Here is a 121896-nt window from a genome sequence, read left to right on the forward strand (position 1 = left end):
GAGTGTAAACTGGCCACTGTCCGTGGTGTGCTGAAACTGATCTTATCTGCACATATGGACAACTAAAACCAACATGTTACCAGTTCAGACAAACCTCTCCATCCTGGCTGTGCTTATTCTTTAGGCTATTTCTAACATGCTATACATCTGCACCACATGTTCCTACACAGACCAGTGGTTCTGGGACATGATCCATGTATAGTTGCCCACACCAGTGGTGTGGGGGCTGTGCTTTGGCATAGTGGGTGGGGTTATATCCTTCCTGTTTGGCCCTGTCCGGGGGTGTCCTCGGGTGGGGCCACAGTGTCTCCTGACCCCTCCTGTCTCAGCCTTCAGTATTTATGCTGCAGTAGTTTATGTGTCGGGGGGCTGGGGTCAGTTTGTTATATCTGGAGTACTTCTCCTGTCCAATTCGGTGTCCTGTGTGAATCTAAGTGTGCGTTCTCTAATTCTCTCCTTCTCTCTCTCGGAGGACCTGAGCCCTAGGACCATGCCCCAGGACTACCTGACATGATGACAGTCCACCTGGCCGTGCTGCTGCTCCAGTTTCAACTGAACTGTAGGACCATGCCCCAGGACTACTTGACATGATGACTCCTTGCTGTCCCCAGTCCACCTGGCTGCTGCTGCTCCAGTTTCAACTGTTCTGCCTTATTATTATTCGACCATGCTGGTCATTTATGAACATTTGAACATCTTGGCCATGTTCTGTTATAATCTCTACCCGGCACAGCCAGAAGAGGACTGGCCACCCCACATAGCCTGGTTCCTCTCTAGGTTTCTTCCTAGGTTTTGGCTTTTCTAGGGAGTTTTTCCTAGCCACCGTGCTTCTACACCTGCATTGCTTGCTGTTTGGGGTTTTAGGCTGGGTTTCTGTACAGCACTTTGAGATATCAGCTGATGTACGAAGGGCTATATAAATAAATTTGATTTGATTTGATTTAGTTTGGGGAATTTTATTGGGAATTACTTTTCTTGTTTCTGTTTGAGAAAAATGTACAATATTTCTAATCACAACCTTGTCATTTGCTGTGGCGTAGAGGGAGCTGGCTGTACAAACCCTGGTATAAGTTACGTCAGCATCTGGCCCAGGCCTCCTATAACCGCTTGCCGTCCAGCATCTAAAGTAATTGGTTACCAGAATTTTTTTTATAGCTTTGAGCCTTTTCTTATGACCCTCGTAATAAAAAATGAATAATAGATTTCTTGCCCCAACCTTGTAAATCACCCAGGAAGAGCTAGCTACAACACCATTTGGGAAACACTGGCACAGGTTACAGTAAAGATATCTGGCCCTGCTGTGGTTAACCATCTTGCCAGTAGATCAGACTAGCCTACCAGTCTTCTCTGTTTCTCCTTCAGCGGGTCGGCTCCTCCCATCCACTCCTCCCGGTGGGAGTGCACAGCCTCTCTCTGATCTGATGGGCTGCGAGGGAGGTCTGTGAGGCCTCTGGCAGTGAGCCAGGAATCCCGGGAGTGAACTCTCACGCACTCACCCAGACAGAATAAAAAATGCATGGGTGCCACTGGAGAAGTTTCAGTCTGGTTGGTGAAATCCTTGTCCTCTCTATCTCTGTCTCTCTCCTCTCTCTGACTCTCTCACTCTGACTCGCTCTCTATCTCTCTGACTCTCTCTCTCTCTGACTCTCTCTCATATTCCCTGTCGGTCTCTCTCTCTCTCTTTCTGTCTCTGTCCCTGTCTCTCTCTCTGTCTCTTTCTCTCTGTCCCTGTCTCTGTCCCTGACTCTCTCTCTCTCTGACTCTCTCTCTGTCTCTCTCTCGCAGTCCCCGTCGGTCTCTCTCTCTCTTTCTGTCTCTGTCCCTGTCTTTCTCTCTCTCTCTGTCGCTGTTCCTGTCTCTCTCACTTTGTCTCTGTTTCTCTCCCTCTGTCTCTCTCTCTGCCTCTCTCACTGCCTATCTCTCTCTCTCTCCCTGTCTTCTCTTGTGTTCCTCTCTTTCTCCTCCTTATTTCATTCTTTCATCTCTCTGCCTGACGATCCTCTCTACCCCCTCCCTCCCGATCCATCCCCCCTACCTACCCCCCTTATTCTCTCCTCTCTCTCCCCTCCCTCCATCTATCTCTCCTCTCCCCTTTACCTCCCTCTATCTCTCTGTGTGGTTTCACAATGACATCAGCCCAAACTCTGTGTTGTAAAAGCTAGACTAGTTAGCCTCACCCTGCTAACCACCGTTTTCTAGGACATTCACTGCCGGTGGTAGACTCCCTTCTTCACAAGGCCTACCAAAAATAGAGTGACTATTTTATATGCAAGAACTATGAATTGACCAAGACAAGGCTTTGAGCTGTTAGGCCACTGATAACCTCACACAATAGATCTTATTTGTCAATGTGACTGAAACAGTTGCGCTCCCTCAGAGTGGTACATTTCAATGTGTTTGTGTGACTTAGACTTTTAGAGTATTTTGCACCCGTGTAATTTACAGCTGGTATATGTAGAGAACGACTAAATTATTAGTGACCAGACCACGAACCAGGAATGTCTGTACTTTTCCCCAGTTTCCATCTTTCTGATGTTGCAAATATGCTGACCCTGTTTCCTTGCCTCTCATGTTTCCAATGATGCACATTGCATGAAGCACATTCGAAATAGACAAATATATGTGTATGCCACAAGAACCTATTCTATCATTGTCTAGGGGAGTGTTAACAGAGGTAGTGCTAACGTTCTGTCATTTATCTCTCTTATTTCATGTATCTCTGATGTCATGCCCGGGCCAGGGTATTGGGGTTACTAACATCAGCCACACCTCTGATTGGCCCGAGAGGTTAGAGTGGGCGGGACCATTATAAATAATGGAGAACATGATAGCTATGCAGGTGTTCTGATCTATGATCTAAGTTCCCTCAGCTGTCTGTGGTACCAACCCTCTTTCTATTTCTCTTTTGTTTCCCTCTATCACTCTCTGATCTCGCTCTCTGCCTCTCTCCCTAATCTCCCACTCTCTCTGACTCTCTCCATCTCTCTCTCTGATCTCCCACTCTCTCTGACTCTCTCCATCTCTCTCTCTGTCTCTCTCCCCCTCTCTCTGTCTCTCCCCCTCTCTCTGACTCTCTCCCTCTCTCGCTCTGTCTCTCTCCCCCTCTCTCTGACTCTCTCCCTCTCTCGCTCTGTCTCTCTCCCCCTCTCTCTGTCTCTCTCCCTCTCTCTCTCTGTCTCTCTCCCCCTCTCTCTGACTCTCTCCCTCTCTCGCTCTGTCTCTCTCCCCCTCTCTCTCCCCCTCTCTCTGTCTCTCTCCCCCTCTCTCTGTCTCAGTCGCTCATTATTTTTTCTTGCACACACACAACATTAACTTGAGGACCATTATATACTGAGGATGCTGTTTAAATGCCACAGAACATTTAAGCCAGTGCCATAACTTTATATGCTTCTTACATATTACTGATAGCCTGCAGTACTAGAGTTTTGTGTCTCCCATCAGGCCCCTACTGAGGAAGTCTATTTTTCTCCTAGCCTCCTGTATAAGGGCAACTCTGAGACAAGCCCAGAGGACCTCCCATGAGAAGAAGCTGTGTTGGATATACACTAAAACAAGCCATTCGGTGGTCTAATGTTTATTACATGGGTCCTAAATATAAGCTTGGATCTACTTCATCAAAAAGACCCCAAAAATAAGCTACTGTAAAGCTCAGTGTGTGTGACATGCAAGAGTCTTTTCAGAGACACAGTTAGAGGTAGGCACTGAGGTCATCCTCGATGAGCTTATAGATGACCACATCTTTCATGCAAAGTAGGATACATGTCAGAAGAAAATAATATGTCAGAAGGAAATAACATGTCAGGAAGGTACGAAATAATAGCTACAGAATGCATAACATGTCCATACAAAAGTCACGTTAAAGTCGTGTATTATTCAGTGCCTGGAAAGCAGGATCTGGCTATGTCATTTTCATGGTAAAGCACCTGAAAGTACTTATAATTGGGCTGAAATTTTGGCTTGGTTGGTTGACCAACAAAGGTTTATACACTACCAAATGCATTTTTAACAGAGTAAGATAAGCAATGCATTCATTCCATTCCCTGCGGTCAGACGCCGCTGATACCCCGGTCTGCATACAGGCTTTAACCCAATATTGTTCATACAGGGTTCAATTTCCACAAATCCTTTATCTCAAACAAATTGAAAAAGTTGACCATTTGCAGCCAATGAAAATATGTTCAATCTTACCTGAAAGTAGTAAAAATAAAAAATCCGCAGGAATGTAAAATCGGAACGCAGCGCTTCAGTGAAGGTGCTCTAAACGTATCCGGATGCTCCAATAGTGTCTCTTGTCAGCGATCGGTCGAATGGGTGAAACAGCAAAAAAGAACCGGTAAGTGAGAAAAAATGATTCAACGTCCCAAGCTACGCTTCACACCTTCAAAAAATAAGCCACCTAGTCTGCTTCACGACTAATATGCAGCATCTACCACATGACCAATTTAGAGATATCTAAATCTAAATCTGGATAGACTCTCGGTGCCGGTGCTCACTCCCCGTGCGCAGGTGGCGACGCTGAGGGTGAGGAGCTGAATCGGTTTGAACAAAGAGGCGAGCACTGACACACAGACGGTTCAAGCGCCCCCCATTCAACTGAAGAAAAAAAGGGGGGCGAGGATTGGAGGAACGGATTGGTGAAAGGGGGTATTTTACATGACTATAATCCGATTCCATACATAAACCTCAAAGGTTGATCCCTTGTCTCTGAATTAAATTAAAATTCTCATGTCATGAGCTCATAACTAGGCTGGAAATCTCCGAGGGGAGGGGAGTTTCATGCGTTTTACAAAAGGCCTACAGGAAAGTAAATGCACCTGCAGTAATTCATGTATTATTCAATAGTCTGTAAACTATTGTTTATTACACTGAAATCCATCATTTTTCTCATCTTCAGTAAATAAAACTTGGAAAATATGTTCCTATCTTATTGATAAGTGGAAGGATATTATAAGTCATAGTGTTATATAGTGTAATAAAAACGATGTTATTTGTGGCTGTGAAATCACACAGGTGACCTTACTGAGAGTCATCCCTTGTCAATACCGCAGTGCTATGGTAGCCACGATAATAATGCCTTATAGAAATATGGTTGTCTGAGATGTATCATTTGGCTAACTCAGCACGGCAGCGGCTCACATTTCAGCACTGCAGTGCAGGGACAATAGCAACAAAGCTGCATCCATCCTCATTATAAGAGGAAGAAAACGTCTCTTTGTGCTGATATTAGGCCCACTGGCAGATAATATCAAATGTATTACTGTGGGTTGTGTGTCAAGTCATGTTATAAAGGAGGTAGTTGTTTGGGTGTGCAACTTCAAAGACACCAATTAGGATAGTCACATAGAAGATGAGGCCGATTCCGTGACTTTGAACTCAAGGGAACATACAGTTCAATCAGATATTTGCCAGTGGCGTATGCTCAGATCATAATAATGACTTTTCTTTCAAGGTCCCTCTGTATCGATGAATATGACAAAGGTTCTGCATCATAGCATTTACAGGCACACTACATACTTACATGCACTCACTCACTCACACACACACACACACACACTAACACACACAGACAGTGGTGTAAAGTACTTAAGAAAAATACTTTAAACTACTACTTAAGTCATTTTTGGGGTATCTGTACTTTACTATTTATATTTGACAACTTTTACTTTACTACATTCCCAAAGAAAATAATGTATTTTTTACTCCATACATTTTCCCTGACACCCAAAAGTACTCGTTACATTCTGAATGCTTAGCAGGACAGGAAAATGGTCCATTCACGCACTTATGAATGAAAATCCCTGGTCATCCCTACTGCCTCTGATCTGGCAGACTCACTAAACACAAAAGCCCCTGGCTAACTGTCAATACAAAGAACAAAAATGGTGCCATCAGGTTATAATATAAGGAATGTGAAATTATTTATACTTTTACTATACTTTTACTTTTGATACTTAAGTATATTTTAGCAATTACATTTACTTTTGATACTTAAATATATTAGTAGTAGTATTTCACTGGGTAACATTCACTTTTACTTGAGTCATTTTCTATTGAAGTATCTTTACTTTGACTCAAGTATGAGTAAGCTTGGCACATCTAGCCACTGGGATTTTTCCCATTCTTCAAGGCAAAACTACTCCAGCTCCTTCAAATTGGATGGGTTCGACTGGTGTACAGCAATCTTTAAGTCATACCACAGATTCTCAATTGGATTGAGGTCTGGGCTTTGACTACGCCATTCCAAGACATTTAAATGTTCCCCTTAAACTATTTGAGTGTTGCTTTAGCAGAATGCTTAGGGTCATTGTCCTGCTGGAAGGTGAACCTCCGTCCCAGCCTCAAATCTCTGGAAGACAAACAGGTTTCCTTCAATAATTTCCCTGTATTTAGCGCCATCCATCCCTGTATTTAGCGTCATCCAATTAAAAACATCCCTACAGCATGATGCTGCCACCACCATGCTTCACTGTGGGGATGAGTTCTTGGGGTGATGAGAGGTGTTGGGTTTGCACCAGACAGTGTTCCCTTAATGGCCATAAAGCTCAATTTTAGTCTCATCTGACCAGAGCACCTTCTTCCATATGTTTGGTGAGTCTCCCACATACCTTTTGGCGAACACCAAACATGTTTGCTTATTTTTTTCTTTAAGCAATGGCTTTCTCTGGCCACTCTTCCGTAAAGCCCAACTCTGTGGAGTGTACGGCTTAATGTGGTCCTATGGACAGATACTCCAATCTCTGCTGTGGAGCTTTGCAGCTCCTTCAGGGTTATTTATCTTTGGTGTCTTTGTTGCCTCTCTGATTATGCCCTCCTTGCCTGGTCCGTGAGTTTTGGTGGGTGGCCCTCTCTTGGCAAGTTTGTTGTGGTGCCATATTCTTTCAATTTTTTAATAATGGATTTAATGGTGCTCCGTGGAATGTTCAAAGTTTCGGATATTTTTTGTAACCCAACCCTGTTTTGTACTTCTCCACAACTTTGTCCCTGACCTGTTTGGAGAGCTCCTTGGTCTTCATAGTGCCGCTTGCTTGGTGGTGCCCCTTGCTTAGTGGTGTTGCAGACCCTGGGGCCTTCTAGAACAGGTGTATATTTTTACTGAGATCATGTGACAGATCATGTGACACTTAGATTGCACACAGTTGGACTTTATTTCAGTAATTATGTGACTTCTGAAGGTAATTGGTTGCAACAGATCTTATTTAGGGGCTTCATAGCAAAGGGGGTGAATACATATGCACGCACCACTTTTCTGTTTTTCTTTTATATATTTATTTATTTTTTCACTTGACCAATTTTGACTTTTTTTGTGTATGTCCATTATGTAATGAATATTCAGGGAGAAAAGGTTGTAGATTCACGCGCAGGGCGCGGCAGGTGTTTCTTTCGCCTTAGCAGAAGGCAGGAATCATGGTCACAGGCAGGCAATGGTCATACAGAGATAGGCAAACAGGCAGGTGAATCAAAACTAGGACTGAAGGCTATAACTTCTCACAAACAAGCTAGGAAAAGGTTTAGTAGAATCAAAACAAACAAAACCTCACAAAGGCACAAACAGAATGAACTGAAGTAAATAAGGAGCTGATGAGACCAGTTGAGTAACTAACACATGTGAAATCAATGAACAAAAATGGAAGACAGCGCTGCATTCAAGAACACAAGGAAACAAGGCTACATTCAAGAACACAATGAGACAGAACACAAGGTTGACTTAGAAAATAAATACAGAACCTTACACATTACATGAAATCCAAATAAAAATCCATTTAAATTGCAGGTTGTTATGCAACAAAATAGGGGAAAAGCCAAGTGGGAGGAATGCTTTTGCAAGGCACTGTAAGCGCAAATATTGATATAGGCACAAATATTGATTTAATAACCATCATATCGATGTAAACTTGGAGTCACGTGATGATATGGTGTTTGGGCCTTGCACTACGACTTGGTAAACCATGCAGTTTATTAGGCTACTGATGAATTGTTATGAACTTTACAGGGTGCTGAAAGTGCACGGTGCTGAACTTGATGCTGCTTTCCATTAAATATTGAGGGTCTTATTCTGCTGACATGATGATCGATGCTTGACTGCCGTTTGACAAATAAAAACAATCTTGCTCTTTTGTCTGTAATAGGAATCTCATCATGTAGTCTACCTGCAGAACCTACTCACACTGTCTGCCAGCTGTTGGCTAGAGCCCACGTGCCAAGATCAGAGGAGGCACATTTGCTATTTAACATTTTCTGTAACAATACTATAGGTAGAGTTTAAAATGTGATGGAAACACATTGAACATTAGATTTTTATTCGGTACATGAAAACTTAAGTGAAAAAAATACATTTCGTATGCACTACATCATCACACACTGATTTTTATCTGCAACAAGTCATTTTGGTGGAAGCACAACACTAGTGGAAAACTTGCATATTTTCTTTATGTGGATTTGAGAATATCTAAATGCATATCCATCATCAATTGGATGGAAACGTGTGTTTAGCCCAGTGCGCTACATCCCAGCTCCCCACATCTGCCGGGCTAGGGTGAAGATCCAGCCAGGGCGGTTGGTGCCAGCACTGCTCTCAAGATCTCCAGTACGCTTTCACGGTCCGGTCCATCCAGTGCCACCTCCACGCACTAGACCTCCAGTGGCAGCCCCCGCACCAGGCTGTATCTCCGTCCTTTGTCTACAGGTGCTCCCGCCTGTCCAGAGCTGCTAGAGGCGCCCGTCTCTCCAGAGCTGCTAGAGTCGCCCGTCTGTCCTGAGCCGTCAGTCAGCCAGGAGCTGCCAGAGCCGTCAGTCAGCCAGGAGCTGCCCCTCAGTCCGGAGCTGCCCCTCAGTCCGGAGCTGCCCCTCAGTCCGGAGCTGCCCCTCAGTCCGGAGCTGCCCCTCAGTCCGGAGCTGCCCCTCAGTCTGGAGCTGCCCCTCAGTCCGGAGCTGCCCCTCAGTCCGGAGCTGCCCCTCAGTCTGGAGCTGCCCCTCAGTCCGGAGCTGCCCCTCAGTCCGGAGCTGCCCCTCAGTCTGGAGCTGCCCCTCAGTCCAGTGGGGCCCTTTAGTAGGGTTGCCAGTCCAAGGTCTGTGGCGAGGGTCGCCGTTCCTAGGAGGACACTAAAGCGGACAAAGACTATGGTGGGGTCCACGTCCTGCACCAGAGCCGCCACCCCGGACAGATGCCCACCCAGACCCTCCCCCATAGGTTCAGGTTTTGCGGCCGGAGTCCGCACCTTGAGGGGGGTACTGTCTTAGTGTTGTTTTAGTGTTGGTCAGGACGTGAGCTGAGTGGGTATTCTATGTTGTGTGTCTAGTTTTCCTGTTTCTATGTTTGGCCTGATATGGTTCTCAATCAGAGGCAGGTGTTAGTCATTGTCTCTGATTGGGAACCATATTTAGGTAGCCTGTTTTGTGTTGGGTTTTTGTGGGTGGTTGTCTTCGTGTGTCTGCACCAGACAGAACTGTTTCGGTGTTTTCACATTTGTTGTTTTGTATTTTGTAGTGTTCACGTTTATGGTCTTTATTAAACATGATGAACACTAACCACGCTGCCTTTGGTCCTCTCTTTCGTCCACAGAAGAAAGCCATTACAGTTTCTCTCTCTCTCACACACACAGTACTGTTTAGCTAACCTTGTGGGGACATACAATTCAGTCCCATTCAAAATCCTATTTTCCCTAACCCTAACCCAGAAACTTAACCCTAGTTCCTAACACTAAACCTAATTCTAAACCCCCTAGAAATAGCATTTGACCTTGTGTGGACCAACAATGTCCCCAGTTGGTCAAATTGTATTTGTTTACTGTTCTTGTGGGGACTTCAGGTCCCCACAAGTATAGTTGAACATGTCCACACACACACACACAAGTGTAGTTAAACACATCCACACACACACAGACAGAGCAAGGCTGATCAGCGAGGTCTAGGCATGTGTGGTGACTTTTAGAAATGTCAGGCATCTACCCGAACAGACATGAGATGTCAATCACTCCCAGCTAGAAGGCAGACATCCACAGAAAACACTGTCTGGCCTAACTACCACACAGACTTCTGAAGGGACATTCTCAAAGGATGATCTGCTGCAATGACCACTTTAAATCAATCACCTACTGTGAGCAAACACCAAAAAACACAATGAATCATCATAGACAAGGTAGAGACTTCAGGGTTTAAAATCATATTTGCTCTCCTATTGAAAAATGATCGCCTCAACCAGACTCAGATGTATTCATGATATGTAGATGTATACACAAATAATATGTATGCACAGTAGATATGACCCTGGCCGAAACCACTCAATGGCAAACTAACAGTTGGTTTGGAGCAGGATGGCATGTTGGTTTGTGTGTGTGTGTATTAGCCTTCACTGGATGCAGTCTTTGTGCTGATGGGACAGTCAATCAGACTTGGCAGCCATTCTGGGGCCAAGTGTTCCCATGCCAACAAGCCCATCTGTGCAACAGAATTGCAACTGCAACTGTGGAGAAAGTGAGATGCTGGTGAGCTTCCATCTTACTGTAAACCCAATTAAGCTTATGCACATGGTAATATACAGTATGTGCTACATGTAGGTAGTACATAGTACTGTGTGCTAATACTGGAGCCATGAATATGCATAAACATAACACAAAGGACTTTAAACTGTTTGGAACAATATGTTTGTCCCACATGTCCTCCAAAACAGTTGTGAAATTCAAATTTTACTGGATCAGTCATTGTAAAATCTTGTTTCAACAAAACTATTTGTAGCAAGGGAGATATACAACACACAGCAAAGTTCTTCTTCCCCCCTGAGTCAAACTTCAGTTGGCTCCGAAGATAAAGCAGAATGAATTCCTTCATTTGAATGTTAATTTGCCTTTAATTTGAACCAGCGACACTATACCTGGAACTGAATGTGAACCCTTCAACCGAATAACCATATATCTCAGTTTTAGAACATTTTGGTGATATGGTACATTTCTAGCAGTGGATATGAATGATCCAGAGTCTTGATATTACTTAGACTATAAATAGGCACCATGGTCTATTGCCACCTCTGGACATTACAGTGAACTTGTAAGATACAAAATCAGTAAAGACCTGAAAATGAAAATGCGCATACAGATGTAGGATCTTAATTTGATCACCCTGTTGCAGGATAACCTTAAAAAGGTTTCTGAAGTATGTGAGATTCACTTAAATTTCAAACTTGATTTTCCCTTATGAAAAATGTGTCAACCCCAACAAAGATGTCCATTAATTATACTCTACATAATAATTCACATTTCCTGTTGCTGGAGGATTCTATTCCTGCCGTAGCAAACTGGCTCAAATTAAGACCCTGTATGGTTCTTCTGTTGAAGGGTTCATATGTATTTGGACAAAAGGCTGCTGGGGAGTAGAGAGAAAGCAGAACAGAAAAAGCGGGGAGAACAAAAAAATAAGAAATGTCCGGTTTTAAAGGAATGTCCTAAAGGGTCTCCAAGTGGCCATATGGTGAGTTGAAAATGTGAACTTTCTGTGGTGACAACGTGTCCTGTTCATACAGTGTAATAATTCACGTATGTGTTCACGTTTGTGTGTGTGTGTGTGTGTGTGTGTGTGTGTGTGTGTGTGTGTGTGTGTGTGTGTGTGTGTGTGTGTGTGTGTGTGTGTGTGTGTGTGTGTGTGTGTGTGTGTGTGTGTACACTGTTTGATATGTGACGGACATAAAGGAGCAGCCTGGGCGACAGCCTCCAAACAACGAGAAAACGTTTTACACGGGTCCACCTAGGCGCTTAACATTCAAGTCATGCACGAAGTGGCAGCTGTGTGTGTGTGTGTGTGTGTGTGTGTGTGTGTGTGTGTGTGTGTGTGTGTGTGTGTGTGTGTGTGTGTGTGTGTGTGTGTGTGTGTGTGTGTGTGTGTGTGTGTGTGTGTGTGTGTGTGTGTGTGTGTGTGTGTGTGCATGTGTGCGTGTTAGCATGCTTGCATGCGTGAGAAAGCATCTGTGAGATCTTGTTGGTGTGCATGTGTGAGTGGAAGTTTACTCATCAATAAAGTCCCTTAAGAAGCATATGTGGCCCGTGTCTCACTCTACATCTTCATCCTCTACTTACACTATGCCCAGCTCACTGTCCCGATAAAAACACTGATGCCACAAACACTAAGGGGTTTAGGAGCACATACAGTATGGGCATTTTATGATTTATTTTAAAGAGGCCACACACACACAGCCCTTTTATGTCTATAACATTAACCTCCTTTCAAGCCTTCCAAGAGCATTCTCATTTCTAATGCTAGCAGATAGAGTATGTACTGTACAGCACAGAGACAGAAAGGCAAACACCTACACGGAGATGCTCTTTGTATTTATAACAAACCCAAGTGGATTTCCACTGATGATGTCATGGTAGCCTGGTCCAATACCTGGATCCCAGAGATAATGTCTTTATCTTGGTGGACTAACATGATCTTGATTTATCTTGGTGGACTAACATGGTCTTTATTTATCTTGGTGGACTAACTTGGTCTTGATTTATCTTGGTGGACTAACATGATCTTGATTTATCTTGGTGGACTGACATGGTCTTGATTTATCTTGGTGGACTAACTTGGTCTTGATTTATCTTGGTGGACTAACATGGTCTTGATTTATCTTGGTGGACTAACATGATCTTGATTTATCTTGGTGGACTAACATGGTCTTGATTTATCTTGGTGGACTAACATGGTCTTGATTTATCTTGGTGGACTAACATGATCTTGATTTATCTTGGTGGACTAACATGGTCAAGTGACGCATACTGTTCAATTCCCTGTAGCTTACACCCTAAGGTTCTTGTATAGTTGTTACAACTTGTCATGATAATCAGGTAATACTGCTTGGGAGATTCATTCTCATTGCATCAGCCTGGTTGTGATGTTTGGAGACACAAGAAGAAAGGTTGTACACACACCTCCACAGGCAGCCTGCAATAAGTATATCCTTCCTGTTATATCCTTCCTGTTTGGCCCTGTCCGGGGGTATCATCGGATGGGGCCACAGTGTCTCCTGAACCCTCCTGTCTCAGACTCCAGTATTTATGCTGCAGTAGTTTATGTGTCGGGGGGCTAGGGTCAGTTTGTTATATCTGGAGTACATCTCCTGTCTTATCCAGTGTCCTGTGTGAATTTAAGTATGCTCTCTCTAATTCTCTCTTTCTCTCTTTCTTTCTCTCTCTCGGAGGACCTGAGCCCCAGGACCATGCCTCAGGACTACCTGGCATGATGACTCCTTGCTGTGCCCAGTCCACCTGACCGTGCTGCTGCTCCAGTTTCAACTGTTCTACCTGTGATTATTATTATTTGACCATGTTGGTCATTTATGAACATTTGAACATCTTAGCCATGTTCTGTTATAATCTCCACCCGGCACAGCCAGAAGAGGACTGGCCACCCCTCATAGCATGGTTCCTCTCTAGGTTTAGTCCTAGGTTTTGGCTTTTCTAGGGAGTTTTTCCTAGCCACCGTGCTTCTACACCTGCATTGCTTGCTGTTTGGGGTTTTAGGCTGGGTTTCTATTTCAGCACTTTGAGATATCAGCTGATGTACAAAGGGCTATATAAATTGATTTGATGCACAAGGACACCCACTGGACAGGAATCCAGTACTCACTTTGTATTATCTTCCATTAGAGTTCATTCAGATTGATTCCTATTGCATCTGGCTGTATACAGTTGCCTACTTCAGCCCTGTACATTCATAGATCAAAATAAATTGTTGTAATCTGTTTCGTCTGCTTGTCTATCCAGATGTCTATTTCTCTTCCTGTGGCTTCCTGCCTCTCTCCAACTTCTCTCTGTCTTTATACAGGAGCAAGAGCCAACTATCCTATCATTCTGCCTCTGAGCAAGGCAGTTAACCCACTGCTCCCCGGGCACCGCTGATGTGGATGTCATCTACCTCCCTGATTGAGGAGTCTTGTTAAACGTGTAAGACACTTTTCAGTTGAACAACTGACTAGATACCCTTTCTCTTTGTTCAGCTGAACAGTGATCAGTGTGCCTTGGTTGGTTTGTCATCTCAGCTCAACAGATAGCATTCTATCCCCAAAAGTACTAAAGGACCTCAGTCGAGATTTGTTCTGCTGTCATTTACTGTTACGCATGCCTCTTGGAGGGGGGAACGCAACACCCTGCGACACGCAACTCCCCGTGGAGTGAAAGAGATATGTGATTGTAGGTGCTGGTAAGGATGACAGATAATATTACAGTTACAGGGAATTTATTTCCTTAACATGGTAATGTGGGAGAAAAGGGCTGGACAGAACCAAAGCAAAAAGAGTCAAAAGTTGAAGAGTCTCCTACCTTACCTGCCTACCCACTACTTACCTAACCTTTTAGCACCTCCTGGTGCGCTAACCAAAATACAGGGGTTGGTCCACCCAGGTCTTCCCTAGTGTGCATAGACAGAGTACATACTACGGGTATATGTATGGGAACAAAAACAGAATTACTCACGTAAAATGAACCATTTCAATAATCAAAAACAGTCCCTTTAACATACCGGCAGGACCGGCCACAAAATACTTTACAAATTTACCAGACCAACCACCAACACAACACATACAAAGAGGCTCTCTCCTAACAAAGGAACACTGGCTTTTCAAGCTGCAGAAGGAGTCGGTAATTGCAGACAGTTGTATCCCCTGATGAGATGGTGGGGTCAGAGCTCCAATCTGCAATGGGGCTAACCAATCAGCTGCTTTGGAACCCAGGAAGCCATTTCCTGAAATACACACATACATATACACAAACAAACCCAAAACACAGAAACTGGGGAACGTAGCACACCCACCCCAAAACCTGCAATCTTCCAGTTTGCAATAAAAACAACACGCATCCCCAGTTACTGAACCCATGATAGTGTGTCGGCAACCACATTCGCCGAACCCTTCACATAGTAAATCTGTATATTGTATCCGTGTACAATCAGAGCCCACCGCATAAGGCGGCGGTACATTTGCCTAAGAAACACTGAAGGATAATGGTCCGTGAAGACCAGAACAGGCAAGGCACTGGAGCCCACATACCTAAAAAAACTTAGGCTAGAAATAAAGCCACCGTCTTGTTCAGTGGTGGAGTACCTTGACTGACACGAGTTGAACTTACGGGAGAAAATAAATAAATAAATACGGGCCGATCCACTCCCTCTTAATCTTCCTGCAAGAGAACCGCTCCCACCCCCCACTATACTAGCATCTACCTCCAACTTAAAAGGTTTGTCAAGCACTGGGGCACTACAAAGTAACTCTTTGGCGGACTCAAAAGCATAGTTACAGTCCTGGGACCACTTAATTGGTACTAAGCAGAGATTAAGGGGAGCTACTACCATCGAAAAATTCTCACAGAAGGTACGATAGTACCCTACCATCCCCAGAAATCTGCGCAACTGGCGGCGACTCGTGGGAGCAGGAAAAGCAACAATTGCTTCCACTTTGCCAGTTACTGGGCGCACTTGACCTCGTCCCACCTGCTTCCCTAAGTTACAGTAGCCTTCCCAAACTCACTTGGCAAAATTGAGGGTTAAAGAAGCATTCTCCAACCGCTGAAACAATTTAAGGTGGCGAGGTGATCAGACCAAGTAGGTAAGCAGTACATTTTGGCACATCTGCGAACAAAATGTTAACTAAGCACTGAAAAGTAGCAGATGCATTACACATTCCAAAGGGCATCACAGTGTATTGTACGAAGTCATCAGGCGTCACATAAGCAGAGATGTCAAAAACTTGAGAGGTCAGAGGCATCTGCCAATAACCTTTTAGCAAATCTAACTTACTAACGTAAGCAGCAGAGCCAAGTCTATCAATGCAGTCATCTAAGCAAGGTAGAGGAAAAGAATAAGACTTTGTAACGGCATTTATGCGACGATAGTCCGTACATAAGCAGGACGTATTGTCAGACTTAGGAACAAGAATGCATGGGGAACTCCAGGAGCTGTTACTGGGTTTTGCCTTGTCATTCAATGTCAATAAGCTACCTCACTTTATTACCTCCCTTTTCTTAGCGTTAACCCGGTACAGATGCTGACATGTAGGAGCAGCGTTCCCCACATCCACGTTATGTTCCAAGATGGACGTGCGACTTGGAACGTCCTGTAACACATTGAGAAAACTATTTATCAATAGGATAAGATCATTAATTTGATTGTTATCCAAATGTTCTATCTAAGAGGGTAACTTTTTCAGCAACTCCGAATTACATAAGAGTTTACATTGCTGTAACATATGGCGTAACTCCAACACATCCTTATCCTCTTCTAGGTCCCAGCCAGGCTTCAGCACCACCGCAGCCACACTGGAAACAGCGGGCTGGACCGGCTTACCTGAGGACCTGTTGGGAGAATCATGCACATAATATGTTTTCAGCATGTTAACATGACACACACGGGAAGAACGCCTACGATCTGGGGTCTTTATCACATAATTGGTGTCACTGAGTTTTTTCCACAAGATATGGCCCAGATGAGCCAGGGATTGGCAACAAAACTAAAACTTGATCCCCTGGTGCAAAAGAACAGGAGAGAGACTTTTGGGCTAACGCATATGCAGCGTGCAGTTTCTCCCACGCCTTACTGACATAATCCAACACATTTATAGGGGCGCCACTGGGTGTAGGAGATAGGATATGCTCCTTCAAAACTTTTAGCGGACCCCGTGGGGTGTGTCCAAACACAAGGTCAACAGGGCTGAACCCTAAGGACTCTTGTATTGTTTTCCTGGCAGCAAATAGGACCAAGGGCACCCCCTCATCCCAATCAGTACTGGTATCCATGCAATGCTTGCGTAACATCGCCTTCAGTGTCTGATGCCAGCGTTCAAGGGCCCCTTGACTCTCCGGATGACAACACTAGAGACCTGATGGGAAATAGTGTCTTTAACACATTTGAGAACAGTTTTGACAAAGTTGGTTCCCTGATCAGTTTGGATTACTTTAGGGAGTCCAAACGTAGTGCCTTCACCAGTCTTAGCCATTATAGTACAGAGAGGGATAGCCTCTGGGTATCGAGTAGCACTGCACATTATTGTTAGTAAGAACTGGTAACCTGACCTGGTTTTTGGCAACAGGCCTACACAATTGATTATCACTCGTTCAAACGGTTCCCCCACCACAGGAATCGGACAGAGCGGTGCACAAGGAATTTTTTGACTCGCTTTCCCAGTGAGTTGACACGCATGACATGTTTTACAAAATTGGACCACGTCAGACTTCAAACATGGCCAGAAAAAATGCCGAAGGACTCGGTTAAAAGTCTTCGTGATCCCCAAATGTCCGGACCATGCCTGGTCATGGGCGAGTGACAGCACCTGCTGTCGGAACGGTGTAGGAACAACCACTTGACACACTTCACTCCAGTCACTAACGGTGTTATGAGCTTCCCATTTACTCATCAAAACTCCTGCTTCCATAAAGTAGGCGGTCTCCCTAGATTTAGATTCCTCAGTGGACCTTAACGAACTTTTGACTTTCAATCACCTTCTCGGGGGTGACAGACAAGAATGCCATATAATAAATTTGTTGGGCTTGCAGAAGGAATACTCAAGGCACTGTCTACCTCAACAAATCCACCACATCTCCCAGCTTGCGAGATTGTGCCCTCGTTAACACAAGCAGGAAAAACATGGGAAAATTCTTGAACCAATTTTTCTGTAGTTTTGATTTCTGGGTTGTCTACTACTTAACACAGGAGTGACATTACCACCAGCAGTATCATTCCCTAGTAGCAATGTGACTCCTTTTACTGGCAGTGTAGACACTACACCAACATGGAAACGTCCTGATACCAAGTCTGACACTAAGTGGACCCAGTGTAATGGTACATTGTTTATCTCTATACCCTGTAATATGACATGCGAGCCACAATACATTTCAGGGGATCAGGGTAAAGCATCAGTAACGATTACTGTGTCTCGTAAGATTTGTATGGGCTTTTAATCCGCTTGTTCTCCAGTTAAGGAAACAACCGGCAGAGATAAATGGAGTATAGACAGGGTCCGTTTTCCCAAATGCTGAATCAATAACTCGGTCTAACGGATTTAGGGGATGGTGACAGGGACTGTTTAGGTTTATTTTTCAAAACCAGGCAGTCCTCATTCAGGTGACCCTTTGGGTGACAGTAAAAACATTCCGATTTCGTGCGAAGACTTGGGGTCATTGGAGGAAAAGCAACCCGAACGAGGCACTGATGACGTAATCGTTCGGCCTTCAAAACAAGGTGCACCAAACAGTCTTGTGTGTCATAGCATACTCATCTGCCAACACTGCTGCCTAGGTCAATGGCACCACTTTCTGTTCATTTAAATTAACTACAATTCTATCAGGCCAGTTGCTTTTAAAATCCTCCAACAGCATCAACTCTTGAATATCAGAAAAGGCATTAGCTTTGCTGGCTGAACACCAGCGATTAAACAGAGACTTTGTCCCTTGCAAACTCAAAAGTACGGAGAGAGGGTTTTTTGTGGTTCCTGAAGCGCTGCCTATAAGCTTCAGGCACCAACTCATAAGCCCGCAACACGGTTGTTTAAACAATATCGTAGTGTAAACTGTCTTCCAGGGAGAGAGCAGCTACTACTTCCTGAGCTTTCCCAGACAATTTACATTGCAACAGGTGCGGCCAAACCTCGAGTGACCAATGCAGCGAAGCGGCCACACGCTCAAACGCAGAGAAATAGGAATCAACTTCCGACTCCCGGAATGGAGGGACTAAAGCAAATTTTTTTACTTACATCGAAGTGGGCTTGATGATGGGCAGGTTGTGGAGTCGCACTGGAGCCAGCGTCTAGCTCCAGTTCTCGGATCCTATTACCATTTTCCTCATTTCTAAATCAACTCCATCTGTCTAACACACTCTATCCATTTCCAAATGGGCCAGCCTCACCTTTAGCCTAGCGGTCCCGTCTGAACGACCTGAATCAGAAGATAAAGGGTCGAATCAGGGCAATGTAACAAATGTAATGCAATTCTACACATTTTGCCATGGGGCAGAGATAACTTTTTTCAGTTTTACAGCTAATTTCCTGCAATTCTATCCATTTTGCCATTGAGTGGAGAGTCATATTTTTTGTGTGGGAAATCCAACGTGGTAATTTCGGATATTTTCTGTGCCACGTTTCCCATATGATGTGTGCTAATAGTTTTTAGTCTACATTGCTTTTCAGGGCTGGGTTTCTTTTCAGTCTAGGTTTCCTTTCAGGGCTGGGTTTCTTTTCAGTCTAGGTTTCCTTTCAGGGCTGGGTTTCTTTTCAGTCTAGGTTTCCTTTCAGGGCTGGGTTTCTTTTCAGTCTAGGTTTCCTTTCAGGGCTGGGTTTCTTTTCAGTCTAGGTTTCCTTTCAGGGCTGGGTTTCTTTTCAGTCTAGGTTTCCTTTCAGGGCTGGGTTTCTTTTCAGTCTAGGTTTCCTTTCAGGGCTGGGTTTTATTCGAATATTACCACACACCCAGCATGGCATTGTTTATTAATCAGAAACACCTTTAAAGTTCTCCCTCTTCGTGAGTCGCGACTGATCTGAGCAATATTATAGATCATCTCTGAAAGAGCCAAACAGCTTTTCTCTGGAGCCGACACATGGCCGCCTGAGCCACGGAGAAAATTCAAATGGGGGTGCAAACTTTGGTTTTTGCACCTCAATTTTTTTACCAGCAAATGATCATAATCCATTAGATATTTTGTCAAGTTTCACTTATTTTTGAACTAGTCTGTATAAACAAATATGACAATTTTATAAATGGTAAAATTGCGTGTGATATGATTGTATTTTGGAACCTCGCTCCCGCCAGTCTCCCCAAGATGAATGGTTTTGACCATGCTTCACTGCTTTGATTGGTGCAAATTCCACAAAGTTGTTAATCAATTTTGTGCTGTTGTTGCATTTGTATTGGTGTTTCGTTTTGTGTCCAATGCGCTCAGGGTGTTGTTACATATAATTTGCTGCGTGCATCATGAGCAAAATGAGAATGTCTAACCATGGGGGCCCCATGGAGGTCAGGGCCCCCATTACTACAAGTTTAGATAGCTGGCTAAACTAACAGCCAATCTAAAAATATACATGGCTAATTGTCAGGTAATTAACATAACAAGAGAAAACTGCTTATGTGCAACTCAAAATTGCACCTGGTGTATTTAGGGCCCCCTAGTCACTGGGGGCCTAAGAGACAGCTAATGTCGCTTATGCCTGGAGCCAGCCTTGCGTCCTATACAAAGAGTTAAGATACACTAGGAACATTGTGTAGAGCTACAAACAATTGTTTCAAACACTGTTAGCGTCTGGATATTTATAAACTGAAAACTCAAAGCCCAGGAGAAAAGGGAACTCGGAAAAGGTCATAGGTCATGGAGATATTTCACTTTGATTGTTTGCAACTGAAATCAAAGAGGACCCAAATGGCTCTAAAATATCACTATTCACAACACTGCCAAAGCTGCTCAAACATATAAATGGTGTGAAAAGACAATATGGAAATTACTTTGGGCAATTTTACAGAGTTCATTAGGTGGAAATGAAGCAGGGGGTGCAGAAATGTAGCATGCGTGTTAGGACTGCAAAACACAAAACAAAGAAAATGGGTTATGAAAAACTACATATTGCTATTTCTGTATGATAATGTATTTCTTTACACATGGTATTGTATCAACAAGTCCACAATGTACTGTGTGTCATATTGGCACACCTTGAATTGTGTGTTTATGAAAATGAACTCAGACAAAATCTCTATTTAATTACAAACCAGATGGGCTCTATCTCTCCCTCCCCTGCTCACCCTGCTCTGTACCCATTCTCTCTCTCTCTCTCTCTCTCTCTCTCTCTCTCTCTCCCTCCCCTGCTCACTCTGCTCTGTACTCATTCTCTCTCTCTCTCTCTCTCTCTCTCTCTCTCCTGCTCACCCTGCTCTGTACCCATCATCTCTCTCTCTCTCTCTCTCTCTCTCTCTCTCTTGCTCTCTTTCTCTCTCTCAATTTAATTCAATCCAATGTGCTCTATAAACATTACATTCACAAAGGTTTCAGAGGAATAGAGAAATGGCAAGTGTCATATTATGTGCAAATAGTTGAAGTACAAAAGGGAAAATAAATAAGCATAAATATGGGTTGTATTTACAGTGGTGTTTGTTCTTCACTGGTTGCCCTTTTCTTGTGGCATCAGGTCACAAATCTTGCTGCTGTGATGGCACACTGTGGTATTTCATCCAATAGATATATGGGAGTCTCTCTCTGTCACACACACACCTTCCTTTCTCTCTGGGTGAAATTACCCATCTGCTTGGACCTTCTAATTAGAAACATTTGGTTGTCAGCACATTATGACAGCATGTCCTCATACTTTCCTAAACACTCGGCCCCAATGTGACGGGCTATAAACACAACCACCACGGGGAGAGGAGACCATCACAAGGCTGCATTGAACTGTAACACGAAAGAGAAAATATGCACATATTCCTCAGCCTCTGCATAGAAAAGACATGTTAAAAAGTCAATCCTATCTGCATCTCTAATATTCTCCCAAAGTTGATTTATTGGTGAGCTGCTTAGGCACAGGTAGGCCTATGCTACAGTAAACTGCCACATGCATATATTACATCACTTCCACATGTATGTACCCTACAGCTGCATCATCAGTAACTAACAGCCTACCGGGTGTACAGAAATACAATTTGAAGATACTTCAGTATAAAAGTATGAAAATATATAAATCTCCATCATCATTCTGAGCCTGTCTGCTTTTCTTTTGCCATCCATCCATCTGTCTCTCCCTCTATCTCGCCATCGATCTGTCTCTCCCTCTATCTCGCCATCTATCTGTCTCTCCCTCTATCTCGCCATCCATCCATCTGTCTCTCCCTCTATCTTGCCATCGATCTGTCTCTCCCTCTATCTCGCCATCTATCTGTCTCTCCCTCTATCTCGCCATCGATCTGTCTCTCCCTCTATCTCGCCATCTATCTGTCTCTCCCTCTATCTCGCCATCCATCCATCTGTCTCTCCCTCTATCTCGCCATCCATCTGTCTCTCCCTCTATCTTGCCATCCATCTGTCTCTCCCTCTATCTCGCCATCCATCCATCTGTCTCTCCCTCTATCTCGCCATCCATCCATCTGTCTCTCCCTCTATCTCGCCATCCATCTGTCTCTCCCTCTATCTCGCCATCCATCTGTCTCTCCCTCTATCTCGCCATCCATTCATCTGTCTCTCCCTATCTCTATCTCGCCATCCATCTGTCTCTCGCCATCCATCTCTATCTCGCCATCCATCTGTCTCTCCCTCTATCTCACCATCCATCTGTCTCTCCCTCTATCTTGCCATCCATCTGTCTCTCCCTCTATCTCGTCCATCCATCCATCTGTCTCTCCATCTATCCATCTGTCTCATCCATCCATCTGTCTCTCCCTCTATCTCGCCATCCATCTGTCTCTCCCTCTATCTCGCCATCCATCTGTCTCTCCCTCTATCTCGCCATCCATCTGTCTCTCCCTCTATCTCACCATCCATCTGTCTCTCCCTCTATCTCACCATCCCATCTGTCTCTCCCTCTATCTCTCCATCTGTCTCTCCCTCTATCTCGCCATCCATCTGTCTCTCCCTCTATCTCGCCATCCATCCATCTGTCTCTCCCTCTATCTCGCCATCCATCTGTCTCTCCTATCTCGCCATCCATCTGTCTCTCCCTCTATCTTCCATCTGTCTCTCCCTCTATCTCACCATCCATCTGTCTCTCCCTCTATCTCGCCATCCATCTGTCTCTCCCTCTATCTCGCCATCCATCTGTCTCTCCCTCTATCTCGCCATCCATCCATTTGTCTCTCCCTCTATCTTGCCATCCATCTGTCTCTCCCTCTATCTTGCCATCCATCTGTCTCTCCCTCTATCCATCCATCTGTCTCTCCCTCTATCTCGCCATCCATCTGTCTCTCCCTCTATCTCGCCATCCATCTGTCTCTCCCTCTATCTCGCCATCCATCTGTCTCTCCCTCTATCTCGCCATCCATCTGTCTCTCCCTCTATCTCGCCATCCATCTGTCTCTCCCTCTATCTCGCCATCCATCTGTCTCTCCCTCTATCTCGTCCATCTGTCTCTCTCTATCTCTATCTCGCCATCCATCTGTCTCTCCCTCTATCTCGCCATCCATCTGTCTCTCCCTCTATCTCGCCATCCATCTGTTTCTCCCTCTATCTCGCCATCCATCTGTCTCTCCCTCTATCTCGCCATCCATTTGAGCATTCTGTCTGACCAGTCTGTTTATGTGGAGATTATGTAGACAGGGGTTGTACATTTTTCCGCATTACCAACCGTCATTTCACACAGTAACAGCATGCTGTACAAATGTGACAGCTTTGTACTTGACCGGACGCTAAATCACCTCTTAGCACTGTAGGATTTGTCTAAAGGGTATGTGTGGGCTGGAGGAACAGGGGATGCAGGGCTTTGAATACTGCTCCAAGAGGTGCATGCTTTTGTTCTAGCACTAACACATCTGATTCAGCTAATCAAGGTCTAGATGGTTACTTCATTCATTGAATCAAGCGTGTTTGTGCTGGGCTTGAACAAAAGCACCTCCATCTGCTCTCCAGACCCTGGGCTGGTGACTACTGTGTTAAATGTTAGGATATCTATGATACCTCACTATGTGGCTGCAGTATACCTCCAGTTTCTTCCCTAGCCCATCCCCAGTCTACCTACTGACTCAGTGTGGTCTGGTCTGCGGTGCTCAAGGTTGCACTGCTCGCTAATATAAACAGACCACAGGAGCCTCAGGAACTGCAGGGCTGAACTCTGACCTCTGCGGTGAAAGGTTGGCATAATTGAAACCTGGAGAGAGCTCTGGAGAGCTGAACAGTGTACTGCGTCAGAGAGAGTCCTGACCTGAGGTCATCTTCCTCCCCCTTCCTCATCCTCCCACCTCGCCCATCTCTTTTTCTTTCCCCTGAGCTTCCTTTAATGATTTGATCATATGCACCATCGGAAGCTCCACACCTGAACGGTGTCCAATATTCACCTCCTTGCTGTCATGGTACTTACTGTATCAAATTCTGAGAGGTCTTTGGAGAAGCTAACCTGAAGGACACAGAGATGCTGAATGGTGAAAATCCTTGTTTGCTGTGGTTTTATCTTGGGTGTCACCAAAACACATGTAAATAATGAACTATTAATTTTGCCTTCCTGTATTATACTGATGCTAAAATGTTTATTCTATTCTACTGAGCCATTTACTTTATGTTCGTATTCTTATATTTTATTACGTCTTATTGTTGTTGCATTATCGAGTGGGAATCTGCGAGTAAGCATTTCGTTGGACAGTGTATATCATGTGTATCCTGTACATATAATGAATGCAACTTGAAAATTGTTAGGGTGTTCTGCAGAATCAGTTATTCTCATCTGTAAAAGCAACGGAAGAGACGCCTAAAGCTCAGTTGGTAGAGCATGGCGCTTGCAATGCCATGTTTGTGGGTTCGATTCCCACGGGGGACCAGTATAAAAATAAAAATGTATGAAATGTATGCACTCACTACTGTAAGTCGCTCTGGACAAGAGCGTCTGCTAAATTATTCAAATGTAAATGTAAAAATGTAAAGCTATTCTGACAGTCTTGGAAAGAAGCAGACATGCCATTGGCTGACCTCAAGGGGTGAGACACAATATATCATTGTACAACAGCTTCACTAAAAAACACTGCATCACAGTTTGAATACCTTAAAGTTTCATCATTCCTTCCCTCCTTGGCCCATCTGGCTATTCTGGATTGATGAATGCAATAAGGAAGAACGAAACCTGCTTGGTAACATAACAGATGTGATTGTTGAAGTGGATTAAAAGCCTGCCCACACACTGTGCTTCAGCAAGGTGGCCAATGGTCGCCCCCTAGTGCAATCTGAGATCCATTGGACGTCCGACTCTGATGTCACCCCTTTGAAGACTGAATTTAAAATGGTCAGGATTTAGTGTAGGGACATCCCAAGGATCATGGATAGCACTAACCCTAGTGTGGGGCATGGTTGAATGGAGACAAGGGGATTGATTGAATAGTATCGCCATCCAGTGGAGGCAGTTGGGGACACATCCAACACCCTCAGACAGGAGAGAAATCCTAAGCAGCGAAAACTTATGTGCCGAACTGGGCAGTTCAGTGCCATCTTGATTCAAGGAGAGACACTCAACTGGAGAGGGTTATAAGCAGCAGCATACTATACTTCCACACTGGTTATATCACCACCCAAAAAAAACACTATTGGAAAAATCTTAACCGGAGAAGAAAACATATGCATATATTCCCCCTCAGGAGACTGAAAAGGTTTGGGTCCTCACATCCTCAAAAGGTTATACAGCTGCACCATCGAGAGCATTCTGACCAGTTGCATCACTGCCTGGTATGGCAACTGCTCGGCCTCCTACCGCAAGGCACTACAGAGGTTACTGTGTACTCCAATACATCACTTGTGCCAAGCTTCCTGCCATCCAGGATCCCTATACCAGGTGGAAGGCCCTAAAAATGGTCAAAGACGGTTCTCTCTGCTACCGCACGGCAAGCGGTCCCGGAGCGCCTAGTCTAGGTCCAAAAGGCTTCTTAACAGCTTCTACCCCCAAGCCATAGGACTCCTGAACAGCTAATCAAATGGCAACCCCCCCACCCTGACCCCCTCTTTTACGCTGCTGCTACTCTCTGTTTATTATGCATAGTCACTTTACCTCTACCCACATGTACATATTACCTTAATTACCTAACCTGTGCCCCCCACATTGACTCTGTACCGGTACCACCTGTATATAGCCTCGCTATTGTTATTTTACTGCTGCTCTTTAATGATGTTATTTTTATTTTTATTTCTCACTTATGTATTTTTTACCTAACACTTATTTTTCTTAAAACTGAATTGTTGGTTAAGGGCTTGTAAGTAAAAGCATTTCACTTTCATTTCACTGACAAATAACATTTGATTTGATTTGACTTCATTTACATTGGATGCTGAAGCAGGCTGTAATCAATCCACCATCCTATAGTTACTTGTTATGAGCTATTCACATTTTTACCACGAGGTGGCAGGCTTTCCCATAGCAATGACAGCAGCCATACGCCAGACCAGCTATAGAGGGATTCACCTTTTCGGAGGGAGTTTGCTTCCCTTTCACCAATCTCCTTTTATTCACATTGACATGAAATGGAGACGCATTGGAAAATTAAACAATGCATTTCAGGGCCCAGTCAACTGGCTAATAAATGTACAGGGCCCAGACACTGGCTAATAAATGTACAGGGCCCAGTCCCTGGCTAATATATGTAAAGGGCCCAGTCAACTGGCTAATAAATATACAGGGCCCAGACACTGGCTAATAAATGTACAGGGCCCAGTCACTGGCTAATATATGTAAAGGGCCCAGTCAACTGGCTAATAAATGTACAGGGCCCAGACACTGGCTAATAAATGTACAGGGCCCAGACACTGGCTAATAAATGTAAAGGTCCCAGTCAACTGGCTAATATATGTAAAGGGCCCAGTTACTGGCTAATAAATGTACAGGGCCCAGACACTGGCTAATAAATGTACAGGGCCCAGACACTGGCTAATATATGTACAGGGCCCAGACACTGGCTAATATATGTACAGGGTTGTGTGTGTGTGTGTGTGTGTGTGTGTGTGTGTGTGTGTGTGTGTGTGTGTGTGTGTGTGTGTGTGTGTGTGTGTGTGTGTGTGTGTGTGTGTGTGTGTGTGTGTGTGTGTGTGTGTGTGTGTGTGTGTGTGTGTGTGTGTGTGTGTGTGTGTGTGTCTTCGTTGGTATCTCACTGTATACCAAATTCCCATGAAACTCCTTCAGGGTGTAGCTGTAAAACCAGACAGTTCTATTTCCTCTGTTGACAAAACACAACTACTGATACAACCTTTGTGACGCAAATAGGTTTCACATTAAAGATTGAGGAAAACAATAGCCATAAAGCTTCTCTATGTCCCCAATTGAAGCCTGTCTATTTCTATCTCTCTGGGACCCCAAAATGACGTCCCCCCCAAAATGAATCACAAATTACCCTTCTCATCCATGGCTGCTCACCCTTTCCCACCCAAATCAAAAGGGGGGGAGTCACTAGAGGTCATGTCTGGGCACCCCCCAGGAGAATAGCAGGATTTCTGTCTGCCCGTCCCTGCCCAGCCCTTTAACAGCTCTCTATGGTCCCTATAGCAACAGCCAGGGTCTAGAGAAGGCCCCAGACTGGGGTGTCCAACCAGATGCCCATAATTAACGTTATTATACGGAAGTGTCAGCCCAGCCAGTCTCCCCTTAATAGAGGCAGACACTCTCCCAGATCAGACAGTCTCCCCTCCACAAATCAAATCAAATCAAATTTATTTATATAGCCCTTCGTACATCAGCTGATATCTCAAAGTGCTGTACAGAAACCCAGCCTAAAACCCCAAACAGCAAGCAATGCAGGTGTAGAAGCACGGTGGCTAGGAAAAACTCCCTAGAAAGGCCAAAACCTAGGAAGAAACCTAGAGAGGAACCAGGCTATGTGGGGTGGCTAGTCCTCTTCTGGCTGTGCCGGGTAGAGATTATAACAGAACATGGCCAAGATGTTCAAATGTTCATAAATGACCAGCATGGTTGAATAATAATAAGGCAGAACAGTTGAAACTGGAGCAGCAGCACGGCCAGGTGGACTAGGGACAGCAAGGAGTCATCATGTCAGGTAGTCCTGGGGCATGGTCCTAGGGCTCAGGTCCTCCGAGAGAGAGAAAGAAAGAGAATTAGAGAGAGCATATGTGGGGTGGCCAGTACTCTTCCGGCTGTGCCGGGTGGAGATTATAACAGAACATGGCCAAGATGTTCAAATGTTCATAAATGACCAGCATGGTCGAATAATGATAAGGCAGAACAGTTGAAACTGGAGCAGCAGCACAGCCAGGTGGACTGGGGACAGCAAGGAGTCATCATGTCAGGTAGTCCTGGGACATGGTCCTAGGGCTCAGGTCCTCCGAGAGAGAGAAGGAGAGAATTAGAGAACGCACACTTATATTCACACAGGACACCGAATTGGACAGGAGAAGTACTCCAGATATAACAAACTGACCCCAGCCCCTGACACATAAACTACTGCAGCATAAATACTGGAGGCTGAGACAGGACGGGTCAGGAGACACTGTGGCCCCATCCGAGGACACCCCCGGACAGGGCCAAACAGGAAGGATATAACCCCACCCACTTTGCCAAAGCACAGCCCCCACACCACTAGAGGGATATCTTCAACCACCAACTTACCATCCTGAGACAAAGCTGAGTATAGCCCGCAAAGATCTCTGCCATGGCACAACCCAAGGGGGGGGGGGGTGCCAACCCAGACAGGATGACCACATCAGTGAATCAACCCACTCAGGTGACGCACCCCTTCCAGGGACGGCATGAGAGAGCCCCAGTAAGCCAGTGACTCAGCCCCTGTAATAGGGTTAGAGGCAGAGAATCCCAGTGGAAAGAGGGGAACCAGCCAGGCAGAGACAGCAAGGCAGAGGCAGACACTCTCCCAGACCAGCCAGTTTCCCCTCCACAGAGGCAGACACTCTCCCAGACCAGCCAGTCTCCCCTCCACAGAGGCAGACACTCTCCCAGACCAGCCAGTCTCCCCTCCACAGAGGCAGACACTCTCCCAGACCAGCCAGTCTCCCCTCCACAGAGGCAGACACTTTCCCAGACCAGCCAGTCTCCCCTCCACAGAGGCAGACACTCTCCCAGACCAGCCAGTCTCCCCTCCACAGAGCAGACACTCTCCCAGACCAGCCAGTGTGTCCACAGAGTGTGACACTCTGTGACCAGTGTCTCCCCTCCACAGAGGCAGACACTTTCCCAGACCAGCCAGTAACCCCCTCTATGACTGGCGTGTGTGTGTGTGTGTGTGTGTGTGTGTGTGTGTGTGTGTGTGTGTGTGTGTGTGTGTGTGTGTAGGCTGGGTGAAAATGACTGTCCAGTGATCACATTCCATGTTTTCATATGACCGCCAGTTGATCATAGTGATGACGGCTCCAGCCATAATGATCCAGTGTTGAGCCACAACCCAGCAGGAAACACCACCTACACACCCACTTAGAGAGCACTGATTTAGGGGTTCAAATTGACTACATTTTATATCATTATATGGCATTCTGCAGAATCGATTATGCCTTTTGTCTGTCTGAGCATTAGTGAGGTTGGGCGCTGATATTGGACGATTAGGCCTGGCTCCGCATTCGGTGTTCCAATTAATCCCAAAGGTGTTCGAAAGGGTTGAGGTCAGGTCTCTGTCAAGTTCTTCCACCCATCTCAACAAGCCATTTCTGTATAGTCCACGCTTTGTGCAAGGGGGCATTGTCATGCTGAAACAGGAAAGGGCCTTCCCCAAATTGTTGCCACAAAGAACAGAATCGTCTAGAATGTCCTTGTACACTGTAGAGTTAAGATTTTCCTTCACCGGAGCTAAGGGGCCTAGCCCAAACCATGATAAACAGCCCCAGACCATTATTCCTCCTCCACCAAATTTTACAGTTGGCACTATGCATTGTGGCAGGTAGCGTTTTCCAGATTCCTCTGTTGGACTGCCAGATGGTGAAGAGTGATTCATCACTCCAGAGAACGCGTTTCCACTGCGCCAGAGTCCAATGGCGGTGAGTTTTACACCACTCCAGCCAACACTAGACATTGCGCATGGTGATCTTAGGCTTGTGTCCGGCTGCTCAGCCATGGGAACCCATTTCATGAAGCTCCCAATTAACATTTATTGTGCTGACATTGCTTCCAGAGGCAGTTTGGAACTTGGTTGTGAGTGTTACAACCGAGGTCAGGCGAATTCTATGTGCTACTAACTTCAGCATTCGCCGGTCCCATTTTTTGAGCTTGTGTGGCCTACCACTTCATGGCTGAGCCGTTATTTCTCCTAGACGTTTCCATTTCACAGTAACAGCACTTACAGTTGACAGGGGCAGTTCTAGCAGGGCAGGAATTTTGACAAACTGACTTGTTGGAAAGTCACTGAGCTCTTCAGTAAGGCCATTCTACTGCCAATGTTTGTCTATGGAGATTGCATGGCTGTACACCTGTCAGCAAATCCACTAATTTGAAGGGGTGTCCACATACTTCTGTATAAATAGTGTACATACAATTTACAGTACAAAATCATAGAAATAGCATGAGTTTCCTGCCCTCACCTGAGCTCCAGAATAACTAACTGAACCATTGTGGATTAGACAGCAGCACATTTCAGAAGATCAATCAAGGATCACTCAGATTTAGCCCATTCAAAGGTCAACACAATGACTAAGATATTATCGCCCCTGGCTTTCTATAGGTCAAGCCCTGACCTGGTGAATCTGATCAGCCCTGATTGGGTTAAAGATGCATCCATCTGCTGTCCGTCAAATGACATAAGAGGTCACTCAATCGATGCACTGTCCTATAGTTTATCAACACTCTCCCTGGTCAACGACACACTCCCTGACCATAAAGGTCAAGGGGTCATCTGACTCTCTGTCCCTGACCAGTCCCACTTGTCTGCGTTACATAATGAGTTTCATGCAGCTTTGTCTGTAGACAGGTATTTTACAGCCAGGCAGACAGTCTGTAAAAAGGACTGTACAGCCAGGGAGGCAGTCTGTAAAAAGGACTGTACAGCCAGGCAGGCAGTCTGTATAAAGGACTGTACAGCCAGGCATCAGTCTATATAAAGGACTGTACAGCCAGGCATCAGTCTGTATAAAGGACTGTACAGCCAGGCAGGCAGTCTGTATAAAGGACTGTACAGCCAGGCATCAGTCTATATAAAGGACTGTACAGCCAGGCATCAGTCTGTATAAAGGACTGTACAGCCAGGCATCAGTCTGTATAAAGGACTGTACAGCCAGGGAGGCAGTCTGTATAAAGGACTGTACAGCCAGGCATCAGTCTGAAAAGGACTGTACAGCCAGGGAGGCAGTCTGTATAAAGGACTGTATCAGTCTGTATAAAGGACTGTACAGCCAGGCATCAGTCTGTATAAAGGACTGTACAGCCAGGCATCAGTCTGTATAAAGGACTGTACAGCCAGGCATCAGTCTGTATAAAGGACTGTACAGCCAGGCATCAGTCTGTATAAAGGACTGTACAGCCAGGGAGGCAGTCTGTAAAAAGGACTGTACAGCCAGGCATCAGTCTGTATAAAGGACTGTACAGCCAGGCATCAGTCTGTATAAAGGACTGTACAGCCAGGCATCAGTCTGTATAAAGGACTGTGCCAGGCATCAGTCTGTATAAAGGACTGTACAGCCAGGCATCAGTCTGTATAAAGGACTGTTCAGCTGTACAGCCAGGCATCCTGTATAAAGGACTGTACAGCCAGGCATCAGTCTGTATAAAGGACTTTCAGTCTGTATAAAGGACTGTACAGCCAGGCATCAGTCTGTATAAAGGATTTCAGTCTGTATAAAGGACTGTACAGCCAGGCATCAGTCAGGACTGTACAGCCAGGCATCAGTTGTATAAAGGACTGTACAGCCAGGCAGGCAGTCTGTAAAAGGACTGTACAGCCAGGCATCAGTCTGTATAAAGGAATGTACAGCCAGGCATCAGTCTGTAGCTGTACAGCCAGGCATCAGTCTGTATAAAGGACTGTACAGCCAGGCAGGCAGTCTGTAAAAAGGACTGTTCAGTCTGTATAAAGGACTGTACAGCCAGGCATCAGTCTGTATAAAGGACTTACAGCCAGGCATCAGTCTGTATAAAGGACTTGCCAGGCATCAGTCTGGTGCAGCCAGGCATCAGTCTGTATAAAGGACTGTTCCAGCAGGCAGTCTGTATAGTCAGCCAGGCATCAGTCTGTATAAAGGACTGTACAGCCAGGCATCAGTCTGTATAAAGGACTGTACAGCCAGGCATCAGTCTGTATAAAGGACTGTACAGCCAGGCATCAGTCTGTAGGACTGTACAGCCAGGCATCAGTCTGTATAAAGGACTTACAGCCAGGCATCAGTCTGTATAAAGGACTGTACAGCCAGGCATCAGTCTGTATAAAGGACTGTACAGCCAGGCATCAGTCTGTATAAAGGACTGTACAGCCAGGCATCAGTCTGTATAAAGGACTGTACAGCCAGGCATCAGTCTGTATAAAGGACTGTACAGCCAGGCATCGGTCTGTAAAAAGGACTGTACAGCCAGGCATCAGTCTGTATAAAGGACTGTACAGCCAGGGAGGCAGTCTGTAAAAAGGACTGTACAGCCAGGGAGGCAGTCTGTAAAAAGGACTGTACAGCCAGGCATCGGTCTGTATAAAGGACTGTACAGCCAGGCATCAGTCTGTATAAAGGACTGTACAGCCAGGCATCAGTCTTATTGTACAGCCAGGCATCAGTCTGTATAAAGGACTGTACAGCCAGGCATCAGTCTGTATAAAGGACTGTACAGCCAGGGAGGCAGTCTGTAAAAAGGACTGTACAGCCAGGGAGGCAGTCTGTAAACAGGGACTAACGGAGCCACTGAAAAGGTAGACATAGTGTGTAAATTATGAACAACAGAATGGCCAGCTGGTGATCCAGTCAGTGGTCTGTACGGCTCAGTTGTTGGTTTGGTTTTATTTGTTGGTGCCCTGTGGATTTCAGCACCAGTCCAGTTGTTTATTTGTTGGTGCTCTGTGGACTTCAGCCCCAGTCCAGTTGTTTATTTGTTGGTGCTCTGTGGATTTCAGCACCAGTCCAGTTGTTTATTTGTTGGTGCCAGCCCCAGTCCAGTTTTATTTGTTGGTGCCCTGTGGATTTCAGCCCCAGTCCAGTTGTTTATTTGTTGGTGCTCTGTGGATTTCAGCCCCAGTCCAGTTGTTTATTTGTTGGTGCCCTGTGGATTTCAGACCCAGTCCAGTTGTTTATTTGTTGGTGCTCTGTGGATTTCAGACCCAGTCCAGTTGTTTATTTGTTGGTGCCCTGTGGATTTCAGCCCCAGTCCAGTTGTTAATTTGTTGGTGCCCTGTGGATTTCAGCCCCAGTCCAGTTGTTTATTTGTTGGTGCTCTGTGGATTTCAGCCCCAGTCCAGTTGTTTATTTGTTGGTGCTCTGTGGATTTCAGCCCCAGTCCAGTTGTTTATTTGTTGGTGCCCTGTGGATTTCAGCCCCAGTCCAGTTGTTAATTTGCTGATTTCCTGTGTTCAACAATATACAATATGAAAAAATGCATACATACAAAATGTGAACAAATAAAAACAGTTCATATACATTCGAAAACATTATAACGTGTATTGCCTTCGTCTGGTCCACAGCACCCCAGTGCTGTTGGAGTGTATTGCCTTCGTCTGGTCCACAGCACCCCAGTGCCTTCGTCTGGTCCACAGCACCCCAGTGCTGTTGGAGTGTATTGCCTTCGTCTGGTCCACAGCACCCCAGTGCTGTTGGAGTGTATTGCCTTCGTCTGGTCCACAGCACCCCAGTGCTGTTGGAGTGTATTGCCTTCGTCTGGTCCACAGCACCCCAGTGCCTTCGGAGTGTATTGCCTTCATCTGGTCCACAGCACCCCAGTGCTGTTGGAGTGTATTGCCTTCGTCTGGTCAACAGCACCCCAGTGCCTTCGGAGTGTATTGCCTTCGTCTGGTCCACAGCACCCCAGTGCTGTTGGAGTGTATTGCCTTTGTCTGGTCCACAGCACCCCAGTGCTGTTGGAGTGTATTGCTTTCGTCTGGTCCACAGCACCCCAGTGCCTTTGGAGTGTATTGCCTTCGTCTGGTCCACAGCACCCCAGTGCTGTTGGAGTGTATTGCCTTCGTCTGGTCCACAGCACCCCAGTGCTGTTGGAGTGTATTGCCTTCGTCTGGTCCACAGCACCCCAGTGCCTTCGGAGTGTATTGCCTTCATCTGGTCCACAGCACCCCAGTGCTGTTGTAGTGTATTGCCTTCGTCTGGTCAACAGCACCCCAGTGCCTTCGGAGTGTATTGCTTTCGTCTGGTCCACAGCACCCCAGTGCCTTCGGAGTGTATTGCCTTCGTGGTCCACAGCACCCCAGTGCTGTTGGAGTGTATTGCCTTCGTCTGGTCCACAGCACCCCAGTGCCTTCGGAGTGTATTGCCTTTGTCTGGTCCACAGCACCCCAGTGCCTTCGGAGTGTATTGCCTTCGTCTGGTCCACAGCACCCCAGTGCTGTCGGAGTGTATTGCCTTCGTCTGGTCCACAGCACCCCAGTGCTGTTGGAGTGTATTGCCTTCGTCTGGTCCACAGCACCCCAGTGCCTTCGGAGTGTATTGCCTTCGTCTGGTCCACAGCACCCCAGTGCCGTCGGAGTGTATTGCCTTCGTCTGGTCCACAGCACCCCAGTGCTGTCGGAGTGTATTGCCTTCGTCTGGTCCACAGCACCCCAGTGCTGTCGGAGTGTATTGCCTTCGTCTGGTCCACAGCACCCCAGTGCCTTCGGAGTGTATTGCCTTTGTCTGGTCCACAGCACCCCAGTGCCTTCGGAGTGTATTGCCTTCGTCTGGTCCACAGCACCCCAGTGCTGTTGGAGTGTATTGCCTTCGTCTGGTCCACAGCACCCCAGTGCCTTCGGAGTGTATTGACTTCGTCTGGTCCACAGCACCCCAGTGCCTTCGGAGTGTATTGCCTTCGTCTGGTCCACAGCACCCCAGTGCCTTCGGAGTGTATTGCCTTCGTCTGGTCCACAGCACCCCAGTGCCTTCGGAGTGTATTGCCTTCGTCTGGTCCACAGCACCCCAGTGCCATCGGAGTGTATTGCCTTCGTCTGGTCCACAGCACCCCAGTGCTGTCGGAGTGTATTGCCTTCGTCTGGTCCACAGCACCCCAGTGCTGTCGGAGTGTATTGCCTTCGTCTGGTCCACAGCACCCCAGTGCCTTCGGAGTGTATTGCCTTCGTCTGGTCCACAGCACCCCAGTGCTGTCGGAGTGTATTGCCTTCGTCTGGTCCACAGCACCCCAGTGCTGTCGGAGTGTATTGCCTTCGTCTGGTCCACAGCACCCCAGTGCCTTCGGAGTGTATTGCCTTCGTCTGGTCCACAGCACCCCAGTGCTGTCGGAGTGTATTGCCTTCGCTGGTCCACAGCACCCCAGTGCCTTCGGAGTGTATTGCCTTCGTCTGGTCCACAGCACCCCAGTGCCTTCGGAGTGTATTGCCTTCGTCTGGTCCACAGCACCCCAGTGCCTTCGGAGTGTATTGCCTTCGTCTGGTCCACAGCACCCCAGTGCCTTCGGAGTGTACATTTACATTACATTTAAGTCATTTAGCAGACGCTCTTATCCAGAGCGACTTACAAATTGGTGAATTCACCTTCTGACATCCAGTGGAACAGCCACTTTACAATAGTGCATCTAAATCATTAAGCATCCTATCCTAGGTATTCCTTGAAGAGGTGGGGTTTCAGGTGTCTCCGGAAGGTGGTGATTGACTCCGCTGTCCTGGCGTCGTGAGGGAGTTTGTTCCACCATTGGGGGGCCAGAGCAGCGAACAGTTTTGACTGGGCTGAGCGGGAACTGTACTTCCTCAATGGTAGGGAGGCACAGGCCAGAGGTGGATGAACGCAGTGCCCTTGCTTGGGTGTAGGGCCTGATCAGAGCCTGGAGGTCCACAGCCGTAGGCAAGCACCATGGTCTTGTAGCGGATGCGAGCTTCAACTGGAAGCCAGTGGAGAGAGCGGAGGAGCGGGGTGACGTTTGGGAAGGTTGAACACCAGACGGGCTGCGTCACAGGCAGGGAGCCCAGCCAACAGCGAGTTGCAGTAATCCAGACGGAGATGACAAGTGCCTGGATTAGGACCTGCGCCGCTTCCTGTGTGAGGCAGGGTCGTGCGGATGTTGTAGAGCATGAACCTACAGGAGCGGGCCACTGCCATGATGTTGGTTGAGAACGACAGGGTGTTGTCCAGGATCACGCCAAGGTTCTTAGCGCTCTGGGAGGAGGACACAATGGAGTTGTCAACCGTGATGGCGAGATCATGGAACGGGCAGTCCTTCCCCGGGAGGAAGAGCAGCTCCGTCTTGCCGAGGTTCAGCTTGAGGTGGTGATCCGTCATCCACACTGATATGTCTGCCAGACATGCAGAGATGCGATTCGCCACCTGGTCATTTAATTGTGTGTCGTCTGCATAGCAATGATAGGAGAGACCATGTGAGGTTATGACAGAGCCAAGTGACTTGGTGTATAGCGAGAATAGGAGAGGGCCCAGAGCACACCAGTGGTGAGAGCGCGTGGCGGAGACAGATATGGTAGGAGCGACCTGTCAGGTAGGACGCAATCCAAGGTCCAGATGCCCAGGAGAGGGTGGAGAGGAGGATCTGATGGTTCACAGTATCGAAGGCAGCCGATAGGTCTAGAAGGATGAGAGCAGAGGAGAGAGAGTTAGCTTTAGCAGTGCGGAGCGCCTCCGTGATGCAGAGAAGAGCAGTCCAGTTGAATGACTAGTCTTGAAACCTGACTGATTTGGATCAAGAAGGTCATTCTGAGAGAGATAGCGGGAGAGCTGGCCAAGGACGGCACGTTCAAGAGTTTTGGAGAGAAAAGAAAGAAGGGATACTGGTCTGTAGTTGTTGACATCGGAGGGATCGAGTGTAGGTTTTTTCAGAAGGGGTGCAACCAAGACAGAAGGGACACCAGGGATGAGTTGATGAGCGAGGTGAGGTAAGGGAGAAGGTCCCGGAAATGGTCTGGAGGAGAGAGGAGGGGATAGGGTATTGTTGTTGGGCGGCCGGCCGTCACAAGAAGCGAGATTTCATCTGGAGAGAGAGGGGAGAAAGAGGTCAGAGCACAGGGTAGGGCAGTGTGAGCAGAACCAGCGGTGTCGTTTGACTTAGCAAACGAGGATCGGATGTCGTCGACCTTCTTCTCAAAATGGTTGACGAAGTCATCTGCAGAGAGGGAGGAGGGGGGGGAGGGGGAGGAGGATTCAGGAGGGAGGAGAAGGTGGCAAAGAGCTTCCTAGGGTTAGAGGCAGATGCTTGGAATTTAGAGTGGTAGAAAGTGGCTTTAGCAGCAGAGACAGAGGAGGAAAAATGTAGAGAGGAGGGAGTGAAAGGATGCCAGGTCCGCAGGGAGGCGAGTTTTCCTCCATTTCCGCTCGGCTGCCCGGAGCTCTGTTCTGTGAGCTCGCAATGAGTCATCGAGCCACGGAGCGGGAGGGGAGGACCCAGGAGGATAGGGGACATAGAGAGTCAAAGGATGCAGAAAGGGAAGAGAGGAGGGTTGAGGAGGCAGAGTCAGGAGAAAGGTTGGAGAAGGTATGAGCAGAGGGAAGAGATGATAGGATGGAAGAGGAAAGAGTAGCGGGGGAGAGAGAGCGAAGGTTGGGACGGCGCGATACCATCCGAGTAGGGGCAGTGTGGGAAGTGTTGGATGAGAGCGAGAGGGAAAAGGATACAAGGTAGTGGTCGGAGACTTGGAGGGGAGTTGCAGTGAGGTTAGTGGAAGAACAGCATCTAGTAAAGATGAGGTCGAGCGTATTGCCTGCCTTGTGAGTAGGGGGGGAAGGTGAGAGGGTGAGGTCAAAAGAGGAGAGGAGTGGAAAGAAGGAGGCAGAGAGGAATGAGTCAAAGGTAGACGTGGGGAGGTTAAAGTGTATTGCCTTCGTCTGGTCCACAGCACCCCAGTGCCTTCGGAGTGTATTGCCTTCGTCTGGTCCACAGCACCCCAGTGCCTTCGGAGTGTATTGCCTTTGTCTGGTCCACAGCACCCCAGTGCCTTCGGAGTGTATTGCCTTCGTCTGGTCCACAGCACCCCAGTGCTGTCGGAGTGTATTGCCTTCGTCTGGTCCACAGCACCCCAGTGCTGTCGGAGTGTATTGCCTTCGTCTGGTCCACAGCACCCCAGTGCTGTCGGAGTGTATTGCCTTCGACAGCACCCCAGTGCTGTCGGAGTGTATTGCCTTCGCACCCAGTGCTGTCTGGTCCACAGCACCCCAGTGCTGTCGGAGTGTATTGCCTTCGTCTGGTCCACAGCACCCCAGTGCTGTCGGAGTGTATTGCCTTCGTCTGGTCCACAGCACCCCAGTGCTGTCGGAGTGTATTGCCTTCGTCTGGTCCACAGCACCCCAGTGCCTATATGCCTTCGTCTGGTCCACAGCACCCCAGTGCTGTCCACAGCACCCCAGTGCTGTCGGAGTGTATTGCCTTCGTCTGGTCCACAGCACCCCAGTGCTGTCGGAGATTGCCTTCGTATGGTCCACAGCACCCCAGTGCTGTCGGAGTGTATTGCCTTCGTCTGGTCCACAGCACCCCAGTGCTGTCGGAGTGTATTGCCTCCACAGCACCCCAGTGCTGTCGGAGTGTATTGCCTTCGTCTGGTCCACAGCACCCCAGTGCTGTCGGAGTGTATTGCCTGCCTTCGGAGTGTATTGCGTCTGGTCCACAGCACCCCAGTGCTGTTGGAGTGTATTGCCTTCGTCTGGTCCACAGCACCCCAGTGCTGTCGGAGTGTATTGCCTTCGTCTGGTCCACAGCACCCCAGTGCTGTTGGAGTGTATTGCCTTCGTCTGGTCCACAGCACCCCAGTGCTGTTGGAGTGTATTGCCTTCGTCTGGTCCACAGCACCCCAGTGCTGTTGGAGTGTATTGCCTTCGTCTGGTCCACAGCACCCCAGTGCTGTTGGAGTGTATTGCCTTCGTCTGGTCCACAGCACCCCAGTGCTGTCCACAGCACAGCACCCCAGTGCTGTTGGAGTGTATTGCCTTCGTCTGGTCCACAGCACCCCAGTGCTGTTGGAGTGTATTGCCTATTGCCTTCGGTCCACAGCACCCCAGTGCTGTCGGAGTGTATTGCCTTCGTCTGGTCCACAGCACCCCAGTGCTGTCGGAGTGTATTGCCTTCGTCCCACAGCACCCCAGTGCTGTCGGAGTGTATTGGAGTGTATTGCCTTCGTCTGGTCCACAGCACCCCAGTGCTGTCGGAGTGTATTGCCTTCGTCTGGTCCACAGCACCCCAGTGCTGTCGGAGTGTATTGCCTTCGTCTGGTCCACAGCACCCCAGTGCTGTCGGAGTGTATTGCCTTCGTCTGGTCCACAGCACCCCAGTGCTGTCGGAGTGTATTGCCTTCGTTTGGTCCACAGCACCCCAGTGCTGTTGGAGTGTATTGCCTTCGTCTGGTCCACAGCACCCCAGTGCTGTTGGAGTGTATTGCCTTCGTCTGGTCCACAGCACCCCAGTGCTGTCGGAGTGTATTGCCTTCGTCCTGGTCCACAGCACCCCAGTGCTGTTGGAGTGTATTGCCCAGGTCCACAGCACCCCAGTGCTGTCGGAGTGTATTGCCTTCGTCTGGTCCACAGCACCCCAGTGCTGTCGGAGTGTATTGCCTTCGTCTGGTCCACAGCACCCCAGTGCTGTTCGGAGTGTATTGCCTTCGTCTGGTCCACAGCACCCCAGTGCTGTCGGAGTGTATTGCCTTCGTCTGGTCCACAGCACCCCAGTGCTGTTGGAGTGTATTGCCTTCGTCTGGTCCACAGCACCCCAGTGCTGTTGGAGTGTATTGCCTTCGTCTGGTCCACAGCACCCCAGTGCTGTTGGAGTGTATTGCCTTCGTCTGGTCCACAGCACCCCAGTGCTGTCGGAGTGTATTGCCTTCGTCTGGTCCACAGCACCCCAGTGCTGTTGGAGTGTATTGCCTTCGTCTGGTCCACAGCACCCCAGTGCTGTTGGAGTGTATTGCCTTCGTCTGGTCCACAGCACCCCAGTGCTGTCGGAGTGTATTGCCTTCGTCTGGTCCACAGCACCCCAGTGCTGTTGGACAGCACCCCAGTGCTGTTGGAGTGTATTGCCTTCGTCTGGTCCACAGCACCCCAGTGCTGTCGGAGTGTATTGCCTTCGTCTGGTCCACAGCACCCCAGTGCTGTCGGAGTGTCTGTAAAGCAGTGTTCTCCGATCCTGAACCTGATCGAGTTGCAGCCCATCACTAACATACCTGATTGAAGATTTTCATAGATTTCTATGGGATTTATTCACTTTAGGGTCAGGGGTCATAGAGTCAGACACGATTTTATGGGTCCTCAAATAGAGAGAAATGGGGAGGCATGGGGTGTCTGGGCGAGATCAATTATAGGGTGGCTAGACACATGACAGTCACACTCCATAGTTCTCCTCTATGGTGTTTCTCATGTTAACACTGAATTCATCTTATGGTGATTCTCATGTTAACACTGAATTGATTTTAGGGTGTTTTTCATGTTAAACTGAATTCATCTTAGGGTGTTTCTCATGTTGAAACTGAATTTCATCAAATGGTGTTTCTCATGTTAAAACTGAATTAACCTAAGGGTGTTTCTCATGTTTTAAAACTGAATTTCATCCAATGGTGTTTCTTATGTTAAAACTGAATTCATCTTCCGTGTTTCTCATGATAACACCGAATTCATCTTCCGTGTTTCTCATGATAACACTGAATTCATCTTCCGTGTTTCTCATGATAACACCGAATTCATCTTCCGTGTTTCTCATGATAACACTGAATTCATCTTCCGTGTTTCTCATGATAACAAGGAATTCATCTTATAGTGTTTCTCATGTTAAAACTGAATTCATCTTAGGGTGTTTTTCATGTTACCACTGAATTCATCTTATGGTGTTTCTCATGTTAACACTGAATTCATTTTATGGTGAGAAACACTATAAGACTAATTCAGTTTAAACATGAGAAATGCTATAAGATGAATTCAGTGTTAACATGAGAAACACCCTAAGATGAATTCAGATTAACATGATAAACACTATAAGATGAATTCAGTTTTAACATGATAAACACTATAAGATCAATTCAGTTTTAACATGAGAAACACCATAAGATGAATTCAGTTTAACATGAGAAACACTATAAGATTAATTCAGTTTAACATGAGAAACACTATGAGATGAATTCAGTTTAACATGAGAAACACCATTGGATGAATTCAGTTTCAACATGAGAAACACTATGAGATGAATTCAGTTTAACATGAGAAACACCATGAGAATAATTCTGTTTCAACATGAGAAACACTATGAGATGAATTCAGTTTCAACATGAGAAACACTATGAGATGAATTCAGTTTCAACATGAGAAACACTATGAGATTAATTCAGTTTAACATGAGAAACACCATGAGAATAATTCTGTTTCAACATGAGAAACACTATGAGATGAATTCAGTTTTAACATGAGAAACACTATGAGATTAATTCAGTTTAACATGAGAAACACCATTGGATTAATTCAGTTTCAACATGAGAAACACTATGAGATGAATTCAGTTTTAACATGAGAAACACCCTAAAATGAATTGTTTATGCAGCATTGACTCCCCTGTACATAGCCTTGCTACTGTAATTTTATTGTTGCTCCTTAATTATTTGTTATATTTCAACAACAAAAAATCTTCAAACTGAACTGATGTTATTAAGAGCTTGTAAGTAAGCATTTCACTGTAATGTCTACACCTGTTGTATTCGGCGCATGTGACAAATAACATTTGATTTGATTTGATTTATTACTCACAAAATTCTGAATGATGACGATGTCTTATATCAGATGAGATTCCCCTGTTCAATGCTTTCCCTTCACCTGGCATGTGGCTAAAAGAGACTACTGTGAACCCCAATGCCCCATCTTCATAAGCTTGGCTGTAGCGTGCCTTTCCATAAAATTAGGGGACTTCACTCCCATAACAATTCAGGGGATCATCAAAAGCATAAAAAATGGTCATGTCCATTGATTTAAGGCACCTGCCCGCCCCAACTCTAACCATAAGAGCAAACAGTTCAGAGTGCATCAGTTCCATATGAAAAAGTGAAAAAAGTGAAAAAAGTTCATGCAAGAGCTACAGTTTACAAGCCCAGGCTGGACTACAGTAGCCTGCAGTGCCTTCAGTAAGTATTCACACCCCTTGACTTTTTCCAGATTTTGTTGTGTTACAGCCTGGGTTTTTTTGGTCACTGGCCTAGTCATAATACTACATAATGTCAAAGTGGAATTATATTTCTATACTTTTTTTTACAAATTAATAAAAAATCTAATGTTGAAATGTCTTGAGTCAATAAGAATTCAAGCCCTTTGTCATGGCAAGCCTAAATAAGTGCAGGAGTACATATCTGCTTAACAAGTTACATAATAAATTGCATGGACTCACTCTGTGTGAAATAATAGTGTTTAGCATGATGTTTGACTACCTCATCGCTGTACCCCACACATACAATTATCTGTAAGGTCACTCAGTCAAGTAGTGAATTTCAAACACAAATTCAACCACAAATACCAGGGAGGTTTTCCAATGCCTCGCAAAGAAGGGCTCTTATTGATGGGTCAACAAAAAAAGAGCAGACATTCAATATCTCTTTGAGCATGGTGAAGTTATTAATTACAATTTGGATGTTGTATCAATGCACCCAGTCACTACATGATACAGGCGTCCTTCCTAACGCAGTTGCCGGAGAGGAAAGAAACCGCTCAGGGATTTCACCATGAGGCCAATGGTGACTTTAAAACAGTTACAGGGTTTAATGGCTGTGATAGGAAAACACAGAGGATGGATCAACAACATTGTATTTACTCCACATTACTAACCTAATTGACAGAGTGAAAAGAAGAAAGCAAGTACAGAATAAAAGTAGTGCAAAACATGCATCCTGTTTGCAACAAGGCACTAAAGTAATACTGCAAAAAATGTGGCCAAGCAATTAACATTTTGGCCTGAATACAAAGTGTTATTTTTGGTGTAAATCCAATGCAACACATTACTGAGTACCACTCTCCACATTTTCAAGTGTTGTGGTGGCTGCATCATGTTATGGGTATGCTTGTAATCATTAAGGACTGGGGAGTTTTTCAGGATCCTAGAGAATCCTAGAGGAAAGCCTGGTTCAGTTTACTTTCAACTAGACACTTGGAGATTAATTCATCTTTCAGGAAGACAATTACCTAAAACACAAGGCCAAATCTACACTGGAGTTGCTTACCAAGAAGTCAGTGAATGTTCCTGAGTGGCCAAGTTACAGTTTTGACTTCGTGAATATGGTTGTCTAGCAATGATCAACAACCAATTTGACAGAGCTTGAATAATGTTTTTAAGAATAATGGGTAAATGCTGCACAATCCAGGTGTAGAGTCTCTTAGAGACATACCCAGAAAGCCTCACAGCTGTAATTGCTAGGTGCTTCTACAAAGTATTGCCTCAGGGGTGTGAATACATATGTACATTTTCTAAAAACATGTTTTCACTTTGTCATTATTAGGTTTTTTGTGTAGATGGGTGAGAAAATAATGTATTTAATCCATTTTTAATTCAGGCTGTGACAAAACAAAATGTGGAATAAGTCAAGGGGTTTGAATACTTTCTGAAAGCACCATATATAATTTATGATGTCCTTCAGAAAGTGAAGTAGGCTCCATGGTCTCATTTTATTTGAGGTATACAGTAATTGTCTAGATCACGATTTTGTAGAGGCCATGTTAAATTCGTTATTTGACAAACATGATTTTTCAATGATCCCATTTCATAGCAGTTCCACTGCATTTAAAAAAATTGTTCCCCTTTAATCAGGGACTTATTTAGATCTGGGATACCAGGTGTGTGCAATTAATTGTCTGGTAGAACAGAAATCCAGAAACCTCTGTACATCGTAGGGTAAGAGTTGAATACCCCTGTCCTACAGTCTATGGCGTGAAGAAACTAGACCTACATGCTTTTTCAAGTCAAATGTAAACTAAATTACTTCTGAAATAAATTATCATTTTCTTTTCCACAAAATAGGCATATTGTGTAGTTTAGTTTAAATTTACTTTTTTTGTGTGAAGTTTATGCCTTTAGGCCTAATACAAATATTCGCAAAAATCTAGTTTAGGCTGCTTTATATTCAGGCTCTTTACTTTTTGAATCACTTTAGACATATGCAACTACTGACATGATGACGAGTTCCTCAATGCCTGAATCTCAAAAGGTTGACGAACTCCCCACCACAGAGAGCGCGCGCTATTTTTTCATAATGAGCTGCACGACACGCCTTGAATTGCAATAGAGGCTCGCGCTTTGAGCTTGAACTTGACTGTCGGAATGTGCCTCGTGGGAACAGGCCAGAGTTTGCCCCCTCCTTTCATGATGCACAATTTGGTGTCAACTCGAATTATCATAAAACCCAGCCTGCTTCAAATTAAGTGACGAGAGGTGCTGGGAGCTAGTCTCTCTCACATCCAAGGCACGGGAAGAATTAAAAGCTCCCTCGGTGAAGAAGCTCACTTGGGTACGTTTATTTTACAGATATTTCTACTTGAGAAAGTTTAGGCCTAATATTTCATCCTCGGTACTTGTGTAACGTTAAACGATAAATATTTGTAATTACTCACATTTTGATATTGACAATAAGTAAACGTTTGTAGGCAATATTTATTTTATTGTATACATTCCAAGTAGGCCTATGCTGAATATTAGCCTAACCTTTATAGAGCATCATTAACATTTGCAAGAGTGTGATGTCGGCTTGCATATAAGCCTATTCTACTTTTACTCAGGTGGGCCTAAGAAACTAGAGGTCTATTCTGATTAAATTATTTTCATCTTATTTTTGACATTTATTTCGTTAACATAATTTCTTATTTCCTTGCAGGTGACTTTCAGACATAACAACAGGTAATTAAAACAGGCATTCACTCCTTGTAGTAAAGCAATTTATGTTTTTAAACATAAAAAAAACATTTATTTTGCAGTGTACATTTGCAGAAGGTTGTACTTAGTTAATTATCTTCAAAATATTAAGTATTCAATGTATACATTTAAATATACAGTAAAGTAGACAATAATGCATTTGTCTGATACAGTTTTGGTTATACATGTATAACCTTATTTGAATTAGCTCCGAAAAAATATATATTTTTATTTTTATTTGTGGGTTCTTGGAACACATATATCTTCATCATATAAAATGTAGTCCACGATTCAGTGTGAAATTCTTATCAGGATTGTTAACATGATTATAATCATAACAATATCATTATTATACAACTGCAAATCAATTGTTTGCCTAATAAGACAGTGTGCTATAATACCTGAATATAATAATCATGAGCAGCCTGAGATTACTCAATATCTATCTTCATTGAATCATTTCCCTCTCAACATGGCTGATGTTACTGCATGGTACCGCACGCAAGGCAAGCGGTGCCGGAGCTCAAGTCTGGGACCAAAAGACTCCTGAACAGCTTCTACCATTGAGCCATAAGACAGCTGAACAGTTAGTCAAATGGCTACCCGCCCCCCCCCCCCCCCCCCCCCCCCCCAAATATCTAAATGTTGCAACTGCAGCAAAGATGGCACCTGTTATTTCCAGAGGGGAAGAAAGTAGATGATCCAATGCTTAAACAGGAAACTGTCTTGGTAATTCTTTAACATTTAACTTCTTCTAGTTATGCATTTTATTCCCCACTGAAAATCTGTCTCTGTCTCTGACTCACTCACACACACACACACACACACACACACACACACACACACACACACACACACACACACACACACACACACACACACACACACACACACACACACACTCACTCACTGAAAATAACAGGTGTACATTTTGCTCTGATAATAACAGATACATTAGTCTAGTCTAGTGAATGTGGCCCTAAAAAAAGTCTGTGTTGATGCTTTACTACTGTTGACCAATAAGAGTAAACTAACTGAAGGCCATGTAATGTACTTGAACTCATCATGACTTGTTGGCCACCAGAAGCATAGACAGAGTTTGGGAAACTCGGTCTTGATCTTTTTAATTTTAATGACACAATGCTGGCACCAAAAGCTAAAACACATTCTAATTTCTAAATTAGAAGATTTTTGTGGAATGTTTTTTATCAACAAGGAGGACGGTTTGGTGAACTGTTATGTGTTTTTGCCATTTTGTGCATGGCTACGGTAGTCCAATGCAACATGCAAATATTGTAGAGTAAGCATATCCGCGGGAAGTAGGAGTGCGGAAAGTGCTGCAGCACCCCTGAAAATCAGAATAAAAAAAACATTAAAAAATAGATGTATTTATATTTTATAAAGTGTAGGGCTTTTAAATGAATGCATGGCCTCGGGAGCTGAAATACTGCCGTGGCTATGTTATTCCTGGCGAATCAATTCATTGTATTGATTGTCCAGTTAAAAAATTAACCCGAAAGCTTCTTCAAAAGTTATTCGAGGATCCAATTAAAAGGGGTTATTTGAAGAACTTATAGGGGTTCCCCCACAGTTTTAATTTGGAGAACCTCTAAAGGATACTCCAGGAACCTTTTCTTTTGGGAGTGTAGGACGGTGCACAATTGGCCCAGCGTCGTCTGTGTTAGGGTTTGGCCGAGGAAGGCCGTCATTGTAAATAAGAATTTGTTCTTAACTGACTTGCCTGGTTAAATACATTTTTATCATCAGCCAGGGCTAGTTTGGATCTTTACACATTTTGTCTTTAGATAGATGATCGAGTTTTTTTACATATATATTGTTGTTTTCACTGTTTGTTTCCCCACACCACATTCTTCCATGCTAAATAGACATAATAATCCATAAACTCTCCATTCAATATTTAAATATTTGGACACTTATTTTAAATACACTTGTTTTACTATTTTGATCATATATACCTCGAGACTGTATTTGTATTTTCCTATGAACAAGGCTTCACACACCAGGATGTATAAAAACATGATAAATACCCTCACAACCAAATATAATGTGACAAAAGGGTCGTTTAAATGCAGTCCTTCACAATATGACCTCATTAATGATGTTAAACTATTTGCACTTTTTCTACAGTGAACTACGTTATTTTGGACACAGTTGAACTAAATTTTCTGCAACATCCCTGAAAACACCATACACTGCAACATTATTTTGGACACACCATACACTGCAACATCCCTGCATGTTCACTGCAGTACAACTGCAACATCACTGCACCTGAAAACACCATACACTGCAACATCATCACACCATACACTGCACCTGAAAAACACCATACACTGCAACATCACTGCACCTGAAAACACCATACACTGCAACATCACTGCACCTGAAAACACCATACACTGCAACATCCCTGCACCTGAAAACACCATACACTGCAACATCACTGCACCTGAAAACACCATACACTGCAACATCACTGCACCTGAAAACACCATACACTGCAACATCACTGCACCTGAAAACACCATACACTGCAACATCACTGCACCTGAAAACACCATACACTACAACATGTGGTATTAAATGTGGTATTCTGTTGTATTCTATAAGTTTGGGATTTTGAACACGTAACTTAACATGTCAAGTAGCTATTTTTTGAGAAAGCATTCATTCTACAGGACTTTACTCTCGTGAGGCTATTCTCACAATTTTTCTCTGACATAATTTTGAATTGATCACATGTACCCACATAATACCTTTACAGTATATAATTTACTCCTGCATATTGGGGTATGATATCAGTGGCATAATCATTAAAAAACAACTTTAATGCGTATATAGAACACACCTGTGAAGCATGATGGAAGTGGTTATTCCCCCATGTCTACCGTGTAAACCCCATCTCCAAAATAAGTCATCTGTAAATAAAACTGTAACATCAAATCACTTATCAAACTTTATTCAAAATGCATTTACATTTAAATACACTTTAAAGTAGGCTTGTTTACATATTTGTTGACGTATGTTTTATCTAGAGGGTTGTATTGTAAACTCACTTGGTTGAAACTATTTATGGTCTTGTACTGTACTTGACGCTTTAAGACGGTAAACGTACATAAAAAAACATGTATTCTCTCAATGTTATCAGGATGGCTTATATGCATTGATAAAACTGTTATTACGTAAGAAATTACCAAGTAATTACTGGTTAGTTTATTTGTGAGTTATAGCAAATAAACATATTGCTCAATAAATAGCATACCATCGGAAATTTAAAATTAAGCGTTTGATGCAAGTTTCAGACTAAGCAAGTACCTATTGTTATAAATTATGTAGGTTACCAAATCATCGTCCTTATTCATGCGGTCAAATTATTTATAGGCCATATTGAAATAAAAGGAAATGTAAAAAGTTGCAGCGCTCCTTTTAACCATATAGATTTATCGTTATTTTATCACGGAATTACAGCACAAGTTGGTTGGTGCAATTCAGTAAATGTTAGTTTTCTTTAGGATCAATTCAATTTGTGCTGAATTAATCTAACACGTAAAATGAACTTCAACCAATACAATCGAACATCAAAGTTTGATTCTGGCCTCGAAATATCAGTACGATGACGTTTAGACTGCAGGTCAAACCAAATAAACATATCCACACGTATTTAGGCGTAGGCTAGCGTAGAATAACGTATAACCTTCTCAAAATGTGAATGACGTAGCCTATACATTAGGTGACATTTTTCCTTTATCATTTCTTAATTACAAATGCAAATATGTTAATTAAAAACTCCAAATGAAGCACTGAATACTGTAGTGAAACATTAAATATAATTGGTGAATTGTGTCCCTCCATTAGCTTTCTATGACTGCATGAAATGTCCACCCAGTTTTTGAAGGTGTGTGTTTGAAATATTTCCTGAACGTTTTACAATCTGTATAAGCGTATCATTCGTTTTTCAAATGAGAAGGCAAACACGCAAATAAAGCATTTTAATTTATGATACAGTCTGTAGCCTACTTCAGGCTAATTTGCAAGGTTAGGCCTAAACAAAGGCTCACCTAAAACACATTCACATAGCTATCTCTCCCTCTAATTGTCTGTGTATCGTGTTTTTTCGTGTAGTCAATAACTGACAATCTATATTTAACTGTAAAAGGACATTAACACTGCAGTCTACACTGTAGTCCAATCCACTGAAGACAATGTTCATGTCCCCTGTCACCAAAGAGCGTCGCTGTTTCTATCATTCGTGTACTGTAGGATGGGGGGGGATTTTTCCTCCCAACGTTTTGACAATATTAATTCCGAGAGATATACTGTATATTCTATATCATTTTATTTGGGTCAGGGTCAGATAGCCTACATTCTTAGCATACAATCCATAACGTTAGATACGTTCATATTGTACTTTCATATTGAAAAGCAGATGCTTACAAAGTATTTTTGTTTAAATATAATAATTCAGTATTTTGTTTGCTGTTTAGACGGTTAGCCCTGTTAGTATTATTCCTTATTACTAAAAGTTACTATATGAGTATACAGACTAAAAATGAAGGTTCCTCAATGGTTCTTTGATTAAGGTGATGGTTCTATGTGGAACCATACTAACCCAAATAATACATATTGGTGTCCTTGATTGTTTTTTGTGATTCAATAAGGGTTATTTCCTATTTAGTGATAATTAAAATCTAGGGTCGGCGCCTCATCAGAATAATTTGGGGTGTGGTTTGCTCACAGCACTTTCCTCCATAAAGGTTCTATAATTATTTATTTATTTACAATAAAAGGGTTTTATATCCCCCAAAAGAGTTGTAACCATAGCGGAACCCTTTTTTAGTGCTATATAGACACTTTTTTAATGGTTCTTTGTAGGACCTTAGGAAAGGGTTCTTTATATCACTATACAGGTTCCATTTAGAACCTTATGATTATGGTTCTTTATATAACCTTCAAAAAAAGGTTCCATATTGCACCAAAAGGCGTTGCGTTATGGTTACAAGCCGAATAACCCTTATTTGCCACTATATAGAACCAACTGTTGGGCTTTAGACCTACTGAAGATTAGTATAGAAAAAATATAGTCCCAGGCCCACGATGCATTTGAGTTTATTTGGCTTGATACAAAATAACTTGAATTATGAAGATTATGGGCTGCTTCATTCTCGTTTGTAAAGAAATCATTTGGTTCCTTAAAGTGTCCTATATCTGGCGTCGATAGGGTTACCATATAACAATAACAATCCCAACTGGCAAAACTGTTCAAAAAAATCGCTCAAATAAAGATTCAATGTATATTTTTCTTTGTTTAACAGAAGTGACAGTTAGACCTGAATAAACACTGATTATTTATGGGCAAAAGTGTGTGTGTGTGTGTTAATGTGTGTGTGTGTGTGTGTGCGCGCGCGCACGTGCGTGTGTGTGGCTCCATCGTGAGTGTTGCTTTCATCCAACAATTACATTTCTTAAATAGCCTATTACCTCATAATAGTCTGGGGTAATAGTCCTAGGTAGGCTACTAGCCGAGTATGTAGCAAGCAGTATATGCCCTGAGCATTGCTTTTACATAAAGTCAGGCCGAATTAATCGTATACCTATATACCATATATGGTAACCTCTTCGGATAGCATCGCCTGACCATGCGCGTACCATCGTTAGCATTTTTATTTTCGTATCTCCCGCGACAAGCACTGCACCTATTACCTCACTGTGCGACAGAAGGCAGAGAGGCAGATGCGTCATTGAGGAGTAATTAACGCGCTAACATTAAACTTGAGCATCAGCACGGTCGCTGTGGCGCTGTTTCTGTCTCGTTGCCAAAGCCTGGCTGTTTGCTAGGAGGATAACGTCGTGATAAACAATAGCCTCGGCATTGTTTTTCCCCGTCTTCATGGTCCTACATAATTTTGAAGCTAAGGAAAGCAAGATAATACAATATTGGAACAGGTTTCTAGTGAATGCAAGGTAGGTTGTGGCATAGGTGGTTTAGGTCTGGCATGTGGTTATGCTGATATTCATTTCAGACCAACAGCCTTTGTATTGTTCCATATTTCTGCAAACATATTTTGACACATTTGATATGTCGCCTCCCTCCTCCGCCCCCCACCTCTACATCCATCCATCCCCTCTCCATCTATAGCTTGCTGCCCTCTCTCGCTGTCTTTCTCATGCATCCCTTGTTCTCTCCCTCTTTCTCGCTGTCTTCCTCACGCAACCCTTGTTCTCTCTCCCTCTTTCTCGCTGTCTTCCTCACGCAACCCTTGCTCTCTCTCCACCTCTCTCTCCCTCTCTCTCTCCCTCTCTCTCTCACTCTCTCTCACTCTCTCTCTCTCACTCGGTTGTGTCTGGAACAAAAACGATAGGGGACGTACATTTTGAGAGGCGCAGAGAATAGGCGATCACGCAGAGTAGGAACAAAAGCCGTCTGTTATGAAAGGACCAACGAGTGAAGCTGCAGTGTTTGGGTTTCTGGCCACGTTCGCCGATACCGCGTGAGTGGAGGGGAGAAACAACAGATTCCAATCGCTCTCTCGTGGTCTAGGCTGGGGAGAATACTGCGTGTGACTCCATTTAGTACAATAACCTTATTTATCTCTCTTGCCATTCAAGCACAAGTCATATTTTTTGGGAACATTTTAGTATGATAAACTTCATTGATTAATTTGATGAGCAATATAAACTTTTGAAATATCTTTAAAATTAACCAAAAAGGATATCTGGTACTATTTTGGATGATAAATATGCCCATTGTAAGTATGAACGTTGCTGGTGGTGATACTGTTAGATGTTAAGAGTTTTGTTCACCTGGTGATTGAGGATATTTCGAGTTGCATTTCATCTGGCATAATTTAGTTAGTTTTGGGTAGTTATTTTATCTTTCAATTTTTCATTTGTTTTATTTGTAATACAAATCATTATTATTATAGTCATCATTATAATTTTTGGCCTACGACTTATTCTCTAAATGTAACTTAATAGCTCTTCCAAAGTATCATAGCCTATTACATAAGGTATATAGAGACCCCCCAGCGTTAAGAAAATGTTCCGAGATTGTTTAGGGATTGTTCAGAGCCTGGGAAAATGTTTCGGGGCCTACGGAGTGACGTGCTGACGAGACACTCTTTTTCGGGGGACCTCGGGGCTACCAGACGGTATTGTTATGATAATGATTTCCAGCTCCCTGTTGAACTTGATGTTGACTTCTTTCTTTGGGCCAAATTTTTCTCTACCACTTGTTTGTTGCGAAATCTTCCAGGGGTCTGCATGGCAGGGATTGTGAAAGGGACTGTATAATGCACACCAAGGCTGCTTTGAGTATAGACTGATTTATAGGCCGACATTCTTTTCTAACCCTCATTTGTATGAGGTTACAGTAATTGCAATTTCTTCACGTGAAATGATGTCGTTACTTTATGGAAGTGATAATGTAATTGTCTGATAGGCTAATCACTAAATGTATTGTGCTATCCCATTATTATCCTGTGGGGCATCTGCAGGGCAAGTCGTACAGATTTACGTAGATGTGCAGGTTAATTTAATGCATTTAGTTTATCATGTGGCATGGGATGAATCGAATGAATTTAATATAACATCATTTTTTTGTTAAATGCTATTTCCAGTTATGCATTTTAGTTTTAGCGGCAACAGGTGCGGGCGGTACTGGCCTTAGCCTTTGTACTGAATGGCCAGCTGCCTATGCGCATGTCAAGTTCTTATGAAAAAATTGAATGCAATTTTTCATTGAAATATTTTGTGCAATTTTGCAATATGGGGACTGAACTTGGATGACATCACTTAAAATTAATGCATTTCCCACATATAAATATAATACATTGTATTTAGGTCAAGTGTAGGTCTATTTTGTTTTAAGAACACCATTATTTGTGTTTAAGTCATTTTATAGGACTAATAGCTGATTTTTTGAGCTCCCGTTTTCTACTAATGTTTATGCTAAGAGGCTGCACACGCATGTCTTACAGTCAAGCGCGTGCTCAGTGGGCTAAAGGTTTGCTCGTCCAATCAAAATTCAATAAGATGATCTCAATTCATCACAATGATGCATAGTGATAGGCTCACATAACGACATGTCTTGTGATAGGCTAATAAATACTCTGTTTTGCTTTTGTCCTCACACGGTTACAAGTACTTTGTCTTCCCTGAATTTTAGTAACCATATCCGTTTTTTTATTACAAAGTGTTTTACGTGATTGTTGTTCAGTTCACTATGAGGAATGCTGTAAGGAGCGACGCATAGCCTATGCTAGACCTTGACAAAGAACCTTTCTCATGTTATAAAATGCAGGCTAGGCCTCGAGTAGCCATAACATGACAGTATTATAATCCCTTGGGATGCAGTCCCGTTTCCTGTAATTATTCTGACCCTATAGGCCTACGTGAACTCTATATCAATGTCTCCCAAGGTGTACCTTCGTGATAACGATGTGGCTCATGTGTTATAATCAGATATGCTATCTGATGCAAGCAGGTATATGCAGGTATATTTCGTTCTGTTTAAATCTCCATCTTCTATCTTTATTGGTAGTCTAACACTCATCATATAGCACACACACATACCCAAACTCACACACACACACTCACGTGCGTGCGCGCGCACACACACACACACACACACACACACACACACAAACACGCGCGCCCATTCTAGATGAGAAAGGCCTTTCTAACTTTATGAGTACAGTGAGATGCTATACTGCCTCGTTTCCAGTAGATCGGACAGATCTCTTTATCAAAAGATGTAGGTTGTTCATTATCCTGCAATCTCATCTATCTCTTGGCTAAAGCTATCCATCCTAACATACTTGATAACGTGGTACATCCGGACTGAGTACACTATCAGAAGTAGATTACCGTTTTAAATGTGTAGAAGCGGCCAAACAATTTCAGCACCGTGGACAGAGACTTAGAATGAAGGCCGAGAATGAGTTGAATTCCTCTGCTTTAACGAGGGAGTTGGAGCCGATTTCCAAGTCATTGCTTCAGCAGAGCTTTACAGTTAAGACCTCCTGGTGCTTTCATACGAAGGAACAACACTTATTTATGTGCTGGTATAATTTCCCTTTTGGGTAAATGTGTGTTTTTACAGCGTGTTTGGCTGTGGTTGTGTAGAGTGAGAGTGTGTAGAGGGAGAGAGAAGATTTTCTGGTCATGTTTGATGTAGAGTGAATATTTGACTAAATGCAGATCTTCCTATAACACCTCATCATGGTGTAAAATCTCAAACTGTTGTTGGCTTTGAAATAGAGGATATTAGAGTGAAGATAATGTGGACGAAAATACCAAATCCCATTAGTACAGTAAGAAACCTGAGGAAGCAGCAGTGATGAACATTATTAAAATAGCTGCTGAGATCAACAGGTAAGAGAGAATATAGGCCAGCCAGCTAGTTGACCCAAAGTAGGCCAGCCAGCTAGTTGACCCAAAGTAGGCCAGCCAGCTAGTTGACCCAAAGTAGGCCAGCCAGCTAGTTGACCCAAAGTAGGCCAGCCAGCTAGTTGACCCAATGTAGGCCAGCCAGCTAGTTGACCCAATGTAGGCCAGCCAGGTAGTTGACCAAATTTAGGCCAGCCAGCTAGTTGACCCAATGTAGGCCAGTTAGTTGACCCAATTCACCGCTCATCATGAGAGACATTAATTAGCAAGAGCTTGTTAGCAGAACTGCTCAGATGATGAGAAGCTCAGAAATGAATATTTGGAAGTAGGCTAATTGGATAAATTCCTTGAAGCACAAGTTTAGAATATGTATGTGCGAAAGAGATGATCATCAGCCCTATAAGTAGCCTATGCCTAAAAATACTGGTTTGTTTTTTTACAGCAATCGTATTACTTTGAAAAAGTCGTTATGGCATGCGGAGTATAGAGCACTATAGAAGAAATATGTATGTCTTATGTCTTATTCTTTCCTATTATAAGTCGTAGATCGGCCTATACCTCATTAAAAACTCTTAATTGAAATGTTCAAAAATAACACGAATTTCGGTTAAGTGTAGCCCTCGATTCGTGAGCATGTTTTTGCTATATTTTGAACGGTGTAATTTAGGAATTTTCACAGTTGTCATGAATCATATTTTCCACTTTACCTCCCCTGACTATTTTCATGCCTTTCATATTTTAAAACATTTTATCTTTGACCAAATTGTGATGACTATTTAAACATGTATGTGGTGAAGAAATTGAAAAAAACTTGAGTAAACGGAGACAACATGCAGCCAAATATAAGTGATTGGACAATCTATAATCTAAGAAATACATTTGTATTTTTGCCAGGTAAAAATGAATGCTGAGTGGACCTATAGAGGCCCTTTCTCAAATAGGCCCGCTGTTAAAACGGTGGGTGGTATAGGCATTCCCTAAACTACTTCACGAAATGACCCTTTATGATGTCATGTATTATGAAATCAACATCACTAGCTCCTTCAATTCCGTGTTTGGGATTTTGACAAAACCTCTAGGCCTGGTGATTATATGTAGCTATTTCAGTGCATATTACCACTGAGCGTTTTATAGGCTTATGTATAGGCCTATTTATGATAACCACAGCATTGCTGTAAATGTGTAAACCTTAATTCTGAAACTAGCAGTGCTGCACGGGATTCTCAAGATAATGCTCAATATTCCCAAATGACATACAACTATGTTCTTGCTGCAAAGGTTAGGGTTGTATAAGCCTTAAATTGCTGGTTGACTTGTCTATTCTGAGAGTATGTTTGGTGTCTCCATTGTATATACGCTTGTGGATAATATAATGGACTCTTCCAGTTAGGACGACACCACAATAATGCATTTACATAGTGAAATGCACCATGAATATTTACATTTTACGTGTGTGTGTGTGTGTGTGTGTGTGTGTGTGTGTGTGTGTGTGTGTGTGTGTGTGTGTGTGTGTGTGTGTGTGTGTGTGTGTGTGTGTGTGTGTGTGTGTGTGTGTGTGTGTGTGTGTGTGTGTGTGTGTGTGTGTGTGTGTGTGTGTGTGTGTGTGTGTGTGTGTGTGTGTGTGTGTGTGGTGGTCAGGGCGGTTTGGGATTAGTAGGCGGGGCGCGCAGGGGAGTTAACCAATGAGCATATTGTGAACTAGCTCATGCTCGTCAGTTGCAGCCTGTGTGTCAGGGAGGCGACACCATTCTGTAGCCTATGGATATCTGCCGTGGTATATTCTCATATAGTCTACTTTCTTCAACTTGACACTGAAATCTTAATTTGCCTTACAGGCTATCTGCATATTCTTACTAAAAATACATTTTTAGAAATTGGAATAACAAAAATGATGAACGGATACTACGAACTGTGCATCTGTGAGTAAAATATCTTTATTTTAAGATGTGCATAATTTGTATTCATTGTATTGTCATAGGTTATAAAGATAATATTCTGAACTGTATTAGTCTTTGTGTGAAATTGTATTTTTGGGATGAGTAAGAGATAGCCTTAAGAAGTTCATGTTGCCTAGTGATGGCTTTAAGTACTATGCTTTTCGTGTACCCTCAGCATTTTCTATTTTTTTGTCAATATTAGCAATAACAACATGTTAGTTGCTGAGAATTTAATTAAGGCGCTTAGGCAGTTTTGTTGCAATAGCCTATTTGCTACCCAGCGCATGCATTGCCTTTCTTATAGTTTTGCGTTAGGTCTATGTGATTTACTAAAATAATACCCTATCTGAATGTAACCTAGCCTATAGGCTACTCTAAATGATAGCCTTTTTATTATTATATTTTAAAGTTCGAAAGATGGGTGTGATATTTTCAGATTTAAGTCGGTAAATCGTTGAACTTGATAGATAAGACTGTGTGTGTGGTGTGTGTCAGCTACGTAGATAGCATTCCCTTACATAGCCCTATCTACACAAATAAATAAATAAATACATATATTTATATACATGGCATGCATACATATGCTGGGAGAACAGCATCGTTGTCTACGGAGCTATACGGTGTGTTGGCAGTGCGGGAGAGCCTATCGAGCGCCTCGCTCCAACGACTGTTTCTGCTCCATGTGACCACAAACAGCGGCTACGCAGCGGCCCCTTTAAGAGACGACGGGTTCGTTTGTGTCTTTGGTTATCTAGCTGTATGAGTTATAATTTCATAAAGCTAGAGAACCGAAAGTATAAACTAATTCCAAGGACTTCAGAAGCCGGGCCTGCGTCGAGGTGGCTATGGTCTGGGCAGGGAGAAGGTAGGGGGGCGCTGGATGCTGCACATGTCTGTGCCAGTTCAGAACACCCAAAATGCCGACGTGGGGATTCAAGTTGATTCCTGCCTGCTGAGAAACGGTAGATAGCTTTGGATTTAGTGTATTCGGGTGTGAAATTATACATCTAAAAATGAATCAGTTTAAACTGATGTGTAGCCTATCTTGAATACGAGCTGAGAATACGCTGGCTGCGCTGTCAATGGATGCGAACAGTCGAGCATCTTGATACTTGGACCTAATGCACATTTCTAAATAGTTATAGAGTTAAGCTGCTGTACTTTATAACCGGAAAGGCAAATGAGGAATATAGAAATGCAAGACAGTTGTTCTGATAGTGTTATTGCTATTCGGCCTGGAAAAACAGAAGGGTAAAGAAATACATTTCGTCCGATTGGTCAGTTCTGAGGTGTCACTTGGTTCTTGAAGCAGCGATATCAGCAGGCAGGTCACCCATGATACAAGTCAGTATTCGACGTCCATCTATGTCTCAGGACGTCGGGAGGTGAAGTGGAAACCGGCCACTAGGAGCAACAGTGAGCACTGTTACCTTCAAATAGGCTTCACATAAATTGAAACCCACTACTAAGGCTACGTAAAGCTATACATTTCACAGAGATGTCTGATATGCAACAAACTCTCACGTCTCATGTCAGAATTAGACATTCATCCATGTATCTTAATCATCTCAAGGTTGCTTGTTCGAATCCAGCAATAGAAAGTTGTTTTTGATGTTTTCCTTTTAAACCTATCATTAACCTTAACCATTACATGAACCATTATGAGTTAATGCCTAAACTTAACCTTGGAACAATACAAAGCAGTAAGCAAACACTTCGAAATTTGATGTTTGGAACAACTTAAAAATGTGACATTTCTGAAACATGGATGAACTTCCAATTCTGATGTGAGATTGTGAGAGCTTGTTGCATATCAGACATCTCTGTGAAATGTATAGCTTTACTTAGTGGTGGGTTTCAATACTGTATATTTAAAATAATCCTGATAGTCAAACCAATATATTCACCTTCCTACTATAGCCTACCTGTATTTTGGGGCAAAAACATAATGAAAAGAAAACATAAGTTGCATAGCATACAGCCTAGGCTACCTTATCGTTTTCATGACAATCATAGACGATTACAATTGGATTTTGTGTATTTTCCAGGGGCGCAACTTTCGCTGAGGACGGGGGGACATTCCCCACATTCTGAAACTGCATTTTTGTTCCCCCTAGTTTTATCATTGGAATGTGATACAAAATGAGGCAGCGGTGTGCTTTAGGACCATGCGGACGCCTCCGAGTGGACGGGTAGGCTGTTTGGCGTGTTTATCAGACTGAAAAAATGCAATAATAATATTATGTACCCCCCACTTCTAAAACCAAAGTTGCATCACCTGCACCCCATCCAGGACCTCTATACCAGGTGGTGTCAGAGGAAGGCCCTAACAATTATCAGACTCCAGCCACCCTAGTCACAGACTGTTTTCTCTGCTACCGCACGGCAAGCAGTACCGGAGCGCCAAGTCTAGGTCCAAGAGGCTTCTAAACAGGTTCTACCCCCCAGCCATAAGACTCCTGAACACCTGATCAAATGGCTACCCAGACTATTTGCATTGCCCTCCCCTCCCCCTCTTTTACACCGCAGCTCTCTGTTGTTATCATCTATGCATAGTCACTTTAATAACTCTACCCACATGTACATATTACCTCAACTAACCGGTGCCCCTGCACATTGACTCTGTACTGGTACCCCCCAGTATATGGTCTTGCTATTGTTATTTTACTGCTGCTCTTTAATTACTTGTTACTTTTATTTCTTAATCTTATCCATATTATGTATATATACTCTGCATTGTTGGTTAGGGGCTCGTAAGTAAATATTTCACTGTAAGGTCTCTACACCTGTTGTATTTGGCGCATGTGACGAATACGATTTGATATGGTATTAGCCGTAACAACAGTCGTTCTACCATCTTCAAACTTGAGGTTTTACCTGTCAAGAACTGAGTGATAGCAGATTCATGTTGTTGGCTACAGCCACCTACATATTGTTAGGAGAGACACAGGCCTCTATGTAGGGTGAGAAGGAGTGTTCATTTGAATGCACACAAAACAGGTGTGATGTTAGACGTTGGCACAGCTGGATAGTTCCTGTAATTGTTTTACTGTATACACAGAATGTATGTAAATCCCTCTCACCTCGTCAGAAGAACAGGGTGTATGTACTTTTTACTGTAAGAAAGAAATAGATCAATCTTCTCTATTCAGCTCCAAAATAGTATTTTGATCTCAGTATCACGGTTGTGTTGCCCTTGTGTGGAGAACTAATGAAACTAATTCATATAGCTGGTCAGTGACATGTTCTCAACATGGTATGTAGCCTATAATGTTTTCCTCATGATTCCATCTATATTTACTGATAATGATTGCATGTAACTGGTGGCAGTTAACTGCTGGAGGTGTGTATTTGAGGCATAATAATGTTTATTCTGTTGAAGTTCCTGAAGTAGACGTTGGTTGTTCATTATGCGTACAGTACAGTATTTCAGACCAAGTTCAAAGTGAGTTTGAATAGTCATTCTGAGGAGATTGTTCTAGAATTGAACAACGTAACACAGTACAGAATAGTTTCTGTTCTATTTATACTATTCTTAGAATGATCATAAATAAGGATCTATCTTTGGCTGTGAGTGAAGTCTCATAACCCACATTCTATTTGGAGGATGTGTGACACATAGCTCAATCTTTGATGTATACTTCTGGGTTGTTGAAAGTTTGGCCTTGAATTGGAATGAGAATGTAGGAAGAAGAGTAGGAGTCTTCTTGGCTGATGTTTGGATGATTTGAAATGATCTACACAGACTCTTCCTCAATCTCTAGTTGACTACTAGAAAAGTTAGCAGTAGAGCAACGGAACACAGAGACACAAGCAAAACTTCAGAATTTATCAATGACATGTGTTTTCAGTGGATACAACACATGCTATAATTGTATGATTTTTAAGGTTAGTATACTCAAAATAATTAACGTCATTTGTCATTTTGAAAATTCAGGCCTAGGTGTGCTTGCTATATCCCAATTTGTATTCTCCGATATCCTTTATACGGTTATAATGGTGGATAACGGTTAATAACAGTTAATAATGGTTGATATTTTGATCAACAGCATTCTAACCCATCATGTCTCTCAATAATTGTTTATTTCAGGAAGAAGAAAAAGTGATTGTACATACTGGAAGGTGCACCTGTCAGAAAACAAAATGGCATCTCATGTTACCTTGAGGTCTCAGATACCAGGGACTGGGAGGAGGAGGGCCCAGGTCAAACCTACAAGGATCAACCACCAATTTACAGGTAACAATACTACAGATAAAAACATAAAATATATCATATTCCACATATCCTTTCACTTAATATTCAGTTTACCTTTCGTTCTTCACGGGTGAAAATACTTAACAAGTTGGCCCTAAGAGTACGGCAGTAGTTAAAACGAGTAGTTAAAACGTTGGTCCTCAGACCGTATATACATCAATTGAGAAGTCTAAGACGTAGGCATATGATGCTCTTGCTTGTATATTAGGTACCGTGTAGCTACTAGCTACTAGCTAATGCAGTCATCCCCAGTGTTGTGTTCTGGTACAGAATAGTTTTCTATTGTGCGTAAATAAATGAGAGAAAGGGAGTAGAAGTTAGTCCATTATTGAGATGTGCTTGCTTTACTAGTGGTGGTAATTTTGTCTCAGTTGATAGGTCTTCTTGGGTTTTGGGAAGGTCCTAAACGTCTTAATTTCACCCTGCTTCTCACAGCAGGCACATAATCCTGGAGCAACAGGAAATGTGAATTATTATGTGGATTATAATTCATTGAAATTTTTCTAGGGATTGATACATTTTCCGACAGGGCAATCAATATAAAGTGGAAATTAGAAACTTTAGAAGCCATTTTAAACCTTGAATACACTACAATTAGCATTTCCTGCTGCGCAGGAAAATGATCTGCGAAAACAGTGATCAAAGTAGATCTGTATGTAAGAACCCAAAGCTGTGTGTGTATGTATGTTGTGTGTGTTTAGGACAGAGACCATGGATAGATACTTCATACCACTTAGACAGCATGGTAGTTTTCCAAATACTGTATCTAATAATTAAAACAATTTGAAATACATTTACATAGTTCATTTTTTAATTGTAAAATATTTAATTTCAAAATGTTCACAGCCTCAGGTCTTGAGGACATGTATTTAGATTGTAAAAATAAATACACTTTTAGTAATTAATATAGGCCTATACAGTATTTGCAATCCAAGCCAAATGTACTATTATTTTGCTGTCTAAAATTTGAGTTAGGGTAAGGCTGCAAGGGGCGGTTCAACGTTACTGTTCCTCAAACCACACACTCCCTAAATATTATTTTGAACAAACTGAATACCAACTCCAAATATAATTGAGTTTATTCCTTTATCCTCTGAAATGTTTGCATTTTTCACATTCTACACCCCCCCTTCTCTTGTTCTCTCTCAGTTTGACTCAGAGACACACACTTCTTTTTATCCGTTTGAAACACTCTGATAAAGTGTCTTGCTGTAGCTAAGGTGCAGGGCAGCTGGCTGTCTAATCCATATTTGAGAGCCTTTGCTGCGGTGCCGTATCTCTTTAAGTGAGCAAGGGGGACAGGGGCTCATCCTGGGTTTGGGACTGCTCATGTGGAAAGGCTGTTCTGGTGGCTCTGTCCGTTTCACCCCTAATTCCTAGGCAAGACCCCCCCCCTTTTCTCATTCTTTCTCTGTTCCACTTTCTATTCATGTAACCCCGATCTGTTAATATTTTGTTCACTTTTTCTTAAGGAATAGTCATATTTTCTAGGACACTTTTAATTCTTAGGTGTCATTTTTAGAAATATGGCAGTATTTTTCTTGATGCTTATGTTAGAGTAAAGACTCGTTTTAAGACCTACCTTCACATACATTGAATATTTAAAGATGTACTTAAAGAAATGACAAAGAGTACCTAAACAAGAAGGCCAGGTCCAAAGCAAGGTCAAATCATCATGGCTTCCAACCTTGGGGCGTTCAGTTGGAGGCTAGCTCAGTGAAATGTCTTCAGAGGGTCTTTGACTTGCCTAGACTTTCCCAAGCTTTTATATTACCGTATGCAAAGACTTCTCTGTGCGCTGCTCTCAAACGTGGATGTAAATTATGCCCTGAGCATTATGCAGTCTGATTTGAGAAACATCTCTGCAAATGAATGCAGTGGTGGTGGTGGTGGTGGTGGTGGTGGTGGTGGTGGTGGTGGTGGTGTGTGTGTGTGTGTGTGTGTGTGTGTGTGTCATGACAGGGGAACTAATGTATGTGGAGTGCATTAATGAACATCAGAAACAATCACAGACCTATAGATCATTTGTTGGCTTTTTCCTATTTTCAACCATAACAAAATATGTTATGAAAATACTCCAATTGTCTCACAAGAAGGTCTGTGAGTGAAATGACAGAGAAACAATATTAATCTAGGGACGGCGATACAAAGGCCTGCAAGTCAAATTTACACATGTATAGTTTGTGTGGTTGAGGGGCTTCAGGCCCTAAGAGCAGAGAGAGAGAGGAGAGAGAGCTCTGGTATTTCTATGCAAACTAGGGCTGGAATAATGAGAGGAGTGTGTGGGGGTGGGAGGGGTCGATGGAGGAGGGAAGGGTAGGGGGGTTCGTGGCAGGTTTTGAAAGGCAGCCGGCTGTAGACTGAATGGGAGAGAGAAACAGGGGAGACAGACGGGGGGGGGGGGGGGCATGGGGTACAGGGGGACAGGGGGTAGTGGTAGGGGCCTCATTGGTATGGCCCATCCACCAGAGCAGCTGTGAAAAGAGGTCTCGTCTTTTTCCCACGCCCAGCAAGACGCAAAACAGTAGTTCAGCTCGCTAGGGTCAAGTCCCATCGCTAATATATACACACACATGCATACAAGCACGCAGAGAAAAACATTCATGTATAAAAGTTGTGCAAATTAATGAGCTGTCTGGGAGGCACTCTGACATGGAGACACCTGCCATTCTCCCAGAACACACTGCAGCCTCACTTGGGGCCACTGGGTTTGATGGGGAGACAAATCATTCCTCATTTCAACTTGAACTTACACTTTCAGAAGAACAAAAACACCTTTTAAAGTCTTGATTTTAGCTGCACAGTACTGCATCTCTGTTTTAAAATATTGTTATGTAATGCATTTTGTAATGGAACATATATTTCAGGATTTGTTTAGACACATTTTTGAATCGTTCAGATAGTGATATAGCCGGTCGCATATTATTACATTCAGGATGTTATAATGCTCTAGAGAGATGGTTAGTTACGGTTGTGTTGTATTACGTTGTGTTGATAGCTGTTATATTCCCACCCACACTCTGCACCCCCTGCAGACAAACTCAGACCCATAGCCTTGAGCTTGGCTGTGTGACACCTAGAATGCTTTGGGAGAAAACACAAAAGACAGCACATTTAAACAAGGAGAGAATGGGGGTCAGTGTGGGTGGGTGGGTGGGTGGAAGACATGACAACTTTAGAGGAATGTCTTGCAGGCGGACTCTCAGTGTGATTCCGGTCCTAATAATGGGGGCATGGGTGTGAAAGGGAAAGGGGACATTTTAGTATTCAGCTATACACACAGAATACCAAATACCATCTTTGATTCATGCAAGTATTCTATCGCCAGGCTCTATGATAACAATAACGATATGAGAGCGAGGGAGAGAGCATTTCAGGAAGTCTTCAGAATGTTGTCGCAGCTACGTATTCACTCATATCAGAGCACATTTAAAATGTTTAGTCACGATTTGTAACAAAAGAGTTAGTTATTAGAGGATATCACCTTAAAATGTTTTAGGCTTTTAAAAGCTACCTAATATTGTTGACATATTCATACAGTCCACACATATTCTACCACTGGTTTCATTGTTTGAGGTGAGCCGTTATATAGATGGCAAAAATGGTTACTGTGGTCTTGTCTTACTGTTCGTTGCAGTGGCATCGACAACCAGAGCCCTGACACACACAGTTTTCTCCCTCTTCTTTCTCTCACTGCCTGTGCACTACCCAGAATGGTGCCGCACTCAAATCACTCCTGCCACCGTCCTCAGCTGCATCCATGCTACTCTGAGCTGTGTCACACTAATATTGCTCCCCACTTGACACGATTAACTATCTCGCTTTACGTTCCACAAAATTAAAAGACACAAGCCTTCCAGTCCTTTGAGTGAACAGTTATTAAGCACTCATCTCTCTCCTCTCCTCTCCTCTCCTCTCCTCTCTCTCCTCTCCTCTCCTCTCCTCTCCTCTCCTCTCCTCTCCTCTCCTCTCCTCTCCTCTCCTCTCCTCTCCTCTCCTCTCCTCTCCTCTCCCCTGCCCTGGTATTCAGACAGAGGTGGAGAATAGAGAGGGGCACCTCCTCCTAATTAGCTCTGTGTAAAGACGTATTGTGAGCGTCAGTGTGCGTATGGAGATGATCTGTGCCGCAGGCAGTGGGAGTATTGTGAGGTGATGTATAGTCTGTTTATTGGGTTTGTTAGTGGAGGTTTAAACCCTGCTGTTTGAATAGAATACACTCTCTCATCTTTACCCTTTGAAGGGACAGGAGTGAAGAGAGAGAGACAGACTTTTACCGTACTACATATCAAATCAAATTGTATTAGTCACATGCGCCGAAAACAACAGGCTCCACAACAGACCTTACAGTGAAATGCTTACTTACAAGCCCCTAACCAACAATGCAGTTTCAAAAATAAAAGAGGGGGGCAATGCAAATAGTCTGAATAGCCATTTGATCAGATGTTCAGGAGTCTTATGGCTGGGGGGTAGAAGCTGTTTAGAAGCCTCTTGGATCTAGACCTGGTGCTCCGGTACTGCTTGCCACACGGAAGCAGAGAGAGCAGTCTATGACTGGGATGGCTGGGGGTCTTTGACAATTATATAATAGGTTACATACTGTGTTGTGTGGCTTGTATTTGAAGTGTAGATTAATAATGTCTTACATGCGCCACTTCTGAACTGCAGCTGACATTCCCTCTGAATTCCTATAATCACTGCAGCTATAAGACCATATACTGAAGGAGAGACGGATATAAACTGAAGACAGAATGGGTGTGGAGAGGAGAGCTGAGGAGAGCTGATGAGAGGAGATGGGGGGGAGAGATGAGTGAAGGGGGAAGTAGGGAAATGAAAAAGAGGGGAGATGAGGGGAGGTTGAAGCCAGAGAGCATACCTGCCTGCCTGGTCTGCCTGCCTGGTCTGCCTGCCTGGTCTGCCTGCCTGCCTGGTCTGCCTGCCTGGTCTGCCTGCCTGGTCTGCCTGCCTGGTCTGCCTGCCTGGTCTGTCTGCCTGGTCTGCCTGCCTGGTCTGCCTGCCTGGTCTGCCTGCCTGCCTGGTCTGTCTGCCTGGTCTGCCTGGTCTGAGATTGTAAACGTCAATCAAAATGGAGACAGACAAAAAAGATAGAAATCCAGACAGATATCCACTTTGCCCAGATTTGACTTCCCTTCTTCTCCCTTTCTCTTTCTTCTTTTGTTCTTTTCTCTCATTCTCTTGTTTTTATGTTGTGTTTAATATGTTTTAATTGAGTTAGCTATAGCCGTCTGCTCTCCCCTCTCGTTCCTCTTGGTTTACTGCTCCTCCAGGGTAGGTTGAAGGAGTTCTACCATTGTAATTCTTTACTACAGGACAAAGCTGCCCCCCCCCCTCCAACCGCAGGGGTCTTTTAGCCCCCCAGTGAGTAAGAAGGTCTCTACTCTAAGCTATGTCCCCTGTAACCACAGACAATTAGCCCCCCAGTGAGTGAGAAGGTCTCTACCACTATAAACTACCTCCCCTGTAACCACAGACAATTAGCCCCCCAGTGAGTGAGAAGGTCTCTACCACTATAAACTACCTCCCCTATAACCACAGACAATTAGCCCCCAGTGAGTGAGAAGGTCTCTACCACTATAAACTACCTCCCCTATAACCACAGACAATTAGCCCCCCAGTGAGTGAGAAGGTCTCTACCACTATAAACTACCTCCCCTGTAACCACAGACAATTAGCCCCCCAGTGAGTGAGAAGGTCTCTACCACTATAAACTACCTCCCCTGTAACCACAGACAATTAGCCCCCCAGTGAGTGAGAAGGTCTCTACCACTATAAACTACCACCGCTGTAACCACAGACAATTAGCCCCCCAGTGAGTGAGAAGGTTTCTACCACTATAAACTACCTCCCCTATAACCACAGACAATTAGCCCCCCAGTGAGTGAGAAGGTCTCTACCACTATAAACTACCACCGCTGTAACCACAGACAATTAGCCCCCCAGTGAGTGAGAAGGTCTCTACCACTATAAACTACCTCCCCTGTAACCACAGACAATTAGCCCCCCAGTGAGTGAGAAGGTCTCTACCACTATAAACTACCTCCCCTGTATCCACAGACAATTAGCCCCCCAGTGAGTGAGAAGGTCTCTACCACTATAAACTACCTCCCCTATAACCACAGACAATTAGCCCCCCAGTGAGTGAGAAGGTCTCTACCACTATAAACTACCTCCCCTGTAACCACAGACAATTAGCCCCCCAGTGAGTGAGAAGGTCTCTACCACTATAAACTCCCTCCCCTATAACCACAGACAATTAGCCCCCCAGTGAGTGAGAAGGTCTCTACCACTATAAACTACCTCCCCTATAACCACAGACAATTAGCCCCCCAGTGAGTGAGAAGGTCTCTACCACTATAAACTACCTCCCCTATAACCACAGACAATTAGCCCCCCAGTGAGTGAGAAGGTCTCTACCACTATAAACTACCTCCCCTATAACCACAGACAATTAGCCCCCCAGTGAGTGAGAAGGTCTCTACCACTATAAACTACCTCCCCTGTAACCACAGACAATTAGCCCCCCAGTGAGTGAGAAGGTCTCTACCACTATAAACTACCTCCCCTGTAACCACAGACAATTAGCCCCCCAGTGAGTGAGAAGGTCTCTACCACTATAAACTACCTCCCCTGTAACCACAGACAATTAGCCCCCCAGTGAGTGAGAAGGTCTCTACCACTATAAACTACCACCGCTGTAACCACAGACAATTAGCCCCCCAGTGAGTGAGAAGGTCTCTACCACTATAAACTACCTCCCCTATAACCACAGACAAAGCGATATATTGAGGAGACTATGTTTTGTCACTGCAATGGTAGTGATTTATTGTTGGGGTTTTTTAGACGTTGGGGGAAAGCTGTGAGCTGTCTGTTGAGATTATATTCCTTCACTCACTCTGCAAACTCATATTGGGGCGGCAGGGTAGCCTAGTGTTTAGAGCATTGGACTAGTAACCGAAAGGTTGCAAGTTCAAATCCCTGAGCTGAGAAGGTACAAATCTGTCGTTCTGCCCCTGAACAGGCAGTTAACCCACTGTTCCTAGGACGTCATTGAAAATAAGAATTTGTTCTTAACTGACTTGCCTAGTAAAATAAATAAAAAATAACAGGACAATCAATATATTCAGTTGAGCCTATGGATGTCTTATTAGCCAATCTCCTTCCCTCTCTATCTTTCTCTACCTAGGCTACCATTCCTCCTCCCTTCTCTATCTTTATCTCCCTAGGCTACCATTCCTCCTCCCTTCCCTCTCTCGATCTTTCTCTATCTAGGCTACCATTCCTCCTCCCTTCCCTCTCTCGATCTTTCTCTATCTAGGCTACCATTCCTCCTCCCTTCCCTCTCTCGATCTTTCTCTATCTAGGCTACCATTCCTCCTCCCTTCCCTCTATCTTTCTCTCCCTAGGCTACCATTCCTCCTCCCTCTCCTCTCTCTTTCTCTACCTAGGCTACCATTCCTCTTCCCTTCCCTCTCTCTATCTTTCTCTCCCTAGGCTACCATTCCTCCTCCCTTCCCTCTCTCTTTCTCTCCCTAGGCTACCATTCCTCCTCCCTATCTTTCTCTACCTAGGCGACCATTCCTCCTCCCTTCCCTCTCTCTATCTTTCTCTCCCTAGGCTACCATTCCTCCTCCCTATCTTTCTCTACCTAGGCGACCATTCCTCCTCCCTTCCCTCTCTCTATCTTTCTCTCCCTAGGCTACCATTCCTCCTCCCTATCTTTCTCTCCCTAGGCTACCATTCCTCCTCCCTTCCCTCTCTCTTTCTCTACCTAGGCTACCATTCCTCCTCCCTTCCCTCTCTCTATCTCTCCCTAGGCTACCATTCCTCCTCCCTTCCCTCTCTCTTTCTCTACCTAGGCTACCATTCCTCCTCCCTTCCCTCTCTCTATCTCTCCCTAGGCTACCATTCATCCTCCCTATTATCCCTCAAGTTCGAAGCCCTGGGCTACTCACAAAATCCAATAAATTATATTTGTCACGTGCCGAATACAACTGGCGCAGACTTTACCGTGAAATGCTTGTTTACGAGCCCTTATCAACGATGCAGAGTAACACAAGAGGACCACAATAAAATATGCAAGAATGGAGCAGGGATTACCAGTACCAAATCAATGTGGAGCTGTAAACAGGGAGTACCAGATCAATGTGGAGCTATATACAGGGAGTACCATATCAATGTGGAGCTATATACAGGGAGTACCAGATCAATGTGGAGCTATATACAGGGAGTACCAAATCAATGTGGAGCTGTAAACAGGGAGTACCAGATCAATGTGGAGCTATATACAGGGAGTACCAGATCAATGTGGAGCTATATACAGGGAGTACCAGATCAATGTGGAGCTATATACAGGGAGTACCAGATCAATGTGGAGCTATATACAGGGAGTACCAGATCAATGTGGAGCTATATACAGGGAGTACCAGATCAATATGGAGCTATATACAGGGAGTACCATATCAATGTGGAGCTATATACAGGGAGTACCAGATCAATGTGGAGCTATATACAGGGAGTACCAGATCAATGTGGAGCTATATACAGGGAGTACCAGATCAATGTGGAGCTATATACAGGGAGTACCAGATCAATGTGGAGCTATATACAGGGAGTACCATATCAATGTGGAGCTATATACAGGGAGTACCAGATCAATGTGGAGCTATATACAGGGAGTACCAGCACCAGTTCAATATGGAGCTATATACAGGGAGTACCAGATCAATGTGGAGCTGTAAACAGGGAGTACCAGATCAATGTGGAGTTATATACAGGGAGTACCAGATCAATGTGGAGCTATATACAGGGAGTACCAGATCAATGTGGAGCTATATACAGGGAGTACCAGATCAATATGGAGCTATATACAGGGAGTACCAGATCAATGTGGAGCTATATACAGGGAGTACCAGATCAATGTGGAGTTATATACAGGGAGTACCAGATCAATGTGGAGCTATATACAGGGAGTACCAGATCAATGTGGAGTTATATACAGGGAGTACCAGATCAATGTGGAGCTATATACAGGGAGTACCAGATCAATGTGGAGTTATATACAGGGAGTACCAGTACCAGATCAATGTGGAGCTATATACAGGGAGTATCAGTACCAGATCAATGTGGAGCTATATACAGGGAGTACTAGTACCAGATCAATGTGGAGCTATATACAGGGAGTACCAGATCAATGTGGAGCTATATACAGGGAGTACCAGATCAATGTGGAGCTATATACAGGGAGTACCAGATAAATGTGGAGCTATATACAGGGAGTACCAGATCAATGTGGAGCTATATACAGGGAGTACCAGATCAATGTGGAGCTATATACAGGGAGTACCAGATCAATGTGGAGCTATATACAGGGAGTACCAGATCAATGTGGAGCTATATACAGGGAGTACCAGATCAATGTGGAGTTATATACAGGGAGTACCAGTACCAGATCAATGTGGAGCTGTAAACAGGAGTACCATATCAATGTGGAGCTATATACAGGGAGTACCAGATCAATGTGGAGCTATATACAGGGAGTACCAGATCAATGTGGAGCTATATACAGGGAGTACCAGATCAATGTGGAGTTATATACAGGGAGTACCAGTACCAGATCAATGTGGAGCTATATACAGGGAGTACCAGTACCAGATCAATGTGGAGCTATATACAGGGAGTACTAGTACCAGATCAATGTGGAGCTATATACAGGGAGTACCATATCAATGTGGAGCTATATACAGGGAGTACCAGATCAATGTGGAGCTATATACAGGGAGTACCAGATCAATGTGGAGCTATATACAGGGAGTACCAGATCAATGTGGAGCTATATACAGGGAGTACCAGATAAATGTGGAGCTATATACAGGGAGTAGCAGCACCAGATCAATATGGAGCTATATACAGGGAGTACCAGTACCAGATCAATGTGAGGCTATATACAGGGAGTATCAGTGCCAGATCAATGTGGAGCTATATACAGGGAGTACCAGATCAATGTGGAGCTATATACAGGGGGTACCAGATCAATGTGGAGCTATATGCAGGGAGTACCAGTACCAGATCAATGTGGAGCTATATACAGGGAGTACCAGTACCAGATCAATGTGGAGCTATATACAGGGAGTATCAGTACCAGATCAATGTGGAGCTATATACAGGGAGTACCAGATCAATGTGGAGCTATATACAGGGAGTACCAGTACCAGATCAGTGTGGAGCTGTATACAGGGAGTACCAGTACCAGATCAATGTGAGGCTTTATACAGGGAGTACCAGATCAATGTGGAGCTATATACAGGGAGTATCAGTACCAGATTAATGTGGAGCTATATACAGGGAGTATCAGTACCAGATCAATGTGCAGCCATATACAGGGAGTACCAGATCAATGTGGAGCTATATACAGGGAGTACCAGATCAATGTGGAGCTATATACAGGGAGTACCAGATCAATGTGGAGCTATATACAGGGAGTACCAGATCAATATGGAGCTATATACAGGGAGTACCATATCAATGTGGAGCTATATACAGGAGTACCAGATCAATGTGGAGCTATATACAGGGAGTACCAGATCAATGTGGAGCTATATACAGGGAGTACCAGATCAATGTGGAGCTATATACAGGGAGTACCAGATCAATGTGGAGCTATATACAGGGAGTACCATATCAATGTGGAGCTATATACAGGGAGTACCAGATCAATGTGGAGCTATATACAGGGAGTACCAGCACCAGTTCAATATGGAGCTATATACAGGGAGTACCAGATCAATGTGGAGCTGTAAACAGGGAGTACCAGATCAATGTGGAGTTATATACAGGGAGTACCAGATCAATGTGGAGCTATATACAGGGAGTACCAGATCAATGTGGAGCTATATACAGGGAGTACCAGATCAATATGGAGCTATATACAGGGAGTACCAGATCAATGTGGAGCTATATACAGGGAGTACCAGATCAATGTGGAGTTATATACAGGGAGTACCAGATCAATGTGGAGCTATATACAGGGAGTACCAGATCAATGTGGAGTTATATACAGGGAGTACCAGATCAATGTGGAGCTATATACAGGGAGTACCAGATCAATGTGGAGTTATATACAGGGAGTACCAGTACCAGATCAATGTGGAGCTATATACAGGGAGTATCAGTACCAGATCAATGTGGAGCTATATACAGGAGTACTAGTACCAGATCAATGTGGAGCTATATACAGGGAGTACCAGATCAATGTGGAGCTATATACAGGGAGTACCAGATCAATGTGGAGCTATATACAGGGAGTACCAGATAAATGTGGAGCTATATACAGGGAGTACCAGATCAATGTGGAGCTATATACAGGGAGTACCAGATCAATGTGGAGCTATATACAGGGAGTACCAGATCAATGTGGAGCTATATACAGGGAGTACCAGATCAATGTGGAGCTATATACAGGGAGTACCAGATCAATGTGGAGTTATATACAGGGAGTACCAGTACCAGATCAATGTGGAGCTGTAAACAGGGAGTACCATATCAATGTGGAGCTATATACAGGGAGTACCAGATCAATGTGGAGCTATATACAGGGAGTACCAGATCAATGTGGAGCTATATACAGGGAGTACCAGATCAATGTGGAGTTATATACAGGGAGTACCAGTACCAGATCAATGTGGAGCTATATACAGGGAGTACCAGTACCAGATCAATGTGGAGCTATATACAGGGAGTACTAGTACCAGATCAATGTGGAGCTATATACAGGGAGTACCATATCAATGTGGAGCTATATACAGGGAGTACCAGATCAATGTGGAGCTATATACAGGGAGTACCAGATCAATGTGGAGCTATATACAGGGAGTACCAGATCAATGTGGAGCTATATACAGGGAGTACCAGATAAATGTGGAGCTATATACAGGGAGTAGCAGCACCAGATCAATATGGAGCTATATACAGGGAGTACCAGTACCAGATCAATGTGAGGCTATATACAGGGAGTATCAGTGCCAGATCAATGTGGAGCTATATACAGGGAGTACCAGATCAATGTGGAGCTATATACAGGGGGTACCAGATCAATGTGGAGCTATATGCAGGGAGTACCAGTACCAGATCAATGTGGAGCTATATACAGGGAGTACCAGTACCAGATCAATGTGGAGCTATATACAGGGAGTATCAGTACCAGATCAATGTGGAGCTATATACAGGGAGTACCAGATCAATGTGGAGCTATATACAGGGAGTACCAGTACCAGATCAGTGTGGAGCTGTATACAGGGAGTACCAGTACCAGATCAATGTGAGGCTTTATACAGGGAGTACCAGATCAATGTGGAGCTATATACAGGGAGTATCAGTACCAGATTAATGTGGAGCTATATACAGGGAGTATCAGTACCAGATCAATGTGCAGCCATATACAGGGAGTACCAGATCAATGTGGAGCTATATACAGGGAGTACCAGATCAATGTGCAGCTATATACAGGGAGTATCAGTACCAGATCAATGTGGAGCTATATACAGGGAGTACCAGATCAATGTGGAGCTATATACAGGGAGTATCAGTACCAGATCAATGTGGAGCTATATACAGGGAGTACCAGATCAATGTGGAGCTATATACAGGGGGTACCAGATCAATGTGGAGCTATATGCAGGGAGTACCAGTACCAGATCAATGTGGAGCTGTATACAGGGAGTACCAGTACCAGATCAGTGTGGAGCTGTATACAGGGAGTACCAGTACCAGATCAATGTGAGGCTTTATACAGAGAGTACCAGATCAATGTGGAGCTATATACAGGGAGTATCAGTACCAGATTAATGTGGAGCTATATACAGGGAGTATCAGTACCAGATCAATGTGCAGCCATATACAGGGAGTACCAGATCAATGTGGAGCCATATACAGAGAGTTCCAGATCAATGTGGAGCTATATACAGGGAGTACCAGATCAATGTGCAGCTATATACAGGGAGTACCAGTACCAGATCAATGTGGAGCTATATACAGGGAGTACCAGATCAATGTGGAGCTATATACAGGGAGTATCAGTACCAGATCAATGTGGAGCTATATACAGGGAGTACCAGATCAATATGGAGCTATATACAGGGAGTACCAGTACCAGATCAATGTGGAGCTATATACAGGGAGTACCAGTACCAGATCAATGTGGAGCAATATACAGGGAGTATCAGATCAATATGGAGCTATATACAGGGAGTACCAGTACCAGATCAATGTGGAGCTATATACAGGCAGTATCAGTACCAGATCAATGTGGAGCTATATACAGGGAGTATCAGTACCAGATCAATGTGGAGCTATATACAGGGAGTACCAGATCAATGTGCAGCTATATACAGGGAGTATCAGTACCATATCAATGTGGAGCTATATACAGGGAGTACCAGTACCAGATCAATGTGCAGCTTTATACAGGGAGTACCAGTACCAGATCAATGTGGAGCTATATACAGGGAGTACCAGATCAATGTGGAGCTATATACAGGGAGTACCAGATCAATGTGGAGCTATATACAGGGAGTACCAGTACCAGATCAATGTGGAGCTGTAAACAGGGAGTACCATATCAATGTGGAGCTATATACAGGGAGTACCAGATCAATGTGGAGCTATATACAGGGAGTACCAGATCAATGTGGAGTTATATACAGGGAGTACCAGTACCAGATCAATGTGGAGCTATATACAGGGAGTACCAGTACCAGATCAATGTGGAGCTATATACAGGGAGTACTAGTACCAGATCAATGTGGAGCTATATACAGGGAGTACCAGATCAATGTGGAGCTATATACAGGGAGTACCAGATCAATGTGGAGCTATATACAGGGAGTACCAGATAAATGTGGAGCTATATACAGGGAGTACCAGATCAATGTGGAGCTATATACAGGGAGTACCAGATCAATGTGGAGCTATATACAGGGAGTACCAGATCAATGTGGAGCTATATACAGGGAGTACCAGATCAATGTGGAGCTATATACAGGGAGTACCAGATAAATGTGGAGCTATATACAGGGAGTAGCAGCACCAGATCAATATGGAGCTATATACAGGGAGTACCAGTACCAGATCAATGTGAGGCTATATACAGGGAGTATCAGTGCCAGATCAATGTGGAGCTATATACAGGGAGTACCAGATCAATGTGGAGCTATATACAGGGGGTACCAGATCAATGTGGAGCTATATGCAGGGAGTACCAGTACCAGATCAATGTGGAGCTATATACAGGGAGTACCAGTACCAGATCAATGTGGAGCTATATACAGGGAGTATCAGTACCAGATCAATGTGGAGCTATATACAGGGAGTACCAGATCAATGTGGAGCTATATACAGGGGGTACCAGATCAATGTGGAGCTATATGCAGGGAGTACCAGTACCAGATCAATGTGGAGCTATATACAGGGAGTACCAGTACCAGATCAGTGTGGAGCTGTATACAGGGAGTACCAGTACCAGATCAATGTGAGGCTTTATACAGGGAGTACCAGATCAATGTGGAGCTATATACAGGGAGTATCAGTACCAGATTAATGTGGAGCTATATACAGGGAGTATCAGTACCAGATCAATGTGCAGCCATATACAGGGAGTACCAGATCAATGTGGAGCTATATATAGGGAGTACCAGATCAATGTGCAGCTATATACAGGGAGTATCAGTACCAGATCAATGTGGAGCTATATACAGGGAGTACCAGATCAATGTGGAGCTATATACAGGGAGTATCAGTACCAGATCAATGTGGAGCTATATACAGGGAGTACCAGATCAATGTGGAGCTATATACAGGGGTACCAGATCAATGTGGAGCTATATGCAGGAGTACCAGTACCAGATCAATGTGGAGCTGTATACAGGGAGTACCAGTACCAGATCAGTGTGGAGCTGTATACAGGGAGTACCAGTACCAGATCAATGTGAGGCTTTATACAGAGAGTACCAGATCAATGTGGAGCTATATACAGGGAGTATCAGTACCAGATTAATGTGGAGCTATATACAGGGAGTATCAGTACCAGATCAATGTGCAGCCATATACAGGGAGTACCAGATCAATGTGGAGCCATATACAGAGAGTTCCAGATCAATGTGGAGCTATATACAGGGAGTACCAGATCAATGTGCAGCTATATACAGGGAGTACCAGTACCAGATCAATGTGGAGCTATATACAGGGAGTACCAGATCAATGTGGAGCTATATACAGGGAGTATCAGTACCAGATCAATGTGGAGCTATATACAGGGAGTACCAGATCAATATGGAGCTATATACAGGGAGTACCAGTACCAGATCAATGTGGAGCTATATACAGGGAGTACCAATAGCAGATCAATGTGGAGCAATATACAGGGAGTACCAGATCAATATGGAGCTATATACAGGGAGTATCAGTACCAGATCAATGTGGAGCTATATACAGGGAGTATCAGTACCAGGTCAATGTGGAGCTATATACAGGGAGTATCAGTACCAGATCAATGTGGAGCTGTAAACAGGGAGTACCAGTACCAGATCAATGTGCAGCCATATACAGGGAGTACCAGATCAATGTGGAGCTATATACAGGGAGTACCAGATCAATGTGCAGCTATATACAGGGAGTATCAGTACCAGATCAATGTGGAGCTATATACAGGGAGTACCAGTACCAGATCAATGTGGAGCTATATACAGGGAGTACCAGTACCAGATCAATGTGCAGCTATATACAGGGAGTACCAGTACCAGATCAGTGTGGAGCTGTATACAGGGAGTATCAGTACCAGATTAATGTGGAGCTATATACAGGGAGTATCAGTACCAGATCAATGTGCAGCCATATACAGGGAGTACCAGATCAATGTGGAGCCATATACAGAGAGTTCCAGATCAATGTGGAGCTATATACAGGGAGTATCAGTACCAGATTAATGTGGAGCTATATACAGGGAGTATCAGTACCAGATCAATGTGCAGCCATATACAGGGAGTACCAGATCAATGTGGAGCCATATACAGAGAGTTCCAGATCAATGTGGAGCTATATACAGGGAGTACCAGATCAATGTGCAGCTATATACAGGGAGTACCAGTACCAGATCAATGTGGAGCTATATACAGGGAGTACCAGATCAATGTGGAGCTATATACAGGGAGTATCAGTACCAGATCAATGTGGAGCTATATACAGGGAGTACCAGATCAATATGGAGCTATATACAGGGAGTACCAGTACCAGATCAATGTGGAGCTATATACAGGGAGTACCAGTACCAGATCAATGTGGAGCAATATACAGGGAGTACCAGATCAATATGGAGCTATATACAGGGAGTACCAGTACCAGATCAATGTGGAGCTATATACAGGCAGTATCAGTACCAGATCAATGTGGAGCTATATACAGGGAGTATCAGTACCAGATCAATGTGGAGCTATATACAGGGAGTACCAGATCAATGTGCAGCTATATACAGGGAGTATCAGTACCATATCAATGTGGAGCTATATACAGGGAGTACCAGTACCAGATCAATGTGCAGCTTTATACAGGGAGTACCAGTACCAGATCAATGTGGAGCTATATACAGGGAGTACCAGATCAATGTGGAGCTATATACAGGGAGTACCAGTACCAGATCAATGTGGAGCTGTAAACAGGGAGTACCATATCAATGTGGAGCTATATACAGGGAGTACCAGATCAATGTGGAGCTATATACAGGGAGTACCAGATCAATGTGGAGCTATATACAGGGAGTACCAGATCAATGTGGAGTTATATACAGGGAGTACCAGTACCAGATCAATGTGGAGCTATATACAGGGAGTACCAGTACCAGATCAATGTGGAGCTATATACAGGGAGTACTAGTACCAGATCAATGTGGAGCTATATACAGGGAGTACCAGATCAATGTGGAGCTATATACAGGGAGTACCAGATCAATGTGGAGCTATATACAGGGAGTACCAGATAAATGTGGAGCTATATACAGGGAGTACCAGATCAATGTGGAGCTATATACAGGGAGTACCAGATCAATGTGGAGCTATATACAGGGAGTACCAGATCAATGTGGAGCTATATACAGGGAGTACCAGATCAATGTGGAGCTATATACAGGGAGTACCAGATAAATGTGGAGCTATATACAGGGAGTAGCAGCACCAGATCAATATGGAGCTATATACAGGGAGTACCAGTACCAGATCAATGTGAGGCTATATACAGGGAGTATCAGTGCCAGATCAATGTGGAGCTATATACAGGGAGTACCAGATCAATGTGGAGCTATATACAGGGGTACCAGATCAATGTGGAGCTATATGCAGGGAGTACCAGTACCAGATCAATGTGGAGCTATATACAGGGAGTACCAGTACCAGATCAATGTGGAGCTATATACAGGGAGTATCAGTACCAGATCAATGTGGAGCTATATACAGGGAGTACCAGATCAATGTGGAGCTATATACAGGGGGTACCAGATCAATGTGGAGCTATATGCAGGGAGTACCAGTACCAGATCAATGTGGAGCTATATACAGGGAGTACCAGTACCAGATCAGTGTGGAGCTGTATACAGGGAGTACCAGTACCAGATCAATGTGAGGCTTTATACAGGGAGTACCAGATCAATGTGGAGCTATATACAGGGAGTATCAGTACCAGATTAATGTGGAGCTATATACAGGGAGTATCAGTACCAGATCAATGTGCAGCCATATACAGGGAGTACCAGATCAATGTGGAGCTATATACAGGGAGTACCAGATCAATGTGCAGCTATATACAGGGAGTATCAGTACCAGATCAATGTGGAGCTATATACAGGGAGTACCAGATCAATGTGGAGCTATATACAGGGAGTATCAGTACCAGATCAATGTGGAGCTATATACAGGGAGTACCAGATCAATGTGGAGCTATATACAGGGGGTACCAGATCAATGTGGAGCTATATGCAGGGAGTACCAGTACCAGATCAATGTGGAGCTGTATACAGGGAGTACCAGTACCAGATCAGTGTGGAGCTGTATACAGGGAGTACCAGTACCAGATCAATGTGAGGCTTTATACAGAGAGTACCAGATCAATGTGGAGCTATATACAGGGAGTATCAGTACCAGATTAATGTGGAGCTATATACAGGGAGTATCAGTACCAGATCAATGTGCAGCCATATACAGGGAGTACCAGATCAATGTGGAGCCATATACAGAGAGTTCCAGATCAATGTGGAGCTATATACAGGGAGTACCAGATCAATGTGCAGCTATATACAGGGAGTACCAGTACCAGATCAATGTGGAGCTATATACAGGGAGTACCAGATCAATGTGGAGCTATATACAGGGAGTATCAGTACCAGATCAATGTGGAGCTATATACAGGGAGTACCAGATCAATATGGAGCTATATACAGGGAGTACCAGTACCAGATCAATGTGGAGCTATATACAGGGAGTACCAATAGCAGATCAATGTGGAGCAATATACAGGGAGTACCAGATCAATATGGAGCTATATACAGGGAGTATCAGTACCAGGTCAATGTGGAGCTATATACAGGGAGTATCAGTACCAGATCAATGTGGAGCTGTAAACAGGGAGTACCAGTACCAGATCAATGTGCAGCCATATACAGGGAGTACCAGATCAATGTGGAGCTATATACAGGGAGTACCAGATCAATGTGCAGCTATATACAGGGAGTATCAGTACCAGATCAATGTGGAGCTATATACAGGGAGTACCAGTACCAGATCAATGTGGAGCTATATACAGGGAGTACCAGTACCAGATCAATGTGCAGCTATATACAGGGAGTACCAGTACCAGATCAGTGTGGAGCTGTATACAGGGAGTACCAGTACCAGATCAATGTGAGGCTTTATACAGGGAGTACCAGATCACTGTGGAGCTATATACAGGGAGTATCAGTACCAGATTAATGTGGAGCTATATACAGGGAGTACCAGTACCAGATCAATGTGCAGCTTTATACAGGGAGTACCAGTACCAGATCAATGTGGAGCTATATACAGGGAGTACCAGATCAATGTGGAGCTATATACAGGGAGTACCAGTACCAGATCAATGTGGAGCTATATACAGGGAGTACCAGTACCAGATCAATGTGGAGCAATATACAGGGAGTACCAGATCAATATGGAGCTATATACAGGGAGTACCAGTACCAGATCAATGTGGAGCTATATACAGGGAGTATCAGTACTAGATCAATGTGGAGCTCTATACAGGGAGTAGCAGTACCAGATCAATGTGGAGCTATATACAGGGAGTACCAGTACCAGATCAATGTGGAGCTATATACAGGGAGTACCAGATCAATGTGGAGCTATATACAGGGAGTACCAGATCAATGTGGAGCTATATACAGGGAGTACCAGTACCAGATCAATGTGGAGCTATATACAAGGAGTACCAGTACCAGATCAATGTGGAGCTCTATACAGGGAGAACAAGTACCAGATCAATGTGGAGCTATATACAGGGAGTACCAGATCAATGTGGAGCTATATACAGGGAGTATCAGTACCAGATCAATATGGAGCTATATACAGGGAGAACAAGTACCAGATCAATGTGGAGCTATATACAGGGAGTACCAGGACCAGATCAATGTGGAGCTCTATACAGGGAGAACAAGTACCAGATCAATGTGGAGCTATATACAGGGAGTACCAGATCAATGTGGAGCTATATACAGGGAGTACCAGTACCAGATCAATGTGGAGCTATATGCAAGGAGTACCAGTACCAGATCAATGTGGAGCTATATATTGGGAGTACCAGTACCAGATCAATGTGCAGCTCTATACAGGGAGTTCAAGTACCAGATCAATGTGGAGCTATATACAGGGAGTACCAGATCAATGTGGAGCTATATACAGGGAGTACCAGTACCAGATCAATGTGGATCTATATACAGGGAGTACCAGTACCAGATCAATGTGGAGCTATATAAAGGGAGTACCAGTACCAGATCAATGTGGAGCTATATACAGGGAGTACCAGTACCAGATCAATGTGAAGCTACTATTGAAGTTGGAAGTTTACATACACTTAGATTGGAGTCATAGTTGTTAACAAACTATAGTTTTGGCAAGTCGGTTCGGACATCTACTTTGTGCATGACACAAGTCATTTTTCCAACAATTGTTTACACACAGATTATTTCACTTATAATTCACTGTATCACAATTCCAGTGGCTTAGAAGTTTACATACATTAAGTTGACTGTGCCTTTAAACAGCTTGGCAAATTCCAGAAAATTATGTCTTGGCTTTAGAAGCTTCTGATAGGCTAATTTACTTAGGTCAGTTAGGATCACCACATTATTTTTAAGAATGTGAAATGTCAGAATAATAGTAGAGATAATTATTTATTTCATCTTGTATTTCTTTCATCACATTCATTCCCAGTACTTGGTACACATACACTCACTTAGTACTTGGTAGCATTGCCTTTAAATTGTTTAACTTGGGTCAAACAATTTGGGTAGCCTTCCACAAGCTTCCCACAATAAATTGGGTGAATTTAGACCCATTCCTCCTGACAGAGCTGGTGTAACTGAGTCAGGTTTGTAGGCCTCCTTGCTCGCACACATTTTTTTCAGTTCTGCCCACAAATAATCTATGGGATTGAGGTCAGGGCTTTGTGATGGCCACTCCAAAACCTTGACTTTGTTGTCCTTAAGCCATTTTGCTACAACTTTGGAAGTATGCTTGGGGTCATTGTCCATTTGGAAGAGCCATTTGCGACCAAGCTTTCACTTCCTGACTGATGTCTTGAGATGTTGCTTCAATATATCCACGTAATTTCCCTTCCTCATATTTTGTGAAGTGCACCAGTCCCTCCTGCAGCAAAGCAACCCCACAACATGATGCTGCCACCCCCATGCTTCATGGTTGGGCTGGTGTTCTTCGGCTTGCAAGCCTCCCCCTTTTTCCTCCAAACATAACGATGGTCATTACGGCCAAACAGTTCTATTTTTGCTTCATCAGACCAGAGGACATTTCTCCAAAAAGTACAATCTTTGTCTCCATGTGTAGTTGCAAACCGTACTCTGGCTTTTTTGTGGCGGTTTTGGAGCAGTGGCTTCTTCCTTGCTGAGCGGCCTTTCAGGTTATGTTGATATAGGACTCGTTTTACTGTGGATATAGATACTTTTGTGCCTGTTTCCTCCAGCATCTTCACAAGGTCGTTTACTGTTGTTCTGGGATTGATTTGCACTTTTCGCACCAAAGTACATTAATCTCTAGGACACAGAACGCGTCTCCTTCCTGAGCGGTATGATGGCTGCGTGGTCCCATGGTGTTTATAGTTGCGTACTATTGTTTGTACAGATGAACATGGTACCTTCAGGCGTTTGGAAATTGCTCCCAAGGATGAACCAGACTTGTGGAGGTCTACATTTTTTCTCTGAGATCTTGGCTGATTTCTTTTGATTTTCCCATGATGTCAAGCAGAGGCACTAAGTTTGAAGATCGGCCTTGAAATTCATCCACAGGTATACCTCCAATTGACTCAAATGAAGTCAATTCGCCTATCAGAAGCTTCTAAAGCCATGACATAATTTTCTGGAATTTTCCAAACTGTATAAAGGCACAGTCAACTTAGGGTATGTAAAGCTCTGACCAACTGGAATTGTGATACAGTGAATTATAAGTGAAATAATCTGTCCGTGAACAATTGTTGGAAAAATTACTTGTGTCATGCACAAAGTAGATGTCCTAACCGGCTTGCCAAAACCACAAGAAATTTGTGGAGTTGTTGAAAAACGAGTTTTAATGACTCCAACCTAAGTGTATGTAAACTTCCGACTTCAACTGTACATGAAGGCAGGGTAAAGTGACTAGACATCAGGATAGATAATAATAAGGTATTTGAGGTAGATATGTACATGAAGGCAGGGTAAAGTGACTAGACATCAGGATAGATAATAATAAGGTATTTGAGGTAGATATGTACATGAAGGCAGGGTAAAGTGACCAGGCATCAGGATAGATCATTTAAAAAGAAGAAGAAGAATTGAACCTTTATTTAACTAGGCACGTCAGTTAAGAACAAATTCTTATTTACAATGACGGCCTAGGAACAGTGGGTTAACTGCCTGTTCATGGGCAGAACGACACTCTAACCACTAGGCTACCTACCGCCCCTAATATTAATAAAAATAAGGTATTGAGGAAGATATGTAGATGAAGGCAGGGTAAAGTGACTAGACATCAGGATAGATAATAATAAGGTATTTGAGGTAGATATGTAGATGAAGGCAGGGTAAAGTGACTAGACATCAGGATAGATAATAATAAGGTATTTGAGGTAGATATGTACATGAAGGCAGGGTAAAGTGACTAGACATCAGGATAGATAATAATAAGGTATTTGAGGTAGATATGTACATGAAGGCAGGGTAAAGTGACTAGACATCAGGATAGATAATAATAAGGTATTTGAGGTAGATATGTAGATGAAGGCAGGGTAAAGTGACTAGACATCAGGATAGATAATAATAAGGTATTTGAGGTAGATATGTACATGAAGGCAGGGTAAAGTGACTAGACATCAGGATAGATAATAATAAGGTATTTGAGGTAGATATGTACATGAAGGCAGGGTAAAGTGACTAGACATCAGGATAGATAATAATAAGGTATTTGAGGTAGATATGTACATGAAGGCAGGGTAAAGTGACTAGACATCAGGATAGATAATAATAAGGTATTTGAGGTAGATATGTAGATGAAGGCAGGGTAAAGTGACTAGACATCAGGATAGATAATAATAAGGTATTTGAGGTAGATATGTACATGAAGGCAGGGTAAAGTGACTAGACATCAGGATAGATAATAATAAGGTATTTGAGGTAGATATGTAGATGAAGGCAGGGTAAAGTGACTAGACATCAGGATAGATAATAATAAGGTATTTGAGGTAGATATGTACATGAAGGCAGGGTAAAGTGACTAGACATCAGGATAGATAATAATAAGGTATTTGAGGTAGATATGTACATGAAGGCAGGGTAAAGTGACTAGACATCAGGATAGATAATAATAAGGTATTTGAGGTAGATATGTAGATGAAGGCAGGGTAAAGTGACTAGACATCAGGATAGATAATAATAAGGTATTTGAGGTAGATATGTACATGAAGGCAGGGTAAAGTGACTAGACATCAGGATAGATAATAATAAGGTATTTGAGGTAGATATGTACATGAAGGCAGGTTAAAGTGACTAGACATCAGGATAGATAATAATAAGGTATTTGAGGTAGATATGTAGATGAAGGCAGGGTAAAGTGACTAGACATCAGGATAGATAATAATAAGGTATTTGAGGTAGATATGTACATGAAGGCAGGGTAAAGTGACTAGACATCAGGATAGATAATAATAAGGTATTTGAGGTAGATATGTAGATGAAGGCAGGGTAAAGTGACTAGACATCAGGATAGATAATAATAAGGTATTTGAGGTAGATATGTAGATGAAGGCAGGGTAAAGTGACTAGACATCAGGATAGATAATAATAAGGTATTTGAGGTAGATATGTAGATGAAGGCAGGGTAAAGTGACTAGACATCAGGATAGATAATAATAAGGTATTTGAGGAAGATATGTAGATGAAGGCAGGGTAAAGTGACTAGACATCAGGATAGATAATAATAAGGTATTTGAGGTAGATATGTACATGAAGGCAGGGTAAAGTGACTAGACATCAGGATAGATAATAATAAGGTATTTGAGGTAGATATGTACATGAAGGCAGGTTAAAGTGACTAGACATCAGGATAGATAATAATAAGAGTAAAATAAAGGACCGAGTAGCAGCAGCATATGATGAGTGTAAAAGTGTGTGAGTGTACATGTGCTTGTGTTCAAATTAAATCACGTTTTACTTGTCACATACATATGTTTAGCAGATGTTATTGCGGGTGTAGTGAAATGCTTGTATTTCTTGCTTCAACAGTGCAATTATCAGGTTTCAGGTAAGACCCAAGTGCAGACTGTGTTGAAGTAACAATGTTCATTACAGCAGCAGGAGCAGGTAAACAACAGGTCAAAGCAGGCAGGGGTCAATGATCCAGAGTAGTGGGCAACGGTACAGGACGGCAGGCAGGCTCAGGGTCAGGCAGGGGTCGATGATCCAAAGTAGTGGGCAGATATGTACAGGAAGGCAAGCTAAGGGTCAGGCAGGGGTCGATGATCCAGAGTAGTGGGCAACGGTACAGGACGGCAGGCAGGCTCAGGGTCAGGCAGGGTCGATGATCCAGAGTAGTGGGCAACATATGTACAGGACGGCAGGCAGGCTAAGGGTCAGGCAGGGGTCGATGATCCAGAGTAGTGGGCAACGGTACAGGACGGCAGGCAGGCTCAGGGTCAGGCAGGGGTCGATGATCCAGAGTAGTGGGCAACGGTACAGGACGGCAGGCAGGCTAAGGGTCAGGCAGGGGTCGATGATCCAGAGTAGTGGGCAACGGTACAGGACGGCAGGCAGGCTCAGGGTCAGGCAGGGGTCGGTGATCCAGAGTAGTGGGCAACGGTACAGGACGGCAGGCAGGCTCAGGGTCAGGCAGGGGTCGGTGATCCAGAGTAGTGGGCAACGGTACAGGACGGCAGGCAGGCCCAGGGTCAGGCAGGGGTCGATGATCCAGAGTAGTGGGCAACGGTACAGGACGGCAGGCAGGCTCAGGGTCAGGCAGGGGTCGATGATCCAGAGTAGTGGGCAACGGTACAGGACGGCAGGCAGGCTCAGAGTCAGGCAGGGGTCGATGATCCAGAGTAGTGGGCAACGGTACAGGACGGCAGGCAGGCCCAGGGTCAGGCAGGGGTCGATGATCCAGAGTAGTGGGCAACGGTACAGGACGGCAGGCAGGCTCAGAGTCAGGCAGGGGTCGATGATCCAGAGTAGTGGGCAACGGTACAGGACGGCAGGCAGGCTCAGGGTCAGGCAGGGGTCGATGATCCAGAGTAGTGGGCAACGGTACAGGACGGGAGGCAGGCTCAGGGTCAGGGGCAGAGTGGTCAGGCAGGTGAGTTCAGAGTCAGGACAGGCAAGGGTCAAAACCAGGAGGGCGAGAAAAAGAGAAAATCCAACATGTTGTAATAGAAATAAGGCCATCCTCATGAAAAAAATAATCATCCTCCCTCATCTTAAACAGCACGACCGCCACAGGTATGTGTATATGGTCTAGTGAGTGTGTATATATAGTCTGGTCAGTGTATATGGTCTCGTGAGTGTGTATATATAGTCTGGTCAGTGTATATAGTCTGGTCAGTGTATATAGTCTGGTCAGTGTACATAGTCTTGTGAGTGTGTATATATAGTCTGGTGAGTGTATATAGTCTAGTGAGTGTGTGTATATATAGTCTGGTCAGTGTATATTGTCTGATCAGTGTATATAGTCTAGTGAGTGTGTGTATATATAGTCTGGTGAGTGTATATAGTCTAGTGAGTGTGTGTATATATAGTCTGGTCAGTGTATATAGTCTCGTGAGTGTGTATATATAGTCGGGTGAGTGTATATAGTCTGGTCAGTGTATATAGTCTCGTGAGTGTGTATATATAGTCTGGTGAGTGTATATAGTCTAGTGAGTGTGTGTATATATAGTCTGGTCAGTGTATATTGTCTGATTGTCTGGTCAGTGTATATAGTCTAGTGAGTGTGTGTATATATAGTCTGGTGAGTGTATATAGTCTAGTGAGTGTGTGTATATATAGTCTGGTCAGTGTATATATAGTCTGGTCAGTGTATATAGTCTAGCGAGTGTGTGTATATATAGTCTGGTGAGTGTATATAGTCTAGTGAGTGTGTGTATATATAGTCTGGTCAGTGTATATATAGTCTGGTCAGTGTATATAGTCTAGTGAGTGTGTATATATATATATATAGCCTGGTCAGTGTATATGGTCTAGTGAGTGTGTATATATAGTCTGGTCAGTGTATATAGTCTGGTCAGTGTATATAGACTAGTGAGTGTGGATATATAGTCTGGTCAGTGTGTATATATAGTCTGGTCAGTGTATATAGACTAGTGAGTGTGTATATATAGTTTGGTCAGTGTATATAGTCTGGTCAGTGTGTATATATAGTCTGGTCAGTGTATATAGTCTGGTCAGTGTATATAGTCTAGTGAGTGTGTATATATAGTCTGGTCAGTGTAAATAGTCTGGTCAGTGTATATAGTCTAGTGAGTGTGTATATATAGTCTGGTCAGAGTATATAGTCTGGTCAGTGTGTATATATAGTCTGGTCAGTGTATATAGTCTAGTGAGTATGTATATATAGCCTGGTCAGTGTATATAGTCTGGTCATTGTGTATATATAGTCTGGTAAGTGTAAATAGTCTGGTCAGTGTGTATAGTCTGGTCAGTGTGTATATATAGTCTGGTCAGTGTATATAGTCTGGTCAGTGTATATAGTCTGGTCAGTGTATATAGTCTGGTCAGTGTGTATATATAGTCTGGTCAGTGTATATAGTCTAGTGAGTGTGTATATATAGCCTGGTCAGTGTATATAGTCTGGTCAGTGTGTATATATAGTCTGGTCAGTGTATATAGTCTAGTGAGTGTGTATATATAGCCTGGTCAGTGTATATAGTCTGGTCATTGTGTATATATAGTCTGGTAAGTGTAAATAGTCTGGTCAGTGTATATAGTCTGGTCAGTGTATATAGTCTGGTCAGTGTATATAGTCTAGTGAGTGTGTATATATAGTCTGGTCAGAGTATATAGTCTGGTCAGTGTATATAGTCTAGTGAGTGTGTATATATAGCCTGGTCAGTGTATATAGTCTGGTCATTGTGTATATATAGTCTGGTCAGTGTATATAGTCTAGTGAGTGTGTATATATAGCCTGGTCAGTGTATATAGTCTGGTCAGTGTGTATATATAGTCTGGTCAGTGTATATAGTCTAGTGAGTGTGTATATATAGCCTGGTCAGTGTATATAGTCTGGTCAGTGTGTATATATAGCCTGGTCAGTGTATATAGTCTGGTCATTGTGTATATATAGTCTGGTCAGTGTATATAGTCTAGTGAGTGTGTATATATAGCCTGGTCAGTGTATATAGTCTGGTCAGTGTGTATATATAGTCTGGTCAGTGTATATAGTCTAGTGAGTGTGTATATATAGTCTGGTCAGTGTATATAGTCTAGTGAGTGTGTATATATATTCTGGTCAGTGTATATAGTCTGGTCAGTGTATATAGTCTTGTGAGTGTGTATATATAGTCTGGTCAGTGTATATAGTCTGGTCAGTGTCTATATATAGTCTGGTCACTGTATATATATAGTCTGGTCAGTGTGTATATATCGTCTGGTCAGTGTGTATATATATTCTTGTCAGTGTATATAGTCTGGTCAGTGTATATATAGTCTGGTCAGTGTATATAGTCTGGTCAGTGTGTATATATAGTCTGGTCAGTGTATATAGTCTAGTGAGTGTGTATATATAGTCTGGTCAGTGTATATAGTCTGGTCAGTGTATATAGTCTGGTCAGTGTATATAGTCTAGTGAGTGTGTATATATAGCCTGGTCAGTGTATATAGTCTGGTCAGTGTGTATAGTCTGGTCAGTGTGTATATATAGTCTGGTCAGTGTATATAGTCTAGTGAGTGTGTATATATAGTCTGGTCAGTGTATATAGTCTGGTCAGTGTGTATATATAGTCTGGTCAGTGTATATAGTCTAGTGAGTGTGTATATATAGTCTGGTCAGTGTATATAGTCTGGTCAGTGTATATAGTCTGGTCAGTGTATATAGTCTAGTGAGTGTGTATATATAGCCTGGTCAGTGTATATAGTCTGGTCAGTGTATATAGTCTGGTCAGTGTGTATATATAGTCTGGTCAGTGTATATAGTCTAGTGAGTGTGTATATATAGTCTGGTCAGTGTATATAGTCTGGTCAGTGTGTATATATAGTCTGGTCAGTGTATATAGTCTAGTGAGTGTGTATATATAGTCTGGTCAGTGTATATAGTCTGGTCAGTGTATATAGTCTGGTCAGTGTATATAGTCTAGTGAGTGTGTATATATAGCCTTGTCAGTGTATATAGTCTAGTGAGTCTGTATATATAGTCTGGTCAGTGTGTATATATAGTCTGGTCAGTGTATATAGTCTGGTCAGTGTATATACTCTGGTCAGTGTCTATATATAGTCTGGTCAGTGTATATAGTCTGGTCAGTGTATATAGTCTAGTGAGTGTGTATATATAGTCTGGTCAGTGTATATAGTCTGGTCAGTGTATATAGTCTGGTCAGTGTATATAGTCTAGTGAGTGTGTATATATAGCCTTGTCAGTGTATATAGTCTAGTGAGTGTGTATATATAGTCTGGTCAGTGTATATAGTCTGGTCAGTGTGTATATATAGTCTGGTCAGTGTGTATATATAGTCTGGTCAGTATATATAGTCTGGTCGGTGTATATATATAGTCTGGTCAGTGTGTATATATAGTCTGGTCAGTGTCTATATATAGTCTGGTCAGTGTATATAGTCTGGTCAGTGTGTATAGTCTGGTAGTGTGGTCAGTGTATATAGTCTAGTCAGTGTGTATATATAGTCTGGTCAGTGTATATAGTCTGGTCAGTGTATATAGTCTGGTCAGTGTATATAGTCTGGTCAGTGTGTATATATAGTCTGGTCAGTGTATATAGTCTGGTCAGTGTGTATATATAGTCTGGTCAGTGTATATAGTCTGGTCAGTGTATATAGTCTGGTCAGTGTGTATATATAGTCTGGTCAGTGTATATAGTCTTGTGAGTGTGTATATATAGTCTGGTCAGTGTATATAGTCTGGTCAGTGTCTATATATAGTCTGGTCACTGTATATATATAGTCTGGTCAGTGTGTATATATCGTCTGGTCAGTGTGTATATATATTCTTGTCAGTGTATATAGTCTGGTCAGTGTATATATAGTCTGGTCAGTGTATATAGTCTGGTCAGTGTGTATATATAGTCTGGTCAGTGTATATAGTCTAGTGAGTGTGTATATATAGTCTGGTCAGTGTATATAGTCTGGTCAGTGTATATAGTCTGGTCAGTGTATATAGTCTAGTGAGTGTGTATATATAGCCTATATAGTCTGCCTGGTCAGTGTATATAGTCTGGTCAGTGTATAGTCTGGTCAGTGTGTATATATAGTCTGGTCAGTGTATATAGTCTAGTGAGTGTGTATATATAGTCTGGTCAGTGTATATAGTCTGGTCAGTGTGTATATATAGTCTGGTCAGTGTATATAGTCTAGTGAGTGTGTATATATAGTCTGGTCAGTGTATATAGTCTGGTCAGTGTATATAGTCTAGTGAGTGTGTATATATAGCCTTGTCAGTGTATATAGTCTAGTGAGTCTGTATATATAGTCTGGTCAGTGTGTATATATAGTCTGGTCAGTGTATATAGTCTGGTCAGTGTATATACTCTGGTCAGTGTCTATATATAGTCTGGTCAGTGTATATAGTCTGGTCAGTGTATATAGTCTAGTGAGTGTGTATATATAGTCTGGTCAGTGTATATAGTCTGGTCAGTGTATATAGTCTGGTCAGTGTATATAGTCTAGTGAGTGTGTATATATAGCCTTGTCAGTGTATATAGTCTAGTGAGTGTGTATATATAGTCTGGTCAGTGTATATAGTCTGGTCAGTGTGTATATATAGTCTGGTCAGTGTATATACTCTGGTCAGTGTCTATATATAGTCTTGTCGCTGTATATATATAGTCTGGTCAGTGTGTATATATAGTCTGGTCAGTGTCTATATATAGTCTGGTCAGTGTATATAGTCTGGTCAGTGTGTATATATAGTCTGGTCAGTGTATATAGTCTAGTGAGTGTGTATATATAGTCTGGTCAGTGTATATAGTCTGGTCAGTGTATATAGTCTGGTCAGTGTATATAGTCTGGTCAGTGTGTATATATAGTCTGGTCAGTGTATATAGTCTGGTCAGTGTGTATATAGTCTGGTCAGTGTATATAGTCTGGTCAGTGTATATAGTCTGGTCAGTGTGTATATATAGTCTGGTCAGTGTATATAGTCTGGTCAGTGTGTATATATAGTCTGGTCAGTGTATATAGTTTAGTGAGTGTGTATATATAGTCTGGTCAATGTATATAGTCTGGTCAGTGTATATAGTCTGGTCAGTGTGTATATATAGTCTGGTCAGTGTATATAGTCTGGTCAGTGTATATAGTCTGGTCAGTGTATATAGTCTGGTCAGTGTCTATATATAGTCTGGTCAGTGTGTATATATAGTCTGGTCAGTGTATATAGTCTGGTCAGTGTATATAGTCTGGTCAGTGTATATAGTCTGGTCAGTGTGTATATATAGTCTGGTAAGTGTATATAGTCTAGTGAGTGTGTATATATAGTCTGGTCAGTGTGTATATATAGTCTGGTCAGTATATATAGTCTGGTCCGTGTATATAGTCTGGTCAGTGTATATATTCTAGTGAGTGTGTGTATATATAGTCTGGTCAGTGTATATAGTCTGGTCAGTGTATATAGTCGAGTGAGTGTGTGTATATAGTCTGGTCAGTGTATATGGTCTGGTCAGTGTATATAGTCTAGTGAGTGTGTATATATAGCCTCGTCAGTGTATATTTTCTAGTTAGTGTGTATATATAGCCTGGTCAGTGTATATAGTCTAGTGAGTGTGTATATATAGTCTGGTCAGTGTGTATATATAGTCTGGTCAGTGTATATAGTCTGGTCAGTGTATATAGTTTAGTGAGTGTGTATATATAGTCTGGTCAGTGTATATAGTCTAGTGAGTGTGTATATATAGTCGGGTCAGTGTATATAGCCTGGTCAGTGTATATAGTCTGGTCTGTGTGTATATATAGTCTGGTCAGTGTATATAGTCTAGTGAGTGTGTATATATAGTCTGGTCAGTGTATATAGTCTAGTGAGTGTGTATATATATTCTGGTCAGTGTATATAGTCTGGTCAGTGTATATAGTCTGGTCAGTGTATATAGTCTGGTCAGTGTGTATATATAGTCTGGTCAGTGTATATAGTCTAGTGAGTGTGTATATATAGTCTGGTCAGTGTATATAGTCTGGTCAGTGTGTATATATAGTCTGGTCAGTGTATATAGTCTGGTCAGTGTATATAGTCTGGTCAGTGTGTATATATAGTCTGGTCAGTGTATATAGTCTGGTCAGTGTGTATATATAGTCTGGTCAGTGTATATAGTTTAGTGAGTGTGTATATATAGTCTGGTCAATGTATATAGTCTGGTCAGTGTATATAGTCTGGTCAGTGTGTATATATAGTCTGGTCAGTGTATATAGTCTGGTCAGTGTATATAGTCTGGTCAGTGTCTATATATAGTCTGGTCAGTGTGTATATATAGTCTGGTAAGTGTATATAGTCTGGTCAGTGTATATATATAGTCTGGTCAGTGTATATATATAGTCTGGTCAGTGTATATAGTCTAGTGAGTGTGTATATATAGTCTGGTCAGTGTGTATATATAGTCTGGTCAGTGTATATAGTCTAGTGAGTGTGTATATATAGTCTGGTCAGTGTATATAGTCTGGTCAGTGTATATAGTCTAGTGAGTGTGTATATATAGTCTGGTCAGTGTATATAGTCTGGTCAGTGTGTATATATAGTCTGGTCAGTGTATATAGTCTAGTGAGTGTGTATATATAGTCTGGTCAGTGTATATAGTCTGGTCAGTGTCTATATATAGTCTGGTAAGTGTATATAGTCTGGTCAGTGTCTATATATAGTCTGGTCAGTGTATATAGTCTGGTCAGTGTCTATATAGTCTGGTCAGTGTATACATATAGTCTGGTCAGTGTGTATATATAGTCTGGTCAGTGTGTATATATAGTCTGGTCAGTGTATATAGTCTAGTGAGTGTGTATTTTCAGTCTGGTCAGTGTATATAGTCTGGTCAGTTTGTATATATAGTCTGGTCAGTGTATATAGTCTAGTGAGTGTGTATATATAGTCTGGTCAGTGTATATAGTCTGGTCAGTGTATATGGTCTGGTCAGTGTATATAGTCTAGTGAGTGTGTATATATAGCCTCGTCAGTGTATATTTTCTAGTTAGTGTGTATATATAGCCTGGTCAGTGTATATAGTCTAGTGAGTGTGTATATATAGTCTGGTCAGTGTGTATATATATAGTCTGGTCAGTGTATATAGTCTGGTCAGTGTATATAGTTTAGTGAGTGTGTATATATAGTCTGGTCAGTGTATATAGTCTGGTCAGTGTATATAGTCTGGTCAGTGTGTATATATAGTCTGGTCAGTGTGTATATATAGTCTGGTCAGTGTATATAGTCTAGTGAGTGTGTATATATAGTCTATATATATATATATATATATATACATGTATATATATATAGAGGTCTGTCATTTTTATCATAGGTACACTTCAACTGTGAGAGACGGATTCTAAAACAAAAATCCAGAAAATCATATTGTATGATTTTTAAATAATGAATTTGCATTTTATTGCATGACATAAGTATTTGATCACCTACCAACCAGTAAGAATTCCAGCTCTCACAGACCTGTTAGTTTTTCTTTAAGAATCCCTCCTGTTCTCCACTCATTACCTGTATTAACTGCACCTGTTTGAACTCGTTACCTGTATAAAAGACACCTGTCCACACACTCAATCAAACAGACTCCAATCTCTCCACAATGGCCAAGACCAGGGAGTAAGGACATCAGGGATAAAATTGTAGACCTGCACAAGGCTGGGATGGGCTACAGGACAATAGGCAAGCAGCTTGGTGAGAAGGGAACAACTGTTGGCGCAATTATTAGAAAATGGAAGAAGTTCAAGATGACGGTCAATCACCCTCAGTCTGGGGCTCCATGCAAGATCTCACCTCGTGGGGCATCAATGATCATGAGGAAGGTGAGGGATCAGCCCAGAACTACACGGCAGGATCTGGTCAATGACCTGAAGAGAGCTGGGACCACAGTCTCAAAGAAAACCATTAGTAACACACTACGCCGTCATGGATTAAAATCCTGCAGTGCACGCAAGATCCCCCTGCTCAAGCCAGTGCATGTCCAGGCCTGTCTGAAGTTTGCCAATGACCATCTGGATGATCCAGAGGAGGAGTGGGAGAAGGTCATGTGGTCTGATGAGACAAAAATAGAGCTTTTTGGTCTAAACTCCACTCGCCGTGTTTGGAGAAAGTAGAAGGATGAGTACAACCCCAAGAACACCATCCCAACCGTGAAGCATAGAGGTGGAAACATCATTCTTTGGGGATGCTTTTCTGCAAAGGGAACAGGATGACTGCACCGTATTGGGGCCATGTATCGCGAGATCTTGGCCAACAACCTCCTTCCCTCAGTAAGAGCATTGAAGATGGGTCGTGGCTGGGTCTTCCAGCATGACAACGACCCGAAACACACAGCCAGGGCAACTAAGGAGTGGCTCCGTAAGAAGCATCTCAAGGTCCTGGAGTGGCCTAGCCAGTCTGAAGACCTGAACCCAATAGAAAATCTTTGGTGAGAGCTGAAAGTCCGTATTGCCCAGCGACAGCCCCGAAACCTGAAGGATCTGGAGAAGGTTTGTATGGAGGAGTGGGCCAAAATCCCTGCTGCAGTGTGTGCAAACCTGGTCAAGAACTACAGGAAACGTATGATCTCTGTAATTGCAAACAAAGGTTTCTGTACCAAATATTAAGTTCTGCTTTTCTGATGTATCAAATACTTATGTCATGCAATAAAATGCAAATTAATTACTTAAAAATCATACAATGTGATTTTCTGGATTTTTGTTTTAGCTTCCGTCTCTCACAGTTGAAGTGTACCTATGATAAATATTACAGACCTCTACATGCTTTGTAAGTAGGAAAACCTGCAAAATTGGCAGTGTATAAAATACTTGTTCTCCCCACTGAATATTTATTTATGTATTTTATATTTCACCTTTATTTAACCAGGTAGGCAAGTTGAGAACATTTACAATTGCGACCTGGCAATTGGCAACTATGAATATAGTCTGGTCAGTGTATATATTCTAGTGAGTGTGTATATATAGGCTGGTCAGTGTGTATATAGTCTAGTGACTGTGTATATATATAGTCTAGTGAGTGTGTATATTTAGTATAATTAGTGTGTATTTGTAGTCTAGTGAGTATGTATATAGTGTGTATATATTCTAGTGAGTGTGTGTATATATAGTCTAGTGAGTGTGCATATAGTTTAGTGAGTATGTATATAGTGTGTATATATAGTCTAGTGAGTATGTATATAGTGTGTATATAGTCTAGTGAGAGTGTGTATATATAGTCTAGTGAGTATGTATATAGTGTGTATATATTCTAGTGAGTGTGTGTATATATAGTCTAGTGAGTGTGCATATAGTTTAGTGAGTATGTATATAGTGTGTATATATAGTCTAGTGAGTATGTATATAGTGTATATATAGTCTAGTGAGAGTGTGTATATATAGTCTAGTGAGAGTGTGTATATATAGTCTAGTGAGTGTGTGTATATATAGTCTAGTGAGTGTGTATATAGTCTAGTGAGTATGTATATAGTGTGTATATATAGTCTCGTAAGTATGTATATAGTGTGTATATATAGTCTAGTGAGTGTGCATATAGTTTTAGTATGTATATAGTGTGTATATATAGTCTCGTAAGTATGTATATTGTGTGTATATATAGTCTAGTGATATGATTTGTATGTATAGTCTAGTGAGTGTGTATATGATGTGTATATATAGTCTAGTGAGTATGTATATTGTGTGTATATATAGTCTAGTGATATGATGTGTACGTATAGTCTAGTGAGTGTGTATATGATGTGTATGTATAGTCTAGTGAGTGTGTATATATAGTCTAGTGAGTATGTATATAGTGTGTGTATATATAGTCTAGTGAGTGTGCATATAGTCTAGTGAGTATGTATATAGTGTGTATATATAGTCTAGTGAGTATGTATATAGTGTGTATATATAGTCTAGTGAGTGTGTATATAGTGTGTATATATAGTCCAGTGAGTATGTATACAGGATGTATAAAAAGTCTAGTGATTATCCATATAGTGTGTATATATAGTCGAGTGAGTATATATATGATGTGTATGTATAGTGAGTGTGCGTAGGGTCAGTGCAGATAGTTTGGGTACCATTAATTTACTATTGAGCAGTCTGGCTATTTAGCAGTCTGGCTATTTATTTGGTCCAAGAGCTAATGCTCCGGTACCGTTTGCCGGACTGTAGCAAAGTGAACAGTCTATGACTTGGGTGGCTGGAGTCTTAGCCAATTTTTCGGGCCTTCCTTTGACAACGCCTGGTATAGAGGTCTTGGGTGGCAGAGTGCTTGGCCCCAGTGGTTTACTGGGCTGTCTGCACTACCCTCTGTAGCACTTTGCGGTCAAGGGCGGCAGTGCATTTTCCATACCAAGTGGTAATGCAGCCAGTCAAGATCCTCTCAACGTTGAAGCTGTATAACGTTTTGAGGATCTGAGGGTCGATGCCAAATCTTTTCAGCCTCCTGAGGGGGAAAAGGTGCTGCCGAGCCCTCTTCACCACTGTGAGGATGTGTGTGGACCATGTTCAGTCCTTAGTGATGTGGACACCAAGGAACTTGAAGCTCTCAACCCGCTCCACAACAGCCCCGTCGATGTGGATGGGTGCGTACTCTCCCCTCTTTCTCCTGTAGTCCAAGATCAGCTCCTTGGTCTTACTGATGTTGAGGGAGAGGTTGTTGTCCTGGCAACACATTGCTAAGACTTTGACATCCTCCCAGTACTGGTGACACACAGACAAGCACTGTATTCCTCTCTCTCTCAATTCAATTCAATTCAAGGGGCTTTATTGGCATGGGAAACATGTGTTAACATTGCCAAAGCAAGTGAGGTAGATAATATACAAAAGTGAAATAAACATAAAAAATTAACAGTAAGCATTACACATACATCTCTCTCCACGTACACAAACACAACTCTCTCTCTCTCTCTCCACATACACAAACACACCCCTCTCTCTCTTCTTCTTCTTCTCTCTCCAAAGCAAGTAAGGTATATACATAAACAAAAACACACCCATACAGAAGTTTCTAAAGACTCTCTTTCTCTCCACATAAACAAACACACCCTGGTCTCAGGTCACAAATCTTGCTGCTCTGATGGCACACTGTGGAATCCCAGTAGATATGGGAGTTTTTCAAAATTGGATTTGTTTTCGAATCTTCTCTCTCTCTCATACACATACCCAAACGCGCCATCTCTCTCTCTCTCTCTCTCTCCACAAACACCTCTCTCTCTCCACATACACAAACACACCCCTCTGTCTCTCTCTCCACATACACAAACACACCTCTCTCTCGCTCTCTCTCTCTCCACATACACAAACGCGCCTCTCTCTCTCTCTCTCTCCACAAACACAACCCCTCTCTCTCTCTCTCCACATACACAAACACACTCCTCTCTCTCTCTCTCTCTCCACATACACACCCCTCTATCTCTCTCTCCACATACACAAACACACCCCTCTCTCTCTCTCTCTCTCTCTCTCTCTCCACATACACAACCCTCTCTCTCTCCACATACACAAACACACCCCTCTATCTCTCTCTCCACATACACAAACACACCTCTCTTTCGCTCTCTCTCTACACATACACAAACACACCCCTCTATCTCTCTCTCCACATACACAAACACAACCCCTCTCTCTCTCTCTCTCTCTCTCTCTCTCTCTCAGCATACACAAACACAACCCCTCTCTCTCTCTCTCTCTCTCTCTCTCTCTCTCCACATACACAAACACACCCCTCTATCTCTCTCCATCCTCCATTTTCCTTTCACCTCTCAAATCTCCATCCCTCTCTCTCTCCGCTCCTGTCTTTATAATGCAGTGCCTTTACTCTGTGCTTGGTGGAAGGCTGCCCTGAACTAACATTGTCCACCCCACCCACCTCTGCTGGTGAGGAATGGGGAGTTAACACCCATGTCTGAACCTTCTCATAACCCCCCTCTGCATAGGGCATCGTGGCTGCACCCCTGATCTATCTGGTCCCACTCACAACTCTTTCCTATCTTAGGCAAACACACTCCCTCATTAGCATGCACTGATATTCGAAGGACACACACGGCCACACGGCCACACACACACACAGAGGAGTTCTGTACTCCAATCCTCTACTGAAATACAGGATCAACCATTACTTCCGTAACACTACCAACCTTGCTTTTTTACCAACATGTTAACCAACCACATTTTCATTCATTTTCAAATCTCCCAAATGTCTCTCACCATCATAGCTATGTTTACTATCATGCTTATCATCCCCACAGGTTGACATCTCCTGGCCCCTGGATCTGTTAGGCATAAATGGGTTCAGTGTGTGTGTAGTTGCGGTGCGAGGCCCAGGTCAACTCTTTCACAGTGTAGGGAAGAAAGGTCAAAGGGCCTATGGCTACATAAAAGTATGTCCCCTCTGCTGTTACCATGAGAACAGGACCCAGGACACCATCAGAATAATATCACGTCAATGCACTTGGGGATGACAGAGACAAGGAGACAGGGATTTCAGAGACTTTAGGAAACCTTGAGGATGACTGAGACAGGGAGACAGGGGTTTCAGAGACTTTAGGAAACCTTGGGGGTGACTGAGACAGGAGTTTCAGAAGACGTTAGGAAACCTTGGGGATGACTGAGACAGGAGTTTTAGAAGACGTTAGGAAACCTAGGGGTGACTGAGACAGGGAGACAGGGGTTTCAGAGACTTTAGGAAACCTTGGGGATGACTGAGACAGGAGTTTTAGAAGACGTTAGGAAACCTTGGGGATGACTGAGAGGGAGACAGGGGTAGGAAAAACCTTGGGGATGACTGAGACAGGAGTTTTAAGACGTTAGAAACCTTGGGGTGACTGAGGAAACCTTGGGGTGACTGAGACAGGGAGACAGGGACTTTAGTTTGACTGAGACAGGAGTTTTAGAAGACTTTTAGGAAACCTTGGGGATGACTGAGACAGGGAGGCAGGGGTTTCAGAGACTTTAGGAAACCTTGGGGATGACTGAGACAGGGGTTTCAGAGACTTTAGGAAACCTTGGGGATGACTGAGACAGGGAGACAGGGGTTTCAGAGACTTTAGGAAACCTTGGGGATGACTGAGACAGGGAGACAGGGGTTTCAGAGACTTTAGGAAACCTTGGGGTGACTGAGACAGGGAGACAGGGGTTTCAGAGACTTTAGGAAACCTTGGGGATGACTGAGACAGGAGTTTTCGAAGACGTTAGGAAACCTTGGGGTGACTGAGACAGGAGTTTTAGAAGACGTTAGGAAACCTTGGGGATGACTGAGACAGGGAGGCAGGGGTTTCAGGGGGGTGACTGAGACAGGGAGACAGGGGTTTCAGAGACTTTAGGAAACCTTGGGGATGACTGAGACTGAGACAGGAAACCTTGGGGTGACTTTTTAGAAGACGTTAGGAAACCTTGGGGATGACTGAGACAGGGAGGCAGGGGTTTCAGAGACTTTAGGAAACCTTGGGGATGACTGAGACAAAACCTTGGGGTGACTGAGACAAGGAGTTTTAGAAGACGTTAGGAAACCTTGGGGTGACTGAGACAGGGAGGCAGGGGTTTCAGAGACTTTAGGAAACCTTGGGGATGACTGAGACAGGAGTTTTAGAAGACTTTAGAAACCTTGGGGTGACTGAGACAGGGAGACATTTCAGAGGGAAACCTGGGGTGACTGAGACAAGGAGACAGGGGTTTTAGAAGACTTTAGGAAACCTTGGGGATAACTGAGACAGGAGTTTTAGAAGACAAAACATTGGAGACTGAGACAGGAGTTTTAGAAGACTTTAGGAAACATTGTGGATGACTGAGACAAGGAGACAGGGGTTTTAGAAGACTTTAGGAAACATTGGGGATGACTGAGACAAGGAGACAGGGGTTTTAGAAGACTTTAGGAAACATTGGGGATGACTGAGACAAGGAGACAGGGGTTTTAGAAGACTTTAGGAAACATTGGGGATGACTGAGACAAGGAGACAGGGGTTTTAGAAGACTTTAGGAAACATTGTGGATGACTGAGACAGGAGTTTTAGAAGACTTTAGGAAACATTGGGGATGACTGAGACAAGGAGACAGGGGTTTTAGAAGACTTTAGGAAACATTGTGGATGACTGAGACAGGAGTTTTAGAAGACTTTAGGAAACATTGGGGATGACTGAGACAGGAGTTTTAGAAGACTTTAGGAAACATTGGGGATGACTGAGACAAGGAGACAGGGGTTTTAGAAGACTTTAGGAAACATTGGGGATGACTGAGACAAGGAGACAGGGGTTTTAGAAGACTTTAGGAAACATTGTGGATGTTATCAGGAAGATGTTAGTGTAAATACTGCTATTATAACATCAGATGGTGATATAAGGTATTGCAGCATATTATTCAAACTAAAACAAAAAAAATGGGCAAGCTTTGTTGTCACTCTTAGTGTGTAGTAAATTGTATATGGCAATAATGCTTTGAAATGAACATCTACCATTTTGTTATTATGAACTTAAATTCAACATATGAAGGCATGCTGTGTGTTTATGCATCTATTGTGTTACTGCCCTGTCTTTGCATTTCTGTAGAGTTTGTTTGTGTCTAGTAGTCTTGGGGCTACGCTACTAAAGCACAAGTTGGCATTTGCTTTCCACATCTCCATCATCAAAGAGCTGGTGTAAAACATTTGCATTTGCATGAAGCGGAGAGATGTTGAATGCTAAAGGTGAAGTGTAAAAAAATATATAACTCTGTATTTGTCTCCTTTCACAGATGGAGGATGAAAAAAAGAAAGAGAGTGGGTGGATGGAGTGAAGGATGAAGGCTGAGTAGACAACTGAACAGAGACAGGCCCTATGCGGCAGTTCATTCGTTCATCGCCATGGGCTCTTGTCCTCCTCTCTCCTCCCCTGGTCTATACTCCCATCACAGGGTCGTTTGGAGTGTGTGAGGCCCAAAAACAGAGCTTGTGAGTGGGCTGGCGATGCAGGAAGAAGTCCCTGCTGGTTACCAGCACCTCTGGAGCTGACGGCAAAATAAATCAATATGGAGAAGAGAATGTTACCCCACAGCCTAGAGGCCTGAAGACCTCCAGAGGAGAGGCCCATCGCAACCTTGCTCAGCCCCAGCCAAAGTTCCTGAGACTGGGCCTGGGTCCCTACCCGCTCTTGGTGTGTGTGGTTCTGCTGCTGGAGGGGGCCTCCCAACAAACAACACATGATACACGCTCTCCTGAGTTATTGTTTATTTTTTTGAAAGAATGCTTAAGGGGATATCCCTCTCTCTTTATTTCTGTTTGCTTAAAAATAAGATTGACATACTCCCCTACCTTCCCTGTGTTGCTGTGTGTAAATGCTGGCAGAGGGGTTCACATTTTGATTCAGACTTCAAATCAACTCACTGCTTATTCCCTGGGACACTTTTACATTTGACAAAGAGACAGTTTACACTGGTGTGCTTCCTCCAAAGCAGTATACAAACCACAACAACCACTAAGATGGACATTTTTTTAAAACGTATGTTTATTCGGCTCTTTATTGTTAAATTCCAATTTCTTTTTTTATTTGGCATGATCAAAGACCATAGAACGAACGACTAAAACCCAGGCCCAGTAAAACCCATGTCAGACCTCCAGTCAACACAGCTCCTTCATTCTGACCAGCTAGAAAAAATACATACTGTATTGTGTCAGTTTGGAGTCACTTTTATTGTAGATAAGAATATAGTATGTTTCTAAACACTTCTACATTAATGTGGATGCCACCATGGTTACAGATAATCCTGAATGATGAGTGAATAATGATGAGTGAAAATGTTACAGAAGCACAAATATCATATCCCCAAGACATGCTAAACTTTCACCATTACAATAACAGAGGTTAGGTTTTTTTTTTGGGGGGGGGGGGGAATAACATTTGTGTGTATGTAACTTTATCACTCATCATTATTCACAATTCATTCAGGATTATCTAATAGTAATGGTATCATCCACATGAATGTAGAAGTGTTACGAAACATAGTCTATTCTTACTTACAATGACTCCAAAATGACACATTACATCATTACATTACATCTGCACTTTAAAATGCTAGTCATTTCAAATCCAAAGTGCTGGAGTTCAGAGCCAAAACAACAACAAAATGTGTCACTGTCCCAATACTTTTGTAGCTCACTGTATCTTACCTGGTAAGAACATACTTTTCCACTGTTACACACACTGACAATACTTCTTCATTCCAACACTGAACAATTCCCTGTAATTCCCTATCATTTAAATATCACATAAAACAAAATTATACCTGTATAGCCCCCATCATAATATGGTTGTGAGAAGAAAACGAACACACATAACCCACAAATCCGCATTGCTCTCGAGTAGTATCTCTTTCCTTACAGATGCACTGTACCCTGCTATTGTCTGGTAGTGTTATGTACTAGGACAAGCCCATAATAATGGGTCACCATCACACCCCTTCTTTCTTGGTGAATGTGCCAGCTGTCTGTTATAAGGCTTTAGTGCCAAGCTACCATCGTAGTCACGGTAACACAGCGCCGTTGTTTACATCCAGACGGGCACAGCCTCAGACAAAATGGCCACCGCTCAGTTCTTCTGCCAAAGATGGCGGCCAGCGGTGTCTCTGTTCTAGCACCATCTGTGTGACCGTTACCTTGCCCGCCATATGCAAATCTAGGCTAATTGCATTTGCATTTCCGCTTGATTTAGTAAGCGTGGGTGCTGACACAGCTAATTCCTCGTAAACATGCCGTAGAGGTGTCTGTACGCTAAGTAAAAAGGCTTGTCACCGCTGTTCGTTTCCCTCGTGGTGTGTGTGTGTGTGTGTGTGTGTGTGTGTGTGTGTGTGTGTGTGTGTGTGTGTGTGTGTGTGTGTGTGTGTGTGTGTGTGTGTGTGTGTGTGTGTGTGTGTAATATTGTGTTTTATAGCTGTTAATGTGGCTGGAATAGAAGCAGTGATCTGGCGGTGTCATATGAGGCATGTGTGTGTCAGTCTGGGATATTCCCCCGTATGCAAATCACTCACTGTACAGAGAGACAGGGGCTTTTGTTAATCAAATGCCCCGGACACACACACACACGCTTATTCACACGTGTACACAGACATGCTATGCACACACACACATCACAGACACGCGTGGGCGCTCATTGACACACACACACACACACACACACATGCGAGTACACACACACGTAAATGAAAAGCGAGACGGACAAGAACACACACACACCCAGACTATAATTGGGACTGGGGATTCCCAGGCCCAATGAACTCCAGACAGACAGACCATAATAGCCTCATTACCATGCACATTGGTCTCTCATAGTGGGTCGTCTGGTTTCCATGGCATTGGACACAACTATATGTATAGAACCCAGTCGCCAAGCTGTGCTGTAACCGACTGCCATGACGGGATATAATAGAAGTGAGAGATTAAATGAGAGATGTAGGATGAGAGGGGATGGAAATAGCATTGAGTCATTCACTCATTGTCTTTTGAGCTGATATTCTCCTTATTGCTAAAAATACATCTCTGATAATATTGCTTTCAAGGATCTCCTTGTCATTATTTTCAAACATGTCAGACAGATGGGGAAAAATGCTCTTAAAATACATTTTAAAAACTCTGATGTGAGACATAATTTCACAGCACATTTTCTCATCTGAGTTGTCTAGTAACTAGCCGGTACTGTCAATTCATTCAAATGATATAGTCTGGGAATTAGGAGGATAGTGATGGATGTCAAAAACATCCTCTGGCGCATCGTTCCCACAGTTACATTTAATTGAGCGTCTCAGTTTTTGGCCATTAATTAATTCAAGGCGAATGGTCTGAGCAGCTGATCGACACTGCGGTCTTCGTATTTGCATTCACCCATGCAGCTAGGCAGCTGCAGCAGTTAGCCCTGTACAGTTGGCTATACTGTGGGCAAAATGGCAGTCACACGAATCATAGGGTCTGTCTGGCGATCGTGGGAGCGGAGGGGAGGGAAGGGGGGCAGCGGAGAGGGGTGATTGGGGGGGAGTACATTGGGGGGTTTTGGGGAGTCTGGGTCGAGGGGGAGACTGTGGGGTGATTTGGGGGTCTAGACTTGAGGGGTTGGAGGGCATGGGGGATGTGTTTGGGGGGGGGTGTAACTGTCTCGTTTGCCCAGAAACTATTAATAGAGGGTCCAGGGAGGAGGGGGGATAGCATGTCTGGGTCTGAATATGAGTGTGTGAGTGTGTGTGAGTTTGTGAGTCATTTACATATTCAGCGCAGCAAAGGAGCCCATATGCTGTCCGACGACCCAAACATATACACAACCCCGGTCTCCCCATTAGCGGAACACAATCATCCTTCGCTCCTATCAAAGAAGGATTATGCTTTTTTAAACATGAGACTGAACTGCCACACTTTAACAAGGAGGTAGAGCACACACACCACCAGTAACACTATTACAGTAAAGAGCTCTAGTCTCATGTTGAATACATTAATGATATTCTGCATCATTCTGTCCAATCAGAGGATGGAAGGCTGATTGGAGCCAATAGAAATGGATAATAAAACAGGAAGAGGAAGCAAGAAGGAGCGAAGTAGAGAGTTTACCCCTGCAATGCCAGAGAGGGAAAAATCAACAACACTATAAACTCTGAGAGAGGAAGGAGAGAGAAGAGGAGAGGGGAGGGGTACTGGTGAAATATGAAAGTGCTACGGCAGGTCGAGAAGCTATAATATAGAGACATACGTTTGTGCAATTCACAGACAATACAATACGACTTAATGAATACTCTCAGAGACAGTTAAAAACATGTAATTGACAGCAATTCGACTGAGATGTTCAGTATTAGCAGTGAAGACTGGACATATGACATAGAAATTAGTTCTGATAGAGGTTTTGTTCTCTTGGTATGACAAAGAGATCGCTCTACAGTCATAGACCAGGGTAGTCTTGTGGCACACAAATCTGAATATAGTGATATCACCAATGGAATTCATAGCGATCGCTCATTACAAAGTGCAAATGATTTAAGGGAGGGTTTGGGGGGCTCGCCCATACTAAAAGAGAGTTTAGAGAGTGATACTAAAAGTGGGTTTAGGGAGTGATACTAAAAGTGGGTTTAGGGAGTGATACTAATGTGGGTTTAGGGAGTGACACTAAAGTGGGTTTAGGGAGTGATACTAATGTGGGTTTAGGGAGTGATACTAATGTGGGTTTAGGGAGTGATACTAATGTGGGTTTAGGGAGTGATACTAATGTGGGTTTAGGGAGTGACACTAAAGTGGGTTTAGGGAGTGATACTAATGTGGGTTTAGGGAGTGATACTAATGTGGGTTTAGGGAGTGATACTAAAGTGGGTTTAGGGAGTGAGACTAAAGTGGGTTTAGGGAGTGATACTAATGTGGGTTTAGGGAGTGATACTAATGTGGGTTTAGGGAGTGATACTAATGTGGGTTTAGGGAGTGATACTAATGTGGGTTTAGGGAGTGATACTAATGTGGGTTTAGGGAGTGACACTAAAGTGGGTTTAGGGAGTGATACTAATGTGGGTTTAGGGAGTGATACTAAAAGTGAGTTAGGGAGTGATACTAAAATAGGATTTGGGGAGTAATATTAAAATATGATTTGGGGAGTGATACTAAAAGTGGGTTTAGGGAGTGATACTAAAAGTGGGTTTAAGGAGTGATACTAAAGTGGGTTTAGGGAGTGATACTAATGTGGGTTTAGGGAGTGATACTAATGTGGGTTTAGGGAGTGATACTAATGTGGGTTTAGGGAGTGATACTAATGTGGGTTTAGGGAGTGACACTAAAGTGGGTTTAGGGAGTGATACTAATGTGGGTTTAGGGAGTGATACTAATGTGGGTTTAGGGAGTGATACTAAAGTGGGTTTAGGGAGTGAGACTAAAGTGGGTTTAGGGAGTGATACTAATGTGGGTTTAAGTGATACTAATGTGGGTTTAGGGAGTGATACTAATGTGGGTTTATAGGGAGTGATACTAATGTGGGTTTAGGGAGTGATACTAATGTGGGTTTAGGGAGTGACACTAAAGTGGGTTTAGGGAGTGATACTAATGTGGGTTTAGGGAGTGATACTAAAAGTGAGTTAGGGAGTGATACTAAAATAGGATTTGGGGAGTGATACTAAAAGTGGGTTTAGGGAGTGATACTAAAATATGATTTAGGGAGTGATATTAAAATATGATTTAGGGAGTGATACTAAAAGTGGGTTTAGGGAGTGATACTAAAATATGATTTAGGGAGTGATATTAAAGTGGGTTTAGGGAGTGATACTAAAATATGATTTATGGAGTGATACTAAAAGTGGGTTTAGGGTGTGATACTAAAATATGATTTAGGGAGTGATACTAAAAGTGGATTTAGGGAGTGATACTAAAATATGATTTAGGGAGTGATACTAAAATATGATTTAGGGAGTGATACTAAAAGTGGGTTTAGGGAGTGATACTAAAATTTGATTTAGGGAGTGATATTAAAGTGGGTTTAGGGAGTGACACTAAAATATGATTTAGAGAGTGATATTAAAATATGAATTAGGGAGTGATACTAAAAGTAGGTTTAGGGAGTGATACTAAAAAATGATTTAGGGAGTGATACTAAAAGTGGGTTTAGGGAGTGATACTACAATTTGATTTAGGGAGTGATATTAAAGTGGGTTTAGGGAGTGATACTAAAATATGATTTAGAGAGTGATATTAAAATATGAATTAGGGAGTGATACTAAAAGGGGGTTTGGGGAGTAATACTAAAATATGATTTAGGGAGTGATACTAAAAGTGGGTTTAGGGAGTGATACTAAAATATGATTTAGGGAGTGATATTAAAATATGATTTAGGGAGTGATACTAAAATATGATTTAGGGAGTGATACTAAAAGTGGGTTTAGGGAGTGATACTAAAATATGATTTAGGGAGTGATACTAAAAGTGGGTTTAGGGAGTGATACTAAAATATGATTTAGGGAGTGATATTAAAATATGATTTAGGGAGTGATATTAAAATATGATTTAGGGAGTGCAGAGCTTGCGAGGGAAAGAAGTCAGACAGCCAGACACAATGAGGATCTCCATAATGTCCTATATGAATACTGCTTTGTGCTGGTGATGGAGAGATGGACAGGGGTGAACAGGCTGGTCCTGGAGGTCTGGACTGGGAGCCTGGGAACGTCAGACACTGGCTAGACGGACACCAAGCCCAGAATGTCTCTGCAGCAGGTGAAAGAGGACCCCAGAGTTCAAGGGTCAAGGCCAAAGGGGGGACCGAGGGGCCAGTCTCTCTCTCTCTCTCTTTGTAAGTGTGTGCACGTGTGTAGGGCCACCACTCTGTCTGGGTCTTGCTGGATGCTAATGGATGTTCAGGGCTGTTTAATAAGCAGTAGCCATCTTTTGTTAGGAGATCAGAGCTCCTCTTTCAGACGAGGAGATGGTCAGACTGGCTGCTGCTGCAGGGATGGGGGTGAAGAGGTCCTCCCATCATCTGCAGTCACTCAGACCCTCTGGAATAACAGACAGGCAGACTGCCTCAGGTTAGACCTCCCCTACTGAAAGTGTGAGATTGTTTGATGATTGACATTCTGATTTCAGGCGTCCTGGAAACTTCCCTGACAGCAGGGTTGGGTAGGTTACTTTCTAAATGTATTCCGTTACTCCTCAACCCTGCCTGTCAGCTACTAAGACATGTTAGCAAGCATGTTATATGTGAACCATTTATAATGCAGTGTGTTCCACCAGACAGTTATAATGCAGTGTGTTCCACCAGACAGTTATAATGCAGTGTGTTCTACCAGACAGTTATAATGCAGTGTGTTCCACCAGACAGTTGCCTAATCGATCCTGTAATAATTATTAAAACTGTGTTGTATTGCATTCACTTTAAAACATATGCACTATTGAAGGTCCAACCAGTAACAGATGAGTTTCTATGAAAAGCATTAGTACAGAGGAGTCGCCCACACTCCGCCTTTACTCTCTCTTCCATCCAAACCATTCAGTTCAGCCTTCCCCTGCACTGAGTGCTGTACCTCTATAGCCTGATTATAATCCATGGTAGGTCTTTAAGAGAGGACACCATTACCTCATCAGGATCTCTCCAAAGGGAGGAAGTGAGTGAATGGGTGAAGGAGGGCAGCTCTAACTCTCTCGCTTCTCTCCTTTATGCGTTGGGTTGTAAGCTTCATTAGCTGTGCTGAAAGGCACAACTCCTTCCCAGTCTGCTCAATAGGCCCATAGACCCTGTCTTACTATCCCTGAGTTTGAGAATAGTGTGTGTGTGCGTGCGTGAGCGTGTGTAGTGTCCCAACCTTCACATGCCACAAGGCCTCAGATTCTCTCTCAGACTTAAATTAAGCCTAGAAATGAGTCAGTCTTTCTCCCTCTCGTCTGTCTCAGCTCTCTCTCTCTCTCTTTCAGCTGTCTGCCTTCACATTGAATGGTTTTCCGTATCAGCTCTCAGTCCTTATTCTTAAATCCTTTTTTTATTGATTCACACCTTCCTCTTCATCTCATCCTCTATTGTCTTATCTGGTAATATCATCATCTATTGTTTTATCTGGTAATCTCATCATCTATTGTTTTATCTGGTAGTCTCATCCTCTATTGTTTTATCTAGTAATCTCATAATCTATTGTTTTATCTGGTAATCTCATCCTCTATTGTCTTATTTGCTCATCTCATCCTCTTGTCTTATTGTCTAATATCATCCCCTATTGTCATGTTTGCTAATCTCATCCTCTATTTCCTTATCTGATAATCTCATCTTCTATTGTCTTATTTGGTCATCTCATCCCCTATTGTCTTATTGGGTCATCTCATCCCCTATTGTCTTATTTGGTCATTTCATCCCCTATTGTCTTGTTTGGTCATCTCATCCTCTATTGTTTTATCTGGTAATCTCATCCTCTATTGTCTTATCTGCTAATCTCATCCACTATTGTCTTATTTGGTCATCTCATCTTCTATTTCCTTATCTGATAATCTCATCCTCTATTGTCTTAGTTGGTCATCTCATTCTCTATTGTCTTATTTGGTCATCTCATTCTCTATTGTCTTATTTGGTCATCTCATTCTCTATTGTCTTAGTTGGTCATCTCATCCTCTATTTGTAAAATGGCAGATCCTGAAGAAAGATCTCAGCCCAGTTTAGCTCATTCCTGTGCAAATAGTTCACACACACATATGCAGGCGTGCACACACACACACATATGCAGGGTCGCACACACTCAGGCACGTAACCAGACACACGCGCCCAGACACACACACAGTCAGCTGGGCAGTCTAGAAACACATTGAGAGCTATTCTGATGCCGCCACAACTATCTCTGCTCATGCTCATACCCCCACACACACACACGTAGGGTGATGAAATTAGTTTTTCAGCTATCTTCCCATTCCTCTTTTGCCTGAGACTCAAGTCATTCTCTCCCTCATCTTCCTCTTTCTGTAAGTCAAGGTCAAATCAAATTTTATTCAAATCAAATTTATTTGTCACATACACATGATTAGCAGATGTTAATGCAAGTGTGCTTCTAGTTTCTAGTTCCGACAATTTTTATTTATTTATTTTACTAGGCAAGTCAGTTAAGAACAAATTGTTATATTCTTATTTTCAATGACAGCCTAGGAACAGTGGGTTAACTGCCTGTTCAGGGGCAGAACAACAGATTTGTACCTTGTCAGCTCGGGGGTTTGAACTTGCAACCTTCCGGTTGCTAGTCCACCACTCTAACCACTAGGCTACCCTGTCAGTAATAACAACGTAATCTAACCTAACAATTCCAAACTACTACCTTATACACACAAGTGTAAAGGGATGAAGAATATGTACATAAAGATAAATGAATGAGTGAAGTACAGAACGGCGTAGGCAAGATGCAGTAGATGGTATCGAGGACAGTATATACATATGAGATGAGTAATGTAGGGTATGTAAACAAAGTTTTGGTCACATAAACATGTTTAGCAGATGTTAATGCGAGTGTAGCGAAATGCTTGTGTTCTAGTTCCGAGAGTGCAGTAATATCTAACAATTCTACAACAAATACCTAATACACACAAATCTAAAGGAATAGAATAAGAATTTTTCAGATACAGTTTAAGTCAGAAGTTTAAATACACCTCAGCCAAATACATTTAAACTCAGTTTTTCACAATTCCTTACATTTAATCCTAGTAGGAATTCCCTGTCCAAGGTCAGTTAGGATCACCACTTTATTTTAAGAATGTGAAATGTCAGAATAATAGTAGAGAGAATGATTTATTTCAGCTTTTATTTCTTTCATCACATTCCCAGTGGGTCAGAAGTTTACATACAATGGTTTAACTTGGGTCAAATGTTTCAGGTAGCCTTCCACAAGCTTCCCACAATAAGTTGGGTGAATTTTGGCCCATTCCTCCTGACAGAGCTGGTGTAACTGAGTCAGGTTTGTAGGCCTTCTTGCTCACACATGCTTTTTCAGTTCTGCCCACACATTTTCTATAGGATTGAGGTCAGGGCTTTGTGATGACCACTCCAATATTGTGACTTTGTTGTCCTTAAGCCATTTTGCCACAACTTTGGAAGTATGCTTGGGGTCATTGTCCATTTGGAAGACCCATTTGCAACCAAGCTTTAACTTCCTGACTGATGTCTTGAGATGTTGCTTCAATACAGCCACATAATTTTCCTCCCTCACGATGCCATCTACATTGTGAAGTGCACCAGTGCCTCCTGCAGCAAAGCACCACCACAACATGACTCTGCTACCCCTGGGCTTCATTGTTGGGATGGTATTCTTCGGCTTGCAAGCCTCCCCCTTTTTCCTCCAAACACAACGATGGTCATTATGGCCAAACAGGTTTTTGTTTCATCAGACCAGAGGGCATTTCTCCAAAAAGTATGATCTTTGTCCCCATGAGCAGTTGCAAACCGTAGTCTGGCTTTTTTATGGCGGTTTTGGAGTAGTGGCTTCTTCCTTGCTGAGCGGCCTTTCAGGTTATGTCGATATAGGACTCGTTTTACTGTGTATATAGATACTTTTGTACCTGTTTCCTCCAGCATCTTCACAATGGCCTTTACTGTTGTTCTGGGATTGATTTGCACTTTTTGCACCAAAGTACATTCATCTCTAGGAGCCAGAATGCATCTCCTTCCTGAGCGGTATGACAGCTGCGTGGTCCCATAGTGTTTATACTTGCATACTATTGTTTGTACAGATGAACGTGGTACCTTCAGCCGTTTGTAAATTGCTCCCAAGGATGAGGCAGACTTGTGGAGGTCTACAATTTTGGCTGATTTCTTCTGATTTTCCCATGATGTCAAGCAAAGAGGCACTGAGTTTGAAGGTAGGCCTTGAAATACATCCACAGGAACACCTCCAATTGACTCAAATTATGTAAATTAGCCTGTTAGAAGCTTCTAAAGCCATGAAATATAAGATTAAATAAATAATTCTCTCTACTATTATTCTGACATTTCACATTCTTAAAATAAAGTGGTGATCCTAACTGACCTAAGTAAATTAGCCTATCAGAAGCTTCTATAGCCAAGACATAATTTTCTGGAATTTTCCAAGCTGTTTAAAGGCAGTCAACTTAGTGTATGTAAACCTCTGACCCACTGGAATTGTGATACAGTGAATTTTAAGTGAAATAATCTATCTAAACAATTGTTGGAAAAATTGGAGTGGAGTGGTTGAAAAACAAGTTTTAATGACTCCAACCTAAGTGTATGTATACTTCTGACCCTCAACTGTAAATATTTGGACGAGTTCATCCCCCAATTTATAATATTACTACTGTCTACACTCTGGATCACTCAAAAGTTAAAGAATAGTCCTCTGCACTGATTTATAGAAATGTGGTCTGGTGTGAGTTGAGTTGGAGCACCCAGTGTAAGTCTGTATGGTGGACTCCCAGTGTAGCCCCTGTTGACGTTCAGAGGACTGATGACATAGCACAGTCCACAGAATAGATTCTAGTACAGTATGTAGATCATAGATAGTAGTTGTTTATATGTTACTGTTTATTTGGACTTAAGAATTGTAACTTGTCAGATTTTTGCATGTGTTTTAGTCTCGGTCACACTTGGCTCACGGGTTAAAAAGACGAATGAAAGTAGAGTGAAGAAAAATGATTAAAACCACGGAGGGAACGAGGGAAAGAGGGAACGAGGGAATGAGGGAACGAGGGAAAGAGGGAACGAGGGATGAGAGGAATGACTCAGAAATAGTGGCTTTGCTATCTGCAGTCGTGGGAGAGAGAGAAAGAAAGAGAGAGGAGAGGAAGAGAGAGGGAGAGAGAGAGGGGAGGGATTAAGAGAGAGAAAGAAAGGAGAGGGAGAGGGAGAGAGAAAGGGTGGAGGGGATAAAGAGAGGGAGAGAGAGAGAAAGAGAAGAGGCAGAAAGAGGGGGGTGAAGTGAGAGAGTGCACAATGCTGTGGCCTGGTTATAGGATCCTCAGGGAGAGAAACACATAGTTCCCTGCTAAGTGAGTCAGGACTGGGCTGGCTGCATGGGTCTCTGTTCCGGCAGCACAAATCTCAGCACCCCACATTGAAAGTAAACCTGCCTCTCTCTCTCTCTCTTTCTATTTGACCTAGGCCTGCGTCATGCAGCAAATCAAAAAAATCAAATCAAATCAGGACTAACCATTTATGGTTCAGCTTCTTAATTATCCAATTATCAATGACAGAAGTGCTGGGCACTCTCTACGCAACGGAATAGGCATTAGAAATAGTGCTGTTGGTCTAGCCTACTATTCATGGTGCTTTTGAAGAGTAAAGGTTTGATTTCATACCTGTAGGATGTGCATGCATGATATACAGTGTAGTGATGACATGCAGACAATAGTAAAGAGTAAACACAGGAAAGGTGGTTGAGAAATGTGTTAAATTACCATGGAAACTGTTAACATGGTGTAGCTGTTTAATGGCTTCATAAACATAAGGAAGGAACACAACTCTGCTGGTGTTTTTAAACTGATGTTTCATATTGGCTCATGTTTTCCTCTCTCATATTTCTTTCTCCCCTCATCACTTTCCTTCCATTCTCATCTTCCAGTCCAAGTTCGCTTTTGTGTAGTTTACATAAAAGACGTTCCAGGAGGCAGGTGTGTGTGTGTGTGTGTGTGTGTGTGTGTGTGTGTGTGTGTGTGTGTGTGTGTGTGTGTGTGTGTGTGTGTGTGTGTGTGTGTGTGTGTGTGTGTGTGCTAGACGAGCGTGCAAGCATATGTGTGTGTGTGTGTGTCTAACAGACAGTCCCTGACCCTTGACCCTAGCCTGCTGTGAGGCTGTAGTTCCCATAGTCTGGGGGCCGTAGCAACACACGGGCATGCGCGCACACAGTAGCTCTAGTGGCCAAGCTGTCCCCCGGCCACCCATTCAGGACTCAGTCAGGGCCACTTAAAGCACAGCAGACTGAGACGAGGTGTGATCCAATGACATGTATTTATAATGAGCGGGCCGCAGGGACGTCTTTGTTGGACGGACACAATATCAGGAGCAGGGACAAAAAGAGAGGGACAGAGAGAGGGGAGAGAGACAGAAAGAGGGAGAGAGGAAAAGGGGGTGAGAGAAATAGTGGGGAGAGCAAGAGAGAGGGAGAGAGAGAGGGTGGGGAGAGCGAGAGAAAGAAGGAAAGAGAGAGAGAGTGTCACAATCGTCGTAAGAAGCGGACCAAAATGCAACGTGGTATGTGCTCATCTTTTTAATAAACAGAGAACACTTGAACAAACTATACAAAACAATAAACGAATAACGACCGTGAAGCTATAATAAGAACTGTGCTGACACAAGCAACTAACATAGACAATCACCCACAACCCACAATGACAAAACAGGCCACCTAAATATGGTTCCCAATTAGAGACAACGACTAACACCTGCCTCTGATTGAGAACCATATCATGCCAAACACAGAAACAGACATACAACATAGAATGCCCACTCAGATCACACCCTGACCAAACAAAACCTATAAAGCGAGAGAGAGAGAAAGACCCCCCAACCCCAACTACTCCTCTCGCCAGTCCCCACAACCCCATTCTGGTGTGGATGGACTGCCCCCTAACCACCCCTCTCCCCAGTCCCCACAACCCCAGTCTGGTGTGGATGGACTGCCCCCTAACCACCCCTCTCCCCAGTCCCCACAACCCCAGTCTGGTGTGGATGGACTACCGCCTAACCACCCCAGTTCCCAGTCCCCTCTCCCAGGTCCCCTCTCCCCAGTCTCCCCTCTCAGTCTGATGGGGTGGGGTGTGAACAGCCTGGTTTCTATCTTTACATTGGTGTTAGAGTGTATGAGAGTTAGGAGTTGGGGGATATGGTTGCAATATAATTAGTCTGAGGGGTTGGAGGACAGAGAGACGGGGGGTGTCATAATTAAGCCTTGTGTCTGAAACAGTGTCTGCCCTAGTCTACATGGATTGTCCATGTCTGAACCAGTATCTGTCTGCCCTAGTCTACATGGATTGTCCATGTCTGAACCAGTGTCTGTCTGCCCTAGTCTACATGGATTGTCCATGTCTGAACCAGTGTCTGTCTGCCCTAGTCTACATGGATTGTCCATGTCTGAACCAGTGTCTGTCTGCCCCAGTCTACATGGATTGTCCATGTCTGAACCAGTGTCTGTCTGCCCCAGTCTACATGGATTGTCCATGTCTGAACCAGTGTCTGTCTGCCCTAGTCTACATGGATTGTCCATGTCTGAACCAGTGTCTGTCTGCTGTCCCATGTCTGAACCAGTGTCTGTCTGCCCCAGTCTACATGGACTGTCCATGTCTGAACCAGTGTCTGTCTGCCCTAGTCTGGATTGTCCATGTCTGAACCAGTGTCTGTCTGCCCTAGTCTACATGGATTGTCCATGTCTGAACCAGTGTCTGTCTGCCCTAGTCTACATGGATTGTCCATGTCTGAACCAGTGTCTGTCTGCCCTAGTCTACATGGATTGTCCATGTCTGAACCAGTGTCTGTCTGCCCTAGTCTACTGGTCTACATGGATTGTCCATGTCTGAACCAGTGTCTGTCTGCCCTAGTCTACATGGATTGTCCATGTCTGAACCAGTGTCTGTCTGCCCTAGTCTACATGGATTGTCCATGTCTGAACCAGTGTCTGTCTGCCCTGGTCTACATGGATTGTCCATGTCTGAACCAGTGTCTGTCTGCCCCAGTCTACATGGATTGTCCATGTCTGAACCAGTGTCTGTCTGCCCTAGTCTACATGGATTGTCCATGTCTGAACCAGTGTCTGTCTGCCCTAGTCTACATGGATTGTCCATGTCTGAACCAGTGTCTGTCTGCCCTAGTCTACATGGATTGTCCATGTCTGAACCAGTGTCTGTCTGCCCTAGTCTACATGGATTGTCCATGTCTGAACCAGTGTCTGTCTGCCCTAGTCTACATGGATTGTCCATGTCTGAACCAGTGTCTGTCTGCCCTAGTCTACATGGATTGTCCATGTCTGAACCAGTGTCTGTCTGCCCTAGTCTACATGGATTGTCCATGTCTGAACCAGTGTCTGTCTCCAACCAGACATTTTTTTTGTATTGATATTGTGCTTTCACGTCCTTATGGAATCTAGTCTATTGCATTTGGATATTGGTTTCTGGTCAAAATGCATAGATCTGAATTGAGATCTTGTTTTAAACTGGGCGTGGCTGTCTTTTATGATCGATCATTATGACTGTTACTATTCCTTATTCAAAATGAACATGAACACACCAGGAAGTGATGTTAGCCTAATGGACATTGTGAAGTGCAGACAAGTCATAGGGCCATAACATTGCAAAAGCCAGACAGGAGACATGTGTCTCTGAGTGTGTTTGCGATTGTGTCTGTGTGTTTTCCCAGAGGTGTCATCTTGGGGGTCCTAGCTGACTGCTCTTCCTCTAAACACCCCCATCCCAGACATAGAGGTCAGGGGTAGGGGGAGCCCAGACACACACACACACACACACACACACACACACACACACACACACACACACACACACACACACACACACACACACAGGCTGTGTGTGCTGACCTGTGTATGTGCAGTCTATTCCAGACTGAGGGGACAGACACACGATAACCGCAGAACTGACGGTAGGAGATGGGAGAGAAACACATGGACAGTGTGTTTCTTATGATCATCACCACTTGCATTACCCACTGCACATACACACACATACAGCATCATCACCCTGCCATTGCAGTAGCCTGTATCAGCACCACTATACCACCAGCATTCTGGACTGACAGCAATAGTATCTTACTGCATTTCTGTGTTCAAATAAATCGAATCAAATCTAAATTAATTTGTCACATGTGCCGAATACAACAGGTCATTTTGGGGGACAGGTCATTTTGGGGGTCCTTGCCGTGAAATGCTCACTTACAAGCCCTTAACCAACAATGCAGTTTTAAGAAAATTGAATTTAGAAAATATTTACTATATAAACTAAGGTAAAATATATATATATTTTTTTTAATTGTCCACAGAGTGGTTTCAGTAGTATTTTAACAGCATTGAACAATTGAAAGACCCACATATGATCTAACTTATTGTCTTTCTGTGTCCTTACAGACGAAGGAAGGCGCTGGATTGGACCAACCGGATCACAAGACCTTGTGGAGCGCTCCCATTGGTTCACCTAAGAAAAGAGCGGTAAAAATACTCCTTTGACTTCAAGCTTTCTATGAAGATTCATGGAATGTTGCATAACATGGACATCTAAAACGGGACAAAATCACAATACAGAAATTGCCTCTTCAATATTGCTATTTAATCTTTATGTACACTCACCTCCGTTTATCATAGCTGACTGTTGCTTTCTGTTCTCTGAAACCATTCTATTTTTTTTTTTTTGCAATGATCACATATAATTAGTTTAGTTTTTTGAAGATTTTTTTCTGAAAAAAATCAGTGTGTAAGTATAATATCTAATTGATGCCGAGTACAGTAATAATAGAACAGAGAAATATATCAATAAAACTGCTTTGTTTTCTGAAAGCATTTTGAATCTTTTTTTTATATATATGTCAAATAATGTTTTGACTCGTGGCTTTAGTTAATTATCACCTCCAAAGAGGTATCTTTGTAATTTAGCAAAGAAAACCACCCCTGTTTTGAATTCAAATTCCACTTCACATATCACATGCAATAGAATAAATATAGTAATCAGAGACTTTAACACCCAGTAGAACCCAGCTTCATAAATGAATACAGAATCTCAATGGATGAAAGGAATAGTCAAATCTCTTTGGAGCTGACTCTGCCAGTCCAGCAGGCATTGCTGGCATTACCCAATCCCAGTGGTGTAAAGTACTTTAGTAAAAAATACTTTAAAGCACTACTTAAGTAGTTTTTTGGGGTACCTGTACATTACTTTACATTTTTTGACAACTCTGACTTTTACTCCACTACATTCCTAAAGAAAATAATGTACTTTTTACTCCTGACATTTTCCCTGACACACAAAAGTACTCCTTACATGTTTAATGCTTAGCAGGACAGGAAATTATCAAGAGAACATCCCTGGCCACCCCTACTGCCTCTGATCTGGCAGACTCACTAAACACAAATGCTTCGTTTGTAAATTATGTCTGACTGTTGAAGTGTGCCCTTGGCTATCTGTACATTTAAAAAATAAGAAAATCGTGCCGTATGGGTTGCATAATATACGGAATCTAAAATGATTTATACTTTTACTTTTGATACTTAAGTATATTTTAGCGATTACATTTACTGTTGACACTTGAGTATATTTATAACCAAGTGCTTCTTAGACTTTTACTCAAGTAGTATTTTACCCCGTGACTTTCACTCTATAACTTGAGTCATTTTCTATTAAGGCATCTTTACTTTTGGGTACTTTTTGGGTACTTTTTCCACCACTGCCCAGTGGATTCAAGAACTCGTTAATTTAAAGCTATAAAGATGTTATTACTGTGAAGCCTGCCTGGTTTTTCATACTGTATGTAGGCTACTATATGGAGATAAGGAGTTAAAAATCAATGGCAATTCAAGGATTTAAATTTGCGATTGGTGTGACAGGCCTATTCGTTTTGGAAAGTGTAAAGTCCTATTTAATTTTTGGTTTAAAAGTGTAGACCTAGGCTGTACGCTACAGGTTATACGCCAACATTGTAGGCATAGACAAGGCACACAAAAGCCATGTAGACATTGGTGTAAATTGCTGAGGTATAATAAGAAGGTGTAAATTACTGAGGTATAATAAGAAGGTGTAAATTACTGAGGTATAATAAGAAGGTGTAAATTACTGAGGTATAATAAGAAGGTGTAAATTGCTGAGGTATAATAAGGTGTAAATTACTGAGGTATAATAAGGTGTAAATTACTGAGGTATAATAAGGTGTAAATTACTGAGGTATAAGAAGGTGTAAATTACTGAGGTATAATAAGGTGTAAATTACTGAGGTATAATAAGAAGGTGTAAATTGCTGAGGTATAATAAGGTGTAAATTACTGAGGTATAATAAGAAGGTGTAAATTGCTGAGGTATAATAAGAAGGTGTAAATTACTGAGGTATAAGAAGGTGTAAATTACTGAGGTATAATAAGGTGTAAATTACTGAGGTATAAGAAGGTGTAAATTACTGAGGTATAAGAAGGTGTAAATGGAGCGTTTTTTGATTATTATGCCATCTAAATAATCTGTAAAATCTGTAGAAAATATTCATACAATGTTCTAACAATTGTAGAAGTTGTTATAACCCCTTGATGTTAACAACGCCAATCATCCTAAAACTGGAGTTAATAATTGTGTAGGCTAATAACAAAGTTTAGCCTAATGTAACATTAACTTTTTGTTCACCCTAAATATTTTTATCTTTGATTGATTATCTAAACAGGAAAGTATATAAAAAATGAATACAGGTTGCAGTTTGAATGTTTTTTTAAGCTCTTGAAAATGTTTAGACATCGAAGTTTTATTTTAAACAGTGCTGAATATATATTTTTTTATAGGCTGGCTATATTATGCTCCCATAAAGGATCACACGCATTTTAACATTGTCATAATTTTTCATATTATTCAGCAAGAAAATTTCATATGCAACATATATCTAAATAATCAATACAATTGCAGCAAATAAAACAAAACGTTTTTCTTTATCGAATACGTTTATTAAAAACGATAAATGATTTTAAATGCTAAGGAGAAATATCTGAGAGTATATAGTTATTGTCTAAATAACTAAATAAATGTCTATGGGAGCAAGAAACAGAAAGCCAAATTTAAGGGATTTTTTTGATACCTTGACGTTTATTGAAAGCACATAATTCATATGCCAAACTCCTATGTAGTTCTCTAGCCACTAATAATAGTGTGTGCTGACCATACACATCCTCATACTGTACATGCATATATCCTCCTCTCTACTGTTTGTCCAACGCAAACATCCATCTAATACATTAGCCCCATCATTATAAGGTCAACACCAAATACAGAGCTTTCCCACCTCAATACGTGGGGCGGCAGGGTAGCCTAGTGGTTAGAGCGTTGGGCTAGTAACCCAAAGGTTGCAAGTTCGAATACCCGAGCTGACAAGGTACAAATCTGTCGTTCTGCCCCTGAACAGGCAGTTAACCCACTGTTCCTTGGCCGTCATTGAAAATAAGAATTTGTTCTTAACTGACTTGCCTAGTATTTTAAAGGTAAAAAATACAAACCAGTGTGGCCAATTACATCTGGCTGCTAAAGGAAGCCTGTTGACATTTTTTTTGTAAATTAAAGTAATTGAATAGCCTAAAAATGTTGCCCTCAGAAACACAAGTATATCAAATAAAAAATATTTAAAAACGTACTGCGCATAATAACATTTTCACATTTTGCTTGGATGTCTTATGATATAAAAATGAAAGATGAAAATGCTCTTCGTTTTAATTGAATAATTAAACATTTACTTTACCTTGATATATAGAAAACACTGATTTATTTCCATGTTTTTATCCCATTCGACCTGGTCTCTCCCACTGGTGGAATCTGCAGGTGGACTCTTCCATCCAGACCCGCAGTAGTTCCGTTATGTGTGAGCTCCGATACATCAAGAAGCCAATGAGGAGCCCTGTGTGTCTCTTTACTTTGGTGTGTCTAATTACCGTAATTACCATAACGACAGTAATGGGTCTTTTAAGGTGGAGTAATTATGTATAAAACATTTCACATCCAATACAGTATTCTGTACACGGTGATGGTTCTGTAGGAATGTTGTTCTATACAATATGTTGCATATGTTATTGGCCTAATTATTGCGCATCAAGGGATAAATAAAGTGCTGTTGTATTATAGTGATGCAAGATGCAAGATAATAAAAGCAGTAAAGTCCAACTTTACTCACCTGACAGATTCGGATACAATTTTGTCATCATCTATCATGCTTGTTGCAGCCTATTCCTGCACACTGAAAAGCATCAGTTAATGAGAGCTAGGGTAAATACATGTATTTCTCCCCAACTCACTTCAGTGTATGGATGTAGGTATCAGGGACATTTCTATGATTTCAAGACATTATGGGGCTTAGCCCAATGCCAGTAGGGGGTTCCGGGGGCATTCTCCCCCAGCAAAACAAGTTACAAATTTCAACTGATAAATTCATGATTTTGGTGCACTTTGGATATTAAAAGATTAGAACATTGAGAGATTAGATATTTTTTTAGGTAATTTACACTTTCCCACCTGCCACAGCAGACACTGCCTGTACTCTAATTACAGTTGCGAATGTGGGTCTCTCTACTCTGGAACAAATACATCTATACTGTATTGTCAAAAAGCCACTCAACTTCAAACAGACTGTTGTGATTTGATGTGGGTGTTAGTGTGTGTGTTCGCAGGTTGGAAGAGTTAGCCAAATTGTTTAGCTTCAGCGGGCTGCTTTGCGACCTGACTTTGAATAGTCTATCTCTGGGGCTTGTTAGGGACCGTCAATAAATCACACAATGTAAATTAAACAACATTTTCATGTTGTACATATTTTAGTTCTCATTATATGCTTACAATATTTATATTTTATTTTCTACAATTTATATTTTGTTTGAGGTTTTGACATTTTAAGCTATTGGAATTTTCACGATTGTCCCTAATTAGCCACACAGGGATATCCAATGTCAAGCCAAATTTACCACAGGGATTACAACTGGGTCGTGTGCAGCTGCATCCTGAATTGATTATTACTTGTGTGCTGTCAGCTGTGAGCAGGATTGAAACAAACCCAACGTTCATTTACGTTGTGATGCAGTCATGACCACAAGTCTCACAAAACTCAGTTTTTCACAGTATAATACATTTTTGACTTATATTGTTGCCAATTTAATTTAAATTTTACCTCTAGGCAAGTCAGTTAAGAACAAATTCTTATTTTCCTAGGAACAGTGGGTTAACTGCCTGTTCAGGGGTAGAACGACAGATTTGTATCTTGTCAGCTCGGGGATTTGAACTTGCAACCTTTTGGTTACAAGTCCAATGCTCTAACCACTAGGCTACCCTGCCGCCCCAAGAGCAACATAACTCCAAACATGACAGATAAGAACTTACATAGCCCCTATATGAATATAAATAGACATGAACCCCCAAAAATGTACCTTTAGAATGGAATATGTTTTAATTGAGCTTTTATTTTTGACTATTTTTATTCACATAGCTACTTACTTTTTATATTGTGGTTACATTGTTGAGAGGTTAATCTACAAGTAAGCAATTAATTTCACTGTGTACTCTGTGTATATCATGTGTATGTGATGAATAACCAAACGTGAACTTAGAAGGGGTAGGGCAGCCAGAAAGACAGGGGGAAAGATGGCCACCTTTGTGGTTAGATTGTAGGTGAACAAAACATTGAAAACATACAGGCCCTTTAAGTTATGTGTTCTCAAATGTTATGTTATCTAAAGATCTCACATTAAGGAAATGAAATTAATCAGGGGTCTTAAATAATTTAATCAATTTTATAATGGATTTTTTTTATATAGTTATATAACCTATATGGAAATAACAGACATGAGCCAAGCATATTTACCTGTAGCATGGAATAGGTTATAACACCTCCATGATTAATTTCATTTGGTCAGTTCTACCACCTCAACATTGCTCATCTTAAAACAGGGTTAAATATAATGTTGTAGTAAAGATTCAGTGTCACTGTCAAGAGATATGTGCTTCAGTCAAAAAAAGGTTCTCTCATCTCTTCGGTATCAGCTAGCTAGCCAGCCAGTAGCTACCGAAGTGACAAGCCAGCCAGTAGCTACCGAAGTGACTAGCCAGCCAGTAGCTACCGAAGTGACTAGCCAGCCAGTAGCTACCGAAGTGACTAGCCAGCCAGGAGCTACCGAAGTGACTAGCCAGCTAGTAGCTACCGAAGTGACTAGCCAGCCAGTAGCTACCGAAGTGACTAGCCAGCTAGTAGCTACCGAAGTGACTAGCCAGCCAGTAGCTACCGAAGTGACTAGCCAGCTAGTAGCTACCGAAGTGACTAGCCAGCCAAGTTAACTACAGAAATAAAACCAACCAAATACACTTGCTGGGAATAAACACTTTTCCTAATATCATGACTTATATCAAATGTGCATGTGCCAAATACAACAGGCAGACCTTACAGTGAAATGCTTACTTACAAGTCTTTAACCAACAATGCTTTAAGAGGTTAAGAAAAACTTGTTCAGTAAAAAATAGATATGTA

At 42.9% G+C, this 121896-nt stretch overlaps 1 protein-coding gene and 1 long non-coding RNA gene across 10 annotated transcripts in view; one reads left to right on the forward strand and one right to left on the reverse strand.

Moving 5' to 3' along the window:
* Nucleotides 1–4700, reverse strand: part of LOC135510188 (neurocan core protein-like) — a 93897-nt gene extending 89197 nt beyond the window's left edge. For 3 of the 4 annotated variants that reach the window (XM_064930988.1, XM_064931002.1, XM_064930981.1), the window contains exon 1: nt 4189–4699. The gene's annotated coding sequence lies outside the window, so the exon portion shown is untranslated. Of the gene's footprint in view, nt 1–4188 lie in introns of all 4 variants that reach the window. The other variant, XM_064930996.1, reaches the window with a different exon arrangement.
* Nucleotides 4701–44061: 39361 nt separating this feature from the next.
* LOC135510454 (uncharacterized) lies at nt 44062–119581 on the forward strand. Of its 6 annotated transcripts, none has more exons than XR_010451122.1 (6): nt 44062–44135; nt 44499–44521; nt 57999–58073; nt 59972–60118; nt 100001–100398; nt 115787–119206. It is a non-coding gene; the product is annotated as an uncharacterized LOC135510454 (long non-coding RNA). The 6 variants fall into 6 exon arrangements; XR_010451126.1 differs by lacking the exon at nt 57999–58073 and adding an exon at nt 119214–119581 and having other exon boundaries at nt 44072–44135; nt 115787–115867; XR_010451121.1 differs by lacking the exon at nt 57999–58073 and having other exon boundaries at nt 44072–44135.
* The last annotated feature ends 2315 nt before the right edge of the window (nt 119582–121896 follow it).

Source organism: Oncorhynchus masou, chromosome 3 (genome assembly GCF_036934945.1).
Source record: "Oncorhynchus masou masou isolate Uvic2021 chromosome 3, UVic_Omas_1.1, whole genome shotgun sequence".
Taxonomy (NCBI): domain Eukaryota; kingdom Metazoa; phylum Chordata; class Actinopteri; order Salmoniformes; family Salmonidae; genus Oncorhynchus; species Oncorhynchus masou.